This window comes from Primulina tabacum, chromosome 5, assembly GCF_025594145.1.
Source record: "Primulina tabacum isolate GXHZ01 chromosome 5, ASM2559414v2, whole genome shotgun sequence".
Taxonomy (NCBI): domain Eukaryota; kingdom Viridiplantae; phylum Streptophyta; class Magnoliopsida; order Lamiales; family Gesneriaceae; genus Primulina; species Primulina tabacum.
The window spans coordinates 14,804,309-14,926,204 of record NC_134554.1 but is presented as its reverse complement, the minus strand read 5'-3'; the positions used below and the strand labels follow the sequence as shown (position 1 = coordinate 14,926,204).

Below are 121,896 nucleotides of genomic sequence, written 5' to 3'. Positions count from 1 at the left end.
CCCATGTCCTTCATGGAGAATTTACTGGCCAACCATACTTTAGTTGATTGCAATAATCCTACATCATTCCCAATGAGCAGGATATCATCAACATAAAGCACTAGGAATGTCACTGCACTCCCACTAACTTTCTTATACACACATGGTTCCTCAGGATTCTTTGCAAAACCAAACTCTTTGATAGTGCTATCAAATCTGAGGTTCCAACTCCTTGATGCCTGCTTGAGACCATATATTGATCTCTGAAGTTTGCATACCTTACGCTCACTTCCTACTGTTGTGTATCCCTCGGGTTGAGACATATAAATTTCTTCTTTGATATCTCCATTGAGGAATGCAGTCTTTACATCCATTTGCCATATCTCATAGTCATACCATGCTGCTATGGCTAGTAGTATTCTAATGGATTTAAACATAGCAACTGGTGAAAAGGTTTCCTCATAGTCAACTCCTTGCCTTTGAGTATATCCTTTTGCAACCAGTCTTGCTTTGAAGGTCACTACCTTCCCATCCGCGCCAAGCTTTCTTTTGTAGATCCATTTGCATCCTATGGGAACGATTCCCTCAGGTGGATCTACTAATGTCCAGACTTGGTTTGAATACATAGAGTCCATTTCTGACTGCATGGCTTCAAGCCATTTGGTCGAATCAGTATCAGATAATGCTTCTTTGAAATTCATTGGATCACATCCAACACAAGACTCATCATGGCCTTGTTCTTGAAGAAGCGTATATCTTGCAGGTGGTCTGATAACCCTATCAGACCTTCTAGAAGTTTGTACTTCAACTACTGGTTCTTGGGGATTAGGTTCAACTTCCAAAGTTGAGGGAGTATCTTGAATTTCTTCAAGTTCTATCATCTTGCCTTTTCTATCTAATAGAAATTCTCTTTCCAAAAAAGTGGCATTTCTTGAAACAAACACTTTTGTTTCATTGGGATGATATAAATAATATCCAACAGAATTCTTTGGATATCCTACAAAGTAGCACAAAGTGGATCTACTATCCAATTTGTCTCCCACTGTCTGCTTCACATAAGCAGGACATCCCCATATTCTCAAGTAAGAATACTTGGGAGGTTTCCCCATCCATATCTCATATGGCGTTTTATCCACTGCTTTGGTATGGACATTATTCAACAACATTGCCGCTGTTTCAAGCGCAAATCCCCAAGACGATATAGGCAATTCAGTGAATCCCATCATAGATCGAACCATGTCCATCAACGTTCGATTACGACGTTCTGAAACACCATTCAATTGTGGTGTTGCTGGTGGAGTCCACTGTGAGAGAATCTCATTCTCTTTTAGATAACCCAAAAATTCAGCACTTAAGTATTCTCCACCTCGATCAGATCGAAGTGCCTTAATACTTCTTTCTAGCTGATTTTCTACTTCAGATCTGAATTCTTTGAACTTTTCAAATGCTTCAGATTTGTTTTTCATCAAATAAACGTACCCATACCTCGAATGGTCATCAGTAAAGGTAATGAAGTAGGATTGCCCATATTTTGTGCTAACGCTTAGCGAGCCACAAACGTCTGTGTGGATCAAATCCAGTAGACCATGTGCTCGTTCCACGTTTCCCTTAAAGGGAGCCTTGGTCATTTTTCCTTTTAGACATGACTCACAAGTAGGTAGAGAATTTATGTCTGACAAGTCAAACATGCCTTCTCCCACTAGTTTGTGCATCATTCTTTGGGAAATGTGACATAGTCTAGCGTGCCATATCTGTGCGGGGTTTGGATCATCTAACTTTCTTTTGTTTGTTGTTGTTTTCTTTTGTGCTTGGATATTGTTCAACGGAATATCTTTCAATTTTAAGTTATAGAGATCGTTCATTAATTCGCCGGTTCCTATCAAACATTCATTCTTGTAAATATTGCAAACACCTTTAGCAAAAACACAAGAATAATCATCTCTATTGAAGCATAGAAATAGAAATAATGTTTTTAACCAATTCAGGAACATATAAAACGTCTCTCAAAAGTAACTTAAAATTATTGTTCAAAATCAAAGTAACATCTCCAATAGCAGTTGCAGCAACCCTTGCTCCATTCCCCAATCTTAGATATGTCTCGCCATCTCTAAGTCTCCTGCTTCTTGCCATCACCTGCAAATCATTGCATAGATGAGAACCACATCCGGTATCCAATACCCAAGAAGAGGAATTAATTGAGACATTTACTTCTATGTAAAACATACCATGGCCAGAACGCTTCTGGGCAAGATACTCCGTGCAGTTACGCCTCCAATGTCCAGGCTTGTTGCAGTGGAAACAGACATGCTCTGACTTGTCGGACTTTGAGGGCCCCGAAGTGGGTTTCTTGTATGGTTTTTTGTTGGGCTTATTCTTCTTTGGTGGGGCAGAACGTTTCTTGCCTTTATTTTTGGCTCCTTTTTTCATACCGGACGATGAGCCCACTAGAAGAACATGCTTTTCTTTCTTGATTGTGGCCTCATAAGTGGTAAGCATATTGACCAACTCTTCAAGGGTGGCCTCAAGCTTGTTCATGTTAAAATTAACCACAAATCCATCGAACGAGGGGGGAAGTGACAGCAAGATAATATCAGTCGAGAGCTCAGCAGGAATAACCACGTCGAGTCCTACCAATTTCTCAATGAGCCCAATCATCCTAACACCATGCTCATGGACAGAAGTCCCATCTCGCAGACGTGTAGTCATGAGTTCTTTCACAGTAACGTGTCTCTCTGAGCGAGTCTGTACTCCATACAACTCTTTCAGATGAAAGTGAATGTCAGCAGCATTCACAGCCTCCTCAAACCGCCTCTGCAGTTCATTCGACATAGAAGCCAACATATAGCTTTTAGCTTGGAGATCATGGTCCCACCATTTCTCAAGCTTAGCTAGTTCAGTCTCACTGATGTCCGAAGCTGCCTCCTTCAGGTGGCTTCTTATCAAGCACATACAGAATCCTTTCCGAGCTTAGAACAATTTTTAAATTTCGAAACCAGTCATTATAGTTAGGGCCAGTCAACTTGTTTTGATCGAGAATGATTGAAAGTGGATTGCGTGACGTCATTGCAAATATACTGAAAAGGAAAATAGATAATTGTTACTGATTATTTTAAAATAATTTTAAGATATAAAATATGGATTTTTATTTTATAAATTCCCTCCCACTATTTTGACATTTTCACCACCCTCTGATGAAAACGGGAAATCGTATTTCTTTAGTAGGCACGTAGAGTCCAATTAGCCAATTATAATCCCGAATAATATCAGTCAATTATAATTTCTAAAAGGTAGAATCCAATTGCATCCCTATGCAACATCCGCGTGTTTTGCCTCACGTTTAATAAGGACCCAATAATATGACGTCGTTTATTTTCGCGTGTCAAACCAACCCATCAATATTGAATTGTAGTAGACGGTCGCCATGAGTTCTCCCAATAATATGAGCCGAAGTCATGGGAGTTTCACTCAATTCACATCATATGTCCAGTGGAAGTCACAGCTTTCCGGCGTCCAGGCCTTCCCAATAATATGAGCCAGACACTGTCCGCGGGTAGCGATCAACATGCAACCACGGTTGATGGAAGGCAAGGAAAAATTAAACTCTTTTAATTTTTTACTTTTATGGTTTGATATAAATTTTGAATCATATTCAAAATGAGGGATTTTAATTTTAAAATTGTCTCATCATTTTAATTTAAAAATCGCGTGCCATGTTTGTATGTTTGCCGGATTCATGCAACTATATTATTTAATAATATACATACATTCATACTACTATATATCGCATATATCATAATATGACATTCAACAATAAATAAGGATGATCGATCGCCAACATTATTAGATCCATGTGAGCCAAACATGGATCCAGGATCCAAAATCTAGGTGAATGCAGGGATGCAAATGCAACTTATTACAAAAGTTTCCAATATTTTACATGTCTACATCTTGATCATCAGGGCCCACCATCTTCCAGTCTTGATCTCCCACTATTTCTAATTATTACATTTGAATAGCCATGTCACATAAGGGATACATCTCATGGGGGTGGGAACGGGCCATAAACCAGGCCCACTTTAATAATATCAAATATTATAAAATTGAATAAAAACAGTAAAATATCCTAACATACACCTAACACATTGGTCAAGGCTCTCGATCATCCTTCATTCATTTAATATCAAATATTAACATCAATTAATTAAACAAATTTAATTAACTGAAAAACATATATCTAATAATTTGTCACTAACCACCACAATCATTAAAGAATTTAATAAATTAAATAAACTCCTTTATTTTTCCAAATGATACTGTACACGGAACCAAAAAAATTCGGTATCGAAAAATGAATACCGAAATTTCGGTACAACATAAGTTCCACGCCGTTCTTATCAAAAAACTTCGTTATACCGAAATTTCGGTACGATGTTAGTATAATACCTTCCATACTGAAAATTTAAAAAAATTGTGTTACTCTAATCACAAAAATGCTAAAAAGCCCAACAAAAAAAATAAATATTGAAAGAGCAAGTGAGCCAACAACATTATATTATAATTTTTAAAATATATATAAAATGTTCGGTATAATTTCGGTGTATATCGAAATAACGAAATTTTTTGAATTCTATATACCGAAATATTCGGTATACCGTTATATTTGATACGTGCGTTATTTTGCGGTATGATAAGTGTGGTATACCAGAAGGATTGATATTTTTTCCCACCCCTAATCATTTTATCTTTTGATGTAGCCTCTCTGATTAACTAATCTTAAATTTATTTATTTTTTTTGTAAAAAAAATGTTTTCCTTGATATATTTTTTTTATCTAATTGGCATTAGAATATATAAAATTTTATTAATATTAAAATTACTAAAAAAATATAATATGTTACTCATACACAATGTGTTTCCTATAACTGAAATGTAATACATGAAATATCTGTTAGATCTCGGTTTTCTATGTGCCCAAAAACGCAGCGGAAGTTTAAAATTTTTTATTTTATTTTGAAATTCAAAATAATTTTGGACACTCGTATGGTTTTAACAAATACATAAACATTCATAGGGCGTTAGAAATTCTTATACCTTTGGTGAATAAATCACCTGGGCTCCAACTATTCCGGGGTTAGCGGAGATAGCTCTTCGTGAATCCCCTACGAACGGTCTTCGATCTACTAATCAGGTCCACGACCAGAATATATGTTCCTCTTCTAACTCGCACTAGGAAGTGTAGAAGATTTTGTATTTGAGATAGAACACAATTTTTGAGAGCACAAAGAAGAATTATGGAGGAGCCGAAAGTTATTGTCCAAAAGGCAAGGAAAAATTATCGGATGCCTTATTTCTCAAATCTTCAAAAGAAAAGAATCCACCGAATACATGCAATCAATTTTAAGAATTAATCAATCCTTTTCCATAATAATCATTCCTTTACTTAATTAATTGGATTAATTAAGTTAATGAAAGATTCTTATTGCATTTCCAAAATTGGTGATTCTCGAAATTGGCACAACTCAATTTTGTGGAGGCTATGATTTTAGGTCAAGAATTTTTATTTATTTAAAATTCCATGACCTAATAATCATAATTAACATTAATGGGCTTGATTAATTAATTGGACTAGTCCAACTGGTTTAATTAATTAATCAAAGTCCATTAAGAACTTTAATTATTTAGTATGTTGGACTTGTACTCCTACAAGCCTATTAAACATACTTCCCACTATATTTAATTTAATATTTAATAAACTCAACTTTTGAGTTTAATAAATTAAATTCTTAAACTTTACAAATTCAACTCCTTGAATTTATTTTCTCCAAATTTCATAAATTCAACTTCTTGAATTTACTATCTCATAAAATTCAATTCCTTGAATTTATTTTCTCAAAATTTAATTATCATAAATTCAACTCTTTGAATTTACTATATCATAATTTAAATTCAACTTCTTGAATTTATTATCTCAACGCGAACAAATAATCAAGTACTTGTGTGACCCTCAATGGTTCAGGGATACAGCTAGCCGTGGGTTCACAACTCTTTGTGATTCAGGACATAATCCTTTATTCGGGCTTACCCCAGTTAGCCCCATTCTTTTCATCAACACCTTGATCAAGAATGTCAGAACTCATTTCTGATTGCACCCATCGGATCATGGTAAGAGCGTCTAGTAGCATCGCCCTATGATCCCCTAGGTATCACTGATAGTGCCTGCAAGAACCAGTCGATTATGATTAACGTACAGTACGGTCCCTTCATCTCATATATCCCGATCGAATCAGCAACCATTGGTTCATCGAGGGTTGCATATTAATTCGATAACTATGTGATAACTATAATAGTGGCATCGCGTGTACTATTTGAGAACTCCTTCTCCAACGTACATCTTATACTCTGCCAGAGATTCCATGCACTATTATTACATTAGGTTACATAGGATATCCACACCCGTAGGTGAGCGGTGAATTCCCGACTACAATGCACTGGCTCCTATATGTGTCGTAACTGTACCCAACCTCGCCACCTGATGACTCTCCTGGAGCCGGTAAACGAGTCAAAGCACAACCCTCGCATATAGAGCCTCAGTGTTGTCCCGGGTCGTAAGGACTAATGGTGTACAATCATAACCACAGACTTATCCTCTCGATGAATGATAACCACTTGGAAAGTCCGAGGGAGGGTTGTTCGGTATAATCATCATATGACTACCCATCTGCATGTTTGGACATCTCTATGCCCTTACCAAGAAACGTAGTACACAACATCACAGATGCTAGTCTCAAGCTCAAGCGACATTTATCCATGTTTTAGGCGGCTGAATCGACTAGGAACGAATTTAGATTATACAGTGTTTACAAACGAGTTTCAACATCGAATTACGATTCATTTGTATTAAAGTATAATCAAGGTCTTTATCTATGTTTGATAACATGGGTATACAGATAAAGAGATAACAAATCATAAAATAATGACTTATATTAAAATAAAGATTATTCTTTACAACTGAGTCAATAAAATCCCTAGCCAACAGTTGGCTTGCAGGGCATCTACTCTAACAATATCTTCTAGTATTTGGCAAAAGTTATTTTAAATGGCTTATATTATAAGCTATCTTTAAGTTGTTTGCGTAAAATAACATGATGGAGTTTAAACATTCTACAAAAAATTAATATTAATTATATGATTTTTCAAATATTATAATCACAAAAAGGACATGATATATCGTGAAAATAATGCAAATGAATATTTTTGGACATTTTTTGGGATATGCGTCAATGAATTTTTGCAAAATGTATCTCATATATGGGATTTAATAAAATTTATTGGAGTTTTTTTTTTATATCTTTCGAAATAATAAAATAAGACCTTCAAATGACCCATGAACACCAAATTAAACACTCAAATTTGAGATAAAGTTTCGAGTTTGAGACTTGTTTATTGTTCGATGTTTCGAAATCACTCTAATTCGACATTAGGGTTTGGAAGGTGAGGTCTGTGCTGGTGGGATAGGTTAGCTGCGCTGGCTAAGGTTCTGTGTACATGGTGGGTGGAGGAAGTCGTTGTCCGAATCTCTTTGGTCTCGGCAAGGGCGGAGGACATGATGGAAACTGTGTTGCAGCCCAAATTTGAATCATGTTAATTAGTTTTTGTTGATCGAGATCACATATGTATATGGTTTACATGGAAATATATATATATATATATATATATATATATATATATATATATATATATATATATATAAAAACTCGGAACCAACTTTGTGACATCTCCCATCAAGAATTTGGATTGATATTGTGGTTGTTGGACAAGGTTAGAAAACATTTCGTGACCTAATTTTATTGCTTCAGTTTTGGTTTCTTCTTTTACAACTTTCAATCCCGTGGAACAAATGTAAGTAGTGGGTGAAGTCCCATATATTTTTCTTAATAGTTAGAAAAAATAAAGGCAAAAACTTGTGTGAGATGGTCTCATGAGTCGTATTTTGTGAGACAGATCTCTTATTTGAGTCATTCATGAAAAAATATTACTTTTTATGCTAAAAATATTACTTTTTATTGTGAATATCGGTAGGGTTGACCCGTCATATAGATAAAGTTTCGTGAGACCGTCTCACAAGAAACCTACTCAAAAATAAATTGCGAAGGCATAGTTTGTTAATTACTTGAAAAGTTGGACCATCTTTTTTCCTCGACTTCAATCACTAAGATATATATACATATTTGGGTTTTTACTGAATTAGTTTTCAGAAAAATATAATTTAGGGTAAATATTTTCTAAAATTAGATCGAATATATGTTTGACTTTTATGTTAGAGAAATTAAAATTATAACTCTTATGATCAAATCCGGTCTCCAATTGTTTTCCCACAACATTAAAAAATGGAATCTATATATATAAATATATAAACAGAGTTGTCTGCTATATTTAGTAATTTTACGCCCAAATAGACATTCTAAAAAAGAAAATAATCGAAAAAATGTTATTATAATAAATGATCAAAGATATTTAATTCATTATTAAAATTGTCTATTAATGTCTGTCTGTATAACAACTTGAAAATTGAATCTCTTATAAGAATTACAAACCAAATTAAATTACATTTTAAATTTCAAATCCAAAAATTAAATTTCCTTCTGGAAATTTCAAACCTAATACAAGTCAGAATTAAAAACCAAATACAAATCAAAATTTACATCTGAATTCTGAAATATGACACATGTTCCAAAAATTTTGCTTAGTTCAAAATTTACATCTGAATTCTGAAATTTGACACATGTTCCAAAAAATTTTGCTTCGTTCAAAAATTTACATCTGAATTATGAAATTTGACACATGTTCCAAAAATTTTGCTTCCTTTCAAATCGTTTTATTAATTTAAAACTAATATTTTTTAATCTAAAATACATATATAAATTTGCTTGATATATTATCATCACACACAACAACCAGATTACAAAACCTCTGCCCGTGCTCAAATTGATTTTGTAGCCAATAAGTCTTTTATACACTAATGACCCCTTTATTCAGTTATGTTCGTGAAGTATAACCTTCAACCTGGCAGTGGGCGTTCAAACTACGGCTGATTCGTTGTTACGATCTACCTCCATATGGAAACTATGGACCTACTTTCGAATGCATCATTCATGATCAGAAGGTAACAAATTTTCTTATATTTGGCTATCAAAATCCTCTAAACACGCAAGTATAATATATAGATTGTCTCTAATTTTTAGGTTCTGATACGATGTGTCAGTCAGATAGAAATGTTGATTTGCTGAATGATGTGCATACCCCTGAATTCTTAAATGGAATAAGATGTTCTGGAGTATCGAATCACGAGTTAAATTTGAAGGTTGGAACTCTGGTTATGTTGCTGCGGAATATAGATCATTCTCTTGGATTATATATGCAATGACACTAAATTGATCGTGACAAGGCTCGGAAACCATGTTTTGGAAGGACAAATTATAACTTGAAGTAATGCAAGTCACAAAATGCTTATTCTAAGAATGTCATTGACGCCTTCTGATCCAAGACTTCCTTTTAAATTTCAACGAAGACAGTATCCTTTGGTTGTATCATATGCAATGACAATAAACAAAAGTCAGGGGCAATCATTGTCTCATGTAGGACTTTTTTTGAAGAACCCTGTTTTTAGTCATGGTCAGTTGTACATTGTTGTATCCAGAGTTACGAATCCTAAATATCTACAAATTTTGATATGTGATAGTTATAGCAACCCGAAAAAATTAACGACAAATATTGTATTTAAGGAAGTTTTTCAAAATTTGTAATTTGTTTTTGTTTTCTAATTGTATGATCTATAATCCATTTAGTTTATTAGTATTTTAATTTTAATTATTTTTTAAAATGTGCATTCTTAATAATTTTAATATTTAATTATATTAACATCTCGTGTCAATTTAGTAAAATCCCCCGAAATGAGTTTGTTGAATGAGAAAATTATTTATAATGTAAGTATCCGTTTAACATATTAAATGTTTAATAATTAATATATAATTTATATGTTATTGTACCAATTTATAATGAATATGTTATTGTATCATGTCAATTCGATGACTTTTCAAATTTCAAATTAGAATATGACCCCTTATTGAAATTAAAACCCCATTATTTTTATTACAGTTACTGTTTTGTACATAGTACATAAATTCATGTGTATATGATAAAATTGATAAACATATTATGTCATTCATTGTCTAATACAAGTGTGATATTATTTTTCAGGCGAAATATAAAAATAGCTCTTTTATTCAGTGTTTCATTGTTAAGATCTATATGTATATGAAAACAATAGACATTTCAGTTTGATAAACAGTCACGTTATGGAGAAAGTGAAACATATTATCATACTTACTAATTTTAATCATTAATTAGAAAAAATAATTGATCGTGCATCTAGTTGTTTAAAACATTTAAGTTTGAATTCGAACCAGAAAAATTATTGACGTTGATTAATGAATTGACAAAAATTTATATGAGACGGTCTTATGGGTCGTATTTTGTGAGACGAATATCTTATTTGGTTCATCTATGAAAAAATATTACTTTTATACTAAGAGTATTACTTTTTATTGTGAATATCGGTAATGTTGACCCGTCTCACAGATAAAGATTCGTGAGACCGTCTTACAAAAAACATACTCTAATGAATTTGATTCAGAAGACAGAAATTTTGTTTTAGAAAATGATTTGAAAAATATATTTCAAATAACAACAATATTTGGTCGATGTTATATTCATCAAAATTATTATTTAAATTGTTTTGAAATCCATAATTCCAAATTTATCGAATAGTTTTCATTAAAAAACCTGGCCACATGCTCGACTCGAATTTTAAAAAAAAAATAAAATAAAAGTCATTGGTGTTACGGTTTAACGAATCGGTTTAGACCGGTTCCTACGGTTCTACCCGATTTACACCTTCAAAATGAGGACAGGTAGTTCTTGAACAAGTTGCCCGAACCATTTAAATTAAACAAAGCCCAATATCCAAAAGCCCAATGTGGGCCCAAAACGTTGACCATTTCTAAAATCCAAGTAAATGTCCCTTCCGACGGTACTGCACCAATCTACCATCGTTCTTGGATCTATTTTGAATTCGATATTGTATCGCATTTTCATCTGATTTTTGTCAAAAGACTGTGACAACTATTGAATTGTTTGTAAATGGCGACGAGGAACCGGACCATTTTGTACAGAAAGTATAGGGACGCGTTAAAGAGCGTCAGAGTTCCGGTGGGATTGTCGCCGTCTAGTTCGGGCGGCGGAGGTCCGGTGATCGAGCTTTCAACTGCGTCGTTACTTAAACGTGATCGATCTTATGCTCCTTTAAGTACTGAAGATCCCGGAACCTCCAGGTAATATCTTAATTTTGTGATTTGGCTTATGAGTTTCTACCTTTTCTGTTTACTTTTCAGTGAATTATGTTTTTTGAGGTGATGGAAATTTGATGTCTGAGAGGAAAGTGTGCTAAAGTTATGGAACGAATCGATTTTGTAAACTGGGAGGTGCTTATATAGTTAATAATAGTAGCGAAAATTTTAATGTGATGTGATTTACCGATTGATTTTATATGATGTGCGAACAGGCTTGAAATTGTTCATTTTATGATTGATTCTTCGGATACTCGTAAGTTTACAATACCTTGGTAACTAAAGCAAGCAATATATTTGAGTTCCTGCTGAAGATGAGCTTAGTATATATCCATGAAGTAATCCTGACAGATATGCTCGTTTGGATATGCTATCAGATTCTTATGCTTGAAAAAGTGTATTTTAGACGATCCATCAATTTTCTCTGCTCTCTAAATTAAAGGAAGAAGATATTGATGTCTTGTTAAAGTAAATTAAGCACCTTTTCTGTTATTTTTTTCGCGATCATTGATTGCCAATTTTCTTCGGAGCCATTAAAGATCCCCCTGACAGATTCTAACATTGTTTTGCACTATAGTAGGGGTACAGTTGCAGTAGGTCTACCACCAGCATGGGTGAATGTGTCGGAAGAAATAGCATCTAATATACAACGTGTAAGGGTAAAAATGGGTGAGTTAGCAAAGGCTCATGCCAAGGCTTTGATGCCTTCATTTGGAGACGGTAAAGAAGATCAGCACCGTATTGAGGCTCTCACTCTAGAGATAACTGATCTTTTAAAAAAATCAGAAAAAAGATTGCAAAGATTCTCTGCTGGTGGGCCTTCAGAGGATTCAAACATCAGGAAAAATGTCCAGGTATTATCTGAATCTTTTGTTACCTGGATCGCATTGCAAACAGATTTTGTTGTTACTTATATGCAAAAGGCAGAATTGGTGTACAGGATTTTGATATTATCTATGTGCAAAAGTTTCAATTTCTAAATAAAATAATAGTGAATGGTGAGGTCTATATTGTTATTGCATGTCTAACGCTGGCTATAATGTAATGAAACATACATTATATAGTGTTGAGAAGCAGCCAATATGATAGTTTATATGACTTACCAAATCCAGGACATAGTAAATTGAGCTGGTGCCTGGTGTAAGCTAACAAAACTTATACACTAATTCTGTTTCATGTACCACATGAGCCCTGATCTTTGTATTTTAAGTTGAAGAAATGTATGATGGTGAATGGAATTCAAAGAAGCAATATTGTTTTTTAAAAATATTATTCCACACTCATTGTATTACAGGAAAAACTCATGAGAGTTTCAAATCTATGGTGTGGAAGGAATCAAAGAAGTTTCTGTTATTATATTCTCCGCTTCCTGTTTCACTGAAACACTTGGAAATTTCACCCGTAATACAATGAATGTGGAATGAAGCCAATAACTCTATATTGTTAGATTGTCCCCGTCCTGTATTCCTTTCTCGGATTCCCTGTCCCATGCAACGTAGGAACTTTGTTTGACTTGCTCATGTATGTTTAATATGTAGTTTAATTTATAATTAATTGGGCATTCTTGAGAATCATAAATGTAATATTTCAGTCAATTTGTATCGGATAAAGAGGAGGATATGTCAGTTTGAATCTGATATAGAGGAATTATTGGAGAAATATGGAGGTATTTAAGTAAAAAAAGAAAAATAATCTAGACGCCGCCTAAACCCCTAGGCGCTTAGTAGGGTGGGTGGCCATCCGTCTAACGTCTACCGTTTTTTAGAACACTGAATATCGTTCACACTATTTATTAGTAGAATTTCTCTCCTCTGTCCACTGGAAAATTATTGATAAGTTCAATCATTTCAGTTATTGTTTGGAAGGTTGTGATTAATATAAATTAATGTTTTTGACAGCGTTCTCTTGCAACAGACCTTCAAACCCTCTCAATGGAGCTTCGTAGGAAACAGTCCACATATTTGAACCGACTTCGACAACAGAAAGAGGTATTTAACTTCATGATAGAATACTGTTTTATGAATTCAAGAGGAAAGATATCTTGACGTACAATTCTGTTTCAGTGAATTGGAAGTGTTTTATTTTAGTCTCACTTACCGAACTGTTCAATGTTCCCCTTAGGTGATTGCACATGATGCCAATTTTTTAACATTTTGGCATTTCTCACAGGGTCCAGATGGAGTTGATTTAGAAATGAACCTGAATGGAAACCATTACACGAGGAATGACGAGGAATTTGATGGGATAGTATGTGAATTAGTTTGTGTTTGACAAAGATCTCTTACTATTTTCCCTTTATTGTATGCATAGATGATTAGACCAGCATGCTTTAAGTAGGTATGCATGAATCGTTTACACTCTGATGTATATTCTGTAGGATTGGATCTGCTCCATGTGTTCTATTTTCTCCATCTCATTGGCAGTATAATTTGATGTACTCAACAACCAAGTTATAAAATTCAAATAGACAATTTGGTCAATAACACAATGAGCCATAACAAAAGACTGTAGAGACCTGAATAGAGTAACTAAGCATTAATTGCCACTTGCGAAGCACCTAATCCTTGACATGAAAAAGGTAACCACTTCTCAACCTTTCAACTGTCTACCTAATTTCTCATATTTTTACATCATGATGAGCTCCCACCTCTTGCAAAAGATAACTTAAATTCTCCCGCAGTTTTTTGCCCCCAAAACCATGTCCAATTCATATGCATCGACAGAAGGTTCTGAGGATTAGATTGCACTCGGCGCCTTAAGTAGTGTTGCTATATCCGAGTCCCGACCTAAGACAAATTATTCTCATATTCAAATGCCATCTTTTTACTTCCAGAGGAGATTATTCCTCCACTGATCTATCAATTCAAATTCCATTCACGATAGATTTAGTTATGACATCATAATATATAGCCGATTCCTTGTTTTGGCATTTTTCTGATAGATTCTTAATTACTATTTGAAAGAAAGATTTTACACGATATAATTTTTCTGTTTCTGTGTAAATATCATTAGGGATTTAATGAGCATCAAATGGCGAAGTTAAAGAAAAGTGAGGCACTCACCGCAGAAAGGGACAGAGAAATTCAACAGGTGAGACACAAGTCTAGTTTTTCCTCTTCATTTTTCATTTTAAAACTCACTGGTTTGATGCTAATTCATCCAAATGGTTTTTTTTTTCAAAAAGGTGGCAGAATCAGTCAATGAACTTGCCCAAATTATGAAGGATTTGTCAGTTTTGGTGATTGATCAGGTCAGAGGCTTGACAGCATCTATACACCATCTTCTCCTGCTAATCCTGTAATAGGTTTTTTCAAAGTTTGATCAACACCCTTGAAATGAACTTTTCCTATCAGGGGACCATTGTTGACCGGATAGATTACAACATACAAAATGTTGCAGCATCCGTTGACGAGGGCCTGAAACAGCTCCAGAAGGTCATCACACTTTCAAAATCCGCTTCTTATTTTCCGACAGATATTTGTTTACTGTTCCCTGTCATGATTAAGCCTGGTTGATAATTTTGAACTGCAGGCCGAGAGATCCCAAAAACAAGGCGGTATGGTTATGTGCGCCTCAGTTCTCGTCATCATGTGCTTCGTCATGTTAGTTCTCTTAGTACTGAAGACAATAATCTTTTAACCCTGAACTCAATTTCTTCCTTTTCTCCAACCACCTCGGGGCTCACCATTTACACATTGGAGACTCATAAAACAAAGTGGAAGGGTGGGGATTTCAAATTTCCTACTCAACTCAATCTTACAGAAATTTCTAATTAATTTATCGATACCACAAGCGATCCATTTTTTGTTCCGACTGTGTATACATACTCGGGAAACGATAGATTTGCCCTGGGGACTTCTGTATAGTGTGGAAAACATTGGATTAAATCTTACATCCCTGGGAGATTTTTTGTTGTCTTACTTGCAATTTTCTTCTTATTGTCAATGGGGGAGATCAAATTTATACTTGATCTTTGTTTTGATTCACGAATATTAATATAATAAATGTTTCTATTTTTTAAGCATTAAATCATCATAAACAAGAAATTCCATGGAAGACTAATATTCAGGAATAATGAGATCTGGTTTCCTAATAATATCTGGTGCATGTACTTTTTCAAATGCCATAATTGATAAATTGTGTTGAATACAATTAGTTTTCAGGGAAAAAAACTTCTGCATCGCAATTTGTTAAATACATTCATTCATCGAGCGGGGGACTTGACCTACCACATCTCCAAAGATGGTGTATTATCGAGTCAAGTGACTTTTTGCGAATACCACACATATTTGAGTGTACGTATTAATGCATGTTTATTTCAATACGATATGCCTAGTGTACGGTAAATGGTGTATATTTCAGTACAACAAATTATTTACATAGTGAGATATAAACAATTTTTTTTTTACATAAACAATATTTAATTTAATTTAGTTGATATTAAAAAAGATTATTTAAATATGCTACTAAAATTAAACTCAATTAAAGAAAGAGTATGTTAAAATTAAACTCAGATTGGAACATGCAAATTTTTCTATAAAAAAAAGGTGGAAACATGATTGGGAAATGATTTTTTGAATGGTCTTTGGACTGCTAAACGACGATACAATGTTCTTGAATGCTTGAGCTTGACTCGTTTATAATTGAATCGAGTTCAAGTTTTATTTAATGAATATATTTATGACTCACGAGCTTGTTCGATCTTTTATCGAACCTAAAAATGTTTAATAAATATAAAAACGAAATTATATATTTTAAAAAATATATAATATTATAATTAATATTTTAATTTTATTCTAATAAACAAATTTAATAGAATTTTTTTATATATTTTCTTGACTAAAACCTAAATTATATAAATCAAATGCCAAAACTATTATTTTTTATGGGAGACAAATTTCTTATTTGGGTCATCCATGAAAAAATATTACTTTTTATGCTTATAGTATTACTTTTTATTGTGAATATCAGTAAGATTGATCTGTCTCACAGATAAAGATCCGTGAGACCGTCTCACAAGAGACATATTCTATTTAATAATAGACTCATGAGTCTACTAATAAACATATTCATAAACTGACAAACCAAATATTATAAAACTTAAAATTAATTTATTTATCTTAAGGAACTTCGTTAAACAAATATTAACGAAGTTTTACGATTCTGATAAATATCGACGGCTTGTTTGATAGAGGTGTCTACATAATTCAAATTTAGAAACCCATTTCTGTAAATATCCACCGATCCATGCCCCATTATTTAAAATATATTTAGGAAACCTCCATATAAATACCTCACACTCCACTCGCCACACCTCCCCATTCGAATTTCATAATTCCCCAATTTCGTAAAAGTAAACTTTTGCTATACCTGAAGCGATGTCGTTGAGGCCCAATTCCAGGGTTGAGGTCCGCCGCAACAGGTATAAAGTGGCGGTTGACGCGGAGGAGGGACGCCGTCGGAGAGAGGACAACATGGTGGAGATTCGCAAGAATCGTAGGGAAGAGAGTCTGCAGAAGAAGCGCAGAGAAGGAACTCAAGGGAACCAGTTGTACCCTGTCCCTGTGCAAGCCAACACCAGCGAGAAAAAGGTGTAGAGTTGAAAATGAATTGTTTCACTTGTGAAGCTCCTGTCTATTTGAATTATCTGTAATTTTTTTTTTGATTGATTTAAGGTTAGAAGTAAAATATGTTTTCTGTTATCTGTATGTTATGATTATTTTTCTGTTTGCTTTTTAATTGATTGTAGGTTTCGGTGATACATTTAACGTGCGGAACCCCAATTTGGATTTTTTTCTAAAGTTGCTTGATCTTAATTTAATAATAAATAGAGAAAGATATATAAAAAGAAAACGATTTCGAAGTTGATATCAATATGTAGAAGATATTATCTTTGCAGCTTTATGGCAAATTGTGTATTAGTGGTTCATTTACTTCTGAGATCTCATAAGGTATTTATACAAGTGGGCTCTATCGTATTGTTTATCTTCGGAGATCAAATGCTGTATCTTGATTGGTTGGGGTTGATATTGAATTTCCATTTGGAAAGTGCAATCACCACTAGATTTTTTGGGGACAAAAATATCAATATCTGTCCATTTGTTCTTGCAAACCAATGGGAGTTTACGGTTTTGTGTGTGAAGCTTGCTGGATTGCATATGCTGTAGGGCTTCATAATATTGATTTTTATTTATCTTATATAAAGTGTTTGGATATATTTGTGTTGGAGAATTTGGATTTGTTGTAAAAAAAAATACTTTTTTCTACTTGGGAATTTTATAGTTGTTCAAACTAGTGTATCAAAAAGATTACTCATGACAGACCAGTTTCACAGTTTTCTCTGGCAATAATTGTGTGAGGGCTTGTTTGATTGATTGAGTGTTGAACCTGCAGGTCCAGTTAGAACATCTACCATCAATGGTTGGTAGTGTTTGGACGGATGATGTCAATAGACAGCTTGAGGCCACCACTCAGTTCCGCAAATTACTTTCTATTGGTGAAAATTTGTGTTTAATTAATTTAGCATAAAAACTTTTTATTTCCCAGTTTCTAGTTATTGAACAATTCTTTTTCAATGACATTGTTTTCCAGAGCGCAGTCCTCCAATTCAGGAGGTAATTCAATCAGGAGTTGTTCCTCGCTTCGTTGAATTTCTGATGAATGAGAACTTCCCACAACTTCAGGTATAAATTAGAAATATATTTTATAAACTATGTACTGGCTTATGTAGCTCTTTAGCTCTCTATACATTTTGATTTTAATTATTCTCAACTTAATGTAGTTCGAGGCAGCTTGGGCACTGACGAACATTGCGTCTGGGACTTCTGAACACACTAAGGTTGTAATTGATCATGGAGCTGTCCCAATTTTTGTGAAACTTCTTAGTTCTCCAAGTGATGAAGTACGGGAGCAGGTGCGAGCTTATAACAAGAAATTATGTAGTCCTTTTATTAAAGATTAAAACTCAACTGTTATTTTTTCTGTTTGAGAGTTTTACTTGTACTGATAGATGTGGTATATTTTCTTGTCAAGGCTGTATGGGCTTTAGGAAATGTAGCTGGCGATTCACCAAATTGTCGAGACCTTGTACTTGGCCATGGAGCTTTGGCTCCTTTGCTAGCTCAGCTAAATGAACATGCCAAGTTATCTATGCTCAGAAATGCTACCTGGACATTATCAAATTTTTGTAGAGGCAAGCCACAGCCTGCATTTGAACAGGTCTGTCTCCTAGTATGAAGTAGATGTTTAGTGTTACATATTATGAGCATTAAGTATTTATTGTCATTCAGGCCGAGATCAAACTTTTTCTTATGAACTTTTGTGAAGAATTTTATAAAATTTATAATATAATTCAGGGTAATTTGTTTTTTTCCTAAAGGTTTCAACGTGTCTTCAATTTTATCTCTTCGTCAGTTTTCCAGGCTATATTCCAAAGTTGAGAAATCGGAGCCTATGTTTAGTTTGGTCTTGTTTTGGTGTTGTGTAAACTGTTTTTGGGAAAAAAAATGGTAGAGAATATATAATGCATGTTTAGTTTTGTTTTCCGGAATAAGTTTTTACTGGCGATGTTATGTTGTTACTGTAGTGGGTTAAAATATAATATCCATAGTCTATAATATATGTATATTATAAATCATGCAGCCATTAAGAGTAATTAGTCTAACTTAGTATAATGAATCTTACCAAAAATAGGCCAAATTAAAATAATTATAATTACCACAAAATGTTAAAACAAAATAAATTTGGTCAGGACCACTAGTTGTGATTATGTGTTGTGAATGAAATGAAATGGAAAGTGGAAACGAGATTGTGATGTTTCATTTGGTTTTCGAGAATGGAGGAGAGGGTACAGACTATGAAACCAAATATGCCCAGTACCTTTAATAATTTTTCAGGTTGAGATTTTGCTCTGCATTCATGTACCCACGCAGCTATAAACGGATTGCTTCTTCCACTAAATTCTTACCATAACTTGTGATCTCCAAACTTATTGCCTATGTGCATACCATGCAAATTTGATTGTATGTATTCTAATTTTCTGATGAATGAAGATAAAATCTTGATTGTGAACCATTTGAAGAATGTTTCATGATGTTATTGGCTTAATATACAGGCAAGACCTGCACTTCCAATTCTTCGGCAACTTATTCACTCAATGGATGAAGAAGTTTTGACTGATGCTTGTTGGGCACTCTCATATCTCTCAGATGGAACAAATGATAAAATTCAAGCTGTGATTGACTCTGGAGTGTGTCCTCGCTTGGTCGAGTTATTGCTGTTAGTATCTATTGTTAATTTTTATTTATTTCGTATAAAGCTTACAGTTATGTCTTCTTTATGATGTGCCTTATGAATGAAAGATTCTGATATTACAGCAACATGTCCCCTTCTGTTCTTATTCCTGCCCTTCGGACAGTTGGAAATATTGTCACTGGAGATGATATACAAACTCAGGTACAATCAGAAGCATACTTGGACTAGTACTTCTTTGATTTCCTGCTGGTGGGCCTATATTTCGAACTTAAATATTAACTAGTCGGCCTGTCATGAAGAGAATTTACAAATTATATAAAAAGATACTTTATTTGGGCTCGTCTACTGGCATTAAATAATCAAGCCAAGGGGAAATTTCTTGTTATGATCTTATGATCTCCCTTTCCCTTCTCCCTTTATTGTGGTTTCTTATTCAGTTGTCTCTGTAACTCTAGTTTCTGTTTTTTATTGGAGTTGGTCAACAATGTTGGTCCATCCAGCCTTTGTTTAAGTCGGAGAAGCTTAATTGGCACGCAGTGGAGTGGTTGTCAGCTGACTTTTGGTTAGAAAGATTGATTATTTGGTGGGGGAAGTAGATAATTCTGATTCCATCTAATATTGCTAAAGAATACTCTAGTAGGGTTGTCACACCTGTCTTCAGTGTGATCGAATGAAAGATAAAATAATCAAATATTCTTTATATTGTTTTTTTACCATTGCTGATTGCGCTGAAAAAAACCTAAAGGCTTCATGTGACCATAAGTCTTTTAGGATTCCTTGCTAACCCAGGCCTAGCCAATGCAGAAAGTACCAAATTCCCTTCTCTAATTTGGTTCAGTTGAGAAGTTAAGGTAGATCTCTTTTGTATTGTCCCTTTGGACTGATTTCAGAGATAAAAGCCTCTCAGCTGACCTAGAGAGATCTATTCCTCATTTCTGCAGTTTTATTCTTCCTTGCGAACCTAGCAAATGCAAAAAGTAGCTTCCTTGAATCTGTTCATTCTTTAGTTCCGAATTTGAACAATACCTCTTTTGCACAGTCCTTTCCTACAGGTTTCGAATATAAAATTCTTTAGTTGGACTGTTAACTGACCTAGGGAAATCCATGAACCCAGTGAATGTCTGTCATGATAATGGTTACAGCTTGAATTTGTTGAATCATATTTTTGGATTCAGATGAATAAGACTGGATCCTGCCATTGTTCGTGATAAGAATATTTTCACACTTGTGCAATACTTATTTTTTTCGCACCTTTATATAGACGGCAGCTAATATTGATCTGATCAACGTACTCATTAATTTGGTACAACCTGAAGTTCTCTGGATATGATTTAAACAAACATATAGTATGGGATTCTGCAACATTGATTTACTATGTTTTTCTACCAGCTGTGTCTCTGGCATGGAATGAGCTATATGCCTATGCAGATATAGTTGTATTTGCCTTTTGTTCTGTTGGGCAGTAGGCTTTGTTTATAACCTTGGTTTTACTGATGAAAATACCAATTTGAAGGGACTCTGTGCATGTATATAGAGATGAGATACATTTAATCGCTTGCATAAGTATTTCACTTAAAATACTTATTCTGAAGATGCTCAACTATATTCAATTACTATTTAAAATTGTTCATATTACATCCTCGAAGAAGATAAGATGAAATTCATGTTCTCATGCTATTTTTTTGCACTTTCTTTTCTACTTTAATTCAAGAGCTGAAAATCGCCTTCCACTTTGAGGATTCAATTTGTGAAGTGGTACTGCTGGATGGCAGTATATAGGTAGTCAAATGTTATTATTCAATCCATTATTGAACCTGCAATTAGCAGGTTTTGGCTTTTAAGATATATTAAAATTTAAAGATTTCTACACATCCTATTAAAATGTAATGCATAATTTTTGTGTGGATCTGTCACAATCTCCTGGCTGAGCAGTTTGATAATTTTTCCAGCATATGATAAACTATAATGTGCTGCCTTGTCTTGTGAACCTCTTGACTGGTAGCCACAAGAAGAGCATTAAAAAGGAAGCTTGCTGGACTATTTCAAACATCACAGCTGGGAACAAAGAGCAAATTCAGGTATAATTTGTTATAAAAGATTTAACCTAACATTTGAAAGTTAAGTTACTGTAAATTTCTTGACGGGTGGTTGCTTATTATGACATGTATTTATAGTGGATGTAACATTTGTAATCTGCAGGCTGTGATTGAAGCTAACATTATTGGTCCTCTAGTCCAATTGCTTCTAAATGCGGAATTTGATGTCAAAAAAGAGGCTGCATGGGCCGTATCGAATGCAACATCTGGCGGCACTCACGAACAAATAAAGTGTGTGATATCCGTGTTAACTTTTCCTTCCATTTTATGTTATTTCCTATGCCAGCATGGACTTATATTTCTCCTGAACAGGTACCTAGTAAGTCAACAATGTATCAAGCCTCTGTGTGATCTGCTTGTCTGCCCCGACCCAAGAATCGTGACTGTGTGTTTAGAAGGGCTCGAAAACATATTAAAGGTAGGGGAGGCTGAGAAGAATCTGGGTCATACCGGAGAAGTCAACCTTTATGCACAAATGATCGATGATGCTGAAGGTCTGGAAAAAATTGAGAATTTGCAGAGCCACGACAACAACGAGATTTATGAGAAGGCAGTGAAGATTCTCGAGACATATTGGTTGGAAGAAGACGACGAAACAGCACCACCAGGAGATGCATCCCAACAGAATTTCCAATTTGGAAGCGACAACATCACTGTACCCTCTGGTGGATTCAACTTCCACTGAACGTTCGTTAGAATTGTGGGTGGTTGTCTTTCATATCGACGTACTGCAACTCTTCCAGTCGCGATTCAATGCAAGGGGACGTACATGGATTTCTTCCTTGCCATGTCTCGGTTGTGGTTATCTTTGATTTCAGATGTTTTTGAGCCTCTTAACTCTTGATAGTGATATTACCGAGTTCGATTCGAATTCGTACCAAAGTCAACATACAAGTATGATACTTTTTGCTATTATTACGATTATTTTATGTGGTTTGTGATCTTTAGGGTTTTTCCTATCTATTAACATGGTTCTAATTTTATTTTTCTGACTCGGACCTATTTAAGGAGATACTCTCGTATATAAGCAGCATCTCTTGTTATGTAAAACAATAAGAATACATTAACAGATAGAAAGCAGGTTTGAGTAGGGTGACAAGATTGAAAAGGCGGACGAACCCAGCAATTCATGTACATATTATAACCAGATTTGACAAGAGTATTTTTCATTCTCACTTCCCTTCCAAAATAAAATATTAATCCAAAATTGCTTCAGCTTCGTACTATAAGAAAATATTTCTTACCACCTCTTCATTCTATTGACCATTAGTCTTGATTAGATCTTCCACTTTCATAATATCATCCGACAAAGAATATAAAAAGCATTTGTATGCTGAGATACTAGGAATCCAGGGATCTGATAAAACTGAAATGGAATGGCCGTCCCCAACTCGCCAACACAGTATTTTTTGAAGAAGATCCCGACTACAAAGTAATGAACGCCAGACATAGGAAGGATTGGATCCTATTGTAGCCGCCATGACAGCCGATTGTTTGAAGTAAACGCACTTTAAGAACCCTTGCCTGCGACAAATTGGGACAATATATGATTCGCCACACTTCCCTGGCCAACAAAGCTTTATTGAAAGCTGCCAATAAGATGGGAAACCCATAAAACCATAGCACTTGGGTTTATAAATTTCGGCCCATCTCGACCAGTGCATGCCTCTATTTCCCTCTTATTCATTCCACCAGAACTTGGCGCAAGCTTGTTCAATTCTCTGCACACGGAAATCAGAATTTTAAAACAAGACATCACATAAGATGGGATAGCTTGACATTTACTTCTCAAAGAAAAGGTATATAAACCCAAGTAAAGCTCACGACTCTTCACCACCTCAATTGTGAGAACACTTTTAATATCAGCAATAGTATGTGAATGAGCACTTGGGCTAAATGTAAGAGTTGATTTATCATAGTTAACCATCTACCGCGATGTCACTTCGTAAAGCTGTAAACAATTTCGCACATGTAAATAGTCCTCTCTCGTTGTCCTAAAGAACACCAAACTATCATCAACAAAGAAGAGATGTGAGATAGTAGGACTGGCTGCAACAAACTTAGCCCCCCCTCAAAGTTGTTGCTGCGGGTGAAGAACCCCATCAATAAAATGATTAATAAGGAATAAAAATGACACTAAAGTAACACGTCATAATCAAACTAACTCAAGCTTCTGCAAATCCCGATTTAAGCAAACCAAGCAAGCTTCAAAAAGCTCCATTCAACACCTCTCATCCAATCTTTCTCTGTTCTCGTACATCTCTGTCACTCTCTCAAATTTTCGAACGGTATCTCTATGTATATTTTCATATTTCCTTTTCAAATTTTTCATTTTTTTGGCTTCATTTAATAATTTTTTATTTTAATATTATAGGAAATTTTGAATTTTAAAATTAATTTTATGATTTTTAATTTATGATTTATACAAGTTAATGTAATATTCAATAATAATAAAAGATGATCCAAACAATATCGCTTAATTCTTAATAATTTAATAGCGTCACAACAACCATGTTTTTTTAAAAAAAATTAGCATTTTCAATTAATATGTAAGATATGATATTGTTATACAAAATTATATCAACACAATGCTAAATAATATTTTTTTCACTCTTTTCACATGTATATTATCAATTCAAAAACAAAGTTATAGATTAATCAATTGATGTATTTTAAAAAAGGCAAAAACTTGTGTGAGACGGTCTCACGGATCATATTTTGTGAGACGGATATCTTATTTGGGTCATCCATGAAAAAATATTATTTTTTATGCTAAGAGTATTACTTTTTATTGTGAATATTGGTAGGATTGACCCGTTTCACAGATAAAGATTCGTGAGACCGTCTCACAAAGACCTACTCTTTAAAAAATTTATAAACATGCATAAAAACCTACGTATATACATGTAAAGATTAAATGATTTAACTTTTAAATAAATAAATTTATTTATTAATATAAATATTAAAAAACTATTTTAAACTGAATATGTTATGTATTTCAATTAATTATTGTTTCAAAAAAATTAATCAAAAATAATATGTTATAATTAAGTATAAAATTTATAAAATTCTATATAAAAAGACAAAAACTTGTGTGAGACGGTATCATAGGTCATATTTTGTGAGAATGATATCTTATTTAAGTCATTTATGAAAAATTATTAACTTTTGTGGTAAGAGTATTATTTTTTATTGTGAATATCGGTAGGATTGACCCGTCTTACATATAAAGATTCGTGAGCTCGTCTCACAAGATACCTACTCTAAAAAAAATTAAAAAGTCTATAAAAATCTTGCAAAAAAGTCTACATGAATCCACATAAATCTATTTATAAATATGTGAGATTATGTAAAAATTAATAAAAATCTATCAAATTTATAAAAATATATTATTTTAAAAAATTATTAAAGATTATCAAAACTTTGAAATGAATGCATCTCATTTCACAATTTTAGTCATATTATTTTAAACACGCAAAAAGGCGTCCGCTGATACTAATTATTACAAAGGAGTCTTAATCGACCAAATCGGCTGTTTTTTGGCCCCCCCAACGCGCTTTTATCTCTATCCTTTGATTTTCATATGCCAATCTAATTACAGCAAAGCAAAGCTTCTTACTTTCTCTCTCTAGGGTTTCCAATTCCTAGCTCTCTCGATCTACTGCATTGGATGTGAGCATTTGCATTTCTTTTTTGTTTCTTTCAACTATCTGTTTGGCAACTTTGTTGTCCACATTTTTCTGTTTTTATGCGGGATGGATTTGTTAAGCCGTGCCCAATTTGGAGACAAATAGAGGCAGCAGTGATTCACTTATTTCATTTATAAGATGTTTTTGGTTTCATTTGCGTTATTTGTCTGCTGAAGTAATCAATGTAGGTGTCTATTGGAGAAGTGATTGCAGATTTTTTATTTATGCGACGGCCTTGTATATAACAAATTTGGTGCTGCATGTCTCTCTTTTTAGTATAGTCAATACATCACTTTCTGCGTCTTGTCATTTACAAGACTGCCGGGGTAATTTTTATTGTTTATCAAGAAACGGTTTTTAGCGTGATGGTGGTTTCTGTTAATGCTTAGGGTGTGTCAAGATAAGCGTCAGGATAATTGGTTTTTGATAAATTGGATCACAATTGATGGAGTCCCTCTCCCCTTGTTATCGTGCAATTGATCGAAATTTTAGTTAGATGCGAGATCAAGGCATTTATGGTAATTGTTCTTTTACACTTTTTCACCCCTATCAGGGATTGGAAATGAATGTCTCAGGAATGCCGGATCTAAGAGTTATAGAATGAGCCGGCCAGAGGTATCTAAAATGAAGCAGATACAACAGCCCATTCCGCTTGGAACTTTGATTGGGCGTGAGTTGAGAAATGAGAAGGTGGAGAAGCCGACTGTGAAGTATGGACAGTCTGGTCTGGCCAAGAAAGGAGAGGATTATTTTTTGATCAAGCCAGATTACCAAAGGGTTCCGGGTGATCCATCAACGTCTTTCTTAGTTTTTGCGGTATATAGAGATCTTTTGATAAGTTGTTTGAATATGGTTTTTGATTCATTATGTCTGCTTCAAACTGTTTGCTTAAATTCAGTTGTTGAATGTGGTAGATTTTTGATGGGCATAATGGTGTATCAGCTGCCATATTTACCAAAGAGAACTTACTGAACAATGTGTTGAGTGCTATTCCTCAAGAATTTGGCAGGGAAGAGTGGCTTCAAGCCCTTCCTAGGGCATTAGTAGCAGGGTTTGTGAAAACTGATATAGAATTTCAGCAGAGAGGCACGCGAAAGAATTCTGCTTTAAGCAACTTTTCTCCCCTTTACTGTTTCGTGACCTTCCTTTATCTTATCATGGCTGTTTGATACGAATGGCAGGAGAGACTTCTGGGACAACTGTTACATTTGTTGTAATTGATGTTTGGACTGTGACAGTAGCATCTGTTGGAGATTCTCGGTGCATATTGGACACTCCAGGAGGGGTCGTTTCTCTCCTAACAGTTGACCACCGTTTGGAAGAAAATATCGAAGAACGGGAACGTGTAACTGCAAGCGGTGGTGAAGTAGGGAGGCTAAATGTGTACGGTGGTAGTGAGGTAATACTGATTGATATCTTTTTCTTTGAAGATTTTATAAATCACAGTGCCAGCATGTAGAGATTCATTTCTGCATTCTGTGCCTATATTTGTGGTTGGGATGCTTAGGTTGGTCCATTACGTTGTTGGCCTGGTGGACTGTGTCTTTCAAGGTCAATAGGTGATACAGACGTCGGGGAGTTCATTGTCCCTATTCCTCATGTTAAGCAAGTGAAGGTATTCACATGTTAGCCCAAATGATTATTACAGTGCTGAAGTAACGAAAGTTCTTATTTTTTATTTTGATTTTTAGCTTTCAAATGCTGGGGGTAGGCTTATAATTGCATCTGATGGGATATGGGATGCATTATCATCTGATGTGGCTGCTCAGTCGTGCCGAGGTTTACCTGCGGAGCTTGCCGCAAAGTTGGTTGTTAAGGTAATTTGTAACAGCTTAGAATTCTGATTACTTCAATTAGGTCTTTTACGCCATCGTGTTGTGAGGTATAAATCTCTATTGCAGGAGGCCCTTAGGTCGCGAGGTTTGAAGGATGATACAACCTGTTTAGTTGTTGATATTATTCCTTACGATCATCCTGTTTTACCCCCAACACCTAAAAAGAAGCAAAATTTGTTAAACTCGCTTGTTTTTAGAAAACGATCCCAAAGTTCAGTGAAAGGATCTAGTAAGCTAGCTTCAGTTGGAGCAGTTGAAGAATTGTTTGAGGAGGGTTCTGCAATGCTTGCTGAGAGGTAACATTGCTCTTTTTTTTTAGGTAGTTCTCCTTCAGTCAAGATGCCACGTTGGGCAAGTTTAGGTTTCGAAGCTGCTAGAGTAACACACAAAGATTTTTTCATAGTTTCAACTTCATCAGCATAATAATTGGTCTGAATGATTTTACATTCCTTAATAAAGGTCCTTTTATGTTTTCCTTCTACACACAAGTTGAGGACCTGAAGTGATAACTGGATGCTTCAGTTTTTTTTAATTATTTAGTTTTACGTGTGATATTCTTCTTGTTATTTGAATTATTATTTCATGTTTTCTGATCTATGTTATATCTATCATTTTTTCTGTTGTCTTTAATCCATGGATTGTTTCATTATTCATCTTAGCTATTGTAGGAAAAACTTAAAATTCTTTGGCAATTCTTTTAACACCAACTGAATTATGTGGCAGGCTGGGTAAGGATTTTCCTCTTGATTCAAATTCCGGGCTCTTTAGATGTGCTATTTGCCAAGTGCATCAACCGCCTGGTGAGGGATTATCTGTTAACTCAGGCCCATTTTTCTCACCTGCATCAAGGCCATTGGGAAGGTCCCTTCCTCTGCGCAAGCTGTCGTAGGAAGAAAGACGCCATGGAAGGGAAAAAACCAACTACACCTGCAGTGACCGCCTAATTTGGTAATTGGTAAATATATGATATCTGTGTTCTTTTGTGGCTTTTTTTTTTCTTTTTTTTTCCATCTGCAGCGATCGATTAGATGTTTATGAGAAATGATTTAGCAATTGGTAGATATTATTGTCAGAAGTCTGTCCATTTTGTTGTGGTTCCTATGTGTGACTAATGTTGACCCGAAAAAGATGTGCTAATAGATATGAGAGAGATACTCTGATTGCTGACAGCTTGAGTTGTAAGTAAAGAAATGACGTTCACCAATTATGTTTCATCAGTTTTATTGCCATGCCCTGTAAATTTCTTTGCTCACTTATTGCACTTGAGGCCTATTCTAAGATAACTAATCAGAATGTACAAAATGTGCTATTAAAGATATATACTTGCCTTCCGCTTTCTGGATAAAATATGCCAATATATATAGTAGGAGAATATGTCTGACAATCCTTCTCTTGTAAATGGAATTGTTGGGCATAGAAGAAAAGGGTCTCTTTTTACTGACAAATATTAGTGTTTGAGTCTTATTTGTTTATGGTTGTATGTGTAAAACAGTTATATTGTCTTATTATAATAGTAATATCACTAGTCACATATAACTCACATAGCTTGAAAATAAAATGCCAATCGATGGGGTTCATTTCTTTTGCATAAAGACACACCAATGACATTCATAGGAAAAAAATGATGACAATTTGGGTATGTGACTGGTAGCTTATATGGAACGTGTCAATGATCGTGCCATATATCAAATTGGACGGCTTTATTGGAATGATTTAAGTAGAATTGGTCCCAAATGAATTTTGGTAATTTCGCTAAAGAATGTATGAGCTTTTAAGGATATTGTGATGTCTTGCCTCGGGAATGAAAATTGAGTGGCTTTGGCCTATTATTTTTGCTTCATTACTTCTACGTGTATAGCTTATGGCATAGACGGTTAGTTATAAAATCATAAATTGGGTGATGGATATAGACTATAGGCTGTTGGTGAGTCTCAAATAATATGTGATTATCCTATTGTCATCACCCCATGTGCAAGTGTTTGGCGTGTGTGATGTCAATCTATGGTTTGTAGGGGCATTGAGCTCGTCTCTCACCGTCGTCTCTCGCAATCTCAATCTCAAATTGCATGGATTGTTTTCTAGAAGAACAAATATATATTCGTGTGTGCGCCCCCCGCGTGTAATATAGATTTTTGGGAAGACTAGTGAATTGTTTTTTGCTTAAACGAAGTACCTAACGGATTTTTCGATGTTACATCCAGAGTGTTTAATCTCAATGATGTAGTGAATGTTGATATGTGGATCATCAATCTACGTTGTCGGCTTCAACTAAAATATGATTAAACTCATCATCTAATGCTCTTGGAATATGAAGAGAACTACATATGCATCCCACAATTAGTATATCATATTTATCCAAATTGAAAGATATTGATCACATCAAGATCGAGGATTTGAGACCAATTAGCCATTATGCCATTACAATACTGCCACTTGAAATGGGCTTATGTCAAAAGGGTTATGGCATCAATGTAGTCTTTTCAATTTGATTGTTTTTTAGAATATTGAAATTCCATTGTGTTTATTTTAAAAAGAATGATGGCATTAGTTTCCGCTCTTTGCTGCCTCTCATGGACTACCCCTCGACCTAATTTTCCCAAAATAGAATCAAGTAAAAGAGATTGAGACAAGTAAAATTTTAACATTAATAATAGATAAGAAAACTGGTTCATTGCAACCTAAACTCATCTGCCCTGCTACGAACAGATACAATTAGAAATTAGGGGGGAAAACAAGTGTTTTTATCTTTACAAGTCGACTTAGTCTCTTGTGATATTCTACGAATCCTCCGTCCATGGAAAACATCAAACCCCAAGATTGAAGAAGACTTGATAGGACGACAAACACATTAACTGGACATTGAACTGCCTTATATCACAATTTGTGTTCCCAATTCATATATTCTTCAGAAAGAACTAGCAGATACAGATTGTCTGTTATTAGAACTAACATGCAACAAGATATGGTGTTTGTTCGAAGTTTGGACTGTGTGATATATATGTAGAAGCGCTGTTTCTCAATGGTTCACATATCATTGATTGCCAACCCAACAAATGACCTCCATGCATGCATCAATTGCCACCTCCAACACAGTCATGGCTTAGTTTCTTGGTGGGTTATTCGTCGCGTCAATACCTGTGGGCTGCCTTAACTTAGGAGAAACTACGCGCAGCTACTGGAAAAGTCCGTACACTTTATCAAATCAAAGAGAAAAAGTTGTCGTAACATCAAATCATGGGATGATTCCAAGATTTATTTATGGGTTTGGAATTTCATAGCGCAGCTTCTAATATAATAGTCTGCTGGCATCGTAATTGATGGCAAAGAGTGATGATGGAAGATTCATTCCATCAAATCGATGATAAATGGATCAAATATTTCCAAAGTCGGCACATTCGGAATTCAATTGGCAAAGATAACACATTAGATTGAATTAAGCTGTGCATAAAGTGAATTTTGAATTTTTACTTGAAACAGAATGAATGAAAGCAAACTAAGATATATATACAACAAAAATAACACCAGCTAACTTCTAATTTGACTAGGTGAAAAATTTAATGCGAATTGATGCCAAGCAATGGCGAATAGATCCGACTAATTTACGTAGGTGGAATATATATCTTGGGCCTTTAAGTGAGTTGTGTGAGTTGGTTACAAATATTTTTTCGGGAGAGCTTACCACACGAGATTTGTTTTTACCAAGCATGCTATTATGTTAGTCCATGGATTTATCTAGTGCGCAACAAAAGGTAGCGGCCATATATATATAGATAGCTTGGTCTTATTCAATTTAAATTTCATATTAAAATTTTTTGATACATTTAAAATACTGTTTGCACATACCCAACAATTTTGAACTACAAATTCTCCTTGAAAGTAGACTTGTTCACAGACAATTTATTTATCGGTTATAAAGAAAATAACCTAGTGGGATTCTTTGTTTCGGACCCTCCCATAATCTCTAAAGGGAGCATAACTTGAGATTTGCCAAAGGGAAAAGGTATGATTTTTGTCCACTCCTCCCTTTCTTGATTTCTTGCATTTAAAGCTATTCTACCATTGTTGTCACATTATATATATTTAATTTGAATTGACACCAAAAATTTCATAATCCCTAGTAATTTCCCCTCCTACATGCACTAAACTTGACAATGCCATTTTCCAATTTTCTCATAATTTTCATCCTATTATCATCCTACCACATTCTCTCCCATGCATTAATAGAACAAAACCAAACAATTGAATCCATGATGCTTCAAGCGTGTGACAAAGTTGATAGCCAAGACTCGTGCCTCTCTAGCATGCATTCTCGTACCATAAGTCACGGCCATCCGAACCCCACGTCGGTTCTCAAAGCCGCTATTGAGAACACACTCAACAAGGCCATATCAGCCATTGACATGATCACAAGGTTCAACACCTTATCCATCAGCTATCGTGAACAAATCGCCATCGAGGATTGCAAAGAACTACTCGATTTCTCGGTTTCCGAGCTAGCATGGTCTTTATCTGAAATGAACAAGATACGAGCAGGTCTGAAAAACCCTCATGACTCGGAAGGAAACCTGAAGGCATGGCTGAGTGCTGCCCTGAGCAACCAAGACACGTGCCTCGAAGGGTTCGAAGGCACGGATCATCGCCTTGAACGGTACATAAGAGGTAGCCTAGCACAAGTGACTCAACTCATAGGCAATGTACTAACTTTATACACACAAATGCACACTCTTCCTTTTAAACCACCAAGAAACAACTCCACATATACTCAATCGGAAAATGAAAAATTCCCGAGTTGGATGACTGATGGAGATAAAGACCTTCTTGTTTCTAGTTCAAACAGAATGCATGTTGACTCGATCGTTTCATTGGATGGAACGGGGCATTATCGTTCGATAACAGAAGCCATTTTTGAGGCTCCAAGCTATAGCAGTAGGAGATATGTTATATATGTGAAAAAGGGAGTTTATAATGAGAACATTGATATGAAGAAGAAGAAGATAAATATTATGCTTGTAGGTGATGGAATCGGCGAGACTGTAATTACTGGTAATCGAAATTTCATGCAAGGATGGACAACTTTTCGAACAGCCACAGTTGGTAATTTTCTTGTCCTATAAATTTTCTTTCGGCTTAGCATTAATTTGGCCAAATATTAATATTTTGTCCCTTTAATATTTTAAACGTGGCTTTTACATGCAATATTAATGTTTGAACGTTATTTTAATATAAAGTTAGAACTTGATTATGATCCATGCATGGTACAATAAAAAGTAACGATATTATTCTTATTCTTGCCTTCAAAAAAAAATGAGCAGCTGTTTCGGGCAAAGGATTCATAGCCAGGGACATAACCTTCCGCAACACAGCAGGAGCCCAGAACCACCAAGGTGTGGCTCTACGCGTCGACTCCGATAAATCTGCCTTCTATCGCTGCAGCATGGAAGGCTATCAAGACACCCTCTACGCCCATTCCCTCCGCCAATTCTACCGCGAATGCACCATCTCCGGCACCATCGACTTCATCTTCGGCAATGGTGCCGCCGTCTTGCAGAACTGCAAGATCTTTACTAGGGAGCCACTCCCATTCCAAAAGGTCACCATCACAGCACAAGGCAGAAAAGACCCGCATCAGAGCACCGGATTTTCGATCCAAGACAGCTACATTTACGCCACGAAACCCACGTATTTAGGGAGACCATGGAAGCAGTTTTCAAGGACTGTTTTCATGAATACTTATATGAGTGGACTGGTGCAGCCCAGAGGGTGGCTGGAGTGGTATGGAGATTTTGGTTTGGGCACTTTGTGGTACGGTGAGTACAAAAACTATGGGCCGGGAGCTGCGGTTTCCGGCAGGGTACGGTGGCCGGGATATCATATCATTACAGATGCTTCCGTGGCGAGTTTCTTCACCGTTGGGAGGTTTATTGATGGATTATCGTGGCTGCCACACACGGGTATCAAGTTCTCGGCTGGTTTAACAAATTGAGTAAACATTAGATTTTATTTAGGAAATAGTTTGAATTTTTAATTTCATTTGCTATCATTAGAACAAGACATATATCGTATATCCAGAAGATCAGTAACACATAAAGATATAACCCATTAGTTACAAGTCTTGTCAATCATATTCTTACATGCATGCTCTATGTTCTAAAATATGCTCTCATGTTGTGTTGGATATTTTTCCATTATAGATATTTGGTGGATATATATTGGATTTCCATGAGCTTCCATGTTTGAATCAAACCAAAAAATAAAACTAAAAATGGATGCCATCATATCTTATATAGTCAAAAATCACATTTTAATGATATATATCTGATATAATCATTTATAATATTTATCATTTTAATCAAAGTGTTGGAAATTGGTTTTCAAAACAATATATACCCAAACTTGACTAATAAGAATTTTTTTAAAAAAAAAATGCAAAAAAGGAAAGGAAAAAAACCAGTGTATGTGAGACAGTTCGTTATATCTATTCTTCGATACAAAAACGTTGTAAACAAATAATACATATGATTTAGCCTCTACTAGACTTCTCTAGCAAAGCAGATAAATAAACCTCACATGTGTTTTCTATAACTAAACAGCAAGGATAAGAACAAATACATAGCCAAATCTCTCTTTTTGCAGAAAAATCGATCAATCCCCCGGGCCTTAACACACGATCCAAATCGAACATGACAAAATCCAACGACTGCAGATCGGTCCCCCCATCCAGCACTCCGTTCGTGTGGATCAAATCCATCGTGTTGTCGAAGAACGGGAGACGTTGATTCAAGGTCACATATAGAGGGATCAAGCCTCTAAGTGCTATCATTTCGTTGAATGGAGCTCCCAAGTTCATTGCCATTACACGATTGTAACTTCTCGTTCCCACATTCGTACAGCAAACGTCCCCGTGCCCAAGCTAAAACCAAGCCCCATTCGTATTTCCCCGGGCTTGAGTGCCAAAACATCCTTGATAACGAAATCCATGGGTTGTGAAGCATGGTTGGTCCACTTAAGTTTCTCCTTTTCCATGTCAAAACATCCCGTGCACGGGGAATCATCGAGCTTCATGTCATTGCTTGCTAAGCACTCGAAATTTTTTCATTTATGGTTACTCCACCTCACATTTCTTCCCTCGGGCATCAGCCAAAGGGATTCATTAATTGAATAAGGCTTCAAATATAGTTTTGAAGTTCTAGCCAAGCACCGCCACCGGGGCAACGGATCACACCCTCGAATCATAAGTGCTTGCCCCTAGTTGCAATCGTCTTTGCAGTTCGAGCCAATCTCATAATCCATCTACTCTTCCGATTCCTTCTTCATCGACACACAACCGTATCCTATCGTGCTGTATATTTTCTGTCTCATACAAGTTAATCGTCCCTACTCGGTTTTCTTTAGGGGATATATACTTCTTAAGCTCCGATCCTCAGAAACAAAAGTAGTGATCAGAGGATCTCCCCGAAGTGTTGCATTCTTGTTCTCTTCGATTCTTGACTCCTGGATCTGCCCACTCACTTCTTTTTCCAAGAATTTCTTGAATTCAGATCCTGAGATGATGTTCGTGTGCAACTTCTCTGGGTTTTCTTGTCATTCGTTGGACGGTGGACTCAAGCTTGGCTTGCATATTCGTTACATCTTATCGAGTACATGCTTGAGTTCAGCTGTCATCACTATAACTCCGATCTCTATTTTACCTCGATTCAAGCCATTGAAATGCAAGATAATCTCCTCATTCTGCAAGAAGAATCTGGTCAAGTAAAACATTGATAAACTTGAGATGCTAGCAATTATAAACAACCTTCCAAACACAATGTGATGCAAATCCATGTCTCTTCCTATTTCACCCTTGGAAATCATGATTTTCTCATCACTATTTCTCAGCTCTAGTCCCCAATCAAATCAAAACAAACTTGTTTGACATCAACTAAGATTCAAGTCGACCCAAAGGAATGGACAACAATGACATTCTTTGTGCAATTCACCCTCTTTTTTAGCAACAACAAACATCAGCCTCAATGTGACTCGAATCTAAAATCAAAGCTGTATTGAGTGTTAACTATTTTCATTGCTTGGATCAAAATGAAACTTTAGAATGCACAGACATTGAATGCCTACAAGCTTGCATCTTTCAAGTGGTTCTAGATACCGATAATTCAATTGAGTATAGTACTATGAAAGAAAATAGAGACGAATGAAAGAATGGGTGAACTTTTCTAACCACTTCACTTTTTTACTATTCTTAAAGCTCAGCAATAGTGACCAAGTAAATAATTATAAACATGATTTAGAGTGTGTGTGCGTGCGTGTGAAGAGAAAAACTTAAAGATTCGCACATGTTTCACCCATCCGTGCTCTCCATTAATTTTAAAAATTAATTCTTATGTATGAAGAGAAGGTTGGATCCATTTTTTAGTAACAAAGCCGATTACATATAAAAATATAATAACTTCATTTATTTTAATTAATATATCATATTATTCATTTTTTTTAAACGTTTATATTATAAAAAAAATTTCAGACTTTTCTTAATCTTATCCCTAGTCATTAGGGTGAAAAACCTCATACCATCCAACCTGCGAACCAAAGCGCATTCTTAATATTTCGCTTAGACGCTCCGCCTGATAGCCCCTAGGAACCTTGGTGCCTGGGTCCCCAGGGATTTTTTGGGTAATCTGTTCCCATGCCGCAAACAGTCAAATCTGAACCTTGTTGAGTCTGATGAAATGATTCATTAGGCTCGATTTGTCTTACACCCCAATATCCAAAAAACACTATATGCAAACAAATGAAATGAGTTAAAATATATATTTTCAAATTTGAAACCTAAATCACTCTTTTAAATTACATAACATCATATTTTTCTAACACTGGTATTTCAAAAATTCTTTCAGAGCTCTTATTTTGAAATAACACGTTAATTAGGCGGTCTAAGAAAATTTAAGAAAAAGAGATATAAGCAATTGGGTGTAAATGCATACTTACCATTCTGACAAGTTAAAAAGTGCTGGCTTTCACACATGTTTTACTAGTCTAATATCAGATTTGATATGATGCCACCACCGACTTTTGCGAGAGAATAAAGGGCAATTTACCCTTATTTACACATACGAAACGCAGTTGTTGCTACAGGTATCGGGGGGAAAAAGAATTACAATAAATCACTCACTTATATTCGATGAATACTTTTACCTAGCAGATTTATATTTTATATGTATTTCCTCTCAAATAATCCCAGTTTGGGTATACATAGTTTCATGAGTAATCACTGAATAAAATGTAAATGGTATACAACACTGACCTATTTTATGCACCTACGCAGCTCCATCTACAACATGAATGATCAATTCCTATATGCTCTACAACGAAAAGGAATATTATAAGTATATTTAAGGAGAACTTCAAACAATGTATCCCAAACCTAGGGATCGATGTGCATTGCTATTTAGGTAACACTCAAGCATCGTCGACCTTATGCTCAGGTGGTGTTCCAGCAAGCCACCCCCATACACCAGCTGAGTTACGCCTTTCTTTTGCATATAAAGCAGCTTGTTCAGAAGCAGCTTTCTGTCGCTGGAGGATTTCAAGTTCCTTCTGTAAGGTGTCCATCGTTAGTAGCTTCTGCCGTAGCTCGGCAACATCTACCTGTAAGTTCAAGACATAAGAATTAGCAGGAAAGAAATCCCATTTAGGAAAGTAAGATTTACAAAGTAAATATGTGCCTAAGAAATTGGTATTACTTCATGTACACACACCTCAAGTTTGAAACACCTAGATTGTTCCGCAGCAAGTTGACCTCTCACAGACTGGAGTTCCTGCGACATCATGTGCACTTTTTCAGGACATTAATTATACAGACCAGTAACATTGGCATACTTATGCAAAAGCTTCAGTATGATATAATAGATTGTTGAAAAATATTTCATTATGAAAAATGTCTTTCCAGATTCGTGCGCACAAAACCTTCGGTTGATACCCATCAACTCAATAAATGCTTTTGGTAAAAAACCCAAAGGGCCAGATCATTGCTAAAACACTGGGCACACAAACTTATCAAATCAAAAACCATCTTATGCCCAAATATTCTGCAGTTGGTTTCCAGTAAGTAAACATAGAGCTAAAAATTTACGAAAATGCTAATTTCTTAACATAATCTAGAAGCACTCAGGTAGTTTTAAAAGAAGGATGCCATGGTAGATTTCAGCAACTCACAATCCCTTAAATGCATAATGCATAGGGACCTAGAATATCGAGTTTGGGGTTACAATTCATTGGTTTTGTGCAATTGTAAAACAACTCTTCGTACCAATCATATGGCTGCCCTAAAATTAACGCAATAATACATCGAAAGCAGCCAATACCTAAAGAAGCAATATACAATAATGAAGCAATATGCAATAATAAAGCAGCCCATTACCTAAAGACGTAAATTTCAAGTGTAAATTGTACAAATCTGATGAATGACCTCGAGTTCTCTAGTCCATGCCCAACATGGATTTTAGCTTTTTCTTTAATAAAGAAACATTGTACTATTTTCACTAGACATGATTGATAAAGCAAGAGAGTACCTTGTACAGATCTGTGTTTCGAGTTTCTATTTTTGTCAACTCTGTTTTCAGCTGTAGTGCCTGCAATTTCTCCTTTGCGAGAGAAGACTCTAGTTCTTCTTTCTCTGCTTCAAGGGATGAAAGATGACAAGTGTTTCTTTCTTCAATCTTGGTAATCTGTGGAAGAAAAACATACACGCTATATTTTTTAGAGGGGCCATACAGTAATCAGATCTCTATGACTATTGCATGAGCACCCAAAGTTTCCCCAGCTGCTCTCAAGAAAGTTAAAGTCAATTCGCTTTGCAGCAATAAACATTGCAAGCATTAGTTTGGATACAAGTAAAGGGGCATAAGTAAAGAGGCAAAGGAATGTAATAATAACACGAACCAATTAAATGAAATCTAAAAGTTTTAGCAGTAAAAAAAACATTTTACTTCTTTATTCAGTAAATGATTTTTTTGAAATTATAAAAACCCTAGTCCAAACTGTCAGAACAACATTAAAAAAACCTAATAGAACCGGTGCTCAGTTCCTTTTTTATAATTCAATGTTTCATATATTAAATACCATATATTACTTGATATACATGTCATGACTGCATAGAGTGGACAATTTAGCAAGTAACACCATACAACAAAAAATTTGTCAAATAATTGATTTAGCAGGTGATGTCGATTAACACAGAAAGAAGGATATTAATGATCATGGTTTTCCACTCTAAATTAGAAAAAGTAAAAGTTTAGACATCGGATATGTATACATATTGTTTACTCATCAACAGAACCAAAACAAATTGTGAACTTTAAATACACAAGAGCATAGCTTACATTTTATTAGGAATTCAATATTGAGCAATAATACTCTCTAAATAAGTATCAAGACGATGACCATGAATAAGGCAACCAGAGAATAGGTCAAGGAAAATAATTGTGCAATGATACTTACACTTAGCTCTGAATCAACATTATCCATCACAATTTCTTTGATTTTTCTTTCTTGGCCTGCCTCATATTCAGATTCCACATCTCTGGTAGCATTTGTCACATTTTGAACAGCTGAGACACTATCTGGCACTGGTGTTTCCATCTTTGATTGTAAGGTTGACTTATGACTTGGTTTAAGTACATTGACCTAAAGGCAATAGGCAAAGGCATAGTTAGGATCTGAAGAAACTCAATTCCTTCCGATGCAAAAAAAAAAAAGAGAGAGAGAGAAAAGTAAAGGGCTACTCAGACCTCATTGTTGTACTTCCCGTTGTATCCTCCAAATGAGACCAGGATATCTTCATTGCTATAGGAACTCAGGACCAAACTTAAGCCCTAAAAAAATTATAAAACTAGTGCAGTCATAAACAACTAGGGTTGAAGTAATTATTAAAATGAACAGCCATCCATTCATGATAACAAGGTCTTATCAAATCTATTGACAGCCAAGTGAAATTAATCAACGAACATTATAATCAATCAAAATCCTTCCCACAAATCATGCCACCCTTAATATAAAGAGATGCATTCCTCACTGTAAATAAAAGAGCTATTGTCTATAGTAAATTGCTTCATTCAATATCGAATAAAAGCTAAAATAAAGTCATTGTGTGCATTAGTACAGAATAGACTGTCATCTAAACTGAATCAGGGTCGAGAACAAAGAAAAAAATTTAGGAAGCACTGACGACAATGGCAATCTAAAAAGATAATTTTTTTTAAGGGTTCAAAATCGTGCAAGAAAAGTAAGGACAAGGAATGGACAAAGAGAATCGACAAACTAACAAAAGTTAATGAGTGATATCAGGCAACAAATGATCTACCCATACATGTTTACTCATCAGGTGAGTGAATGGCATGCTTGCACTATTAATGATGCTTACATTCTGACTCTACTGAATGCATTCAAGAGGACAAGACTCAGATGATTTAAGTTATCCACACCATTGTTCGGTGTCATACAAAGATAATGCATTGACAAGTATGTAATAAATATGGCACATGAGATCAAGTTTTTTCAGGTCCGTACTAATGTTTTCCCATGTGAAGTACCTCGCTAGCAAGAGGAACAGGTCCTTGAACAATAGTTACAACCGACCACACCAGTGTAGACATGTTAAGTACAACTGTTTCACTAACTCCTGCAAATGCAATAAAAATTGGGAAACCCAATGAGTACCTCAAAACAAGTTGAACGTATCTCACACAAGCAAAATTTAAAAACAATACTTATAATCAGGTATAGCATACATCCAAAAAAATAACGGACTCCTTGTTGGAAGCACGTGCAAAAATAAGAATTGATCCATAACATGGATACTCAAGCAGGAAGTAAATGTATTAGATAACTGAAATCTCAAACTTACTGAATATCTAGCAAAAGTATTAGATAACTGAAATCTCAAACTTACTGAATATCTTAATAACAAGAATGTGCATCAATTCAAACCAGAAAACATGCTCGTTCTGGTAACTGCCAGCAGAACCATAGATATTGAAGGCACAAGGCAAATTAATGTGCACATTACCCTAGAGCTTGAACTCTCATTCCTTGTTGAAGTGAAACACAAGTAATAACTATTGACCTTTTGGAAGTTTGATTTATGACAGTATTGTGGCATATACCATCAAATATGTGCTTTGCAAACCTTTGAAAAATAAAAAAAGAAATATCATCCAATACACAAATAAATATGAATGACTATTACATTAAAATTTCTCTTAAAATTTGCAATGCTTTCTTTTAATTCACACTTAACATGCGTGGCTGTGCCAATTCTTTAAAGCTCGCCAAGACACTTGCTCAAGGCCTTGGCACACTCCCCAGTGAAGGGCTGCCCCCTAGGTGCAGGGGCTGTGTTTTGGGCCTAGGTGCTAGATGAATACTTATAAGCGAAAGTGCAAATGTGAAAAAATATATAGAAATCTATTGCAATGAAAACAAAGTTACAAGACTCAATTGAAAAAATGTATATTTTAAGTGTGGAATGCAAGAGGCTAGAGATACTAGAAGAAACCAGAGATGACACTACTTGGCTCTAGCACATCCATTCTATTATTCTTTTCCTTTATGCCCAATTTTAACTTATACTCTTCAAACTTGGAAAGGTCTTGAATTAAATACTACCCCCGTTTTTCAACAAACTTCATCATAAGGTGATATTCAAAAGCCATGTGTAACGAAAAAGAAGGAAAAGAAAAAAATGATGAGTTTGAACAAAAGGGAAAACACTGTATAAAGATAATGTTGGTCGGTTGACCCCAGATTGCGTGGTTCAAAAATTCTTTGAGGCATTGGACATGCTATACGGAAACACATGGAAGTCCCTGTGCTTCAAGAAGTCTTAACACTTTCATACATGACCAAGTGTATACAAAGCATACATGATACACTCAAAGACCAAGTCCGAACATAAATAAGCTGTCAAATTTTTTATTTCTGAAACTAAATTAGGAATAGAATCTTACCACCCTTATTGTCTCCTCCACCAACAATGAACCAATTATCTCCAACAGTCACACCTGCATGGCCAGCACGAGGACTAGGTATCTCGCCCTGTTGTGTTGGTCTTGACCATTCCATCTACCCCCATCAAATTCAGAACGTGATGCATAGATAGAAACTTCATGAAAACCAGAAATTCATTTGGATTGGACCATGCAAGTTATGTAATTAAATAATTTATCTCACAGTTTGAAGATCAAGCACATGAAGATCATTAAAGCAGGTAGCAAGTGAGCCCCCACCAAAGATTAGAAGGTAACGATCTGCATGTACGGCAGCAGCATGATCAGACCTTGGAGTAGGCGGCACTCCCCTATGAAATTGGAAGCAATTAGAAGTAAATAAATGCAAAAAGTTGTCGCCGTACTAATTTGTTTTGAGTATTTGTTTCTAATACTGATACAGATTCATGGTAAAATGAAAAATTATCATACTAATACTACTTAAAGGCCTCATGCATTCAAAATATCCATAATAAACAAGAGGGGATGGAACAAATCTTTTAGAACATCAGTTTCTTTGAGTCTTAAGCCCTAGCAAGGCAGTTCAAGAATCATCCCGACATACGTATGCAAGTCCGTATGCCAAATAACTTAATTCTCACAATGCAAAAACAAAAGGATTTACACTGTGTCCATTTCATCCCAGGTCATGGTTTCTAAGTCCAGAATGTGCAAGTCATTTAACAGGGATCTTTTTGTATCTTGGCCACCAAATATGACTAGAGTCTTTCCCACCATGGTCACTGACTGCCCTCCACGAGAGACCTACAGAGAATTGACAAACATGCGAAGCGATTTCAATGATAAGAGCTAACTTAAGTTCTTGCCACAAAGTATATAAAACCTTCTTTTCAAAACAATTTCCACACAAACACAAGCATAGACACAGCATAATTCATGACAATCAAGTTCGAGCCATAGGAAAATTGTACATTGACCAAAACTCAGGTCTCATATAACAGGATGTTGATTGAAAAAGAGCTGATATCCACAAGCAACATGCACAAAAGAAGTAGGAATTGTGAAACCATAAATCTCAAAAGACTCTCTTCAAAGATTATCATAGCATAACAGAACTTACCGGAGGCTTTCCATAAGTTTTCAACATCGACCAGGTACAAACTTGCAGATCGAACACCTTAACTGTCCATAAACCAGTAAGGAATTCCTCAGGAAAAAGAGAAATACGTAAAGCATTGACAGACAGCATAAACTAGGATCAAAGTCAGAAAGGCACTTCCAAGACAGATTCTTTAAGATACTAATCATTTGGGAAAAGAAATTTAAATAGAGACAATGCATCAAATTTGTTTAACTAGAATTCCCATGGTTATAAATGGAGATAACATGCATAGAAACTACAAATACACATGAGCAGCATCCACCTTATTATTTTCTTTTCTTAAAAATGTCTCTTCTGATAAACCAAGGTGTCTATTGGATTAAATAATACAAAGAACTAATCGGACAGATGTCTCAGCACATTTCTTTAACATCATAAATTAATTCAGGAGAAATTATCAACAATTAGTGAATTTAAAAATGAAAACAAAATTTTGCACAGAAAATATAAATATGCTCTGTAATAACAACTCAAACCTTGTAATGTTTCAGAAGGGTCCTTGGAATGTCCAGCTACTGAAAGAATCTTATTTTCATTCCATGGTATCTACAGAGATGACGTTGCAAACATGTCACACAAGATAAGAGAATTTCTTACTGGCAATGAACTTTATATCTGATAGATTCAGCTTAAACGTCCAAACCTACCAACACATGCCCAGCACAGGCAGTTGCTATATCATCAGTACCTGCCCGAACTTCAGCTTTGGACCAGGTCCAAGTTCTCAAGTTCAGAACCTATACCCCAACGAGAAAAATAAAGTTATACCTTCAGAAACCTCAAAGAGATCGACATAGCACAATATAATCCTTGGTTGTCGGGACAGTTAATTACACAGGAATCCGTAGTCATTGATATAAAGTTACAGGACGTGTAGCAAGAACATAAACAATATTCAAAATGCCAAAACCTGGAGATCATTGAGGTAACGACCACTGTTGTTTCCACCAAATACGTACATCTTGTCACCAAAAACTGCTGCTCCATGCTGTAAATGTAATCAATACTTACAACTAAAGAAGAGCATAAACATATGTGTATGATAGGAAAACGAAAGACTTAACACCTCATATCGAACTTTTGGTCGTGAGCCAGACACTGGAGGTGTGACCCATTTGTCATATACAGTAACCGCTCCAAGGCTTTCGGATACAATATCTTTATCCTGGATTTCTGAACGATTGCCATTTTCAGCAAGAATAGTCTTTGTCTCAGGAAAATTAGTTCCATCTTCATAAACCACTGCAACTTCTGGTACATGCTGAGCATAAAAAAATTATAAATCAGAGAAGAGGTAGCTTTGAAGCAAACTCCAGGATAGTATGGAAGAGGTGCAGGAATGCTGTTCACTTGTAATTGAGGTATTTCTAAATAATTAGAAAAAAATTCCCCTTTCACACATGTGAGCAAACACACAGATGAAGTGGCAGAATTGATTCAAGGTATCCATGCAAGTATTTGAAAACTAAAATGTAGAAATGAGTAGATAATGACACTTCATGTTTTCTGAATGACGATTCATTTCTAATTGATAACTAGACATGCTTACCACAATTTTGTGACAACAAAATCAATAATTAAATATCACAGAAACCTTTGAAAATAGAAGAAACAGGCAACTAGAATTCTTAAGAGATGGCAGAAAATTCATAGCATGGCAACTCACAATCAACTCAACATTTACAGCAGGCTCTGACACCAAGTTTGACACTCTCGAATACCACCCTGGATCTTCTTCCTGTTAAATATCAGAGTTCAGATGGATACAAGATGTTATTAAAAAGTACCACTTTAACACAGTACAAAAATGTACTAACCTCCAAGATTTTAACGAAAAGGCGCATTGCCTCTGTGGAAGCCATGTTTCCAAGTCCATTCCAACTTCAAGGGATTAAAAAAAAGCAAATTCAATGAAATTTGTGGCAGCACTAAGAAAAAATCAAAATACACACTCAAATAAAATCTGATGGAAGCCACTAATCTGAAACAAAACTAGGAACAAGCTCATAAACAACGCAGCATCAAAAGTCATGAATATCCATTGTATACAACCTTGGTGCCACCAGTGACAGAATTTTATTCTCACTTCATTCAATTAACTCTAGCTAGTACATGTACAAATATGTAGCTTAATCCAAAAGCATGGAGTCGTACCAATTGTCCGACGACTATGATAAATATTGGTAAGTAGAAATTTTTCCTGATAGTTGTGAGCTAGCAATCTTGATTATGCTAATGATGAGTTCATGCTAATATGCTAAATGTCGGTATTCCTTCCAAATTCGGTTCGATGTGTCACTTTTCATTCTCAGTATTGCCTATAAAGTGTATATAGACCAATAGTTCTATTAACTATAACATGCAAATGATGAAGAGTTGTTGGCTTGTCACCAACCAAAAAATGAAAAAACTCAAAACCATGCATAATAAGTAGATTTCAATTTTCATCAAGGTTAAAAACAGAACCTTGTCCATTTGCTTTGCTCGATGGGACTCCAACCTCTAGGTTTAGGAATGTTGCAAGGCCCCAGAGTTGCCTGAGACCATCGAAAGACATCAGTCTTCGTACTTAAAGGCAAGCAAAAAGACTGAGCATATTAAATAAATAATCTAGACAAGTCAGCAATCATGATATTGACCGCTCTTTAGGTGACAAAAAACGCTAAAAGTCCTTCAATTTTACGGACGTGTAACTTTAGAAACAATTCTTATGCTTTCTGGGTAAACTAAAAATAAACCAAAAATAAAAAATGGGGAAGATCAAGAAAATTTTAAAACATAAGCATTGGTCATATGTGCTAAAAATCAGCATGAAGAGCATGCTTCAACTTTAAAGTATCCGACAAACATACAAAACTAAGAATTAATCGTACAACAACAGTAAAGCATGCTGGTGTCGGTAAAAATGTGAAAATAACGTCAGTTTTATAAATTTACTATCGCTCGTACATCCTACAAATCACAATGGAATAAAGAAATTTCAAGGATCCGGTGGTAAAGCAGGTGGAATTGAGCAAACTAGGATGAAAGTGGTGTTGACATTGGAATCATCACAATTCTAAACCTTCTAGTAAAAAATTCACGAGCTGGACTATATACATGCGGATCGAACCATAATTGAATGAATTCAAGGAGAACTAAACAACTCGTTTGAGCTGAAATGCAGGTGAAAATGTAAAAAATAAATAAATTTGGCGGCGATGCGCAAACACCTGCTGATGGAGAGCGTATAGGAGAAGAGCCGCATCGTTTGAGAACTTGGAGATGACGCCTTCAGCGGCGGAATTCGGAGATCCGCCGAAGCCAACGTAGGTCGCCGCCGCATAGAATCTCCCTGGGTAAGACAGGCCGGAATGCGCTCTTGCCATCGTTGCCGCAGCAGACATTGACGCGTTTCCGGATTCGGATTGTGAATGATCTCGGATTTGTCAAGGAACAGCGTTAATTAAAAACGGTAATATGGATTAATTTTGGGTCCACAAAAAAGGAATGCGTATGCATTTTTTATTCCTGATTGTTTTTATTTATTTATTTATTTATATATTTAACCATTTTTCGTTATTTGTCGTCGGATCGGTGCTGCACGCGGGTAAAAAAAACTAAATCTCTTCAACTTATTTCCATTTAAATTTTCCACTCTTGTCAATCAAAGCTTAATTTAAGCTCTCCATTTTATTTAAAAATTTTCAAAATCATCATACATCTCTTTTTTTGTACGTGATGCCGTAATACCTATCAAGTATAATATCTATCGAGTTTGTCCAGAGACATAATTATGCAAAGTTTTCAACATATATACTTCTCATCATTATTCCGAATAATAAATTAAACATTTTACTTCTTTGACAAGAACGTCGTCGAGTTGTATACATCTGGTTTTACAGATTGCTCCTCACAACTTAACACACAGTCGCAACATATGGTTCCTGACGTAGATCTTTTCAACAATACTTAGTAATATCTACATTGTTCTCTTTTTGGTGTGAGCTTTATAAGAACTATTGTTCACAATTATCACTTACATCTATATATAATACAATATCATCTCCATCCCGAGGATTAACTATTTTCGGGTGATTTTGCACTATTTTAATTGTAATAACCATTTTGTGTGTTCTTTTATCCATAAGAATCTTGCAACCTTATTTAGTATCAAAATATTATGTTTTATATTGTTCATATAATATCCCTACTGAGATGTATATCGAGAATGATCTAGTGATCATTTGATTTTGCACATTCTATCATTTGTCATGAATTTCATTTCATTTTCTAGATGTTTCCAAAATTTGTGCTCCTCGAGAAACTCTAACCCTAAATACTAATTGATCTTGTTCTTTTTATGGAATTCCTCTTATATGAACTTCTAATTCACCAGGTATTGAGCATTATTTGGTAAGTTTCTATTATAGGTTGTTCCAAATAGTATATAGTATTACAAAGAAATGTATTTCTTTGTTTTATAATATTAAATATTATTTCGACTTCTCTACACCATTCTGGACATCTAAGCTTTTTTATTATTGAAAAAAATTTTATTATCTATCGGGCTTTTTGGACAGAGAGGGTCCCCACATGTGACTTATTATTCTATTTTCTTGAAAATATAGTTTTCTTGAATTCATTTTAAGATTTTGATTTCTTTGTAGAATCGATTTGTCTTAGATCTAAATATATGTTTCAGAAATCTCAATTCTTTCTGGATAAATTGCATGAACAAATTTTCAAAATATTTATGATATTTCAATAAACTCGTTTATAATAAACAATACCGAGTGATGTGCATTAAATAGAGCATATGAATTTGATAAGTAATAGAATATGATCTAATGTTATATTTCTTCAGCATATTTTCTTTGAAATTTTGATATAATGTTAATGCTCAACTCATATCTTCATATGCTAGATTGTAAGTAATTCTCGGGTAAATACTCTTACAATTTTTCTTGCGCATATATTTTTTGATATTGTTTCTGGTATTGTATCTTGAAAATTACCGATTCGTTTATTGCATAGTAGTAATTCTAACATCAGATATATGACATAATTTTAAACTCATCTAATTATAAAAACACGTGCCTCACTCAAGTAGTTTCCAATTTTTTGAAAAAAAAAATCCAAGATGCGTATTCTGAATAGGAAAAGTTCTTTACGAAACCTGAAAAGTAGGGGAATCAAACAAAAAGTTGGCAAATTACTATTTTTAATTCTCACCATGGGCAGCCGACTTTGTTTAAAGTCAGCATTTCATATTTTCATTTCCACCATCACAACCCGTTTGGTTTCAAGAACTTTGAGCCACATTACAAGATGACGATTTCTTCAGGTGAAATTTCAGCTGACACGTCGAGCAGGTGATTAAAGTCCATCCCTTCATCTGTTTCCATGATTTGATTTCGTTTTCGATCTGGGTTTTCTTTCTTCATTATTCGTAGATCGGGATTTGCAGTTTAACTTGTGTATTTATGTGAGGCGATCCTTTAAAAACAAAACTTGGTTTTATGCCTGAGAAATGGTTTTGGCTTGATCATTGTTCTAGGTGATATTTAGATTCATTCGAAACGATCATTTTCTACGAGTCTTGGATTGAATTTCGCGGGATGTTTTTTTCATGACTGTTCTAGATTTTTGGTTTACGAATATGACATTAAGTGAACATGTCATCATCTGCTAGTTTTCGGGAAATACTCTCTCCAGGTGCCCGCCTTGTTGCAACCAATCCCGCTATCTGGTGTGGACCAGGACGGAGGCGGCGGCGGGCCCTCACCTAATATTTTTTTTTTAAAAAAGTCATGCGAATTTGTCTAAAAAAATCAACCTTTTGCACCAACTAAATGTAACGATATACAGGATCTGTTATACAATATATCATCGTTTTTACAGTGTCTGCATGTATCAAAGCCAAAATCTTTATATATATTTTTTCAACACAGTTCATATATGATGATTATCTTTTAGCTTGAAGAAAAGAGATAGTAAGTTAACGAGAGGGGTGAAGCAGGCTAGTGATTCTACTATTATGCCCCAGTTAGTTAAATGCTATATGTATTGAAGTCCGAGTTCGGACATTTATGATTGTGGTTAAGAAACTGAAATTACAAGGGAGGGGAATGAAACTGTGGCTATATAGCCTCATTTCATGTGGTCGTGAAATTGAAATCGTTTGAGTTATTTGTATTTTATTTGGTTGCTTGTTTTTTAGAATCCCAATTGTTCTCATTACATGAGTGAAAGAATTTACTATTCCTTTGTCTGTTAATCAGCACTTGTTCTCTATCGCAACTTGCTCCACTTGAAGCAGTACTCTTTGATATTGATGGCACATTGTGTGACTCGGATCCCCTCCACTATTATGCTTTTCGGGAAATGCTTCAAGAGGTCCAAGTTATTCTTCTTCACTTGTATTAATCCATTTCTTACATGACATGTCTTCTGGTTCTTTTATTATAAGATCGTGGAATGTCAAAGAAATAGATAACTGAATTTTGATCTAGAACTACTTAATTTTGGTATAAACGATACTGATGCTTTCTCAACAGATTGGATTCAATGGTGGTGTTCCAATAACTGAGGATTTTTTTATCGATAATATTTCTGGGAAGCACAATGATGATATTGCTTCAGCCCTTTTTCCAAATGATTTTGAAAGGGGTTTAAAGCTTGTGGATGATAAGGAAGCAATGTTTCGAAGGTTTTTCTTCCCTAGACCCTTCTTCCCCTTCTTCTCTCTTGCTTGATCGAACTCGACTTTTGTCTTAACCTGCATTTTCATTTGGAATGCACGCAGGCTTGTTAAGGAGAAATTGGAACCTGTAAAAGGCTTATATCGGCTCAAGAAATGGATTGAAGATCATAACCTGAAACGAGCTGCAGTAACCAATGCTCCTAGAGCGAATGCTGAATTGATGATCTCAATTCTTGGACTAACAGATTTCTTTCATGCTCTTATTCTTGGAAGTGACTGCGAACATGCAAAACCATTTCCAGACCCCTATTTAAAAGCTGTTGAAGTACTCGAGGTGTCAAAAGAGCATACTTTTATATTTGAGGTTCGAATTCAAACATGCTCCGGGCTCCCCACTCACCCACAACTCTTCCCCACACCACCGCACTCCATTTCTTAGTGCTAAATTAGATATATAAATTTTTCAAAATCTAGGGGCAGTAGGAAACATTTTTTTAAATCTCAGTTATAGCTGTTAAAAAGATTAAGTTGCATAGGAAAGTTTCACAGCATAGGCGTTGGACGCCACAGCTATAACAACCCCATCCCTCCGCCTCTGGTTGCTTGTACTTAATAGAATTGCTTGTTCAGGATTCTGTTTCAGGAATAAAAGCCGGTGTCGCAGCTAGGATGCCTACGATTGGCTTGACAACAAGAAATCCAGCACAACTACTGATGCAGGCGAAGCCTCATTTTCTCATTAAAGATTACGACGAACCAGAACTTTGGACTGCTTTGGACAAACTTGATAAAACTACATAGAGACAACTGTCTAGATTGATATGCAGGGCATGGTTGCGAATATGAACAAGATTGATATACACGACATATAGGTACAATAAAGCCATACGGTGTACTATGAGTTTTGGCTTTCGAATTGTTAACATCACATGGGAATGTTGCCATATTTGTATTTTGAGAAACCTGATCTATAGTAATTTTGGAACAATGTCATTGTTTTACAGTTGACAGAAGCCACTGAGTTTTTTTTCTTAGAAAGAACCGTAATCGCTCATGCGGAAGCCAGGGGCATATCTGGATTACAGCTCTTTGAAAAATCAGAATTTTCAATCTACAGATTTTCCACCGTAGTACCATAATTTCCTCGTGAATTTTTTGGATTTCTTGCCTTTAAGTAATTTTTTTTTGGGTGATTTTTGAGTTTATTTTGCATTCGAACATATTTGGAAAACATAAATTGAAAAAGTAGTACATATAGCTTATTGAGAGGACAAGAAATATAGAAAACTCGAGTAGCTACCGTAAATATTCCAGCATTTAAATTCATGATACACACATAAATATCAACAGTAACTTGAAAGTTGTGATATCACGGTTAGCAAGTTATAAGTCTACAACTCCATGAACAAAGCCATGACAAATTTCAAATTTTGTACCATCCGAGAAATCCCATAATTTTGGCCTGCACGACAATGCTTTGCGATCTCCATCTCAGAAGGAAAACATGCATATAAAAGGCGGAGGGTTAACTAGCTGCTGCCGGAACCAAGAAACTGATTAACAAGCCGGGCTACAGAATGCGCGAGACTATCTGCTGCTTCTCGGGTAGATGCTTCTGCATACACTCTTATCACGTCTTCTGTTCCTGAAGGCCGTATAAAACATCTCCCTTTCGGATATTTGGCTGAGGAAAGAGAAATATGAAATCGTATTTAACAATAAAAACAATACACTCTTTTTGTTTAAAAAATGTGATGCTGCAAGAGGTATAATTTGTATGCTACAGATGTTTCGTTCACAGAGGCATCAAAATGAGAACGAATATAAAGGGAGCTTTATCAGACCGTGGAACGAACTCTCAGGACTGTAATGGAACATTTCCTACGAAAATTTCAACAATTTAATAGAAGTTTTTGATAGCATGTATTAGGATGCATTGTTTTCAAAATTTATAGATGAGACGTGAAAAATTATTTGGCAAATATTATTTGCGGCATCATGAATACTGACAATGGAGAAAAGTAGATGAAATGGACACATATGCTCAAGAAACTATGTCAAATATCTAAGATGAAGACCCTAGTAGAGTTATTGTGACCACATTTTGTGTTGACAATAAATTAAGGGTTACACAAGAAATCTTGCATTTTCCAACCACATTCTAGCTACTTCTAGAGATTTCAGGAGCTTTTGTGGGTTTGACTGGGTCCAAGACATCATCCGACCTGAAGTGATCTAGTTTTGCCCTTTTTTTTCTTTTCAAATGAAACTAGGACGTTTTTTGAGATAATACGTCAATGACTTCACATGAATGAACAAATAAGTCTATCCGTGACATCAGTTGTTTTCATGCCTATTATGTATGAGAACGGATGTCTCTCGCTACCACCTCATAATTGGAGCAAATTTGATCTAGACCATAGACCATTGTTACAGAACACTTCAGGCTGTTGGATCTAACAAATCGCTTCATAAACTTCCAATAATAAAAAGATACAGATAATAATATAACATAGGGTAAACAAGCTGTAAGTTATTAAGTAATAGGTGCAATTGACAGGCGGCAAGATGAAAAGCACTGGGTATATGCCAGTGAGTCAACTAGATGAGAAGAAACTAATTGGTGGAGATGAATCACTTAGCCCGAAGGTAGCAATTAAACCAGGATACATATGGGAAGAAACATGAAATTCAGTCAGAGGGCATTAAACTGTAAGCTATGACACGGAGATTGAAACTGGCTTATGGCTTTTACGCATGCTGAACTTGGTTATATCATAATGATATCAACCATATCCAAATATGAAATCGCATTACTCAATGCATAATAAAATTTAAGGGAGTAAAAGCGAGATCACCTGTTTCCATGTCGATTGCCTCTTGTATACCAGAAGGCTTAACAACTACTGTTTCTGCATTAGCAGTCACCACAGCAGTCCTATCCATAACCTTTACCTGAAGAAACAAAAAATATTGTGCATTGTTTGATTGCAGCTTCACAAATAAGTGGTTCCACAGTCAGACACATCAACCAATGAAGTGCGATTAACCACGTGCTTTCTCTATCCAGATCTATAAATCAAGTTCACAAGAAAACAAACTCTCTGGAATCATGTTGTAGTGGTCGATGTAGGAGATCAGACTCTAATGTAAAGTATCTTGTCCAGGATATGATTCACAATTCAAAGACAAAGACGTCGACCATAACTGCACAAAGAATTCCAGCAAAGACCATGTGGATCATACATATCCAAGAATTATTAGAGCACATCGGTCGAGACCTCAGCAAACATTCTAATCAACACAAATCTCATTCGCTACCCTTTATCTTATTAAACTTGAGGAACAAATCATCATCCATGATAAATTGACAACAACAATAGCTTCAGATTTTCAAAACACAAAAGTTCAATTGTCCACTGCAAATTCATCTGGGAATCACCACATATTATCCAGCCTATCAATCAAGGGAGAACTATGATCAAAATGAATCTACAAATAGAACTGACCTTAATTTGCCTGCTAGGCAAATCTTGATAAAGCTCATTCCATCTAAAGATAGACCACCCCCAGTGCTGTAAGATTGCCTCCACTAATAGCATCCCACTCAATGCATCTCCCACAGCCTGATTAATCAGTTTACTGGTAGCCACAAGTCTCAGAGCTGCCTTTTGTTTTTCAGAACCTGGAATAATTAAGGATTTGCATTATCATAAGCAAGATATCATAGATAAATGTTCAAAAGTAGAACTAACCTCTTGATGTTAATAAAAGTTCATTGTTTCTAGTATCCAACCAGCCTAGGAAAGTTTCTGAAAACAAAATGGTTCCATGCCCATTTGCCTCAAAATAGATGCCAATATCATACTCAGCAGCTTTTTCGTGAAGGTATTTGACTCCAGTTGGAGTAAACACAACTTCCAGTCCCAACCGTTTCAAGTAATCAGTGGATGCACCGTTAGCATAAGCAGTTTGTATCACACCAAGGCATGTCTGATAAGAATTGTTTGCTTTCACATCTTCAGCTTCATTAAGAATTCCTAATTGTTCTTTGATAAACAAAGCAAACAAAGTCAATATCTTGTCTCCGTCGACAAGGTCGATCTTGTCGCTGTTTGATAAGACATAAAAGTAGACTAGCCGATCAGCATCGCCATCCAAACTGGCACACCTGAAACGCTAAAACAAAAAAACTTTAAAGTTTCAAACCACCACCACTTAGTTGAGGTGTTCATAGTTATGGGATTTCAAATATTCTGCAAATAAGTAAGCTAAGACTGGCTAAAAATATATTGTTGATTAGAGACATTTACTTCAGATCTCACGAAATCAATGCACCAAATATTTTTTTGGATGATAATCTGAAAATTTCGGAGCATGCCAAATGAGGTCCTAACAATAGCAGTAAATAAATATTAAAAAATACTGATTTGCAGCAGCGATTTTTCCAGTTGAGCAGAAACATCACTTGCAGTCTTACAATTATCTCTGAGAAGTTATTTGTTTGCTAATCATTTCTGATAAACAAATTATTTTGTTAAGTTTACAAGATGAGGATGCATGTATCCAGGAGCAAGTTTGAACAAAATACCATGCAATCAACAATGAAAAGTTTTTTGCTTTCCTCAAGCATAGAGAAGAGAAGATGAGAAGGATTGAAGGACAACAAAAGAAGAGTAAGAAAGATGATATCATGATAGCTCACCTAACTCCAAAATCATAATGACCAAAACCACGTGGAACAATCTTCTCTTTCTGCACGAAATCAGCACCAACACAGTCATTAAGGACACCAACTCCAGTGTTACGAGCTTCGATGTTCAAATCACGCAACCTTGTATTCAACTTTTCAATCTCCTCTCCACCCACTCCATCGGCACAATCCACAATGAATTTTTTATACATATTATTGCCACCGACTCCAGGGGGAATGCATTCCAACAACAACCTACCGAAACACAGGAGCTCCAATATGTGAAGCTGGTTCCTTGATCATTCAGAAAGTTGCATAAATGTGAAACATTTATGAATTTCTGTACATCTAATATTCAAACAAACCTATAAGATAACAAGAGCTGGTCATAATAACTGTTTTTGGTTGCTTCAATGCCCTTATTTTTGGAACGCACCATCCAATGCAGTTGAGGGGTCGTCAGGATTCCCATGTCACTGGCAATGGTTCCCATGATTGAAGTCACACCCTTAAAATGTTAATAAGCTTAAGTGCATCAATCATATTGTACAGCTGACACCTAGATCTGATAACAAATACACAGTGCCTCTTTACTGATCTATATATGTGATTTCCAAGCACTGGCAGCTTACAGATTCTAAATGTACATGGATAGGTTTCAGCAATTACAAGATCTGAAAGCATAAAGCAGGGATTAGGTGCAATTACAGGCCACGAGGATAAAGATTCATTCAGAATAATCTAGACCTGATGCAAGAAAGTTACTTCACTAGATATTTGTGTTGGACAAGATCACATTATTTCAGATACTCAAACGCAACTTGGAAGGTGGGAGTTTAAAGCACCAGTTTAGTTTATTCAAACAGGATCGAAAAGATATTATGTAAAGGGATTTACAAAATCAACAAAAGATAAAATGGAAACCATACTAGTGCAGCAGCAGACACAAGTAACTTTCCACTGGGCCTAGTGTCTCTTCCCAATAATACTTCTGATGAAGGAGCTCCATCAAGTTGGATATTTTCCTTCTTCACGAAATCATCTATCAACTGTTTCGATAAGCAAAGAAACTCTTATCCAACAAAACACAGGGAAGAAAGATAACAATAAGTGAAAACTATTAAAATTATCACAAACAGACAACTGACAACCTCCACTCAAATTGAAGTTTATACAGTAGGATTGAATGATTAACTATAAAACTTGTAAAAGATGACGAGTTGGAACATAATCATATTGTACATGTTGGGTATTCACGACTTCCTTCGCCTTGTTGGAAAATAAGGAAATAGAAGTCAAATTTTTGGAAATTGATAGAGATGTCTTTAGCGACATTGGGTTATCTCTGCAAAACTCTTAGTAATGATAGTGCATTGCAAGAATCTGCAGAACTGAATGTATTCATAAAACTCAACTTTTACTCAAGAAACTGAATGTATTCAAACAACTCAATAAGTACGTAAGAAACTGACAGAACAGCAATATAATTAAGATCTGCACTGCCATCTTAAATAATATACTATTTCATATCAACATGCTGAAGATATCTAATTCAACAACTCATGCAATATACAAGGTTTCACAAGAATATGGTAAACTTTTTTACCCTGACAGGTGGAACCAAAGCCATTGATCAGACATTAAAAGTAAGGTACAGGATTTTGGTGGAAGAAAGTCGTGGGCAAGTTTAATGTCCAATAAGCTTTCACTCCAGGCTTCTAAACTCAATTCCAAAGAATAAAGTTTGCAAACTCATGTGACGAACTATAAATTAGCAGTCTTTGCCCCAATAAGAATCCTCCTATCAATTATAACCATTCCAACTGTCGGACAGATCAACAGATACTGAAAATATGTAACTAACAGCCTCACTTGATAATCAAACTACTCTCAGCGAAAGACGCCTGTTTCAGTCCCACTTATGAAACCCGGACAATAGTTCTTGCCATGATTTGCGGAAATGGTTGCGGAGGTTACTGCGAAGGGTGTTCCAGTTCTATGGACATTTCACACAGCAGTCGCAGTGTCCCTCGTGGGTTTTTTAATAAAACTAATTTCTTTTTTGGAAAAATACTTAATTGAAAGATATCAAATAATTTGAAAAAGAGAATTCGAATACTGTTCCTCGACAGCCGCGATGGCCCAGCGGTGGAGAACTGCCATGATGGCCTGCAATGGTCGAGAAATCGGCGGTATCACACAAAAAAACCGGCCTCGCCCTCACAATCATTCACAGTTTTAGCCTGAAACTTTTCAGTGTCAGCAAACTACCCCGTTCCGAGTGGCAGTGACGGAGAACCATGGTTCTTGCATATTTACATTTCCGTATATCACCTTTAATCAAATACCGGTAGTACCTTTCTATTTGCTCCAAACACGTGAAACCATTCTCCGCAATCTACCATTTGAGACATCACGATTTCACTAATCATGATTGATACCTACTGATACTCGACATAAAATGCAGAAACAAGAAGTGCCATGTACAACATCTTTTCCAGTACCTGGATGAGGGAATGGGGATCCGGGGCATTAGCAACGGCATCAGCAAAGGGTTCCCAACGCTGAGTGAGCATTCCACCAGAAGGATCCGCGACTTTAACCCCATTATCCGACACCTCATTGTGGGAAGCGGTGACCATAAGACCGATCACTGATCCAGTCTGAACGGACCTGAGAGCCGCCAAAATCCCTACACGGAACACCGTCGACTCCAGCAGCGACGCATCAGTTCTGAAACCCGAGGTGCCATATGAAAACTGCACCCCTGAATGTGTGGAAGAAAATACATTGAAATCAGGTGAAAAAAATCTCAAAACACAGCGCAGAGAATGTGGCAGTACCCGGAGGAGGGGGAAATCTAGACGCCAAGTCTGAAAGGATTGATCTCTGCTGTTCGTTCATCCCTCCTCCTTATTTTGAAGATTTGCAGAACAATTTGTACTATTTTTCCCAATTCTCCAGCTCCCAGCTATCATCAATTTAAATCCCTCGTGTAAACGTGAGATGACTTTTCAGATTCGAATTTTTTATGACTTTTAAGATTCGAATTTTTTTTTTAAAAAAAATTAGATTCGAATAAAAATTGGTCTACAAAGGAACGGTTTTTCTTATGATTAACTCAATTAAAGGTCATGGAGTCATCACAATGAAACGATCATGGTAATTTGTTCAATGGTTATTTTCATGAAAATCCAACATATATTGTTTCGACAACGATTTTAAATGTCTATAATATTTTTTTACATGGTTAATACGATAAAGAATCACAGTATTTGTTTTACACAACAAAAAAATGATGTGTGGTGGTTCGAGTTAAGGATTATTCAAAAAACAACGGATGTAATGCGAATGCTGTTGACAAATAAATTAAAATTAGAGAATCTATTGCAATTCAGTACATTTAACATTTTTGTCGAGTTACAGTGAAAATTTTTATGTAACAATACTTAAAATTAACCGCTACCAATGATATTGTTAGATTACTCTATCTTGGTAAATAACCAAGATTTCCTGGAATGTTGGAAAGTCTTGATTATATGTATTAGAAGTCAAAATATTGTCCACGATTGTGGCTGGTCAATACGAAAGTAGTCCAACAATCATTTTAACAGCAGTGTCAGTGTCTGATCAAGATATTTGGATATGACATACATATTTTAGTATGATCAAATTCAATAATGATATAAATGTTTTGGAGGCGTCCAATTTTTTAACATCGCACAAGATATTGTTCTTCCTGCTCATTATACAATTGGAGGAAAAGAATATGACACATGATATTATTTAGCTGATTTTTTATCTGAAAATGGTTAATTATCGTGCAAATTATACACGTTCTATGTGGTTCGAAAATAAATAAAAAAGATGTGCAACATGCATGGCATTCTTCAATCACATTTTTGCAATTGTAGCATCCTCAACACATGTTTGGAAAAAAAACATCATTTACATTATATAATAACATATATTATATTACACAATATGATTAACGAAAATTAAAATGATCTCAATGAGAATCTCAAATCTCAGAATTTCTTGCTCGATTTATTTTAGTGTGAACTTGTACCAAAATAGATTTCTCAGTGAAAATGGTCTCGAAGAAAAAGCAATAAGAAAACGTTCAGGCAATTTTCATAGTTCGTGTGTTTGCTTCTATACCTGAAGCTGACCGAGGCTGAATGCAATAGAGGAGAGGCGAAGGTGTTTAGTAGGTAAGGCGGAAGAAGAACACACCAGATAGGCGACAATTAACACAAAAAAGGCATAAAGAAGTTCATCTGATCATAAGCTCAAAATCCAATATTGAATAACCACACAGTGCAAGAGACAAACTAAAACTACGGGCATATGCTGTTTCTTTCACTCAAATCACATAAATGTTTCAACTCAATTTTCAACCGCTTGAGATTTGAAGCCAATGTGCCGCATCAAATCACTGTTGTCGAACTTCAACCTTCTTCTTCTGCCAGAGCCTATCGAGAGCACTGTCAGCATCACCCTATCAATCCAAATCCCAGTTAAAACAATCACATAAATGCAAACGTACAACAGATTAAAAAACTTGGTACACCAATACCATAAAAGTAAATGTTCCAAGGCACATGCTCAGGAACACACTATATCATAGTGAAGGGTAATTTGCGATTTACATTTATCTAACTCTACCATGGGATGGCAGCTACCTTGGTTTCTTATTCAAAACACATAATGGGATGACTACCAAGAATTCAAGGCTTTGTGTGACCCAAGGAGTGGTAACAACTTTGAGTTGTTCATTGATTGTGACACTCTGTTGGTTATTTTGATAATATTTTCACTTGATCAACTGAGTCAAAAGTAAAAGTTTGTTTTGAAATTCAAAAGTAAACATCAGTATGCAGAAGTGAAGACTACAAAGAAATAATAAAATACAAAACATGTAGTGTATTTTTCACTTTTTGCTAATTACAAGGTAAACGTGGGGCTACCCATAGGTTGCTACTTCTTATAATATAGTTATATTTAGGAGAAAATTCCCACGACAGTGCAATTGAAAAAACAGGAACAAATGAGTGACTATAGCAGCTAGCACGATGACAGTTCACATAAGGAATGCATAGATATTCATTCACCTGGGCACGGACAAATCCACAGAGAGCAAAGGTTGAGTGTTGGCCAGTGTATCGACCAGACTCATCCAAATGCCCGACGTTGATCTGAACTGATGCATGATCCTTGGAAGTGATAAGCCTGTTCGTGGCAGAGCTGCATCACCAAATTTGGAAAAGAAGAAGTTAATTTAAGCCCTACTAGATTGCACAAAAGAACCCAAAAATAGACATCACAAACAGTGTTCTTACCACTTCCTTGGGATATAAAGATCCATGTTCTGTCCCTCCTCGTTTTGCATCTTGGTTAAATTTTCGAGCACCCAACGAATTCACGAAATGCAAAACACCTAATACAGAGAAACCCAATTAAATACCATACAAACAAAGCAAACATCCATCAGAAGTCCAACACTTGCATAAATTTCTTCTACACTATTTTGATTCCAAAATAAAAGATACGAACGATACAGCAAAAAAAGTCATCTTTTCAGCTCACCGAATTATTCCTACATGTATACCCAATCCAAAATATTGCTAAAACTTCACTAATCGCTAAAAATTTTCAGCTCCTTCACATCAATAGGCACGCTCAACTCAAGTACGGAGAATGAGAGAAAGAAACGAGACACAATCAATTAACGTAAATTACGAATACGAGGCAAAATCAAACACAGAGCGAACCGAATCACAGCATCACAGTGAGAAATGAAGCAAATACCCAAGAAAAAACAACGATCGGCGCCGATAGGAATTACCAAAACTTCTTCTAGTGGAACGGATAGTTTTATACAGAACATATATGCAGGAAACAAGAAGCAGAACCCTAGAACTTATCGGGCCGAGCTTGTTTGGATCGATATTTTAGACAGCCCAATTAGAATGGGCTAAACAGGTCTCCATTTTTTGGCCCGACACGGTTATAAGATCATTGGCCTAAATCACTTCTCGACGAGGTATGGGAATTCGGAAGTCCATTTATTTATTTATTATATTTATCGACTTTGTTTTTATTTTTAAAAAATAAAGTCCTGAAATTATGATTTATTTACAATTAATTATCTCGATTATAAAAAGTATACAAATCTAAAACTATTTACATGAAATATTTGGTTTGGATTTAATGCCGAGGCAATGTTTGGATTACTAATATGTTTCTGATTCACATATTAGATTTTGTAATGAAGTCAAGTGAACCATTTTGTTTTATATTTATTTTAATGATATTTTCTCTCGTATCGTTTCATTTTAAAATATTATAACTTTCATTTTTTTTTTCTATGGATATAAAAATCATATTTATGTTTTATTAAATTTTGTATGAGACAATTCTAAGTATATATATATTCATAAGATAAGTTAGCTCGAATTATAATTAATACTAGTTATTTTGCACACGCGATGCGTGTGTGTACAATCTTTTTTATCATTATCGATAGAGTAAAGTGAAATTTGACAAATTATGGAGGGACTAAATTGATATTTGAATTGTTGATATAAAAATAATAAAAATAAAAGTGTGTGTTGAAATTAAAAAATAAAAAACAAAAAACAATAGTGTAATATTAGTATCATATAAGGGTAAATTTGGAAGAAAAAGTTGGTGTCCCTAGATGGTTACTATCATACTCTCACACTTAGTAAAATAGAATAGATATAATAGATGAAGACTACAAATAGTAATTTCTCGTCAAAATGTCGTTTATAAAAAATGAAAGATATATCATGAATATTGAAATATATATATTGTAATAAATGATAATTTCATTTATTGTTTGCATTGATTATATCAATTAATTTAGTTTAAATTTGAATTTAATTCATTTTTATATTAATTCAAATATAATTTATGTATTATATGTCTTTTATTATTTTTTATTCAAATTGAAACTAAATTCTATTGAAAACATAAATCACATTCAAATTTTGCATTGATTATATCAATCAATTTAATTTGTGATATGATTTGTGTTAATATGATATATTTAATTTTTATTACAAATTGTATAAATAAATTTTAAATACAAACGTCATTTTTTAAAAAAAGAAAGATATATCACGAATATTGACATATGTGTACTGCAATAAATAATCATTTCATTTATTGTTTGCATTAATTATATCAATTCATTTAATTAATTTTTATATTAATTCAAATGTAATTATGTATTATATGTTTTTTTATTTATTTACTCAAATTGAAACCAAACTCTATTGAAAACGAAAAATATATTATAATTTTTACATTGATTATATCAATCAATTTAATTAAAAACTGTACAAAATGTTCATTATCACTCATGAGGTAAATCATTCAAAAATAAATTTTGCTATTTTAAGTAATTTCATGTCCAAATTACTTACTAAAAAAGAAATACAATATTTAATTATTTAATTTAATTTCTAAAAATAAAATTGGTTGAATGTTAAAAGTTATCACTACAACAAGGTTTTCCAATGGAAATTGAATTACCGTTTAATAATCATATTTTTTTTATCCAAATGCATATTATTTCAAAATTACCTCAATTTGAAAGAATTAATGCATTGTAGTTTTCTTCCAAAATCATGTGTATATTGTATATCTTGAATTATCTTCTTAAAAATTCAAATAAAAGACTACAAGAAAATTAAAAGAGATAGATTCTAAAGAGTTTCAAATGGACATTAAATTACTCTCAATAAACATGTATATTACTCTCAATAATCAGAAATGTTTAACATCAAATGCATGCAATTTGAAATTTATATAATTTGAAAGAGTTAATGTATGATATAATTCTATCAAAAGCATCCGATGTATAATTTTTGTCTATCGGGATGTCTTATTTAAATTTTAAATTATAAATAATGCAATGTCGCATATTATATTATAAACCAATTTTATTTTATTTATCTTACTAAAATTATCTCCTCCAAAATTGAATTCTGAAATGACATGAGCTGAATCATTCCAAGATGTAATGTTCATTGTATTAACTAAAAAAAATAAATCGACATGCGTTGTATTAATTTTTTTTTAAAATTAACGAAAAAATAGTTTTTATTTTTATTTTTTATAATTATATTATTTTTTTCAATTTAAATATTATTTATTATTTATTAATTTTTAATAATATGGTTTCGTACATCACACGGATTAATATTAGTTAATTGAATGCGACTGTTTTCGCGAACTGGAAATCCATCGGTGGAATGTGCCCTGCCCACTACTTTTTCCTGGCAAGTGACAACCATTTATGGTTTATTTCATCCTGTTTATGTGGCATTACCCCGTGATAAGATGGATGATCAAGATTTACCTATATATATATATAAGATCCATTTTTTTTAAAAAAAAAATCGCTGAATATGATGGATGATCAAGATTTACCCATATATATACATAAGATCTATTTTTTTTAAAAAAAAAACCGTTGAAATTGAAGTGATGATATCGAGGATCCACCAGTTATCTCCCACTTAATAAAGTTACACGAGAAGCGAGGTTAGCCCACGCCTCGTCCCGTCATCCTCTACCCGTCCAACACGAGCTCTGACTACCAAAGAGATGGGTTGTTGCGGCGGCGAAGACGACCAGGAATCGGCTGCGGGGCCGGTACCTCTGGACCTCCTCGAACCCCTCAATTCCTTCCATCAAGAAACTCTATTATCCTCAGACGAAGACTTCATAATCTCCCCGATCAATTCCAATTTCTCTGCTCTCTTGTGTAAGGACACCCTCCGCGCTATCCTGGAAAAGCTCCCTCTGGCAGACCTCTCACGCGCCGCCTGCGTGTGCCGCCTCTGGCGCTCAGTGGCCTCCGATAGGGACTTGCAGGTTTGCGTTTTCAAGTCTCCCTGGAAGCTTCGAGATGTGATTGGAAACCCTAGCTCTGGGAGCTTCTGGAGGGACAATTCCCTCTCCAAATTCGCTGTGTCCCATCGCCTCTCTCGCGGCGACTCCATCGCCAGCCTCGCCGTCAAATATTCAGTTCAGGTATTTTCAATTTTTTTTCATGTACCTGTTGAATATCTCTATGAATCCTAACGTTGTGAACTTAATCTGTGACACATTTGTTTGGGAGAAATGTTCGAAGTCTAGATGGAGGGACAATGTAAACAACCCTCCAATTAATTATTTCTTCAATTGCGCCTATGGAGTCTTCCTTGTTGCATGATTGAACTTGGAAATTATCCAAGTCATTATTAGTGATCAAAGTTTCAATTTTTATTTCATCTTTAAGGTTGAACAATTGAGAAATATCAAAGTTATAACATTTGATTCTTTTAAAAACTTTTTTTAATTTATAGTGATCTGAATTATTGCTTATACATTATGCCAATAATTCTTTACATCATTTTCATCCTTTCTTGCCCAATGGCTCAGTTCGATGACCAGTTTCCTATCCAGCCGTTCTTATTAATGCATCGGTCGACGGTCGTCTGCATTGATTTTCTATGACCATCTTATATCTTTCAATTTCCTGCCTCTTTATCCAGTTCCTTGTTTATTCGTTTGGTTTCCTTTTTATGTTAAGTCACCGAAACTATGTTATTTGTCAATTACAGACTTGCATTTACTTATTTTGTGTAACAATGGTTGATGATCTAGCTTTTGATTGACTGTGATTGAGAGATAGTAAAAGGTTATTGAGCAAGACATTTACACATGTTACTAGAGACTATCTGGACGGAGAACTATTTCAATTGATGGGGATGGTTTGACCATAGAAGTTGTGATGAATAAAATTTATGGAACACTTGGTTTTGGTAAATTAGAAATTGAGACTTGCTAATCATGCCCAATTTATGTGCAATGTTTATAATTTACACGAAATAATTTTCGGGCCTATTTCATGTTATTTTCATAAAACATACCCTTGTGAAGAAAAGTGATCAATCTGAAAGGATGGGGCATTGGGGCTTGGATTTGGTTGAGGCGCAAGGGTTCAGTTAACTCAGCCTTGAGCTTAAGTGCGTGCATGCTATTGATAATTATGGGTGGGAAAACTGTGATATTTTTTTAGGGCGAACTTTTCTGGGAAATAAATATCTGCACAATTTGAAATTTGTTTACGATTGGTTCCAGTCCTATATTTTTCTTTATGTTAAAGCTTGCTTATTTTGTTTTGATGTTATGGCTACTGCTAGTGTAAATTTTTTAATTCTGTATAAAGTATGAGAGCGTATCACCTTGAATAGTAGGGACTCTCGTCTTCAACTGTAGGAAGTTCTGAATGACGATTTTCCTAGGATATAATTCTGTTATTTTTTTCCAAAACCTTTTCCGTCATTTTTGTTTTAAATGTTACAAGCAATACATAGTGGCGATTTATTATTTTCAGGTAATGGACATAAAACGCTTGAACAATATGATGAGTGATCATGGGATATACTCAAGGGATAGGCTGCTAATCCCCTTGTGTAAACCTGAAATTCTCACAAATTCTACGTGCTACATAGAACTAGATATCCATGCAAAAAGGGAAGTTGCAGTAGTGTATCTTGATGGTGGTCCCGACAAAAATGTACACATTTTGTTCAATAGACCCACTACAGAAAGAGGGAAGAGAAGGGTGCTCGATTCCTTAAAGAGGAGCATGAATGTTGATGATGGCACAGCACAATACTACTTGTCCATCTCAAATGGAGACCCTCGAGCTGCACTAACACGATTCTCTGATGATTTGACTTGGGAGAGGCAGGTCCAATCAACATGATATTCGAAAAATCTATTGTTTTTTAGATGAATGGACTTTTGTAAAACTGCGTTGATCAAAGCTATGTATAAAACTCTAGAAACTCTTCAAAACCATAATTTGTACTGCTTGTGTAAGTTGCAAACTATTGTCACCTTAAATTTGTACCATGTTATATCATGGATCTATATTTGCCTCTTTGTCTGTAATATTTGAACATGCACTTTGGTACTTAATATGCTGAAATATACTGAACCATTTACTTGAAACTAGTCGAGGTTCCTTTCTTTACAATTAAAGACTCGCACGCCATCAGATAATTATTGCTTCCTGCTTTATAATTTTATATTTGGCACTTCCACAAATCGTTTTAGTTCATCATTATATTGTATCTCATTCCATTTTCCTTCAAGTTTCTCCAACGATCAGTGTTGAACGTTTTGAGTATCATCTTAAATGTGTAATCTTAGTCTTATTTAAAATTTTGCCATTAACAACCTTTCATAGTTCGACTCTCTATAGCAAAATATACAAAAAAATATTTTCATTACACTAATTTTATTTTATTATGTTTTCTCATGAAAATAGCAGTATTATAGAGAAGGGGATTCTTGTGAAAAAAGTTGAGAATTAATTTCTATATTTCAAAATAAAAGTTCTGAATGAAACTTTTTTCTAAAACTTAACTTGAATTCCAAACTCGATAGCTCATACAAGACCTGAATGCAATTTTAGACCTGAATGCAATTTTTGCCATTAAATGTCATTGCTCTTGAAAGTCTACTCTTGATGTTCACGTGCTTCTGCGTGATTATGAATCTGTTGTAAAAGACCTGAATGCAATTTTAGGGTGCAAGGTACTTGTATTTCTGAAGAATTACAGTTGTTCAACCACTTTTTACAAAATTAATTCATTCTGCTGATCCCGATGTTATAATGGGCAGGGATGTTCAAAGTGGTTCCCTAGGATTTTTGGTGGAAATTAGGGCTGGACATCTTGGCCTTGGATTATTGAATAACATATCACGGGCTCCATCTGAAACCAATGAAGCTTTGCTCAACCACTTTACCAATCCGATTTTTGATGCCAAGGGTTTTGAGACTGTGAGGAGAGATACCTGAGCTGCTGTTTCTAAAACTATGGAGCAGTCATTAAAGATCTATTTTGAATGTCAGAATATTGATGTATATATGCTCTTTCATCTTCCTTAAACTACTCGTTTGAATTTCAGAAAATGAAAATGTGGCAATTAAGATAGTAGGCCTGATGCAAGTGGTAGATGTACATACACATATGTGTACTAAATATTTCATTTGAACTATTGACTTGAGGAGTGGGAAGGAAACAATTCCATTTTAGGAAAGCCATTTTAATCCTTATCTAGGATGTTAGAATGTAAATTCACATTGGTGTTATAGACCCTGTGTGGTACTAAAATGTATGAACTTTGATTGATTTACTTGTATTCTCTGTTTTGCCTTCTTCCATAGGCCCAACCAGATCTACGGCGTCAGTGGACAAGAATAATATCTGGTCGAGTTTCTCTTCAATATTTTGTTTTTGCAAAGGAAGTTCGTTTGGGACGTAAAACTTCTTTTCCTCCCTTTTTAATATAAAATACTCACTGTTAACAAATCAGTTATTATCAGTAGTCATCAATTCTTAGAGTAGGTATCTTATGAGACGGTCTCACGAATATTTATTTGTGAGACGGGTTCCCGTAACAAAACATGACATTTATTTATAATATTTATGAAAAGAAAAAATCTAATTAAAGCTTTAGTAATTTAAAAAAGTCAATTAACCATCCTGTCCAAACAAAATTCCCGACACCTGTTAGGCCATCAATCTTGTAATACCAATCGAGTTTTAATCTTTTTTTTTTTTTTTAATTTAGAAAAAATACATTCACCTACCAAAAGTTTTACTTCTCTTATGTGGAATCGATAACTACAATGTGTTGGTCAAGTAGATTGTTGACTTGTAATGTAACCATATAAAAACTCAGCTATGATAACAAAAAAATTGAGACAAATTTCAATAATTTAGCAGGATTATTAAGTCAACTATTTTTATCTTTAAAACACATGACTTCCTGCTATCCCTAAAATAACAAAAACTTGTGTATTCACATGTCGTATTTTGTGAGACGAATCTTTTATTTGAATCATCCATGAAAAAATATTAATTTTTATGCTAAGAATATTACTTTTTATTGTGGATATTGGTAGGATTGATTCATATCACATATAAAGATTCGTGAGACCGTCTGCAAGAGACCTACTCTTCAAATATATATATATATACACACACACACACACATACTTCTATACTATATTATTAAGTGTGAGGATATGATAATAACTACTTAGAGAGGACATCAATTTTTTTTTCCAATTTTACCCTTATATGATATTAATATTACAATTCTGTTTTTTGTTTTTGTTTTTTAAATTTCAACACACATTTTTTTTTTATTTCAACCATTCAAATATCAATTTAGTCCCTCCATAATTTGTCAAATTTCACTTTAGTCCATCGATAATGATAAAAAGGATTGTACGCACGTATCGCGTGTGCAGAATTACTAATATATATATCATGGAAGAGATTATATTCACCAAAATATGGTGTCATGTTCACCCAGTCATAATACAAAATTAATCCCAGCCGTACGTTCATCTAATCTTATCCTGCCTAAACAACGTGTTCAGAAAGGAAGAAAAAGAGAAAAGTTAGGAAATTTGTAATAATATAACAAAATGGCTTATATTTTCCCCAATTTCTTTTCTTTCTGCGGCTTATCTCTCCTAAGACGTATTTAATTGTATCCAATTGATTGTCAATCGATCAATTTAAGCAGTCTTGCCATCTATTTTTGTTGTTCTATACCGGAAGAAATCGTTTTTCCGAGACAAAAAATTGAGTTTTTTATATATTTGGGAATTGTCGTTTAAATTATGGGATTGGGGGATTTGGGAATTCTCGACGATGGTGATGAAGGCGGAGGCGCCGAAGGAAAGGTGATGGCGGTGGTGGTTTCTTGTTCGATTTGCTTAGAGGCGGTGATGGATAACGGTGATAGATCTTGGGCTAAGCTTCAATGTGGTCATCAATTTCACCTGGGTGAGTGGTTTATATTTCTGTTTGTTAGGCATTACTCATGGATTATAGTTTTCGGCTGATTGAAGTTTGTTTGAGGTTGTTGTTTAGTTGAATTGTGTTTTTATGTATAAGAAATTATCATCTTTGATTCTTTTCCTTGAATTTCTTGCTGCAGCTTTTGTGATTTAGAATCTGGAGTTTAAAATTTTTGTTCTAATGTGAGATTCTTTTTAAAAAAAATTGGAAACTATTGGGCATTCATAACGATGATGGTAAAAATTTAGTGTTTTTAATGGAGGATGTGTTTAGGGCGTGTCACTACTCTTTAGTATTCACTGCACGGAGTGCGATGCCATGGAAAGCTCCCTATTTCGGACCACCGGTGGACCGATTACTTGCACGAATGACCTGGAGAGTGTTGTACACTATTCCAACTTTAGCACTTTGAATGAGAATCAGTAGTATATGGATGATTGTGCGTTGTGCACCTCGATGTGTGTTTAACTCCGTACGAGTTATTACAGCGTGTGACAACATAATCAATACTGGATATTTAATACTACCAAAATATTTTGTTTGTATGGTATGCTACAGAAGGGTTTTTCTGTTTGTAATAATGCTTAGATAAGCTTGGAAATGGTTTCCGCTAAATAATTAACTCATGATCTATGGCATTAATTTCCGCTAAAATTACTAACTTCTAAAATCAGTTGAAATTTTGGTAGATCTGACCCGAGCCAACGACTGCATAATGGAGAGAAAATTTCCGTTATCTTTTAACCACTTGTTTAGGCTCGATCTATTTTCATAACTACGTGGTGCAAGATGAGCTCATTTGCTGGATGGGCCAAATTGTTTTGAGTTTTGACTTGAGCTTGAAACTTTTGAAGCTTGTGCTGGGCTTGACCGTGCTCATTACTCAAGCTTGATGTTCAAAATTTCTTAAATTTTTAACCATAACATTTTTTAATGCTTAATATGTGTAGCTTACCTATATCATACTAAGCTTGTCATAGCACCTCACTTTTTTTTCTAGCCATCAGATATGAAAAAATTTTCTTATGTTCTTTTCCTGTATTGTGTTTTGTTTGTACAGATTGCATTGGTTCAGCCTTCAACATTAAGGGAGCAATGCAATGTCCCAACTGTCGGAAAATTGAGAAAGGACAATGGCTTTATGCCAATGGTAGTCGACCAATATCTGACTTTATCATGGATGATTGGGCTCATGACGATGATCTATATGATCTAAGATATTCTGAAATGGTAGTTGTACATAAACCTATCTTAGACATACATACATATATGTATACACACACACACACACACACACACAAATATATATATATATATATTTTGTTATGGCGTAGTTTTGCATAGAGGAAAGTTGCTGGCTTTATACAGTTACCGGTAAATACCTAAAATGATAGTTGTATAGATTTTTTGGAGTTTATCTAGTAAAAAGAGTTTATCTAGTATTTCACTATGTGGGTAGGGGCCCGGTTATTTATTGTTATCACACTGATTTTGTATTAACTCCAATCTTGAATCCAAACCCTAAATCATGTAATTGATTTCTGTGTTATAGTGCTTAAAGCTGAATGGACATACAAGTAAACTTAGCGGCTTGGGTTGATCAATTTTATGTTTTAAATATCTTAAAACTTTTGAATTTATTTTGCAGTCATTTGGAGTTCACTGGTGTCCATTCAGTGGCTTAACAAGGCTTCCGACATCCTTTGAGTAAGGCTCATATCCACCTTTATGCTTAGTGTATTTGTCTACGTATTTCAAGTCCTGCAGATAGTTGGACTAAGTTTCATTTCCTAGTTAATGGTATAAGTGGGTAATATTTTTTGAATGAAGTTTCATGTCATATATTCCATCCCGCGTTGCATTTTGTCCTTACTGCCTAATTTCGGCATATAACTTTACCTCTTATATCTGCCATATGGCATATGGATATGCTCTTTAGATACATGGTTATTCTAAGTATGGGGTTGGGTTTTTGTGAGACGACTATACATCTAAAGTTCTTATGCGACAGTGTAACTATATTCTAGGAAGAAAGATGTAACCAATTTAAATTATGTGTTATGTCCCAAAATTCAACTCAAGAACTTGTAGCAAACTATGCAAATATTACCACAGAAATTTTATAAATTATACAGTGAAATATATATTGCACTTAATATCACTTGAAAGGGAGAATGAAAGATGATTATTGAAGAAAAGAATTGATCGCGGAGACTATGCTCTTGCAAAAAAACAAACCTTGCCCCTGCCCCTATCTCAACCTAGTATTTTCCTAGAACAAAAATTAGCCGATAAATATTCTCCCTTACACCTTTTATGTCCTAACCTGGGTATTGCTACCTAAACTTCCTTGTGGGCCTGATTTGGGCCCATAACATAATGACACATATATGGCTGACCTCCCGTACCTTTTTACAATTTTTAGTTTGAAACATGTGATATGATCCGATTTGAGTTAAAGCTTACAGCATCTGTAGTTCTAAATATTCTAACAGTTCAAGCAGCCAACCTCCTCCATATTGAAATTTCTCCCAGGGGTTACTACAAGCTTGAAATATTTTATCATGGTGGCATTATAGGTTCACTAGTTTTGTGAAGCTTAATGAACTTGAATAATTATTTTAACTATTTGGCTAGTTTTGTTAAATCTTACTGAATTTTACTCCTGTCATAGCATCATCACATGACATGCTATGTAGCTAGAAACCCGACATTTTTCCATGAAGCTCTGATGTGGTTCGATAGAAGTGGTTTCTTCAGAAATCTATTTAGGAATTTCATGTGAAAATATTCATCTAACAATGACTTGAATTTTTTATTCTTTGCAGTGAAGGAGAATTTGCATCAAGTGCATGTAAGATATCATAACTCTATCTCAATAGTAAGGTTTAAACCAACTGCCAGTAACGATCGTGCTTGCTGTTTGATAGATCATGATCTTCTTGGACATCATGCGATCTTTGCTGATCATGCACCTGTGTCATCCTCAGCTCATCCGTGCCCATACATCACATATTTTGGGCCCGTTCATGCATCTTCTTCTGCATCAAATGGAAGTGTTTCTGATGGATCTAGTTTCCATAATCATTGGAGTGGACCTTCGGTTCCAAGTGAAGTCCCCAGTTCCTATGCTTTCCCTTCTATGGATGGTCACTATCAAAGTTGGGACCATTTTTCTCCTTTTGGTGCAAGTAGCCGCATAGGTGCTGCAGATCAACCTTCAATTCCATCTGTGAATCAGAGACCAGCTAGGCATACATCTGATGTTCCAAGACCTGGAATGCACCCCTTTGTTGTTGGTCATAGGTATGTAAATTGTTTCAATTAAATTTTATCAAGATTTATCGGTTGTGCACAGATTTTTGGAGTAAAAATTTTCGGTTTTCACATATGATGTATGGGAGCTTTATCTTTTCGTACAAGGGTGTTTTCACTGTTTTATTTATCTTTTTACTATGTGGGTTTTAGAAGTTTATTTAATGCTGACACGTATTCCGGCAGTTCTGCTAGTAGAGCTCCCAGCTCAGTTACCTCATCAATACTCCCCCCTTACCCTGGTGCTGTTGCTCGAAATCGCAATCGGGCCCCATCCCTTCAAGCATATTTCCAGCAATCCAATAGCAACCCAGCTGCACGAACTCCTCTTGGACGGAGATCCGGAAGTAATAGAGGAGGTCTAGCTCAAGTTGCATCTATCAACTCATCATCAGATCAGTCAAGTGGTTTTTACTTCTTTTCATCTAGTTCATCTGGAAGAACATCCTTCCAAGAACCTGAAAGCACCCAACATCAGGATCGATTCTGTCCTTGGGAGAGGGAACACCAACTTCCCTTCCCTTTGAACCCCATTGATCGTGATTCAATATGGGGGCCGTTCCACCCACCGGCTGGTGGCTCCGAAATTGGAATCAGATCCAACGGTTTCCGCCAGAGGTATGGATCCGAGAGGATGCCACCAAATCGGTCATAGGTTCCTTGCTATGATGTATTGAAAACTGTGAACGGAAAATGAGATAATCTATGTGTTTGAGTAAAAATCTACAACGGATTGAGTCTGCCAATCCCGGTAGACCTGAAACTATTGCGTGGCCTTGAAATTATTGTGTTTTTTCCGTTTAGCAGCCACGAGCTGTGTGATGAACTGTGGTTTACTCCCGCTCGTTTCCCTTCCTTTGATAAGGCATGTTTAAAGAAAGCTTCGGGGTTTCATTTTTATTCATTTATTGTGGTTTCTTACTGTGTCAACTTCTGATTCGGATATATGAATTCTAAATAATATATATTTTTGCCCTTTTCTTTGTGAATTTTTTCGATTTTATGATAAACATGCATCGAATTTTTTCTTGAGAGGTGGCAACTGGCAAGGGATGTATGTGCATGAAGCCGATAGTTTTTTTGGCTCTAGAAAATGTTAAAAAGAGGAATATTTTTACTCGGTGCCTGTGCTGTCTTATATATTTAAGAATTAGGGAGGTACACAAATCGAGTTAAGCTCAGTATCAGATTTGAAATTGGTTCGTTTAAGTTATATATAAGCTTGAGCTCAATTCGATCGTTTATCGAGAGATTTGTGTTCGGTTTATTTTGAAATTACTAAGCTCATGAATAGTTGGAACTCGGACCGTTAATAGTTTGGAACTCGACCCGTTAATAGTTCGTTTATCATGTTTAACGAGTTTTGTTTGAGCTCGTTAAATGGGTTCATTTTTGAGTTTATCAAGCATATAATTGAGATTGAGTTTGAGCTTGTTTTGAGCTCGTTAAAGATATAATCAAACTCGAGCATGTAATAGAATGTATCTCTATAAATTAATTTTAAACTAAGATATGAAAGAGTAAATGTATCCATAAATAATCAAAACAACAACCTAACAACTAAAAAAATATAAACGGTTATTTTTATTTAAGTTGATTTTTGCTAGTATAAATATGATCTTATGTCATCTCCAATTATAAATCTATTTTGGTACAAATTTTATACTAAGATAGTGTGATTTCTGTATCAAATACACATCTATCTCCAATCTATTTACTTCAAATCTTACCTCAAAAAGAATATTCTCGAAATATTCCTTCTATTTTATATATATTAATCGATATCTTTTACATAATATGTTTTTAATTATAACTAATATTTATATATTATATTATAATAAATTTAAATAATAAGATTTAAGTTTATAATTTAATTATATAATATAAATTAAATTATATATAATATGAATTAATATATGAAAATTATTTAAATTAAAAAATATCAATATAAATTCAACATCAAACATTTGGATCACTATATTTATCACACAAATTATCAATTAAAGCACTTCGTAATGTGAAGTGAGCATCTTTGTATTAAATTATATTATTATATGTCATTAAATCAAATTATTCTTTAATTATTAAGAATTAACATAAATAAATAAATAAATATTTAAAAAATCAATTATTATTATTTTTAATTTTTATGTTTAGATATCTCATTATTAAAATAATAAAATAAATATTTTATTATTATTTAAATAATATTTATATTTAAAAATAAATAATAAATTTAATATATATTAATAATAATTAAAACAAATTTTTTTTAAAAAAAAAAGTGCCTCTACCTAGAGGCAAATTTGGCGCAGAGCTGGAAATAACGCAGCTTCCATTGGAGCAAATCTTTGAACCAAAATGGTGTTAAGGTTGTAAATGTTCTTAGTAGATATGTTTTAATACATTAACAAATTTCATTTAGATAATTTCATTTATCTACATATATAAATATAATTCATAATATATAATTTTAATTGTTTTTATATGTTTTAATACGAATTTTTATTTCATTTCATTTGAAAATTTATTGATCGAATCTTCATTCATTACATATATTAAACAAAGAAATATTATTAGGTTATCGTACAATTCATTTTTTTTCTTCGTTATATTCTTATTCATTACAATAGTCAAATAATAAACTCAATCTTGTTATTACACAAGAGTGAATTCTTAATTATAAGTTTATTAATAATAAGTTCGACATCATTAAATTAAAATATTTATTAATGTCGAATGGCATCAATTTAGTATATAAATTTTTTAATTAAACATCATATTATATCATCCTATAATTTATATTTAAATTTTTTATCAATATAAATTCATTGTACTCTATTTAAAATATTATAGTCTAAAATATCTTACATGTAACAAATTTATCAATTTCAAATGACTCACTATAAATGATTCATAAATAATAGTAATATTTAGTTTTACAATTTATTTGATTAATTATATTCAGTTTGTTTATCAAACTCTTTGTGTTTTCTTGCTGGCTCTCATTGATTTGTATTTCTCGTCGTCTGTGAGAGCGCAGGAGACCCACTCAAGAAATACAAGTTTTTGATTCTATACTATAAATCATGCTCGAACCATATAAAGACAAAACAGTGTCTTGGTATAATGTCATTTTTTGTGAGGCCGTTTCAAGGGTTATTTTTTGTGAAAAAGATCTCTAAGTCGACTAAATTCATAAAAAAATATCATTTTTTATGTCAAAAATATTATTTTTCACAATAATTATGGATCATGTCAAACCATATCATTGATAAAAATATGTGAGATTGTCTCACAAGATATGTCAAAATTTCACGTCAATTATGAAACACATATCAGAACTTGAAATTCAAATCATTCCCAGCAAATGAAAAAAATAGAAATTTTGGAAAAGAGAAGAATATTTCATATGGAATTCTAAGATATATTTGTTTTTGAATAAAATATAATAAAAGAGTACAAATTTCTTCTCCAAAAAAACAGAAGAAGAAGGCCATAAACTAAATTCATGCCTTGGCACGTAGAACAGCTTTCATAAGCAAACTATCTTCCTGCGGGATAATGGAAACAGGTGAATTCCCGATTCCTCGAGCTTTGGCCATCATGATCTCCCTCGACAGATTAACGAATCCGGCCCTTTCGATCGATGGATCCGCTCCGGTTGTCAAGCAGTGTCAATTATTCATTCATGAACTCAAGCAGAGTGTCAATTGTGCTTTATGTTTCGCTTCAGCAAATGGATGGAAATTTACTCCTTGTGGATAGCGCACTTGTAAATTTAATTTAAGAAAGTGAATGAACCAAAACTTGACTACTAATCCTAATCTGGCTAACTTATTTGCTATTTAATTATGGGGCTTAGGCTTCTTTCAGAGTATCTAGGCCTGGATACAATGTTAGCAATTGTCTGCAAGACCTATGAGGGTGTCAAAGCCCTGGAAACGGGATAATATCCATTTTCGTCCTTTTCGTTAACCGCTTTTCCCATTTCAGTCCCTCATGATTTTTGACTGCTTAAATAATCCTTCATGTTTTCAAAATATTCCCGAATTGGTCCCTACCGTTATCCTGACGTTAAGATTAACGTTGACTCCTTTACCTTTTACTCCCAAACTCTACAAGAACCCTAATCCCCAAATTAGACGTATGAAGAAAAGGGAAAGGCGAACTCGAAGAAAGGGAAGGGCGAACTCGAAGAAACACCACCGATTTCGTTTTTGAAATTACAGTTTGGTATATTTGCTAAAGTGGAAGTCGGTAATGACTAAAAGAAGTATAATGTCTCTTGAATTCACCCCGAATTATGGTAATGTTTCTCTTATTTAATGTGCTGAATTTGAGGAAAAATGTTTTGAGATTTATCACATTTACTTATGTTACTCTTATGCATTTTAGGCTGGATGCGAGAACCCACTCTTGTTACAATTAAATTGTACTACAATGGTTCAATGGACAGCTATCGCAAGAGGAAAACGTACAAAGGTGGGAGTACTGAATACTTTGATTTTGTGGATATGGATAAGATAGGCTTGATTGAACTCTGGGGTTATGCTGAGCAAGTAGGATGCGTGGAGAAAGATAAGTTCAGATTTTGGCACAAAATCGGTAAATCTTTGAGCAATAGTAGATATTTGGAAAGTGATGCTGATGTGGTTCAAATTAGGAACCACGTCCCCAAAAACTTTGAAGTGGAAATTTATATTGAACATGATGAATTTGTTTCAATAAATGAGATAGATGCATCTGGTGTTTTAGAGAAACAAAAAGAAGTTGAACCGAAAACAAGGGTTGGAATCACTGATGAAGATGAGGCAGAATTTTATGATAGTGAGTTTGATTTCGATGAAGATGATAATATTAGGGGAGATGGGGGAAATATAGTCATTGATGGTGATATTTCCAATGATTTGTTTGAGAGAATGCAAGGTGATGAAGGAGATGATGATTGTGCAGAAAGTGATGAGTTAGAGAGTGCATTTGATTCTCAAGAGGAAGATTCACAAAAATTCGAAATGTATGCCTACTCTGAAAATCCTGATTTGAAGCTTGGTATGATATTTAATTCAAAAAAAGAGGCAAAGTTTGCTATAGAAAGTCATTGTATCAGACGAGGGATGGTAGTGAACTTTGTCAAGAATGATAAAAGTAGGCTTCGAGGTGTGTGCAAAAATGAAGGATGTGAATGTGTTATTCATGTATCACCCGTGAATAATGACAGTTGCTGGCAGATAAAGACATTTAAACCTGAGCACAAAAACTGCTATTGGAATGTTAAGAACAAAAACATCAAGTCAAGCTGGTTAGGTGAAACTTTTGTGAGTAAATTGAAATCAAATCCTAAGTTAGGTACCAGAGAGTTCCGAGAAGAGGTTAAATCTACTTTGAATGTATCCCTCACATATAAACAAGCTTATTTGGGTCGGAAAAAAGCATTAAAGCTAGTTGATGACAGCATAGCGGAACAATTTAGCCAAATAAGAAATTACTGTGCTGAACTAAGAAGGTCCGATGAAGGTGCATCTGTGATTCTGAAACTGACTGATGGAGATGATGCGCCAAGATTTCAGAGGCTGTATGTGTGCTTCTCGGCCTGTAAACAAGTTTTAAGGAGTCTTGTAGACCTGTGGTTGGAGTGGATGGATGTTTTTTGAAAATCAATATTGGTGGGCAGTTGTTGACAACAGTTGGCCTAGATCCAAATAACAACATTTTTCCTATTGCTTATGCATTGGTGGAAGGAGAGACAAAGGATAGTTGGATGTGGTTTCTGCAGTTGTTGAATAACGATATTGGCTTTGAGAATGAAGATGGTTGGACCTTCATGTCTGATAAGCAAAAAGGCTTGATTCCTGCCTTTGAGAATTTGTTTCCAAATGCCGAAAATAGATTTTGTGTTAGGCATCTATACACCAACATGAAACACGATGGTTTCAGAGGTGTGGGGATTAAAAATGCTCTTTGGGCTGCGGCTAGGGCAACAAGAGTTGAAGAGTTCAAAAAGCGGATGGAAGACCTGAAGAAGATCAATCATGATGCTTATATCTGGTTGAGCAAAAAACCTGAACAACACTGGTCCAAGGCATACTTCAGCACAATTCCAAAATGTGATATACTTCTTAACAACATGTGTGAGTGTTTCAACAGCATGATTTTAGATGCAAGAGAAAAACCAATCATTTCAATGTTCGAAACATTAAGAAATTTGTTAATGGTTAGGTTTCAAACGAACAGAGAAAAGGCCGAGAAATGGGATGGTGTGATGTGTCCAAAAATTAAAGTTGTGTTGGCAAAGAATAGCAAGGAAGCAGCTGTGTTTAGTCCTTTGATGGCTGATGAGACACATTTTCAGATCACAGGATTACACCAGCAGCACTCTGTTGACATGTGTAGGATGACTTGCAGTTGTAGGAAATGGAATTTGACTGGAATTCCATGTGCACATGCTGTTTGTGCTATTTGGTGTAAGCAAGAGAACCCCGAGGCTTATGTACATCGTTTTTACAGTGTTTTGAAATACAAGCAGTGTTACTCGCGCTCCATCATGCCCATTAATGGACCAGCCCTGTGGCCTGAATGCCAGTTAACTCCTCCATTACCACCAATCTATAAAGAAAAAGTTGGTAGGCCAGCTAAGTTGAGAAGGCGACAACCTGATGAAGTTCCTGCTTCAAGACAATCAAAGTTGAAAGGTGTGAAACGAAACAACAAGTGTCGGACATGTGGTGGGTTTGGACACAATCAAAGGAGTTGCAATATAACTAAAGCAAGTGGTTTAGATAAGCCAACACAAGAAAACAATGAAATGGACAGAGGTCAAATTCAAACACCGCAAAATTACAATGAAATGGATATAGGTGATGTTCTGGAGTTACTTTTATGATATTGAAGTTTCGTATTTTAATTTTTATCTAAATAATATTGAGCATTTAATAGGTGACATTGAATCTGCACCACAAACATGCAATGAAGCCGAGTTTGTTGCGACTGGACAAGGCAACACAACGTCAGATGAAAGCGAAAGATTCATTTCCAATAAAACTGTTGAACGTACTGAAGCAGCATTCAAAAAAAGGAAAAAATTACAGGTTATAAACTACTTGTTGTGTATTTATGTTTATTTTAAGTGACAATAATTTATGTAAAAGTTTTTGGATTTAAATGTTTATTTTCAGGTAGTACGACAACGAGCAAGTGGAGTAACAATTACTGGCAGCTCTAACAGGATCTCATCAGTTAATGTAAGTGCAAATAAACCTTTTACATTTATTTTCGTGAGTTGGATATGTTTGAGTTTATTTATCTTTTTTTCAGGTCGATAAAGTACTCAACAAACAAACACATGTTATTGTGAAAGGCGGAAGGAACTTCGTAACTGTGTCTAGTTTGAGATCTTCATTGGATGATCAAAGGAAAAAAACACCGACATAATCAAATGGATCTCGTTCAATGAAAGATGCCGCAAAGGAAAAAGGTACTGGATCATCATCAAAATCTTGAAAGCACTGGATCATCATCAAAATCTAGGATGGTTTTGGAACAAGTGGTTGATGACATGTTATCTTGTTTTATTGGATTCTACATTTTATGGAAGTAGTGGTTGTGGATATGTTATTTATTTTTTGTTGGATTTTAATGGTTGTGGAAGTAAATGTTGTAGTTTTGAAAATCTCTTCATTTTAATGGTGCTGGTATTTGAATTGGGAAATCTCTTAATGGTGTTGGTTGTGCTGATCCAGCATTTTAATGGTGCTGGTTGTGCTGGCATTTGAATTGACACTGCTATTCGTAATAGTGCTGGTACTCATACATCTAAAATTTGGACACAAATAATTAACAATCACAGTTGCAAACACAAGATGAATATTATACATCTTACTCAAGTCATTGTTGAAGACAGATTGTTGCATTGTTAATTCAAATCCCATAATACATAAAAGAAACTTCAGTGTTTACACAAGAGCAGGATAATCGAAAATGATACAAACACATGCATCACTAGCTGTGCCTCACTAGCTGCGCCACCAACAGAAGCAACAACAACTCTATTTATCTTCACCAAGGTGTAGAGACTGTAGTATTTCTTTGAGCTCTTTAGACAACTATTTCATTTTCAATGCATTTTTTCGATTCTCACGTTCTAATTCCATTTGAGCCTCCACTAAGTGGGCTATTCTTTCATACTCTTTCGGTTTTCCGCTCGAACTTGCATCACATGTTGAACTTGAACATTTTGCCTCGTAAGAGTTAAAAGTAGCAGCTCCACCAGATTGTTTTTTCATGTACTCATCAAAAGATTTCAGTGCCTCTTCTCTACTTCAATAGGATTTGTGAGAAGCTCCACTGTATTTATTCACTTGAAGTTGAGCCTCCTCCCAATTCTCGTAAACACCGGGTTTTCGTCCAACAAATACAACATATGTTTTCCTCTACATTAAATAAAAAATTTCAAAAGTAAAAAAAAAAAATTCATAAAGTAAACATGAAAATCACGTGAGCAAATCACAGAGAAAGTTACACAATACAAACTAAATTTGTAATAAAATAATAATGCTACTACTCTGTTCAAAAATTTTGATAAACCACCTTCGAAATTAGAAAAATATCCTAACAAATATCCTAAAATTTTTGATAAACCACCTTCGAGTTGGTCTCCATCATTATCCTAAAAATTTACCAAAATATTGATAAACCACCTTCGAAATTTAAATTCGAAAATGTTGAGATACAGTATATAGATACATATTCCATTTCAAAATTACATAAAAGTTCACAAAATACGAATGCTACGAACATAATAATCGAGAAGCTACAACAAAATCATGGAAAATAATTAAAAGACTTTACCATGGCAGATGTTGTAATGGAATCAATGAATCTGGAATTGCTACATTTTCTTCGAGTTCGACATTCCCTTTCCTTTCATCGTTTGATTTGGGGATTAGGGTTCTTGTACAGGTGGGGGAGTAATTTTGAAAAGAAATACTCGACTGACTGCCTTCATAAACAAATGATCATGTGAGTGGCACGTGATATGAGTCAACGTTAATCTTAACGTCAGGATAACGGTATGGACCAATTCGGGAATATTTTGAAAACATGAAGGATTATTTAAGCAGTCAAAAATCATGAGGGACTGAAATGGGAAAAGCGGTTAACGAAAAGGACGAAAATGGGTATTAACCCCCCTGCAAACATACGACAGACAAGGTTTAATAGATAAAAAGTTTGGGTCTTTGTGCTCTTGGAGTATCTAGTGGCAGATTCTTGGATGGCCGATTTCGTTTCATTTGTCTTCAAAAAATAAGGTGGGTGTTTCGCTGTTATGATCAAACCAGGTCTCATTTAAAATTTACCTCTATTTTGATACTCACTTTTGTGTATGTCTAGATCATATGTTGGCGACTTTATTGATGACGACCCTCAACAGAGGCTTGATCGTTTAAAGCCAAGATTCGTCAACGGAGAAATTCCTCTGGGTTTCTTGGATTTGCTGTCAATATGATCACCATCGACAGCACCAACTTAAATGGTATCTCAAGTGATGGGCACAACCTAAGAGAGTCACTATTCTATAACCTCTTTACCAATTTGCAAGTATACAGATCAAGGGAAGACATGATTAAGGCTCTCTATTTTATATCAAATGGAGCTGTACTCTGGATGGAGGTGTCCTTAAAAGTCCTGGGGTGTTTGATATGGGTCAACAGCGGTAAGAAGCAAGGCTTGAAGTTAATGCATGAGTAATTGATTTATCGTTTTAATCTGCGTAACCAAAACTGAAGGATGGCATTCTATATTCTTTATAAGAGTCCTTGTTTCCTTGATGATTCGCATATGGATAATTGTTTTCGCAATTTTCTTGTACTAATAAAGAAGGCAAACAATGCAATAAACCACAGAAGTGAAAAGATACTAACTTTTGAAGAACTTACAACTTTGAATAAGTTGTATCGGTAACTTCACATACAAAAGGTTGAAGACAGAATGAGTTTTGTCCCAAAGAATTTATACATAAATGTCACTTCGGTTGCATAAATGGATTAATTATGAAAAACCTTGAGGCAAGATCATCATCAAAGATTCACTTCTCTCTAGTGCCCTGAGTTCTAGAGGAACCGGCTCCTCCCCCATGAATCCGCTTCTGCAGATGTTCCAAGCTAGCCACTCTCTGCATAGAAATGCTTCTTCCAATCTTCTTCACCCCAACTGCTTCCACTGCACTCTGTCGTGAATTCTCTACCACCGGAATATCTATCGAACCATTTTGAATTCTATGATCTTGAGCTGTTGTTAAACGATTATTTGAAGAGTCGTGATAATAGTGCGGTTTTGGATCATCTTGAACGGGTACAGCCGCATCGGCTGATGTGTCGGAAGGACTACTGACAAAAGACGGCATGCCCATTGAAGAAATTTCAGACATGCCATGGAAAAGTGGATTCAATCCAGTAACTCTTTTAACTGTCTCTTCAGCCATTTTCACCTGTAAAAAGAGTAGTACAATGAAATGTGCGTGTAGTTTTTGAAAAGCCTCAATACCTTGTATTAGAGAATATACATTAAACTAAAAGTAAATTCAATCATAAAAAATGAGTGAAAATGTCGAAAAATAAGGATTGGGGTCCTGAACTTGAGGTTTTTCTGTAATGATAATTATCTAAAGAATAACTCATGCATGGATTGCAGCTTCTGAGGTCGAGCCAAGTTGTAAAAGTTTTTGAAGAGCCAAGGATATTAGAGAATTTTAATTTTACAGCTCTTCACATTTAGAAAAAATATCCAATGCCACACATGTAAATGAATGCTCTAGAAAATTTACTAATCCAATGATAGTCCCCACTTTCAGAGAGAAAAGAGGTCTCTAGAATCCATCTGCAAGCATTAGTTTACTCGCTGATAATGTCATGATAATTTATATTTGCTTGCCTTGTCGTTTAATATTTCTTACAAAAAATGAAGTAATCTCTAATTTAAAGGCTATATAGTATTTGAAATAGAGAAATCGATACATAATATTAAGTTACCTTTGCCCTCATAGTCTCAACGTCAGCTTTCAGAACTCGGTTGTCTACAGCTGCTTCATTATACTTCTGGCTAATATCCGTGAGGCGTTTCAGCAATGAAGAGTTTTCAACTCTTAACTGGCCGACCTAAGAAGGAGCAAAACCAAGATCTAGCCCAAAAATTAACGGGAGAAGATTATATTTTGAAAAGAAAAAAGAGGTGTGCACGTACTTGTGTCTCCAGCTCAGTCAAATGGGCCTGCTTCCTCCTTCTTGAGCGTCTAGCTGATTCTCGGTTTGAAAGCATTCTGAACAGCACAATAATTAAAATAATTAATGAACTGAAGCATTAGCTTGGAGTTTTTATCAGCTGATTTGAAACATGTTTTTATTCTCAAATATTCCACTAGGAATGGATCATTTTATAAGATGACCAATATAGTTTCAATTTAACTTGGTAAATGATATTTTGTGTATGCTATTTTGGTCAGGTAATCAAGGACCAGCTACCAAACTTACTATGATACAACCTTTGACATGCTTGAGATTAAAAAAAAATTCAAATATGGATATATTTCAGAATATAGATACTTAGCCGCTCTCAGACTGGTTTATAAATTAATCGAAAGTTCTGTTAATAATTATTTTCCTTATTTTCAGACTACAGTAGAATAACTTTTAACATCTCAGCACAGCTTGAAGAAGAACTATTAGATGGTTTTTAATGAGCACCTCGAAAATAGAAAGTTCAGTTTCATTCCCAAAGTTCAGACATAATGCAACAAAATTATTTAATATACTAACAAACGGTTTTCTCAAACTTGCACATTTAAGCAGTAAAGCTAATATTGGTGGAAACTCCAAAAGGAAAATAGCTAAGGGAAAGCACAAATCAACTTCAACTTTTTTTATAAGAGAACCACCAAACTACTAAAAGCTCACCTTCTTACGCGCTTTGCATTGGCAGGGTCCATATTCTGAGTTGTTTCAGTTTCTCCCTCGGCTTCATCATCATCCCATCGTTCCCCTGAAGATCCACTGGTTGTTGACTTAACCTGGGCCCCAGATTTCTTTGACGTTGAAGATGGGGCAGCTGCGCCAACTGGTCCACCATCTTCCTTGTCATGTAGCTTTGAAGAATCTTGTCCACTCACTACAGAAGGCATACTTGTATCAAGTAGCAGATGAACAAATTGCCAAACAACTCAAAGACAATATTGTGACAGGTCGCATGAATTGGAGTAGTGATCTCAGATGCCTCATTCAACAGTCAAACACTTAAATCCTCATGATTTCAATTTTTGACAGCATTAACATCTGATTTTCTAAACATATTCAGATTTTCTAAATTTCTAGGCACCAAAACTATGTATGGATATCAGATGCAAGTGTTAATCTAGGTGTCAAACTTTGTATGGACTTTGGATGCAAGTGTGAATCTAGGTGTCAAACTTTGTGGCAATATTGGATGCAAATGTGAGTCTAACTGCCGAGCTTCATGATTTCTAGTGCTTAAGTATTGAGACTAGGCCGAAAGGCACCTCCCGTTTCTGTATTATATGCAAGTAGAGGAATTAATCACTAGGTCTCCATAAGACAAGTGCACAGTTAGTTTGGATATGTAAGCTGGAAAGTTTTCCTGTCATTTAGCTGTGTTGATTAGACACCAGATAATGTCTGAATGACCAAATGACGATCCAAATCACTTCAATACTCAAGCACTCATTCAAAGGACTAGCTGACAAAATAGTGTGATAGCTGACAGTTTTCTAAATAGCCAGCAGCCTTCAATCTTCGTGTTACCAAAGACCTACCAAATAAGAATCCTTATACGCATTCCATATTCAAGAAATGATTCATTACTCCAAATGCACGTTAAAGTTTTTTAATACATGTATACACATCTCCACAAACATCATTGTACCTCCTTGCACATGGAAATTACATAACTGTGATAGAAACTATTTCATGCTAACCTTCATGATTAACATGAGAACCCTGGTTGTGATGCATTAATGGCCTGAGAACTGTTGCAACGTCCTGTGATTGCAGATTCTTGAGCCTTGCCATTAGCGGCCTAAATAAATCAATAAATTTACAATGCAAAGTCCGTTTTTTATTTCAAAAAGTAAATATTAAAGTCGTAATTTTTTCAGTGAAATGATTAGCGCATTTTCATATTAAAGTTTTATCTTTGATCACACAATAAATTAGTTAACCAAAGCCTAGAAAATAGACTAAGACATAAGCCAATAATGCATACTCTGTGGGCTCAAACCAATTAATTTTATTTCAACATAGAAACCTTACGAGATTTAGGAAAGCACTTTTCTGTCCGAAAATAATTTGAGATGGTGAATCGATTATAGATTTAAAAAATCTATGCAACTGAAAATACTTATTCGTACAGTGCTTGTCTTGTGAACTCTAGAAAAAGTAATGAGAAAAACAGGCGCTTGAGTAATTATAGTTGTTCAAAGGATAATTTGACATGTAAAATCATTCGAGATTTAGAGAACTTTTTCTAGAAAATCAGAAGGCATAATACTTTAAAACAACTAACATGAAAATTTTTGCTTCAAGAACAAAATAGACATCTTATTGTTGAAACCTTATTTCAAATTATAAAATGTCTACTTTCTTGTTGTATTAAGTTTCTTCTAATAAAATCTAATTCTCAACAATTGTGCATATGCTTCTGCAAATTGATGTATGAAGGATTTTATGGATACTGAGGTTATGATTTGAGGATTCAAGTTTCCTTGTTTTGGACTTGGAAATATAGCCAATTTATGTCTCCAGCATTGGGAGCAACAATATTATTCACGTTATCGCCAGCCTTGTATTGACTAACGCTATCCTTGCATCTGCTAACGCCAGCCTTGTATTGACTTTGAGGGAAATTAAATTCAAGTATTGAACTGAATAACTCAAAGAAACTTAATATGAAAAAATGACCTAGTAGGCATAGTTGAGGAAAAAACGCATGTAATAAATTAATTAATTAATGACACGTGTTTTTTCCTCAACTATACCTACTAGGTCAATTTTTCGTATTAAGTTTCTTTGAGTTATTGGCTTCAATACTTGAATTTATAATTAATGAAGAAATAAATTAACATTTAATTTGTATCTTGTTTTGGCTGGAAGGGGTTCATATCCTAATTGTGTGCAATTGTTGTTCAGCTAGCAGTCTTTAGAAAACTTTGATACTTGAGGATAAGATAGACGCGAATGAAATGTTCAGGTTTAAGGCCTCCACACATAATGAAACATATAAAGAAACAATAGATCAGAACACAAAACTTATGCTCTTCCATAATCGAGAAGTGTGACTGAAATCATCTCCCAAAAAACAACTACCCCTATCTTTAGAAAATAACATGTGCAATAGACTTTTTTGTATCATAGTTTGTTCTTTAGTGTTATTCCTGCTTGAGAATAGCGAAGAACAGGAAAACTGAATAATATATCACATCATATTCTTAATTAACAAAGAAATAAGATTTTTTTGTATAAATTCATTTAAAGAGTCAAAGGCACATTTCACAAGTACAGAATAATCCTTGGAGATTGAATTGATTTTAATATATCGAATTGGTTTGTTAGCAACTGACCCCACAGTAGCTCGCCAAGATTAACATAGAGCACAGTTTTTATACTAGTTTATTAAGTTATAGAAATCTTCATTTAATCAACTTTCAATCTGCACATATCCCTCAGAGAGCTCTAGTAACTCAACACTCACTTCATATGAAACAAGTACATTTAATCTGCTATCATAAATATGAAACTTCAATTCCACACCTTTAATCCAAACACACTCATAATATCCCATTTATCTGCAGACAGTCAAACTTGGCTGTGAATATACTGAAATCAAAATCTGATAATATCTAAGATGGGATAATTTTAGAGCACAAACAAAGTTCAAATGGAAAAGTATGTGGCATACACCGATCCTGCACAATCGAAGGCAATTTACGGATCCAACTCTTACATCTTAACTACTTCCTGAGGGTCATATAAATCAAAATTCACTCTCTCATAAATCCCCAAAATGTACAACAGTTAAGGCTGTTAAGCAAAAGTAACAAAGAAGAAAACTTAATCAATGATCAGCCGAAATCAATTCATAAGCAACAAATGAAACTCCGAAAGCTTATTCTTTTAATTAAAAAAAAGGAAAATAGAAATAATCACGAAGGTGACGTCATACCCGGGTCAAAGCAACGGCGGCACACGCCAGCTCGAGCCGACTTTTAAGAAAGGACTGATACTCCTTCGAATCTACAGGAATATTGGCATTTGGGATCCATTCTAAACTTTTATTGGATTTGATCTCGACAACGTTGTCTTCTTTCGGATTGGGGGCAGCCGTGTGATCAGGCGCGGCGGCCTCCTGCAGGAAACGCTGGAGCGCCCATTCGGATGAGCTGCGATTCATCCACGTCGTCTCTGATGAGGATGACGCGGCAGCAGGGTGGTGGTGCTCCTCATCGTGGAGGGAAATCGGCGGCGGGTTGGGCGACCAGAAGTGGTCAGCTATGTCATCCACGGAAAACACCCTATCCATCTCTCTCTCTCTCTCTCTCTCTCTCTCTCTCTCTCTCTCTCCCCCTCTCTATCCTTAATTTTATATTTTATTCCATTGACATACATTGTACACTATTTAACGTTTGGTGTGGATGGTCAAATCTTTATTCTTTTTAAAATTCTTCTCTTATTTTAAAAATAAAAATTCATAATTATTATTTTTCTAATAATCTTTCTCTAATTTATTTTAGATTTTTAGAAATAAAAATAAGAATTTAAAATTTATTTTCCCAACTTTGGGTTGATTGAGTCTCAATCAATAAAAAGCAAAGGATTTTCAATAATACTTATATTACTCTTTTAGCATAAAAAAATATGAATGAAAGGAACCCAAGAAAATAAATGAAAAATATTGCAGACAAATAGGTCAAGACTTCAAACATACTCCAAAAACAAATTACCAGTGTTGGTGGAGAAAATAAAATTTGAATTAAATGACACATACAAGAATTCTCAAAGCTTTGGATTCAAACAAACACCTTGCATCTTATGTTACCATAGTCTTAGATCAAACAACAGTTGGATGAGATATGCCACTGCGGTTAGGACTCCATACAACTCTCATATTCCGACGATCTTCATCTTCATGAGGCCCCTTGTAGCATGTCATAGAACATCAACTTTACTCAATCCTCCTCAAGATTGATAGAATCCTTAAATTTCCCATACAAAATCCTCTTCAACTCTGCCATTTGCGCGATTATAAGCTCCTTCTCTGCCTCTAGTTTCTCCAAGTTGTTGCTGGTAACCTCTTTCATCTTCTCAATTCTGTCCTCGACTTCTTCTTTAGGTACATGCGCGAACACCTCCCCTATTTGGAATCGCACAATCTCCTCATCCGTGAGAATCAACTCATTGCTTGCATCCTCGAGATTTTCATTTGTTTCCTGACAAAGATACATATGTGGAATCAGAAACTCAAAGTGAACAACAATAACTGAGACTTGAAAACTTAGCCAATATATAACGTACTTGGAGTACAAGTACTACGAAAGCAAAATCGAGTTGGCAGACCGCTTAGTAAATGAACTACACGTGATTCTAACTTTTTAAATTTGTTTTTTCTTCAAAAAATGCATCAAATTATAAAGAACATCATATGAATCAATGTTCTTAGCATGTAATCGTACAAAACACTATTCTCTCATTTGTTACATACAAAAAACATCATATGAATCAATGTTCCTAGCACGTGGTCGTATAAAACACTATTCTCTCCTCTCTCTGCACGTACTATATATCCTCACCAGAGCTTATATCTTCTCTTTTTATCATCCCAATCCAAAATTTATGAGAATTGGATTACAAAAGAAGCAATCTACAACAATGTTGCCTGAAGGCAAAACTTGACAGTACAAACATTGAGCTTTTTTTGATAAAAGTCATCCGTTGGGATAATTTTCAGTATTTTCTCCAATTCCTTTTCTTTCTAATTTTGATAGGCATTAGCTTATATTTTGAGCCAGATGACGGAGATCATCACTTTCAACAAATCTAATGCATAAAAGAATATTATCACTCAATGCATTTGGTATTTTCAGAAAAGATTGTTATAATTGTATCCCCCAGAATAGTGGGATCTCCTAAAATTATGAAATATGCATGTATTACGTCCAACAGTAACATAGAGCTCGATAATAAAACAGTTTTGGAAAATAATTAATATTAATGATATCTCAGTTAGATATATGAGATGCCGTAGTTCAGCAAAGAAAACAAGCTTTCCCGAAATAATTGGAACTTTCTCTGGCAAAGGGCACAGAGGCAGGGGCATAGGCTACCGTTGACAAGATAGATGACAGCACCAATGCTTACAGATTTTAACAAAACCTCAAAATTAAATTCATCTATGATTTGTTGAACATATTCACAATCATCCAGCAGAAGCTCTTATTGGTTAGATTTTTTTCCAAAAGACCCAGGAGTATGGACTTATAAGTTATAACATACCCAACAAGTAACGCACATAGGATATATTTGCAGTTAAATATCATGCTACATCAACCTGTATTTGTGTTCCCCCGTACCCACTTTCTAAGTTCCTAGGCTTATAAAAATATTCCGAGCAAATAACTATACCATAACTGATAAGGAAAACTGATGCCTTAATGAAGAAGTCAAGGAGAAAGCATAGATAAAAATCCAACAATTTTGGGATGCCCTATTTGAGGGCTGTGTAAAAAAGTTGCCCCAAAAATCCAATGGCCGAACTCCTTCTGGGAAAAGATATTCCCGAACGGATTAAAACTAAAGAAAGAAAAGAAATCTAATTAATTTTTACAGTAACAGCATATAAAGAAACAGGAAATTACGACGACGCAGTGAAACTAAACTCGAACTTCAAAGTTCAATTCCAAGAGGGTATATTCTCGCGACCAATGTCTATCAGACTGCACTAATCAAATACAGTTTATCAGCCATAAAAAGCAGAACACCAAACAACACAGCCAAGTCACCAGTGCGCCAAAAAAAATTTATATCCAGAGTGGATTTTTAGTTCAATGGTCTCTCTGAGTTTCAGAACTTCCTACAGAATGAATATGCGTTCTTAGAATAATAAATAGACTAAGGTTATGAGCAAGTGGTCAAAGTGTTAAACCCAACTACATCTTTCTCATAAACGGACCATAAATAGGGGTATTGGACAACAAGCCCCTATAAATACAAAACAAAAAATCAAAATTCTGGAACAATTTGTTAAAAACATGAGTTTCTACCTCTCCCCTCCTCGGTCTCAATCAAAAAAAGTATTGGATACACCTACGCTAATGAAGATGGTAATGAAACTAAGACTAAGAGAAACAATCTCAAATAGGGGAACTGGCCGTCATTCTAAAACTGGGCAAATTTTAAAATTCAAATGCTAGCTCACTGACATTTTTTATTCAATATCTCCGATCAGGAGACTTGCCTTACTGTTATTACTAGTACGATTTCATCGCGGAAACACAGAAGATCCTAAACTTCGAAAAAAACAATTAAAAAATAAAAGTAGAAATAACCTTGGCAGTCCTGATTTCATCGTCTAACTCATGAAGCCGATTGTTCAATCTCCCAAACTTGTTGATATTCTGTTGATCTTCCCAGGTCACCTCCACTTCCGACCCTGAAGCTCCAGCCTTTTTACAAGAAAATCGAATTTCAAAAGCGAATATGTGTGATTGATTTCAATACATAACGCTTGATTAACTCACCTGTTGCATTATTCCCCGGATTTAAACAGCTATTGCCCGAAATCAGTCGGAGGTGCTAATTGGGGAGAAAAGAGACCTGGCTGCTGGGAGAACTATCTACTTTTGGCTTCTTTATATTAAACAAAGTATCTCCCCGAGTTCCGAGGAACTCCGACTTATTTAAAAAAAAAACCATACGTCAATCTACGTAAATATCTTTATGTTTAAATACACGTTGGTCGACCTAGTGTATATTTGGGTCGATCCACCTAAATTTTCCATTTATTTTTCTAACTTAACGTAATTATTTGCATCTGTAACATGTATATTTGTTGAGAAAACTAGGGAGAGATGCAATTTTTTGATGCAAATTAACAATTCAATCCAGATATAAAGAGATCGTGGAGAAGATTCATCATTATTTGAACAACGAGAAGAGAATCCTTTTTTTAGAGCAGTCTATTTTTGGTAAGTTGATTAGGTATTATAGAGATTTTAACATTTCTAGTCAAATTATATGATATTTAATGAGCAATCAGATAGTTGATACTATTAGTGATGATTTGTGGATGGTAGTGTGCAAGAGGTCGGTTAGATTTTCTTTGTTGGAGTATTATTTAATAACCGGTCTTGATTACGCTATGGAGCCCGAAGATATACCAGATAGAGGTGTCTTTGGCACCACACACTTTGTCGGTAAGTCTGATATTGTTTTGCGTGATTTGGAGGCAATGATTAGTGTCCAAGTGCATAATGAGACTGATATAAATATGGGGAAGATAAAGATGACTAGTCTATACTTCTGCTGTGTCGTCTTCGGTGATGCAACTAGGAAAAAGACGACGAAGATCGACCATGAATACTTGAGGCTTGTAGATGATTTGGATAGATTTAACACTTATCCTTGGGGTAGAGTAGCATATCGGGATGCGGTCCGATTTTGAAGAAGGACCTTTTAGGGACGATATAGTTACCTCACCGAGGCATATGGTCGGAAAGAAGTTGATGGCAGCTTCCTTGTCGGTGGTTTTGTGCTGCCTGTGTATGTATATTATTTTTTGAATGTTAAAGTGGATTTTTATATTTATTTGTACTAATAACATTGTTTGAAATTTATGTTACAGATCCTCGCTTATGAATATTATCCTAGCGTGACACAAAAGTTTGCAAAGAGAAGAGATGTTGACGGTTTGATGTTGCCAGGATGTTTCAATGGATGATTAACACGTGGCCATCAAACCGTACCCCATCTGCTGTTGATGTCACATCAGCCTTTGATGACTATGTCATAGATGTAAGTAATATGAATTGATTTGACATAATAATCGTGGACATAATTTTTAATTAATCGATACGTTATTAATTAAACGTAGGATTGTCTTGGATGTTTGACTCCTACTCATGAGGAGCTCGTTTCACCGTATTATACGACCGGGGTTTTTGTTGATTATGCGCTCGATGCGGTCATCACTCGGGTACTCGATCTCTGGAGTCAGGATCAAACAGTCATATGTAACGAGCACCATGTAGAGTCTCCCCCAATCCAGCACACGCCTTTATCTCCGGATAGTTCCAGCACCCCTTCTGCACATTCATCTCCAGATGGTTCCAACACCCGTTCTGTTGATGTCAGTAGATACAGCTCTAGCACCAGTTCTCCCATGCGTACGGGTCCTAGAGTCCACTTTGGACTCAATCCTTCCCGCCGCCCATTGGAGGATAGTTTCGAGAGGCGGTTGACGGCATTGGAGGATAATGTTACGTCTATGCGTCTTTAGATTACATCAGGACTTATTGAGACCAGGGCGTGTATCAGGGATATAAATCTGGCTTTCGATGAATTGAGATCGAGTTTGACTGAACAGATTAGAGCTGGTTTTGATGAGATGGGGTCTCACATGCTAGGTGTTGGTGAGATCAGGTCTCCGATGCCAGTGCATCAGGAGAGAGATTATAGCATAGTTTATAGCAGAGGACGGAAGAAGAAATCATCCGAAGCAGATTTTGGTGAGTTAATTTTATTAATTATATTTATGTTTACGTAATAGATTGATTTATTAGAATTATCATTTTAATTTTAATTTGTTTGATGTATGTTGTTAGGTGTGGATGATAATATGGCTAGGAAAATTGGCAGTAGTAGCCAATTACACCCACAACGGATATCTGAGCCTAGACTTCCAATCATAACAGAGGAATCCTCCGAATGTCAGGTAATGCACTTTTTTGATTTTATATTTATGTATAGTACATTAAACAATAAACTTTTTGTTTTTAGATATTCAAGTGACTCCTGATGCGGTTATGTCAGGTGGCGAGGCGACCACGTCGAGAGGTTAGTGCACTACACCTTATCTATTCATATTTGCATTAAAGTTGTTATAATTTATCAATTTACGCAACATCTTTTCTTTTGGTTTGCACAAATTGGAACACTATCAATTTCGAACATAAAATTGAAAAGTTTAAAAGTTCGATTCAAATTCAACTTTATTTTCTCTATTGTTTATATAAAAGAAAATCATGTTTAATAAATTTGTTAATCGTTAACATTTAAGTCAAAGAAATGGAAAACTCAACAAATGGGATGCTTTTCATTTACTTTTTTTTTTTTAGTTTAGGAATTTTATAATTATATATCGAATTGAAATTTTGTTTTAAAACTAGATTTCAATGTCAAAATCATCTCTTCCCACCACACAAACTCCAAAATAGTTCAAATGAGGCAGCGATCTTTAACGTGATTTGATTATGGAAGCTGCCAAGCTAATCGTATCCTTTTCTACTAAACATTTCGTATAATATCTAAAGTAAATGAGAAATTTTAGGAATTTTTGCACATTAGAAATTGCCTGCATTTAATAAATGTGTTGTTATTATGAATGACATTTTTAGTTTCCATACTAATAATTATGTGTTGAGTGACTTATTTTGTGTGAATGATTTTAAATAGGAAGATGTTTTACTAAATTTATTTAAAATAGTTTATAAAAATAATTTATTTCAGAAAGAGAAAAAGCCAAATATTATTAATATAAACATATGTAAATAAATCAATAAAAGTATTATTATATATAATAAATAAACTAAGAATAATACTATTGATAATACATATAACAATAAATGAATAATATTATTGCTTGAAATATAAAAAAAATTGATTTTAACAAAATTAATAATGATATAATTTTAGCAAATGAGTGTTTTGTACAATTTCTATTAAATTAAAATAATCGATCGACCCAATTGATTCGAAATTTCAGATATTAAATGAAGTCAAAAACTTGGGTGAGACGGTATCACAAGTCGTATTAAAAAATATTATTTTTTTATGATAAGAGTATTACTTTTTATTGTAAAAATCGATAGGGTTGACCCTTCTTACAGATAAAAATTCGTGAGACCGTCTCACGAAAGCTACTCCAAAATGAAACAATTGACTAAAGAATTTTGAGCTTTGTTAGATAAGTACGAGGATGCTTTCAGAATCGGTGGGTTTGCTTGAATTTAAACATAGTAAATAAAAACCTAAGTTTTGAAGTTCGAATCCAAACAAAGCCTCCCCACATCATTGACTTCTACTACGTTAAATCACGACGGTGGAAACTTCGTTCCCGGGTGATTTCAACTTGATTTAAGTGTCGTTTCGCTCTACTGGCCGGCGGCCTTTTCTTTTCTCGATGTCTTGAATCTTCCTCTCGTAATTATTGATATCCCTTGTTTTGTTTTTGATATTGATATAATTATCACATATTGAAAACAATTAAATTCGTCCTGGTGGGTGTCGTTATTGATGATTAAAGTTTGTGGGTTGTTGGTTTGGTAGTCATATAAGTGATAAAACAAGAAATGTATAGCAATAATTGGGGAGCAGCCGAGGCCCAGTTGCAGATTCGGGGTCAATCTATGAGCAGTGAATCGGTGGTGCCTCCTGGAATGGAAGCCGGTGACTGGAGGAATCAGCTTCAAGCGGATTCTAGACAGACAATTGTTAACAAGATGTAAAATTCTCTAACATTTTATATCCTGTGTACTTTATACATCATATTGGTGGAAAGTGTTAGTTTGAGGAAATTTGGTTTGCTAGTTTGATAGGTAATTCTGACGAAAACGAAATTTCGGTGAATGTTTATGTGAATCTCGATTTACTTGTGCATTTCACGTATTTTTCATGTTGAATTATGCATGCATTAAGTTGACATATTTCAAGCTAGAGTAAAAGAAAACAAAAGAAGTGGCAAGACGCAAATCCTCGCAACATTCAAGTCGTTTTTCAACATTCAAGTCGATTTTCTGTGTACAAGGTTAAGACTTAAGAGACATAATAACACGGTCCTAGAAAAGTCTGATTTCTGCATTTTCATTGTTGATTTATTTGAAGGGGCTTCTTTCTTTCTAGCATAAATGGACATTTTTTACTTTTTGTTATAGCTGCTGATTGTTGTCACTGCTGATTGAGTAGAAAAAGTGCTGTGGATGGCACCATTGGCTAAATGGAAGGGTATAATCAATGTATTGAGAACCTCTAGAGGGAAACATATACCTTTTTATTTCTGTTTTCAAATATGGGGCATTTTCAAATTCAATGTTCTAAAGAATTTGGATTGACAATGAAATGTGATGCATTTTTTGGTATTATCAGAGTTGGCATCCAAAACTAGTTATAGCTTGTCGCTTGTCCATGGAGAAAAAACCTTGAATGTTCCCAAACAGGCCCTCTCGAATTCTCAAGCTCCTGATTGGTTAATGTGCCTAATAATAGAGTTGTTCTCGTAGAAATTTTTTTTGTCTGTTCTTATTTGGTGAACTATTAGCCGATGACACTGAGATTTAAAAATGCATAGAATGGAAACCTTGAAGAGGCATCTTCCTTTTTCTGGCCAAGAGGGACTGGAGGAACTTAAGAAAATAGCCATGAGGTTTGAGGAGAAGATTTACACTGCAGCAACAAGTCAGGTAATTTGGTCCTTGCCTTTATTTTTTCCCCATGCGTTATGTATAACTTTACACTTGTGCCTTTGTTGACCTACCAGCTCTCCTAATTATTTTTTTTAATCTCTTTTAATTCCGATGTCAGTTCCGTGAGTAGTCACTTTTAAACAATTTTCGCATCGATTTTTGCAGTCAGATTACTTGAGAAAGATTTCTGTGAAGATGCTGACAATGGAGCCTAAATCCCAAAATCCTCTGACCAATCCTCTTCAAACCAATACTGCAAGCAATAGCAAAAATCCCCAAGATCGAGGTGATGAAAATTCATGAACTCAACTTTGTTCATTTACTTGTCATTAGCTATTAGCAACTATCTTTCTTGTTGATAACTGAGTTGCTGTATAGAATGAACCTAAACTCGCCATTTTCTAGACACTGTTTTCAACATGTACTCGTGGGATCAAACCTTGTTTTGTTTTTGTCGTTTTGATATTGATATAATTATCACATATTGAAAACAATTAAATTCATCCTGGTGGGCGTGATTATTGATGATTAAAGTTTGTGGGTTGTTGGTTTGGTAATCACGTAAGTGATAAAAACAAGAAATGGATAACAATAATTGGCTCGCAGCCCAGGCGCAGTTGCAGATTCCGGGTCAATCTATGAGTAGTGAATCGGTGGTGCCTCCTGGAATGGAAGCTGGTGACTGGAGGAATCAGCTTCCAGCGGATTCTAGACAGAGAATTGTTAACAAGATGTAAAATTCTCTAACATTTTATATCCTGTTTACTTTATACATCATATTGGTTGGCAGTGTTAGTTTGGGGGAAATTTGGTTTGCTAGTTTGATAGGTCATTCTAACGAAAACGAAATTTCAGTGAATGTTTATCTTTAATCTTGATTTACTTGTGCATTTCACATATTTTTCATGTTGAATCATGCATGCATTAAGTTGGCATATTTCAGGCTAGAGTAAAAGAAAACAGAAGAAGTGGCAAGACGCAAATCCTAGTAACATTAAAGTCGTTTTTCCGTGTACAAGGTTAAAACTTAAGAGACATAATAACACGGTCCCAGAAAAGTCTGATTTCTGCATATGCATTGTTGATTTATTTGAAGGGGCTTCTTTCTTTCTGGCATAAGTGCACTGTTTTTCACTTTTTGTTATCGCTGCTGATTGTTGTCACTGTTGATTTGAGTAGAAAGTGCTGTGGATGGCACCATTGGCTAAATGGAAGGGTATAATCAATGTATTGAGAACTTGTAGAACAAAACATAAACCTTTTTATTTCCGTTTTCATATATGGGGCATTTTCAAATTCAATATTCTAAAGAATTTGGATTGACAATGAAATGTGATGCATTTTTTGGTATTATCAGAGTTGGCATCCAAAACTAGTTATAGTTTGTCGCTTGTCCATGGAGAAAAAACCTTGAATGTTCCCAAACAGGCCCTCTCGAATTCTCAAGATCTGATTGGTTAATGTGCCTAATAATAGAGTTGTTCTCGTAGAAATTTTTTTTGTCTGTTCTTATTTGGTGAACTATTAGCCGATGACACTGAGATTTAAAAATGCATAGAATGGAAACCTTGAAGAGGCATCTTCCTTTTTCTGGCCAAGAGGGACTGGAGGAACTTAAGAAAATAGCCATGAGGTTTGAGGAGAAGATTTACACTGCAGCAACAAGTCAGGTAATTTGGTCCTTGCCTTTATTTTTTCCCCATGCGTTATGTATAACTTTACACTTGTGCCTTTGTTGACCTACCAGCTCTCCTAATTATTTTTTTTAATCTCTTTTAATTCCGATGTCAGTTCCGTGAGTAGTCACTTTTAAACAATTTTCGCATCGATTTTTGCAGTCAGATTACTTGAGAAAGATTTCTGTGAAGATGCTGACAATGGAGCCTAAATCCCAAAATCCTCTGACCAATCCTCTTCAAACCAATACTGCAAGCAATAGCAAAAATCCCCAAGATCGAGGTGATGAAAATTCATGAACTCAACTTTGTTCATTTACTTGTCATTAGCTATTAGCAACTATCTTTCTTGTTGATAACTGAGTTGCTGGATAGAATGAAACTGGACTCGCCATTTTTCTAGACACTGTTTTCAACATGTACTCGTGGGATCAAACCTTGTATTCTTTTTGTTTTGTTTCTCCTTTTCTTCTTTAAGACCAGAGACTTCACTTTTGTTAGTAACTAACTGTTGGGCTTGAGTATCGATCCACTTTATGACTCGTAGTTTCTCAGCTCTCTATATTACTAGTTATGAATTTGAACATGCTCTTATAATTCCTTTCATCACGCTTCATTTTCCATCCATATTCCTTTTCTCGCTTGAGGTCTGATGTCACTAATTGATATTATATTGTAGTTAAGTAACAATAATGAAGGACGGAGGCACTGAGAACTACCATAACCACCTCTTCGAGAGGAGCATTTTTTAAGAAATTTGAAAGGCATATTTAAAAAAAAGTTGAACCTTGAGTTAGAAAATATGCAGTATTGTGTCCGATTTTTTTTTAAAAAAACAAACAATAAACAAACCCTAAAACTGGTCAATGTAAAGGTTCAATTCCCACAGATAAAAAAAACCCTTTCTCTCTGCTTTTTAATTAACACATGAGCAAGTCAGACAAAGTTATGACTCACCAATTTAATCTTTAATACCATAGTCGGGGAATGGAAATTTTTCCTCCCATAATAATACCAAACAACACAGAGAGCTTGTGAAAGTCCTCCCCTCACAATAGTGTGGATTTATCCAATAGCTTCTTAGTCTTGATCAGTCACTTATGTGCAGGGACTCATATTCTCTTATAATTGGAGAATCTTTGGGTAAATTAATCCTTGAATGATCTTGTCACCCAATGTATAAGTAGGAGATTGTGTTATTCCACAGTAGCATTTTAACATGTTTATTTAAAACTAACAAAAACACATTCTATTTTGCATGAAACTGTTAGTAGATTGTTGGAAAATGTCACTTTAGCTTATTAAGGGAATTATTGTGTATTTATCAGATTAATTAAGATTTCTTAATTTATATAAAGTTTTGGATAGATTTGTTTCCTTTTATATTCAGGTTTTTAGTGTACTAAAATGCCTGTATCTTGACTAAGAATATATCCAAAAAAAATAAATCGAGTAACACATTTCTTGCACAAAATTCTTGACTTCCTGCACCGTGCCGATTAGGTCTCAAGATCACAAAAAAAAATTCTGCTTTTGTTTCGACAAATTTTTTAATCCTCGTAAAAATAATTCCAATGAAGTTTTAACTGTAAGTTAAAAAGTCAAGTAGATAGAGCAATTGAAAATTTTTACTCCCGTTCCAGCATCTCACCAAAACGATGAATTTTCATCACCTTTTTCTGCTGTTTCTGTATGTCCTAGCGTATGAGATGAGTTATTTAAAATGCCTTTCCATATTGTAAGAGTGATTATATCATACGAGATAGACTGATAAATTAGTATTTAGTGCTTATTTTTTAGTATAAGAGAGACTACGTTCCTAGACAAATATCATATAATGTCGATTATTGTTGAAGAGTAACCACAATGTGAGATGTGCAAAGTATAGCTGACTATCCATGGTGGAGGATTCTTTTGCACGATTGAGCGCCATGGGGTGCCAATTAACTTTCTTGAATCTCTTTAGCCGAATTTTTTTGGTTGGTGATGAATGCTGATGAGTATTGGACAGCCATATGGTAGTATTATATTTGTCCTAACTTTAAAGCTAGAATATTATATTTCAGTTTTGAGGGGGAATATTGAAAAATACATCGATCTACTTTGGAATATGTAATATGCTTATTTAGTTAACTTAATCAGGGTTTTATAATTATTTAGGTTTCTCAATAGGTTTTCTCTTCACGGCTTTAGTTATTTCAGCATATAAAAAAGATTTGTACCATTGTTATGAAAATTAGGAAATTATCATAGTGAGCACTTCTCTCAGATTCCCTACTGTTGTTTCTCGCTCCAATAAGTCGCGTGAAATGTCTTGACTCCAGCAATCCAGTGTTTATTTATGGATGAAGCTGTTCAAATCATGATGGTTTCGCGTGCAAAACTGTGGAACTGCTACTAGTCTGCTATTTTTTTTATTGTTCTTCCCGTCATGTTGCCTAAAGTCCATAATTTAGATGTTTTTCCAGTTTTTCTGTACCTAAAATTTTGTTAAGCACTACCAGTTTAGAAGAGCGTTATCACTTTTGCTGTTATATAATTCATTTTCCTTATTTTATTCATTGAGTCAATATCAGTGCCTATCTATTGCTTGTAATCCTTTGTGATTCATATTTCTCTGGGTTGGGAATTTTGACATATCACATCAATGGATATAATGCATCCGAATATTAGTTTTCTTTCTTATGAAGTGGTGCTTTATTTTTGTTTCTTGAACTGCCTTCACATTCGCAACCTCTCCTTTTTCCTTTGATTTTTGATTCGTTATGGTGATTATAACAATGTCCATATGTTTTTCCTTCACTTTGCCAGCTTCTCAGACAATGCAGTCTCAAATGCAAAATCTGGTGCAGTCGCTACCATGTCACCCCTTTTCGTGGAATATCTGAAGTAAATGATAAAAAATTTCCTGGCCCGTTCGCTCAACAATCCCTTTTATGCACGATCCTAGAATTGTTGTTGGATCTATGCATATCAGGAATTGCTGCATATAATAAAATTATTGTTATTAAAAATGATATTTTTAGTTTCTATACTAATAATTATGTATTGAGTGACTTATTATGTGTGATTTTAAATAAGATGATGTTTGGTTAAACTTATTTAAAACAGTTTATAAGCTATTTCGCATGTTCTGTAAGTTGTTTTATGAGCTTATAAGTTGTATGCTCTTATTGTAAAAATAAGCGGATGAGATTTTTCCATAAAATAAGATAATAAAGCATAAATTTGTTGATGTGTTTTGTATTATAAGATTTTTTTGTTATGATAATTACAAAAATGACATAATATTGTGTATGCATGATTATTTTTAATATGTGCATATAATATATAGTTTTATATTAATTATTATAGTAATTATAATAATTGTTGTTGATTACAATAATAGTTATATAATAATAATATTAACAATTAGTAATTAAATTATAAAGTTAAATAATATAACTAGAATAATAATTAATGATACTTATTATTATTCATGTAATAGTATTTAACAAAAACTTGTGCGAGACGGTTTCACGGGTCATATTTGTAAGTTTGATTTCTTATTTGAGTCATCCATGAAAAAGTATTATTTTTTATGCTAAAAATATTACTTTTTATTGTGAATATCAATAGGGTTGATCCGTCTCACAGATAAAGATTCGTGAGACCGTCTCACAAGAGACCTACTCATAGTATTTTTAGTAGTAGACACAATAATTATATAAATTATTATTTATGTAATAATAATAAAAACTATAAAAATATTTATAATATTATAATAATGTTAATAATCACGTAATTATGATAATTGTTAATTATTGTTATTAATATAACAATATTAAATTATTAATACTAGCCATAATTATATAAATTACTCTAAAATTTATATTAAAAAATTATAAATATTATTTAAATAATTATTATATGCTATTAATCAATTTATATATTACCCAGATTGTGGGGACCCGGACGCTAATCAGTTCTTAATCGTCATTAGGATCAATTTACTAATCAAGTAATTAGGGTCATAAAATTTTTTTCTTTTTTTGATGCGGAATGTAGTGAAATCAAACTAATATACAACTCCGTACAAAATAAAGTACAAGTCCTGTACCGTCTACAAATCAGTAAAAACTAAGGTTCAACATCTAATTATCAAGTGCCAAAACCCTATATACATCAAAGTCCGAAGTCTCCACTCTATCACGATCTCTCCTCATCTCCTGGACCCTGATCCTGTCCCACCTATTGTCATGTACACATACAAACAAGACAACAGCCGGATAATTCCGGTGAGAATATAATCCCAATATAAATCAACGAAACATGTAATCATATAACCAAATATAAAGCATGTAACAGATAACAGCAATATGTATCAAAATCTGAAACATAATCAATATCAGACTGTCGACAATACTCGTAGCTACACAATTTAGACTAGACTCAATCCTAGTCTAGGGATCCCGGTTTCCAGAAGTTGGCATTCCTATATCGACCAACAGTAATAGAAAAGACTCCAGTTCTATCCACGTCGATAAGGTATCGATCACCAGAAATAGAAAAAGGTCTGATTCTATCCACACCGATATGGTATCGATCACCAGTAATAGAAGGAACTCTAATTCTATCCACACCGATATAATATCGTTCACCAGTAATAGAAGAAGCTCCAATTCTATCCACACCGATACGACATCGATCAACAGTAATAGAAGAAACCCAAATTCTATCCACATCGATAGCCAATCATCCGGTGACAAACTTTGGCACTATCGCCAATACACTATCTTGTGACATCGTGCAATGCGCCCGTGGCGATCCCGCCACTATCAGGCACTTCTGTCACAAGATTACTCGTCTAATACCTGTTATCTATAAATCAAGAAAACAAGTACATCAATCAAATCAATGCAAATATCAATGCAATAAAGTAAAGTATGTGATTTAGGGAAACTCAAGTCTAAACCGACTTAAGTCGATCTCCCGATACCACATTGACTTATACCTTTCGTTTGTAGTTTCGGTCAGGAATTCAAACTCTGTCAATCCCTCGATATGGCAATGGCAATATCAATGATATCATATCAATATACCGTTTAAATCGATACCAATCTGATCAATAATTCAAAATCAACGGTATAACCGCACAATCCCGATATCCCGGTCAATATAACATCACCAGATAATAATTCTCTCAACTAATAATCGATACCAATACAATCTGATATCATATCTCAGTCAATTAACTTCAGAAAATCATAACAATTCCCTAATCAGTCCGTTTCTTAATCTAACTTCGATTCTATGATGTCTAACATGTCAAGAACATCATATATGAATTCCATTCAATTCTGACAACATCATAATTTCAAATCATATCAAAACGTACTAAAACTTACGTCCAGTTGTAGCCTACGTTGCTAGGAACTCGGTATCGAAGTCGGATTCAAAATCAGACGGACTGGATTTTGCACAAAAGGCGTAAGGATTTTCTATAACTTCACAGAGACTTTTCTCGACTCTTTTCTGATTCTGAAGGATTTTCGTACGTTTTGTATATATATATATATATATACATTCACGCATGTAAAGCAAATGGCTCATCCTACATGCAACACGTCTCGCGCATATGCGCGACCCTTCTCGACGCATATGCGCGAGACATTATGTCCCGGCGCGTGTCTTCCCAGCCGCTCGCGCATATGCGCGCCTCAATTCCGCGCATATGCGTGAGGCTCTCTGGACTCGACCTGTGCAGCTCGCGCATATGCGCGCCCTCATGTCGCGCATATGCGCGAGGTCTTCTGCCCATCACGTCGCGCACGTGCGCGAGAGGCACTGTCCTCGCACATAAATTATTACACGTTAACTCAAATCATGTCTCGGTTAATCCTCTCATAATCACATCAAATTATAAATCAATAATTACGGATTACTAGGATAAAATTCTCGGGCATTACACAGATGATGATACGTTTGACATGCTATAAAATATATGTGAATAATTTGATTTTTAAAAAACATCCAAATAATTTTTTTTTTAAAAGCAGGGTATCCAAAGTTTTTTAAACGAATAGGTCTCTTGTGAGACGGTCTCATGAATCTTTATCTGTGAGACGGGTCAACTTTACCGATATTCACAATAAAAAGTAATATTATTAGCATAAAAAGTAATATTTTTCATGAATGACCCAAATAAGATATCAGTTTCACAAAATACGACTCATGAGACCGTCTCACACAAATTTTTACTTTTTATAAATAACTTATAAACTGTCAATGTTGACAATTATAAGCTATTTTCATATATGTATACATATTTTAATAACTATATATTTACCATATATTTTTTAATTTATCAAAAGATGAGAACAATTGAAATGACTTAAAAGAATTTCGGGCTTTGTTGGATAATTACAAGGATGCTCTCATAATTGGTGGGTTTGCTTGAATTTAAACGTAAATTGAAAACCTAAGTTTTCAAGTTCGAATCCAAACAAAGCCTATATATATTCCTTTGTTTTCCTCGGTTGATTGATTCTGTCTCGATCAGCCCAACTCCCCACGTCATTGACTTCCACCGCGTTAAATCACGACGGTGGAAATTTCGTCCCCGGTGGTTTCAACTTGATTAAAGTATCGTTTCGCTCTACTGGCCGGTCGCCTTTTCTTTTCTTGATGTTTCGAATTTTCCTCTCGTAATTATTGATATCCCTTGTTTTGTTTATGATATTGATATAATTATCACATATTGAAAACAATTAAATTCGTCCTGGTGGGCGTGATATCGATGATTAAAGTTTGTGGGTTGTTGTTTTGGTAATCACGTAAGTGATAAAAACAAGAAATGGATAGCAATAATTGGCGCGCAGCCCAGGCCCAGTTGCAGATTCCGGGTCAATCTATGAGTAGTGAATCGGTGGTGCCTCCTGGAATGGAAGCTGGTGACTGGAGGAATCAGCTTCCAGCGGATTCTAGACAGAGAATTGTTAACAAGATGTAAAATTCTCTAACATTTTATATCCTGTTTACTTTATACATTATATTGGTTGGAAGTGTTAGTTTGAGGGAAATTTGGTTTGCTAGTTTGATAGGTGATTCTGACGAAAATCAAATGTTTATGTTGAATCTTGATTTACTTGTGCATTTCACATATTTTTCATGTTGAATTATGCATGCATTAAGTTGGCATATTTCAAGCTAGAGTAAAAGAAAACAGAAGAAGTGGCAAGACGCAAATCCTAGTGACATTCAAGTCGTTTTTCTGTGTACAAGGTTAGGACTTAAGAGACATAATAACACGGTCCGAGAAAAGTCTGATTTCTGCATATGCATAGTTGATTTGTTTGAAGGGGATTCTTTCTTTCTGGCATAAATGGACTGTTTTTTACTTTTTGTTATCGCTTCTGATTGTTGTCGCTGTTGATTGAGTAGAAAGTGCTGTGGATGGCACCATTGTCTCCACTGGTTTTTTCCCTACCTTTTTTTGGTTCATTGGTCTGAAGGAATTGAATTTAAATGGAAGAGCATAATCAATGTATTGTGAACTTCTAGAGGGGAATATAAGCCTTTTATTTCTGTTTTCAAATATGGGGCATTTTTAAATTCAATATTCTGGAGAATTTGGATTGACAATGAAATGTGATGCATTTTTTGGTATTATCAGAATTGGCATCCAAAACAAGTTATAGCTTGTCGCTTGTCCATGGAGAAAAAGCCTTGAATGTTCCCAAACAGGCCCTCTCAAATTCTCAAGCTCTGCTTGGTTAATGTGCCTAATAATAGAGTTGTTCTTGTAGGAATTTTTTTTGTCTGATCTTATTTGGTGAACTATTAGCTGATGACATTGAGATTTAAAAATGCATAGAATGGAAACCTTGAAGAGGCATCTTCCTTTTTCTGGCCCAGAGGGACTGCAGGAACTTAAGAAAATAGCCATGAGGTTTGAGGAGAAGATTTACACTGCAGCAACAAGTCAGGTAGTTTGGTTGCCTTTATTTTTTCCCCATGCATTACGTATAACTTTACACTTGTGCCTTTGTTGACCTACCAGCTCTCCTAAAATTTGTTTTGTTTTTGTAATTTTAATCTCTCTTAATTCCGAAGTCAGTTCTGTGGGTAATCACTTTTAAACGATTTCCGCATCGACTTTTTGCAGTCAGATTACTTGAGAAAGATTTCTTTGAAGATGCTGACAATGGAGACTAAATCCCAAAATCCTATGACCAATCCTCTTCAACCCAATACTGCAAGCAATAGCAAAAATCCCCAAGATCCAGGTGATAAAAATTTATGAACTCGACATTGTTCATTTACTTGTTATTAGCTTTTAGCAACTTTCTCCATTTGATTACTGAGTTGCTGGATAGAATGAACCTAGACTCGCCATTTTTCTAGACACTGTTTTCAACATGTACTCGTGGGATCAAACCTTCTATCTTTGTTTTGTTTCTCACTTTCTCCGTTTCTCCTTTAAGACCAGATACTTTACTTCTGTTAGTAACTAACTGTTGGGCTTGAGTATCGATCCACTTTATGACTCGTAGTTACTCAGCTCTTTATATTACTAGTTATGAATTTGAACATGCTCTTATAATTCTTTTCATCACTCTTCGTTTTCCATCCATATTCTTTTTCTCGCTTGAGGTCTGATATCACTAATTGATATTATATTGTCGTTAAGTCACAGTAATGAAGTTGACGGAGGCACTGAGAACTACCATAACCACCTCTTCGAAAGGAGCAATTTTAAGAAATTTGAAAGGCATTTTTTAAAAAAGTTTGAATCTTGAGTTAGAAAATATGCAGTATTGTGTCCGATTTTTTTTTAAAAAAACAAATGATAAGCAAACTTTAAAACTGGTCAATGTAAAGGTTCAATTCCTACAGAAAAAAAAAAACTCTTTCTCTCTGCTTTTTAATTAACACATGAGCAAGTCGACAAAGTTATGCCTCACCACTTTAATCTTTAATACCATAGATGGGGAATGGAATTTTTTCCTTCCCATAATAATACCAAACAACACAGAGAGCCTGTGAAAGTCTTCCTCCCCTCACAATAGTGTGGAGTTGTCCAATTGCTTCTTAGTCTTGATCAGTCACTTATGTGCAGGGACTCAAATTCTCTTATAATTGGAGAATCTTTGGGTAAATTAATCCTTGAATGATCTTGTCGCCCAATGTATAAGTAGGAGATTGTGTTATTCCGCAGTAGCATTTTAACATATTTATTTAAAACTAACAAAAACGCATTCTATTTTGCATGAAACTGTTAGTAGATTGTTGGAAAATGTCACTTTAGCTTATTAAGGGCATTATTCTGTATTTATCAGATTAATTAGGATTTCTTAATTAATATAAAGTTTTGGATAGATTTGTTTCCTTTTATATTCAGGTTTTTAGTGTACTAAATGCCTGTACCTTGACTAAGAATATATCCAAAAAAAATAAATTTAGTAACACATTTCTTGCAAAATTCTTGACTTCCCGCGCCGTGCCGATTAGGTCTCAAGATCAGAAAAAAAATTTCTGCTTTTGTTTCTACCAAGTTTTTTATCCTCATAAAAATAATTCCAATTAAGTTTTAACTGTTAGTTAAAAAATCAAATAGATAGAGCAATTGAAAATCTTTACTTCCGTTTCAGCATCTCACCAAAACGATGAATTTTCATCACCTTTTTCTGCTGTTTCTGTATGTCCTAGCATATGAGATGAATTATTTAAAATGTCTTTCCATATTGTAAGAGTGATTATATCATACGAGATAGACTGATAAATTAGTATTTAGTGCTTATTTTTTAGTATAAGAGAGACTACGTTCCTAGACAAATATCATATAATGTCGATTATTGTTGAAGAGTAACCACAATGTGAGATGTGCAAAGTATAGCTGACTATCCATGGTGGAGGATTCTTTTGCACGATTGAGCGCCATGGGGTGCCAATTAACTTTCTTGAATCTCTTTAGCCGAATTTTTTTGGTTGGTGATGAATGCTGATGAGTATTGGACAGCCATATGGTAGTATTATATTTGTCCTAACTTTAAAGCTAGAATATTATATTTCAGTTTGAGGGGGAATATTGAAAAATACATTGATTTACTTTGGAATATGTAATATGCTTATTTTGTTAACTTAATCAGGGTTTTATAATTATTTAGGTTTCTCTATAGGTTTTATCTTCATGGCTTTAGTTATTTCAGCATATAAAAAAGATTTGTACCATTGTTATGAAAATTAGGAAATTATCAAAGCACTTCTTAGATTCCCTAATGTTGTTTCTTGCTCCAATAAGTTGCGTGAAATGTCTTGACACCAGCAATCCAGTGTTTATTTTATGGATGATGCTGTTCGTTCAAATCATGATGTTTTCGCGTGCAAAACTGTGAGACTGCTAGTTGTCTGCTATTTTTTTATTGTTTTTCCCGTCATGTTGCCTAAAGTCGATAATTTTAGATATTTTTTCCAGTTTTTCTGTACCTAAAATTTTGGCAACCACTACCAGTTTAGAAGAGTATTTTCACTTGCTGTTATATAATTCATTTTCCTTATTTTATTCATTGAGTCAATATCAGTGCCTTTGTGTTGCTTGTAATCCTTTGTGATTCATTTTTCTCTGGGTTGGGAATTGACATATCACATCAATGGATATAATGCATCCGAATATTAGTTCTTTCTTATGAAGTGGTGCTTTATTTTTGTTTCTTGAACTGCCTTCACATTCGCAACCTCTCCTTTTTCCTGTGATTTTTGATTCTTTATGGTGATTATAACAATGTCCATATGTTTTTCCTTGGACTTTGCCAGCTTCTCAGACGATGCAGTCTCAAATGCAAAATCAGGTGCAGTCGCTACCTATGACTATGGTTTCCAATCAATCTCAAGTGCGCCAACAGCTATTATCCCAGAATATTCAGAATAACCTCACATCAACTGGAGCCCAGCTCCCTGGTGGTGTGTCTCAGAGCACCGTGCCTAATGTTTCTAGTCAGAATCCTAACATGCAAAATATACAAAACATGTCTAATGTAACTCAAAATGTAGTAGGGAATTCTATGGGGCAAAGTATGCCATCCAATATGTTTGCCAACTCTCAGAGACAGATGGCGAGGCAACAACAAGTTGCATCACAGGATCAACAGCAACAGTCTCAAAATTCACAGCAATATCCGTACAACCAGCAGCTACAACAACACCTTATGAAGCAAAAGTTCCAACAAGGAACTGTCCCACAATCTCTTATGCAAGCTCAGATCCAGCAGCAGCAGCAGCAGCCCCTTTTGCAACCAGGTCAGCTCCAATCCTCTCAGCAGGCTGTTATGCAGCCTTCTTTGAGGCAATCATCAGCTTCATCTACTCTTCAGCAAAATCAGCAGCAGTCTCTTCAACAGTCAACTCAATCTATGCTTCAGCAGCAGCAGCAACAGCAGCAATCGGTCCTCCGGCAGCAGCAGCCTTCTGTCATTCATCAGCAGCAAACTTCTTTGTCTCAGCATTCAGTTCTACCTGCACAGCAACACCAATCGCAACAGCTTAGTGGACAGCAGCCAAATGCTTCAAACATGCAACAGAATCAACTGATTGGGCAGCAAAACAATGCCCTTGATGCACAGCAGCAGCATCAACAACAACAAAGGATTATGGCTCAGCAGAACAATATCACTAGCCTTCAACCACCGCAGACAATTAATCAGCAAAACAACCTTCCAAATATGCATCAGCAGCTGTCATCTGGGCAGCAGAATAACCTCCAGAATGTGCATCAGCAGCAATTAGGCTCTCAAACTAATTTATCTGGTTTCCAACAGCAGCAAATGGTTGGAATTCAGAATGGTGGCTCCAGCTTGCAGCCTAATCCACAGTCAGTCCATATGTTGCAACAATCCAAGGTCTCAGTGCAGCAGCAAATGCAACAAAACATGGCAAACTGTTTACCTAACCAAGCTCATCAGACACTGTCGCAACCACCGCAACAGCAACTGATGTCACAGATCCAGTCACAACAAGGCCAACTGCAACAGCAATTAGGCTTGCAACAGCAGGTAAATCCATTGCAAAGAGACATGCAACAAAGGATTCAAACGTCTGGTCCCTTGCTTCAACCACATAATACTATTGATCAACAGAAGCAGTTGTTACAGTCTCAAAGAATCATTCCAGAGGTTCCTCTAAGTAAGTGTATGATTTTAAGGTGTTTCCAATACATGTTCATTGTTGCCTGACATGGTATTATGTTAAGTGGTATTATGTTAAGTGACCTATTTGCTTTGCCTTTTCTTTTTACATAAGCATGCTATTCTGGGTAGTTTCATGTTGATAAATATAAGACTAAGAGCCATATACTCTTTCTTGTTTTAAAGCATGCTATTCTGTCTAGTTGTTTCATGTTGGTAAATATAAGATTAAGAGCCATATACTCTTTCTTGTTTTATCAATGGGTTATTGTTTTGTAAAGTTACTTAAGGCTCAGTTTGGGAGTTGGGATTTGGAAAGAAAAGAATGGAAATGAAATGAAATTCAAAAACTTTGATTGTTTGAGAGTTTTTAATGGAAGAAAATGAAAGGAAAATGTGGTATAACCGTATAAGTGAAATTTTCCTTCCAAATGTGGGTGGAAATGGAAGGAAAAGTAAAATTATTGTTTTTCTCTTCTTTTATTTTCTCTCCCCTTCTTCTCTCTTCCAACTTCTAAACTAAGTCTTAAGCAACTAGCAGTTTTACTTCTTGTTCTTACCTAGACTATCACGTAGGACGAAAGAAAAAAGATTCATATGTTGATTTTCATACAATTTGGAAACTTCATGGTACTTAAATTTGTTACCTATTGAATCTGAGGTGGTTGCAAACAAACGAAAAAACACTTTTAAGTAGGAGATTATCACAGTATTATCCAAACTTAAAGGATATGAAATCATGTGCATCAACTTGAGATTTTCAAAATAATATTTCTAATTATTTTAAGATTTTGTAATGATTTGTTTCCTTATTTGATTTAGGTATCTCAACCTGTAAAAAGGCTTATCTCATGACAATATACATGGCCCTAAATTTTCTTTATTTCCCTGATGTTTATTTTTCAAATAAGAATTCTCATGCATGATTACTTTATTTACTTTCAAAACAACATAAGAGTGTTTTTATTTTGAAATCAGTCATGGATCATGCCTTCGCATTGTTGCATTTCTTATCTTTGTCTTGGTAAATGTGTCCATACATGCACTACTAACATATGTACAAGCTTTTTGGCTTTAATCCAATTCAGATAGCTAATGTGCATCATTGTAGCATCTTTAGATTCATCACAGACTGGAAATTCTAATGGCGGGGACTGGCAAGAAGAGGTTTATCAAAAGGTACTGCATTTATACATTAATTTCCAATATGATTTACTTCCTGGCAAACTGATTAGCCCCGTGACGTGATACAGATGGTTTTCCAAAACTTAGTTATTGTGTTTTAGTGACAAGACCGTGTGGGTGTAGAAAAACATATAAAATAGTCGTACTCCCAATCTTTGCACCTAGGGAAATGCCAAAGCACATAATGCTAGGGTGGGGTGTTTTAAGTGCGTCTGGAATAAAAAGATTTTGTAATTTAACTGAAATTTAGTGTAGTAATCATTCATATCTGCATGTACCATGTAAAATATTTGCTTTATTGTTGTATAATGGTTTTGTAATAACATATTATATCCTATATGCAACTTTCTTCATATTTCTAAAATTTGATAAAAAAATAATATAATTGGTGCTCTCATGTTTGATAAGGTTCACACTTCTATTTGTGCCTTGACACTAGGTATGTACCTTGAGCTAGTGCTTGCCATCTTACCCACGGGGTGTATCAAGTTTCCTCATTATTTTTCTGGTCATATATTTTGTATATCATGTTTCCTCATTATTTCTCCTTTGAAAAGCTTTATTTTGAATCTGAAACTGCCAAAACTTGTCTGCAGATCAAAACCATGAATGAGATGTATTTTCCTGATTTAAACGAGATGTACCAGCGAATGGCTGCTAAGTTGCAGCAGGTAGACAATTTATTCCTTTACTTGTTATGCTTTATTCGATCAATGTTTAAACTTATTTATCTCCAAAATGACGTGAACTAAATGATCAATGTTTATGTTCTTGTTTATTTCTTATTGAGGCTAAATTTTGTCTGCTCTTTAGCTTCTGAAAAATTAAATCTAATGAGCTCCATTTTATCATTTTTTCACATTCTGGTCCACCACCCCCAACCTTTCCTAGTTCTCCTTTTTAATGATATTGCATGATTTCCTGCATTGCAGCATGATTCTCTTCCTCAACAGCCTAAGAATGAGCAACTTGACAAGCTCAGATTTTATAAGCTTATGTTGGAACGTTTGTTAATGTTTCTGCAAACTAACAAGAATGAAGTTAACCATTCTCACAAGGAAAAGATTGTTGGCGTTGAGAAGCAGATTGTCAATGTTCTTAATTCGAACAGGCCACGGAAGCCTGTTTCTTCTTTGCATCAAGGGCAAATCCCCCAGCCTCACTTGCCTTCTATGCAACAATCTCAGCAGGCACAACCTCAAATTTCTCAGATGCATATCCCAGAGAATCAAATGAATTCTCAGATGCAGCCAATGAATGGACAGAATTATGTGACGACTGCACAGCAGAACAATTTGAACAACTTGCAGCACAACTCGTTACCTTCTGTGTCTGCTATCTCAAATTCCCGTCAAAATATGATGGATACACTCCAGCCTGGCTCAAATGTTGAACCTGGACAAAGCAATTCTCTCAACTCAATTCAACAAGTACCTATGAGTTCTCTGCAACAAAATTTGGTAACTGGCCCGCAGCAAATGAATATTAACTCAATATCATCACAAAATGGTCTAACAGCGATGCCATCAAATATGAATCCCTTGCAGTCAAATTCTAACATACTCCAACCCCATCAAATAAAATCAGAGCAACAAATTTTTCCAACACAGCAAGTGAAACAGCAGTATCAGCAGAGGCAGATCCAGCAACAATATATGCAGAGACAGCAGCTGATTCAGCAGCAGCAACAGCAGCAAACAACTCAGCAGTCAACTTCACAGTTAACTGCTCAGCAAATGATGCAGCTTAATCAGATTAATGAGACAAATGATATAAAGATGAGACACCAGATAAGTAGCAAATCAGGAGTTATCCAGCAACATACTTCCTCTGGCCAACGACCATCATATCATCACCCCCAAATGAAATCTGGAACTCCGTTCTCAATTTCTTCTCCTCAGGTCCTTCAGGGTGGATCCCCTCAAATTAGTCTTCATCCTTCACCACAACTTGACCAACAGAATCTTCTGGCATCTCATGTCAAAGCTGGAACCCCTTTGCAATCAGCAAATTCTCCTTTCATTGTCCCATCTCCTTCAACTTCCATGGTTCCATCACCCATGCCAGGTGATTCTGAGAAAATCAATCCTGGTGTTTCATCGCTGTCAAATGCTGGAAACATTGTGCACAATTCAACTGCTGGAGCATCTGGACCAGCCCAATCTCTTGCAATTGGGACTCCTGGGATATCAGCCTCACCTTTGCTTGCAGAATTCACCAGCCCTGATGGCACTCATGGTGCGGCATCAACCATTGTTTCCGGAAACAATAATGTTGTGGAACAGCCGCTTGAACGCTTAATCAAAGTGGTTTGTGGAATTTCTTTTGTGACTGCTCCATTTTTTGAATGAATCTCCTTACCACCTCCTCTTGTAAATTTGATTTATATATGCTGGTTCTTTTTATCAGGTGAAATCTATGTCTCAGAAAGCTTTAAGTGCCTCTGTTAGCGACATCAGCTCAGTTGTCAGTATGGTTGACAGAATTGCGGGATCTGCTCCAGGAAATGGATCACGGGCTGCAGTAGGTGAAGATTTGGTTGCTATGACTAAATGTCGTCTTCAGGCCCGAAACTTTTTTACGCAAGATGGACCTGGTGGAACCAAGAAAATGAGACGTTATACAACTGCAATGCCATCCAATGTTGTTTCATCTACCTGCAGTGTGAGTGATAATTTCAGGCATATAAATGGAAGTGAATCTGATGGAGAGTCCACTGGGGCATCGAGTGTCAAGAGGCCAAGGATTGAGGTGTTTCCTACTTTTACTTGATTTTTATTTCAGTGCAGGAGCTATTGATCTGCAAAATTTACTTTTGAACTTAGCATTTAATAAGATTATTTAGCAATTTTGCTGTGATCTCATGCTATGCAGTCTTCCGTCTTTTTGTTATGTTTCAAGGTTATCAAAAACAGAATGCCGCTCATGAATGTCACATATAAATCAAAATTGTGGTGAATATTCCCATGAAATTTTAGAATCATGACTATATTATACTTCCATGTAGATATGGTTGTTATGGCTCTTGCAATGATGCTGCTTAGTGGAATACCGATAAAAGCATTTATTAACTAAATATTACATGAGTATTCATGAAAGCTGACAATTATGTTAGCACCCGTGTCGCTACAGTCATGCTTTGATCTCCAGGTGCTTCATGTGCAACTCAGCCCACCTGGAGGCACCCCAGGAACATTGCCGTTGAAGAGGTGCACACTTACATGTTTGGCACAAGGCGCTGTCTATGCGAGCCTTGCATGTCTTATTATTATTATTATTAAGTCTCACAAAAATTCGAATTATCTTTGGGTAATTATGATTTTATATGTTAGGGTTTGAAGGAATCCCAATGCGACAAATCCTAAATTACCATCCTTCAGCTACAGTGGCGGGGGATGGTCAGCGGGCTCCAATGAGTTTGATTTTGCAATAGTTTAGGTTTTGTATGGTGATTTATCATTTACTAGTATATTCTTAACCCAAATCTTATAGGTTTTGTTCTTTTTTCTTTTCTTTTTTATTCCATCAGTCCACTTTTAAATTTTATTGGGATCGAAACAGCCTCCTAGATGGAAGGAAAATAGTTTCCTAAAAGTTAAACTTCAATGGTTTATTGTTGAGATGAACAGACGTGATACAATCCAGGAAAGTAGTTGCCTAAAGATAAACTTGAATGTTTTTTCCTCAGACTGTTTACTGTCCTTTGTGATGTTAAATTGATCATTGAAATACCATGAACAGATGTGCTAGCAAGACTTCATGTTTGCATGTTGAGCCTTCTGCCCTTGCATGTGCATGGCTATAATCTTTTTAATAAATCAACCTTTTGTTGTATTGATATTTCTTAGTTCATTATAAGTGCATTGTTCATGAAATTTTGTTGTACCTAACTTAAATATATTGTCAAGTAGAATATTATCGGATCTAATAATGACAAGATTTATCATTGTTTGTAGGCTAACCATGCACTTGAAGAAGAGTTACATGAAATTAATCAGCGACTTATAGATACTGCTGTATATATATGTGAAGACGATGTTGATCCAACTGCAGTTACTGCTGCGGCTGAAGGTGGTGGAGGAATTATTGTGAAGTGTTCTTTCAGTGCTGTGGCACTGAGTCCAAATCTGAAGTCACAATATGCTTCAGCGCAAATGGTGAGCCTTTATACCATATGGATTCTTTTTTTACTATATTTCAGTTTCCCTAACTTGCATCCCTGATTTACATCGTGGTTTTGACAAAATGCAGTCACCAATTCAACCTTTAAGGTTATTAGTTCCCAACAACTATCCAAATTGCTCTCCTATACTTTTGGACAAGTTTCCAGTTGAAGTCAGGTGAGAATTCAATGGAGTATGCACTCTTCTGTCTATAGCTTGGCCATCCAGTTTCATTTGTTAATCATCTTCATCATTATCATCGATACTGTTATTATTGGTTAATCTTTTTCATCTGCAAGTCATGGGATTCATTTTACTTACTTAGCAAGCAAAAAGGCTTTACTTTTGCAACCTTTTTATAGTCAACAAAAACCATTAATGGTGTTTGCAGGTATCAAGAAAATTAAATGACCTGTGTTAGTTAAAAGAATTTCAAGCACATGCATGTGTTAGAAGATCCCATTTGTGGTAAAAAGAACTGTTAAGTCTCACGTTAGCATATTAGATGTAGTGACGTGGTATGAATGGGATATATGAGAGCAGTAATGAATCATCCAAACTCTCCTGAGTCGTTTATAAAGTCCCCTGACTCAAATACCAGAAGGTGTAGCAAACTTGGCTTGTTGTGAAACGCAAACCGATGGTTCAAAGCTACTGGGCTCTGTGTGACAGTTTGTGAGATATGATATGATAGCTAGAGGCACCCCAAATTCCAATTGATGAGCGAAGTTTAGGTAAATGCTTTTAAAATTACCAAATATGTTGTCTACTGCGATCTTGAAATTGGCCATCACTCACCAATTGGGAGAGGAATGAGAAGTGCTGACTGGAGAATTTTTTTTTTTATGTTCTAGATTAACCAGAATAATGCAAGTTCACTGGATCCGTACATTTTGTATTCTGAAATAGATGTGACCGCCTATTTTACTTGAGTCTACCATTTTCACTGATATTTCGAGTATGATCAATTCCAAATTTGTCCATATCCAGTAAAGAATATGAAGACCTCTCCAGAAAGGCCAAATCAAGATTTAGTACCTCTCTCCGAACTCTAGCCCAACCTATGTCACTCGGGGAGATAGCAAGGACTTGGGACATCTGTGCTCGTGCTGTTATTTCCGAATACGCACAGCAAAGTGGAGGAGGAACCTTCAGCTCAAAATATGGGACATGGGAGGACTGCTTGAGTACGGCATGATTATAATGATCGACTCATGCAAGTAAATGGCTTGTGAAAACAGTGATGCTGCTGATTTCTTATATTTGCCAGTAAAAATGGTAGACCATGTACAAATGTACTTTGTGGTGATAATCTAAACGTTGGATGGGTAATTTCAACTTGTTCGACCCTTAGAATACTTCTCTAAGGATCAAAATATCAATTTTTATATATAATACACGTGTTGTGCATACTGTAAACATGTATAACTAAACAAGTGAAAATGGTTTGTTTCTTTAGAGCTCTAAATTTATAAATCTTTGCTTTAACTTTTTTTTATTCACTTTTAAAGAATTATTCCTTCCAGGAAGTTCGAGAACAGATGCTGGATAGACAGATATTGATGCATGATTCGAATTATGAATTTTGAATCGATTGGAATTTCAGTGCTTAGTTGAGTGAGGTTGTTTTTCCTATATATGAATAAGCATAGCTACGAATTACCTTCTATCGTTTAAGGCCTTCAATTATGATGAATACAACCAAGTTTGAATATCACCTCTGTTGATTTGCAGACAAATATATCTCAGGAGTAAGACTGCATCCTTGGTAAAAATTGTGATCGTTGAACGATACTTCTGGCAAGAAATATTATCTACTGTAGTGATAAATCTTGGTCAAATTGTTAATGATATTTTTAATGATACATAATTCATAAACAAAACTTAAAATTAAAGTGTTGAAGCTACATTAATAAAAAAATAAATTAAGCTTCATTTTTACTTAACGTAGCTATTATCAAAACATATGCTAGTATTTTTTATGATCAGCGGAGGTATCAACTAGTACCATTAATAGGTCAATAAGATATGTAAATTCATGTAATCGATTGTATAACATAATTCTACTAAAATGTAATAACCAATTTTATAATTTTCATATTGAGATACAAAAATTAAATAAGTTATCATAATAACAAATTATGAAATATATATTAGGTGAAATTGTTTAAATATTGAAATATATTGCAACTGAATTAATGAATTTTTTTATTCAATACATTGTTTCTCACACACAATAAAATTGAATTACTACCTTTCTTTATTATAGTTATAGCATACATGATCCTAAGTTGGATTGCGTGAATGAATAATCAATTACCATAAACTTGGAAGTTACATATGATAGTGGAATAACCCAATAAACTATATAATTAATTTAATTTAGAATGTATTAAATGGAGTACAATTGTAAATAACGTCCTTTCCATTTTATAGCTTTCAGAAATAAAAACTTAATTATGTAGTTTATTAACACAACCTAGGATTATATTCTATAATTATCATCTGAATTTATATAATTTGAAGATGATGACGGATTATGTAATTAATAATGAAAATTAATAAAAAGTTTATGCATATCTACACTCCTATAAAAAAGAAGTTTTAAAAATAATACACTTTTTTAGGATAAAAAATATATATATCTTGGTTTTGAGCTTACTCAAACTTATTTTTCAGATTAATTGGGTTTAATTCGTAATTACTTTTTTTTAGAGTGTTGTTATTTGGTCATTCAAATAATGAGTAACTGAATAAGGTTTAATAAATTTAATTTTCACGAATCCCGGACAGCAGCAGCCCCTACACACACGCAAAAAGAATAGCACAGACCCTATTCGAGAAGGATTAAAACAAGCCTTTGCGTTTTTAAATGCTCGAACCGTCGAATATCGTTGCGGGGAAGTCGATGGACGATTGGAGTGATGTTTCGGTTGTTTATCTTGCATAAAAGTGGCGTGAATCAACTGTGATACGTGTGGATGAATGATCGGTGATGATAGGACCAAGAAAAAGATAAAAAACCGAGACTCCAAACCACAAGAAAGTCACGGCTGATATGTGTGTGTAAAGTGTGTGTGTTCTTGGTGTTGCAGCTCTCTCTCTTCTTTTTTTTTTTTTTTGTTAAGTAGGTTTAAATAAAAAGGCTTTAGTTTAGGGTTTAAATCATTAGTAAACAATTAGATAAACACTAGATAAATAAATTAAAATCTCATCCCTTAATTTAAAAGATTGACCCCCCAAATTTTGAAGATTACGAATTTAAATACTTGAAATTCTAATCTAACTTGTCATAAAAGTCGTTATAAAATATTTTACCCCAAATTTAAGGAATAATCTTAATTTTTAAAATCAACATTTTAAATGCTTAGAATCTTATAATTTGCCTAATAAATTAAATTAAACTTTACAGTACTAAAATTCGTAAATCATTTTAAATAATTAATTTTCTTGTCTAGAATATAACATTCAATTTTTGCACATTAGTCATCTCCGATCTCCTTTACCCCTGGTTCGGCATCGAATATTCGTCTGAAATCTAAGATTCGAGGAAACATTTTAACTTTGCATAATCTATATACCTATAAATATATTAGTTCCTTTTGTGAGCTTGCTATTATGACCTCTTGTTTTGCATTTTGACATAGTTGATGTGGTTATTTTAGTCATTATCCATGTTAAAGTTAATATGATTTAATTCATTTTAGTAGTTATCATTCAATTCTATTTATATTGGTAGAAATTTATGTCTTGTGCATTTATTTTTTGTTCATGTGTTTGTTATATTCTTGTGACCTTTATTATTATCTTTGTATTCTTTTTTTTTGTTCACGTGTTTATTATATTCTTGTGACATTTAGTATTACATTTGTATTCTTTTTTCACTTGTTTTATCATTCTTCTTCTTCTTCTTCTTTTTATTGTTTTCTCCGTGCTTTTCTTTTTCTTCTTTGCGACATTAGTTTTTAATATTTTCACCTTGTTTTTTCCTCTTTGTGACATTTGTTTTTTAGTCATTGTCCATGTTAAGTTAAGTATTACCTTTGTATTCTTTTTTCACTTGTTTTATCATTCTTCTTCGTTTTTTTTATTGTTTTCTCCATGCTTTTCTTTTTCTTCTTCGTGACATTCGTTTTTTTATTATTTTCACCTTGTTTTTCCTCTTTGTGGCATTTGTTTTTTAGTCATTGTCCATGTTAAGTTAATAGGATTTAATTCATTTTTGTAGTTATCATTTAATTGTATTTATGTTGGCAGAAATTTATGTCTTGTGGTATTTATTTTTGGTTCTTGTGTTTATTATATTCTTGTGACATTTAATATCACCTTTTGTGTACTTCATTTAAGTACATTGTGGTTTGGGCATTGATAAAATCTATTATTCTATTAATTTATATTTATTGTTTTACTTTATGAATGATATTTGGATGAAAAAAGTCTTTTCTGGTTTGATAGAGTTGTTATTATGTCATAATCAGGTTGATTGAAAAATTTGTCATATGAACAAGTGAACAACAAATACTCTTAAACATTATGTTGTTCAAACAATTTTAAACAATATCTAAATTTTGTAATTATGATTTCATTGTTAGTCAACCATGTGTAACGCACGCAGTGGCGGAGCCAGAAATATGGCTCTGTCCGGGCTATAATTTTAAACTCTAGAATATTTTAATATTTTAAATTGATCTACCCGGGCTAATATCATATTATTCCAAAATTATATAAAATTTACATATAAATTTTTTTTAAAAAAATTGGACCAGCCCGAGCATAAACTCATGTGGCTCCGCCTCTGAACGCACGTGCACTTTCATAGTAAAATAAATATGTTTCATGGTCTAGCTACTATTTCCGTATATTAACAAGTTTCTAGCTCGACGCCGTGAAGTCAAACCGGAATGCACAATCGCTGAAATGATTAAATCAAGTCGTTCCAGTTCATGCCGTTATCCAACTTGACCGTATTAATAAGGTCAAGCTACAGACTGATCCTGGTAGGACATATCTATCAACTAAACTACATGGACACATAATGAACAATATCCTATTAACTCTTGATTGACATGAATGTTTCATAATATGTCAAGATTTAATTAATTGTTTAGAAGCCAAAGTAGCTAAAACAATAAAAAGCAAAGAATCATTTAATGGGCATTAATTCCAGTGTACTATGAAGAGAAGTTGACAATGTAATCTTGTCGGATGTAGGTACATATGATCGTTGAAAAATTTCCGACTATGGGAAGATGTTCGAGTATAAATATTTAGATTCAAGATTGAAAAAAAAAAGATAAGATTGAAGCCTTTACAATCTACAATATGCAAGATTTCGAGTACTTTTATTCTTTCAAATATAAAGCTTCTCACTAGCACACGCTTAACTTTCATATCAAATAATCAAGGATCAAATTGTGCCAATTCAACAACTCTAGTCGTTCAAAGCTATATGTGAAGAGTTGTGTTATATCTGTCTGAACCAAGGGTTCCAAAGAGAGCCAAACTTGTTTACAGTGTTGTTTGGATTGTCACCAAGAGTTTCGATTTAGGTAGTGATAAGTTCTAATAGAATTGGATTTATACAGGAGTTGTATAAATCAAAGTTTTTTAGTGGATTTATTCCTAAGTGAAAAAAGAGGTGAAATAGGAGTTGTTAATCTCCAAACGTCCATAATATTGTGCTTTATTTACTTGCGTCTTATATTTTCGTCTGTTTTGTTGTTTTTATCCAGCCGCATTGTTAAATGTTTGCTTACATCGAATAAATTGTACTACTAGCCTCGCCAGACCATTTCCGCAGTCAAAATCTTTTAAGTGGTCTAGTTACTTCGAGCATTTAAGGGATCTCATGACAAAAAGAATCTAGTTTCATTATTCTTTTGGATTTTAAGGAATTGTGTGATGTCTATGGTTGGAATTTGGATCAGGTGGTGTCAGTTTTAGCACTTGGTAGCATTTAGTTTTAGCTGGTGGCATTTGTGAGATTTATTTGGTCTTGTTGAATGTTGAGTAGTGAGAACAAGACGGTATTGTCTTTCTTGTTACTTTTCATTAACATGCATGGATAGTAGGAAGTTGAGGACAAATTGCTGAGAAGTTGAATGAAGCAGTACTATTTCTGGAAAAATCTTGTGTAAATCAGATAGGAGAGTCTTTTAGGCTAGCTGGCAAGGTGATCTTTTGTTTGTGTTTAGCTTTTATTCTTTTTAAGGTCTGACAATTGGTTGGTTATGTTTTATTTTCAACTAAGGAATCCATAGGTCTTTCATTCTGACATGAGAAATCAGTTGGTTTTCTTCCTTTTAACTTTTTGCAAATTGAGCCTCACGTAAACAAGGCTAGGAAACAATATCCATATGCAATTGACCATGCAACCGAATGCTCATGCCCAATTTGTTGGAGCGGAATGGATATAAGAATCAAGGATATTCTGCACATTAAAATCCCGAAAAGAGCAAGGAAGACACCAGATTGGATAGATGATTTTGTTGCTTAAGCAATGGAGTTTTGGAATTTATAAGTACTTGTATTTTAGTCAGATTTATTTCCTATTTTGTTTAAAATTTATCTTCCTGATAGATGGTTATACCAATTCACTATGTTACAATTATATAATGGGTATGAGGTGACCATTAGAAAGGAGTCTAAAATCATATAAACAGGTGCTATTCTTCTTTTCCTTATGTTCACTGTTCCCTGCCCCAGCCCTTCATTTTTATTCTATTTGTTAAATTAGAGCTGTAACTCGTTCAGAGAGTATAAAGGGATAACGTGTGTCAATGGAGGTAGGTCAATAGCTATTAGTGGTTTAGTACATAAGAAGTTAGGTGGTTGTGGGGGAGAAGTTGATGCCAATAACAGTTGACCCGGGTGATTTCATTGAACTAAGAATCATAAGCTGGGGGCTAGTGGAAACGATTCAATTAGGCAAGTGGGTTGGGGAAGTAATAATTCATGATAAATTATGTGTTTCAAACCACTAATGAAGAAGCTAACGAGTAAACTCTTGGAAAGTCCCATGATGTTCATGAGATCTTCAGGGGCTGGTTGAAAAAAAAACCCAGAGTGAAAGTTTTGAGCCTATTAGAGAGGTTACCTTGACAAGCTTCAAAGGTGGATGCTCCAAACCGATGATTAAGATCAACTGAAGTAAATCAGCCAAGTGGTTGATAGATGATTGGCCGTGAATCTTCATTAACCGATACCTGCTTTGTTGCACAGCCTACCTTGACTGCAGATGTAGATTATCATCGGTCATGTGACCAGCTATTAGGACCTGTTCCGTGGAATTTGGCCACTTCAGGTTTCATGGATCGTAAAACCAAATAGATAACTCGCCATCTGAAGAAACTTGGGTGGTTTAAGGATCGTGGAGGAGCAATCAGAACTTTTGGAATTGCAGGACAATTAAATTTGCGACACAATTCTTCAATACATGGATCAACTATAGCATTTTTTTTTCTTTTTAATTCAATATGTTTGCTGTCTCTGTTTGATGTGAACTCCATTGTTCCTTTCACTACTTGTATTATATGATTGCTGCATTTGAACTCTCCTAGCTTATCGGCTAATAATAGTTGCGTTTAACACAAGCCCCCGTCCGCCCTCTCGAACATTTGATCCATAGTTGATCACAAGCTGAAAAAAATTTCTTATTTTTTAATATTCACGTGGAAGAATATTCGTTTTACATTTTTTTATTTAGTTATGCATATATTGAACTCCATGCAACTAATTTCTTGATTCATTAAACTTATGGAATATTTAACGTATCTATGTTGTATAATATTGAGCTTTAATTCTTCTCGGTTTGGGAATGCATATATATGTCACCTTGCGTTTTGCACCTTAAGCTTCAGGATATCCATGTCCATGGCTCTCTTCATAACCAGGACTTATAGATGCTATTCAGGATGAACTTTGAATAACATCTAATCGGCGAAGTAGATGATTAATGTT

General features: G+C 34.8%; 14 protein-coding genes, 3 long non-coding RNA genes and 2 pseudogenes across 26 annotated transcripts; 12 read left to right on the top strand and 7 right to left on the bottom strand.

Moving 5' to 3' along the window:
- Positions 1-11,079: 11,079 nt before the first annotated feature.
- Positions 11,080-15,398, top strand: LOC142546949 (syntaxin-43-like). 2 transcript variants are annotated; one of them, XM_075654946.1, is made up of 8 exons: positions 11,080-11,368; positions 11,964-12,237; positions 13,282-13,371; positions 13,553-13,630; positions 14,396-14,473; positions 14,568-14,633; positions 14,737-14,817; positions 14,915-15,398. In XM_075654946.1, exons 1-8 carry the CDS (start codon positions 11,178-11,180, stop codon positions 15,020-15,022), a joined length of 966 nt encoding a protein of 321 aa, XP_075511061.1. In that variant the 5' UTR covers positions 11,080-11,177; the 3' UTR covers positions 15,023-15,398. The 2 variants fall into 2 exon arrangements, with proteins under 2 accessions (XP_075511061.1, XP_075511060.1); XM_075654945.1 differs by having other exon boundaries at positions 11,961-12,237.
- A 1,291-nt stretch (positions 15,399-16,689) lies between these two features.
- On the top strand, positions 16,690-22,675 carry LOC142546948 (importin subunit alpha-1-like). The gene is made up of 10 exons (XM_075654944.1): positions 16,690-16,974; positions 17,777-17,879; positions 17,975-18,066; positions 18,165-18,296; positions 18,416-18,601; positions 19,497-19,660; positions 19,759-19,837; positions 21,586-21,714; positions 21,836-21,963; positions 22,045-22,675. Exons 1-10 carry the CDS (start codon positions 16,762-16,764, stop codon positions 22,415-22,417), a joined length of 1,599 nt encoding a protein of 532 aa, XP_075511059.1. The 5' UTR covers positions 16,690-16,761; the 3' UTR covers positions 22,418-22,675.
- A 2,548-nt stretch (positions 22,676-25,223) lies between these two features.
- LOC142546947 (putative protein phosphatase 2C 5) lies at positions 25,224-28,485 on the top strand. The gene is given in 9 exon segments (XM_075654943.1): positions 25,224-25,404; positions 25,975-26,237; positions 26,336-26,507; positions 26,603-26,820; positions 26,929-27,036; positions 27,113-27,238; positions 27,323-27,552; positions 27,980-28,109; positions 28,111-28,485. Coding segments are annotated over 8 exon segments (1,290 nt in total). The 5' UTR covers positions 25,224-25,404; positions 25,975-26,021; the 3' UTR covers positions 28,201-28,485.
- A 2,663-nt stretch (positions 28,486-31,148) lies between these two features.
- Positions 31,149-33,439, top strand: LOC142546946 (putative pectinesterase/pectinesterase inhibitor 22). The gene is made up of 2 exons (XM_075654942.1): positions 31,149-32,350; positions 32,569-33,439. The coding sequence occupies exons 1-2, from the start codon at positions 31,408-31,410 to the stop codon at positions 33,237-33,239; spliced, it is 1,614 nt and encodes a 537-aa protein (XP_075511057.1). The 5' UTR covers positions 31,149-31,407; the 3' UTR covers positions 33,240-33,439.
- A 380-nt stretch (positions 33,440-33,819) lies between these two features.
- On the bottom strand, positions 33,820-35,077 carry LOC142544163 (putative methyltransferase At1g29790; annotated as a pseudogene).
- A 1,321-nt stretch (positions 35,078-36,398) lies between these two features.
- On the bottom strand, positions 36,399-45,864 carry LOC142546945 (acyl-CoA-binding domain-containing protein 4-like). Its single transcript, XM_075654940.1, has 18 exons — positions 45,625-45,864; positions 44,879-44,949; positions 44,230-44,293; positions 44,079-44,150; positions 43,479-43,673; positions 43,323-43,400; positions 43,060-43,149; positions 42,889-42,958; positions 42,371-42,432; positions 41,915-42,054; positions 41,474-41,600; positions 41,251-41,365; positions 39,835-39,923; positions 39,034-39,117; positions 38,744-38,929; positions 37,816-37,971; positions 37,003-37,062; positions 36,399-36,892 (listed from the first exon to the last, which is right to left on the bottom strand). Exons 1-18 carry the CDS (start codon positions 45,796-45,798, stop codon positions 36,704-36,706), a joined length of 2,022 nt encoding a protein of 673 aa, XP_075511055.1. The 5' UTR covers positions 45,799-45,864; the 3' UTR covers positions 36,399-36,703.
- Positions 45,865-47,588: 1,724 nt separating this feature from the next.
- On the top strand, positions 47,589-50,114 carry LOC142546944 (haloacid dehalogenase-like hydrolase domain-containing protein Sgpp). Its single transcript, XM_075654939.1, has 5 exons — positions 47,589-47,766; positions 48,676-48,790; positions 48,952-49,103; positions 49,200-49,461; positions 49,728-50,114. Exons 1-5 carry the CDS (start codon positions 47,723-47,725, stop codon positions 49,896-49,898), a joined length of 744 nt encoding a protein of 247 aa, XP_075511054.1. The 5' UTR covers positions 47,589-47,722; the 3' UTR covers positions 49,899-50,114.
- Positions 50,115-50,394: 280 nt separating this feature from the next.
- LOC142546943 (phosphoacetylglucosamine mutase-like) lies at positions 50,395-56,813 on the bottom strand. Its single transcript, XM_075654938.1, has 9 exons — positions 56,634-56,813; positions 56,295-56,557; positions 54,720-54,839; positions 54,156-54,298; positions 53,803-54,045; positions 52,853-53,268; positions 52,607-52,782; positions 51,956-52,052; positions 50,395-50,781 (listed from the first exon to the last, which is right to left on the bottom strand). The coding sequence occupies exons 1-9, from the start codon at positions 56,692-56,694 to the stop codon at positions 50,627-50,629; spliced, it is 1,674 nt and encodes a 557-aa protein (XP_075511053.1). The 5' UTR covers positions 56,695-56,813; the 3' UTR covers positions 50,395-50,626.
- Positions 56,814-58,040: 1,227 nt separating this feature from the next.
- Positions 58,041-59,745, bottom strand: LOC142546952 (small ribosomal subunit protein eS21y-like). Its single transcript, XM_075654950.1, has 4 exons — positions 59,602-59,745; positions 59,133-59,230; positions 58,905-59,037; positions 58,041-58,291 (listed from the first exon to the last, which is right to left on the bottom strand). Exons 2-4 carry the CDS (start codon positions 59,180-59,182, stop codon positions 58,226-58,228), a joined length of 249 nt encoding a protein of 82 aa, XP_075511065.1. The 5' UTR covers positions 59,183-59,230; positions 59,602-59,745; the 3' UTR covers positions 58,041-58,225.
- Positions 59,746-62,321: 2,576 nt separating this feature from the next.
- Positions 62,322-64,833, top strand: LOC142546942 (F-box protein At1g55000). The gene is made up of 2 exons (XM_075654937.1): positions 62,322-62,859; positions 64,208-64,833. Exons 1-2 carry the CDS (start codon positions 62,431-62,433, stop codon positions 64,580-64,582), a joined length of 804 nt encoding a protein of 267 aa, XP_075511052.1. The 5' UTR covers positions 62,322-62,430; the 3' UTR covers positions 64,583-64,833.
- Positions 64,834-67,293: 2,460 nt separating this feature from the next.
- On the top strand, positions 67,294-72,007 carry LOC142546941 (E3 ubiquitin-protein ligase IPI1-like). 4 transcript variants are annotated; one of them, XM_075654936.1, is made up of 6 exons: positions 67,294-67,688; positions 68,764-68,933; positions 69,352-69,410; positions 70,532-70,557; positions 70,694-71,009; positions 71,172-72,007. In XM_075654936.1, exons 1-6 carry the CDS (start codon positions 67,523-67,525, stop codon positions 71,671-71,673), a joined length of 1,239 nt encoding a protein of 412 aa, XP_075511051.1. In that variant the 5' UTR covers positions 67,294-67,522; the 3' UTR covers positions 71,674-72,007. The 4 variants fall into 4 exon arrangements, with proteins under 4 accessions (XP_075511051.1, XP_075511048.1, XP_075511050.1 ...); XM_075654933.1 differs by having other exon boundaries at positions 67,297-67,688; positions 70,634-71,009; XM_075654935.1 differs by having other exon boundaries at positions 67,298-67,688; positions 70,634-71,020; positions 71,219-72,007.
- Positions 72,008-74,501: 2,494 nt separating this feature from the next.
- On the top strand, positions 74,502-80,859 carry LOC142546938 (protein DEFECTIVE IN MERISTEM SILENCING 3-like; annotated as a pseudogene).
- LOC142546936 (uncharacterized) lies at positions 77,444-78,655 on the top strand. Its single transcript, XM_075654931.1, has 4 exons — positions 77,444-77,875; positions 77,955-78,106; positions 78,194-78,259; positions 78,333-78,655. The coding sequence occupies exons 1-4, from the start codon at positions 77,563-77,565 to the stop codon at positions 78,447-78,449; spliced, it is 648 nt and encodes a 215-aa protein (XP_075511046.1). The 5' UTR covers positions 77,444-77,562; the 3' UTR covers positions 78,450-78,655.
- A 64-nt stretch (positions 80,860-80,923) lies between the features above and the next one.
- Positions 80,924-86,629, bottom strand: LOC142546935 (light-inducible protein CPRF2-like). Its single transcript, XM_075654930.1, is given in 7 exon segments — positions 80,924-81,504; positions 82,046-82,171; positions 82,257-82,332; positions 82,967-83,177; positions 84,001-84,025; positions 84,027-84,101; positions 86,244-86,629. Coding segments are annotated over 7 exon segments (1,272 nt in total). The 5' UTR covers positions 86,601-86,629; the 3' UTR covers positions 80,924-81,102.
- Positions 83,069-84,523, top strand: LOC142546939 (uncharacterized). The gene is made up of 2 exons (XR_012820553.1): positions 83,069-83,194; positions 84,019-84,523. It is a non-coding gene; the product is annotated as an uncharacterized LOC142546939 (long non-coding RNA).
- On the bottom strand, positions 84,623-86,237 carry LOC142546940 (uncharacterized). Its single transcript, XR_012820554.1, has 2 exons — positions 85,112-86,237; positions 84,623-84,873 (listed from the first exon to the last, which is right to left on the bottom strand). It is a non-coding gene; the product is annotated as an uncharacterized LOC142546940 (long non-coding RNA).
- A 330-nt stretch (positions 86,630-86,959) lies between the features above and the next one.
- Positions 86,960-89,967, bottom strand: LOC142546934 (prefoldin subunit 4-like). The gene is made up of 3 exons (XM_075654929.1): positions 89,815-89,967; positions 89,623-89,739; positions 86,960-87,507 (listed from the first exon to the last, which is right to left on the bottom strand). Exons 1-3 carry the CDS (start codon positions 89,821-89,823, stop codon positions 87,247-87,249), a joined length of 387 nt encoding a protein of 128 aa, XP_075511044.1. The 5' UTR covers positions 89,824-89,967; the 3' UTR covers positions 86,960-87,246.
- Positions 89,968-93,319: 3,352 nt separating this feature from the next.
- On the top strand, positions 93,320-115,638 carry LOC142546932 (mediator of RNA polymerase II transcription subunit 15a-like). Of its 6 annotated transcripts, none has more exons than XM_075654925.1 (17): positions 93,320-93,794; positions 94,638-94,749; positions 94,918-95,038; positions 95,359-95,485; positions 96,311-96,422; positions 96,591-96,711; positions 103,289-103,415; positions 104,284-104,395; positions 104,575-104,695; positions 107,223-108,587; positions 109,701-109,768; positions 110,371-110,445; positions 110,707-112,083; positions 112,184-112,525; positions 113,731-113,931; positions 114,026-114,114; positions 114,928-115,638. In XM_075654925.1, exons 1-17 carry the CDS (start codon positions 93,643-93,645, stop codon positions 115,133-115,135), a joined length of 4,830 nt encoding a protein of 1,609 aa, XP_075511040.1. In that variant the 5' UTR covers positions 93,320-93,642; the 3' UTR covers positions 115,136-115,638. The 6 variants fall into 6 exon arrangements, with proteins under 6 accessions (XP_075511040.1, XP_075511039.1, XP_075511037.1 ...); XM_075654924.1 differs by having other exon boundaries at positions 103,262-103,415; positions 109,710-109,768; XM_075654922.1 differs by having other exon boundaries at positions 103,262-103,415.
- On the top strand, positions 97,058-99,486 carry LOC142546933 (uncharacterized). The gene is made up of 2 exons (XR_012820552.1): positions 97,058-98,813; positions 99,240-99,486. It is a non-coding gene; the product is annotated as an uncharacterized LOC142546933 (long non-coding RNA).
- Positions 115,639-121,896: the final 6,258 nt, after the last annotated feature.

Bases quoted from the DNA above. Each gene is read 5' to 3' on its own strand.
- LOC142546942 (XM_075654937.1), top strand. From the start codon at position 62,431: ATGGGTTGTTGCGGCGGCGAAGACGACCAGGAATCGGCTGCGGGGCCG. The intron at 62,860-64,207 runs GTATTTTCAATT...TATTATTTTCAG, and splicing joins CCGTCAAATATTCAGTTCAG to GTAATGGACATAAAACGCTT.
- LOC142546944 (XM_075654939.1), top strand. From the start codon at position 47,723: ATGACGATTTCTTCAGGTGAAATTTCAGCTGACACGTCGAGCAG. The intron at 47,767-48,675 runs GTGATTAAAGTC...TCTGTTAATCAG, and splicing joins TCAGCTGACACGTCGAGCAG to CACTTGTTCTCTATCGCAAC. The intron at 49,104-49,199 runs GTTTTTCTTCCC...GAATGCACGCAG, and splicing joins AAGGAAGCAATGTTTCGAAG to GCTTGTTAAGGAGAAATTGG.
- LOC142546946 (XM_075654942.1), top strand. From the start codon at position 31,408: ATGCCATTTTCCAATTTTCTCATAATTTTCATCCTATTATCATCCTAC. The intron at 32,351-32,568 runs GTAATTTTCTTG...AAAAATGAGCAG, and splicing joins TTTTCGAACAGCCACAGTTG to CTGTTTCGGGCAAAGGATTC.
- LOC142546936 (XM_075654931.1), top strand. From the start codon at position 77,563: ATGCCCATTAATGGACCAGCCCTGTGGCCTGAATGCCAGTTAACTCCT. The intron at 77,876-77,954 runs GTGATGTTCTGG...AGCATTTAATAG, and splicing joins TTACAATGAAATGGATATAG to GTGACATTGAATCTGCACCA. The intron at 78,107-78,193 runs GTTATAAACTAC...GTTTATTTTCAG, and splicing joins AAAAAAGGAAAAAATTACAG to GTAGTACGACAACGAGCAAG.
- LOC142546941 (XM_075654933.1), top strand. From the start codon at position 67,523: ATGGGATTGGGGGATTTGGGAATTCTCGACGATGGTGATGAAGGCGGA. The intron at 68,934-69,351 runs GTAGTTGTACAT...TTTATTTTGCAG, and splicing joins ATCTAAGATATTCTGAAATG to TCATTTGGAGTTCACTGGTG. The intron at 70,558-70,633 runs GTAAGATATCAT...GCTGTTTGATAG, and splicing joins AGAATTTGCATCAAGTGCAT to ATCATGATCTTCTTGGACAT.
- LOC142546934 (XM_075654929.1), bottom strand. The intron at 87,508-89,622 runs GTTATTTCTACT...TATCTTTGTCAG, and splicing joins ATGAAATCAGGACTGCCAAG to GAAACAAATGAAAATCTCGA.
- LOC142546949 (XM_075654945.1), top strand. From the start codon at position 11,178: ATGGCGACGAGGAACCGGACCATTTTGTACAGAAAGTATAGGGACGCG. The intron at 11,369-11,960 runs GTAATATCTTAA...TTTGCACTATAG, and splicing joins GAAGATCCCGGAACCTCCAG to TAGGGGTACAGTTGCAGTAG. The intron at 14,634-14,736 runs GTCAGAGGCTTG...TTTTCCTATCAG, and splicing joins CAGTTTTGGTGATTGATCAG to GGGACCATTGTTGACCGGAT.
- LOC142546943 (XM_075654938.1), bottom strand. From the start codon at position 56,694: ATGAACGAACAGCAGAGATCAATCCTTTCAGACTTGGCGTCTAGATTT. The intron at 54,046-54,155 runs GTTTGTTTGAAT...GTGTTTCGGTAG, and splicing joins CAGCTCTTGTTATCTTATAG to GTTGTTGTTGGAATGCATTC. The intron at 53,269-53,802 runs GTGAGCTATCAT...TTAGCGTTTCAG, and splicing joins CATTATGATTTTGGAGTTAG to GTGTGCCAGTTTGGATGGCG.
- LOC142546932 (XM_075654922.1), top strand. From the start codon at position 93,643: ATGTATAGCAATAATTGGGGAGCAGCCGAGGCCCAGTTGCAGATTCGG. The intron at 103,416-104,283 runs GTAAAATTCTCT...AAAAATGCATAG, and splicing joins CAGAGAATTGTTAACAAGAT to AATGGAAACCTTGAAGAGGC. The intron at 114,115-114,927 runs GTGAGAATTCAA...GTCCATATCCAG, and splicing joins AAGTTTCCAGTTGAAGTCAG to TAAAGAATATGAAGACCTCT.
- LOC142546948 (XM_075654944.1), top strand. From the start codon at position 16,762: ATGTCGTTGAGGCCCAATTCCAGGGTTGAGGTCCGCCGCAACAGGTAT. The intron at 16,975-17,776 runs GTGTAGAGTTGA...TTGAACCTGCAG, and splicing joins CCAACACCAGCGAGAAAAAG to GTCCAGTTAGAACATCTACC. The intron at 21,964-22,044 runs GTGTGTGATATC...TCTCCTGAACAG, and splicing joins GGCACTCACGAACAAATAAA to GTACCTAGTAAGTCAACAAT.
- LOC142546945 (XM_075654940.1), bottom strand. From the start codon at position 45,798: ATGTCTGCTGCGGCAACGATGGCAAGAGCGCATTCCGGCCTGTCTTAC. The intron at 43,150-43,322 runs GTTTTGGCATTT...GTTGGGGTATAG, and splicing joins GTTACCTCAATGATCTCCAG to GTTCTGAACTTGAGAACTTG. The intron at 42,433-42,888 runs GTTTGAGTTGTT...GTTTATGGACAG, and splicing joins CCCTTCTGAAACATTACAAG to TTAAGGTGTTCGATCTGCAA.
- LOC142546952 (XM_075654950.1), bottom strand. From the start codon at position 59,182: ATGCAAAACGAGGAGGGACAGAACATGGATCTTTATATCCCAAGGAAG. The intron at 59,038-59,132 runs GTAAGAACACTG...TTGGTGATGCAG, and splicing joins CTTTATATCCCAAGGAAGTG to CTCTGCCACGAACAGGCTTA. The intron at 58,292-58,904 runs GTGAATGAATAT...TTGGATTGATAG, and splicing joins GTGGATTTGTCCGTGCCCAG to GGTGATGCTGACAGTGCTCT.